Source organism: Myxine glutinosa, chromosome 12, assembly GCF_964187855.1.
Source record: "Myxine glutinosa chromosome 12, kmMyxGlut1.1, whole genome shotgun sequence".
NCBI classification, from domain to species: domain Eukaryota; kingdom Metazoa; phylum Chordata; class Myxini; order Myxiniformes; family Myxinidae; genus Myxine; species Myxine glutinosa.
In genome coordinates, this window is record NC_136272.1 from 27,972,151 (window position 1) to 28,116,329 (window position 144,179).

Genomic DNA, 144,179 nt, shown 5'->3' on the forward strand with positions numbered 1-144,179 from the left:
TTGGATAGCAGATAGGTCGGCAAGTCATGACTGCGCTTTCTGTTGAAAACTTGGCAAAGGAGCAATTTTTAATGTGCTGCCCCTTTTAAACGGTGCCATAGTTTTCATTTTTACTTGTATGTTGTTTTAAACTTGAGCAGGATCTTGCACTCAGTTGCCCCCTTGTGGCTGAGAAATGTTTTGTCGAGGGCCAGAGGCCTAATCAAATCAGGTGAAAATGTTAGTGAGCATTCAATATTTGGATCGTTCCATCTACACGATCAATCACCGATCCAGGTGCGTCACCGATCCAGAACCTCTTTTCATCTGCAAATGTACACACGGCATTAACAGACGACAAGCAGTGCGACATTTACTTCTGGTTCATCGTCGTGGTTTTGATCTGATTCTCAGAGCAGATGGATGGACACCTCACTCGGTGGAGGAGATATCCCTCAAGGCTGCCGTGTGGCATAGACAGGACAGCGCTGTGAGCAACTGTCCCGGGGGCGGACTGTCCCGGGGGCGACAAGTTGCTGCCTGTGTGCGCTTATTTACTCTCCCGGTTAGTCAACAGGAGACGCACAATGCGAGTGCTGTGCAGGTCTAGGCAACACCGGTCATTACCTATCAGGATTCATGAATGATACTCAAAAGAAAAACACCTCCTGTCGCCTTATCCCATGACTAAACTCCTGTTCCTTGATCGAGAGCAGTCGGCGAAATGCCTGCGAGCATCTTGCAATGGCAATCAATTTTTTTAAATCAAACTATATGATTATGAGCACATCAGAAAGAAAGTACAGATACATTCAAAGTACACCACCCCCATGCCAAATAAATAACATATCCTCCAGCGCGCAACATTGCCAGGGTGCCTTTGGTGCCCCGCAACACCACCGTGCAGCGCATAGAGACAGTATTGGGAGGGAGAGATGTACAATAATTGATTAATTGCGTAATTAAATAAATAAATAAATAATCGTAACAGAATTAATTTCTTAATAATTTGGAGAATAGCATACCTAGATCACCAGTGTTTCATCTGAAGCTATAACTTTTTGAGAATTAATTAAATAATTAATTAATCAAAAATTAAATAATGAATTGATTAATCAAAAATATCCTTCAAGGCCAAATCACTTGGTCAGTGTCGTGTCCGAATATCAGCTTCCTAGCTCAAAAGGTGCCCGAGATATTGGCCAGATGAGAAAGGAAATAAATAAGTGATTAATAAATCGACAATAATTAAGTAATTTATCAATTAACTGATTAATCAAAAAACAAAAGGTTTTTGCCAAAGCACGTGATCACTATTGTGCTGAAATTTCAGCTTCCTAGCTCAAAGGATGACTGAGATATCGCCCGGACAAACGAACAAGAAAGAAAGCAAGAAACCGGAGTGAAAACTGAGTACTCCCTTTCAGCACGCGTCATTGCTTGAGCCCCCTTCGGTGCCCGGCGATGACGTCATGCAGCGCCTGGAGATGGAATAGGAAAGGAGCGGTGTACAATAAAGTTGAACCAGGAGTTATAAACTTGGTATGTTATTACCCTGCGCTCGCGAAGCGAAAAGCAGGATTAGGCATTCGGTTGCGTCTGTACTTGCATGGAAAGAATTGAAACGTGGCTCTTTGTTAAGTACTCCCCATGGGGAATAATATTATGTTAATTATGATGAATCGGTACCTTAATTATGATGTCATAATTCTACAAGTACAACACTTGATCTGATCAGTATGAAAAAAAAATTCCTCTGCAACTGTTAGTCCAGTGGACACGAAATTTTCAGAATATGAGTGGCTCCTCCTGTAGAATTTTTTTAAATGATAATTATGACGTCATAGGTCACGTGGTACAGGCGCCATCTTGGAAAAATCGAAAAAAGTTGCACCCTTATATCCACTCCACTCCATGGAAAAAATGAAAACATGGCTCATTGTCAAGTACTCCCCTTGAGGAATAAGATTATGTTAATTATGATGTCATCGGTACCTTAATTATGATGTCGTAATTGCACAAGTACAACGCTTGATTCGATCAGTATGAATATTTTTTTCTCTGCAATTCTTGGTCCAATTGATAGGAAATTTTCAGAATATGAGCGCCTCCTCCTGTATAATATTTTAATGATAATTATTACGTCATAGGTCACGTGGTACAGGCGCCATCTTGGAAAAACTTTGCACCTCTATAGCTCCAAAACCGCTCCATGGAAAAAATAGAAACGTGGCTCATTGTAAAGAACTCCATATGGGGAATAGGTGTTGTTAACGATGACGTAATTGGTGCCATAATTATGACGTCATAATTCGACAGGGACAACGCTTAGTCTGATCAGTTTGAAATGTATTGAGTGTGACCTATGCAACAATTATATTCGAGAATATAAATTTATGATGTCATCGCTCACGTGGTGTGGCAGCCATATTGGATCAAATAAAAAAAAACAAAAGAAAAACAACAAGAGTTGGCTCATCCCAAGTTGACTGCGCAGGGTAAGTATTCTATGAATACCATCTATACACAAAGAATTAAGTTAAGCACCCCCCCCGTTTTTTTACAACCTCGCACATTACAAGTTTGTTGTCGTCAAAACAGTGTAATATACCCATGATATTGCTATATTTTCTGGAGAAGTGATATTATGGTCACATAAAAACATAACAATCATGCCGTTTTCAATATTTTATTCTGAATAATTTAAGGTGAAATTTTTTGGGAATTTTAGGCATATTTTCACCTCAATTTAAGTATGGAGCTATAGGTCCATCACGGACAGTGTGGATGACGTTTATGTTTTCTAACGTACAGTCATTGTTCTGAGAAGACCTCTAGCGATCTTTGCGTCAATAACGTGTGTAGGACCCACGTGATCGGATCACTGACTCAACCAATCACTTTTTTTCACTTTGATCACTCAATTTCATCAATGGATAATTGCTAATGTCATACCTATCATTATTTGATCTCACATACCTTAGAATATATGCCAATGTATACATATACACAAAGAATATATATTAGGGGGTGCTTACCTTAATTCGTTGTGTAGGGGTGCTTAACTTAATTCTTTGTGTATAGTTGTCATGACATTTCAGTATGATAAGTGCACTTTCGACAGCGACAACAATAAGATTTGCATCCTCTATGTTTGTAAAGAAATAAACCCTCAAGAGAGGACATACAGTATATTCACATCTTGCGCTAAGTGTACCAAAACCACCCTTTTACCACCACAAATCCTCACGTATTCTGGCCAATTTATCTGAGGTTCTTCTTTTGAAACGCATACTTACGGCTAATACAATTGTGCTTTGTCCTGTATGAAATGACCAAGGCCGACAATAAATGAAAGACAAAATAATGAGCAACAAATCGGACCTTAATGCCGAGGTGGAAAAAGTCAAACGGAGCCGCATTTGGGGCTGCAGAGGCACTCCCGTAGGAAGACTAGCATGTTCCTCTTGGCCAAGTTGAATGGCTACAGCATTTTTAGAAGAAAAAAAAAACTGCTAGCTTGGTGGGGCCCGTGGGTGTGCAGTTGGTTCCACTGAGCCTGTTTTGTTTGAGGTTATTTCTCTGTATACGGCAGCCAAGCGTGACCGATACTCCTCCATAGCCCAGAAACAGCGGCAGCGGAACAGCTGGCCTAGCAACTAGATACCGATCCCAGCGCTGGCTTAAGTCTCATTATGCTATCGATGCTGCTTTTCAATTGGCATGTGAAATAGCAATGATAGCATGATAGCATGAAACATGAAACATGAATGATAGCATGAAACATGAATGAATGAAACATGAATGATAGCATGAAGCATGAATGAATGAAACATGAATGAAAATATGAAATGAAACATGAAAAATGAACATGAAACATGAAAAATTAACATGAAACATGAAAAATTAACATGAAACATGAAAAATTAACATGAAACATGAAACATGAAAAATTAACATGAAACATGAAAACATGTTTCATGAAAAACATGTTTCATGAAACATTTCATGAAATTTCATGAAAACATGTTTATGAAACATGTTCATGAAACATGAAAAATGAAAACATGAATGAATGAATAAAACATGAAACATGAATGACAGCATGAAAATAGCAAGGTGAAAACACAAAACGGCAAATCGACTTGCCTCAACATCCTAATAAGCAGGTTCTTCAACTTCAAATGATGAATACATTTGTCTGACATAATATTAGCTACCTATCCCTCAAAGAAGAAATATTCCGTAGCCATATTTTTATCAAATAGACTCCTTTCGCTCTCACTGGTGGACCACCAGGGACCATCGGTCAATCCAGCTTGAGTCGCATCATTGCGCTCGCACAGCTGTTGGCTTAACGGTTAAGGTGCTTGGCTTAACATATTAGGGTCTTGAGTTGGAGCCCCTGGCGTGCCATTGAAATAACACCAGGTGTGTTGACTCAGCCTGCCATCCTTCCGAGGTCGGCAAAACGAGTACCGGCTTACTGGTAACAGGGGTACTGCATCAGCGGCACAACTGATTTGGAGAACGGCCTTAGACAATCCACGTACTTTTTTATTTTAAAAGCCAAGAAATAGATAAAGAATCTCCCTAAAAAGGTTCCTTGGAGCACCTAAATCGAGGTATCTCTGTTTCGTATCTTCACACATCTCGTGGGTACCTTATAGGTTTGTATCGTGGTAGATTTGTTTGAGGATTTGTGTTGTATTAAACATTTGAAGTGTCCATAGGAAATCCTACTGACTTCCTGATAAAACAATTATCTGCAGAATGCAAGCTGGAGATCTTGTGCAATTTTCATCTCGTGTAATTTGACCAGACATGGTCCAAAATGTTTGCTCAACAATGTCACAAACTTTTTTTTTCGATTCCTAGAATTTGGGGTATTCTTCCAAAATGCTGAAAGTGAAACTGATATGGAAACTGACCCAATTTTTTGCTCATATTTTTTGCTCAATTTTTTGCCCAGCTCATATTTTTGAAATCGAAGATATAGAAAAAGATAGAGGAAAAAATTTGGCCCACAGCATAGCTTAAAGGTGTGTGCATTTGCCCAGGTTCCGAACTCGACCCAGCTATAAATTACCATCCTGGTGTTTTGCAGGTAGATCAGTAAGGCATCGATGTGTGTGTGCCTCGGACGGACGTTAAGCCGGCGGATGATCCCACGGTGTCTTTCGCGAAGAGTCAGCGAGTTATCGCCGGCACACTAAACAAATTACAAATTCCTGATACGGTCAAATGGCCAGCCGGTTCCAGAAAGGCTTGGGTCAGAACCGGACCTCCAAGCCGTCCCCCCAATAAGGCGGGAACCATTGGGGTTAAATAGCACGAAGTCAGATGCAAAAAGAACATTCAAAACGATTTAAAATGAAGGATGAAATGTGCACAGATGACACCGACAGATTTTCGTCTCTACCACTTTTTATATTCCTCTGTATGCAGCCTGTGGCTGCTGGTTGCATCATCGCTGGAAGCACGACTGTGCTCCGTTTCCAATAAGCCGGTACTCATTTTGCCTACCTCGGAAGGTTGACAGGCCGAGTCAACCCACCTGGTGATATTTTAACGGCACGACAGGGGCTCAAACTCAAGACCCCTAAGATCTTAACCAACCACCCTGACTGTTAAACCAACACCAGGCTTACCATCACCGATATAAGTGATCACATTCCTTCCCTACCCTTTGGAAAAACCAAATGCGTTGGTTGTGGTGAGTGGGAATTTGTGAGAAAAATTAGGTGGTAGTGAGTAAGGTATTTCACCATCGTCAAGTGAGTCGCACAATCAACCAGAGGCAATTTTCAATTTGAACAAACATTCGTTTTTAAGATGTTGAAGTTAGTAGTTGTAGACGTATCTTTTATAAACAAACTGCAACATCGACATGATTGTAATGACTGAATGTTGTGAAATGTTACGACGAACAATGTTGTGGAGACGTAGTTTTAATCCAAGATGCCGACACCAATACAAACCTTGACACAATCATCTAATGTTATTACAAGGCCTTCAGAAAGTATTCACACCCCTTGACTTTTTCACATTTTGTTGTGTTACGGCCTAAATTTAAAATGGATTAAATTGAGATTTATTGTCACTGATCTACACATATTACCCCATAATGTCAATTTATTTATTTCTTTATTTATTTTTTGAATTTCTTTTACAAATTCATTAAAAATGAAAAGCTACAATGTCTTGAGTCAATAAGTATTCAACCCCTTTGCTATGACACTCCAAATTGAGCTTCGATGCATCCAATTTCCTATGATCATCCTTGAGATGTCTCGACATCTTGAATGGAGTCCACCTATAGCCAATTAAATTGATTGGACATTATTTAGAAAGAAATAGACCTTTCTATTATAAGGTTCCACAGTTGACAGTGCATGTTAGAGCAGAAACTTTACAATGAAGTTCAATGGACTGTCCATAGAACTCCGAACTAGAATTTTGAGGAGGTATAGATCTGGCGAAGGGTATAATACAATTTCTTGTGTTGAAAGTTCCCAAGAGCACAGTGAGCTCCATCATTAGGAAATGGAAAGAATATGGAACTATCCAGACTCTTTTAGAGCTGGTCGTCCAACCAAACTCAGCAACCAGGCAAGAAGAACCTTGGTCAGTGAGGTGACCAATAACCCAATGACCACTGTGACAGAACTACAGAGTTCCTTGGCTGAGATGGGGGAACCTGCCAGAAGGACAACAGCCTCTGCAGTACCTCACAAAGCCAGGCTTTATCGGAGAGCGGCCAGACGGAAGTTACTCCTGAGAAAAAGGCACATGATAGCACACCTGGAGTTTGTGAAAAGGCCCATGAAAGACACTGAGAGCATGAGGCAAAAGATTCTGTGATCTGATGAAACAAAAATTGAACTCTTTGGCCAGAATGCAAAGCGCTTCATCTGGCAGAAACTGAGCACAGCTCATAACCCTTCTAACACCATCCCTCTGATGAAGCATGGTGGTGGCAGCATCATGCTATGGGGATGCTTTTCAGAAGCAGGCACTGGGAGACATAAGGATAGAGGGAACAATGAATGGAGCCAATATAGGTAAATATTTGAGGAGAAGCTGCTTCAGAGTACAAAAAACCCTAGACTGTGGTGAAGATTTACCTTCCAACAAGACGATGACCTCAAGCACACAGCCAAAGCAACACTGGGATGGCTTCAGAGCAAGAACGTGAAAGTCCTTGAGTGGCCCGGCCAAAGCCCGGACTTGAATCCCATTGAGAATCCGTGGAAAGACTTGAAGATTGCTGATCACTGACGCTCCCCATCCAACTAGACAAATCTTGAACAAATCTGCAGGGAAGAATGGGAGGAACTCCCCAAACCCAGATGTGCAAAGTTGATCCAGGCACACACAAGAAGACTCGAAGCTGTAATTGCTGCCAAAGGCGTTTCTATGAAGGATTGACTCGGGGGGTTGAATGCCGATGTAAATTAGATATTTCTGTATTTTATTCTTAATTATTTAGCATAAATGACTAAAACAAAATTTCACTTTGACATTATGGGGTATTATGTGTTTATCAGTAACAAAAAATATTAATTAAATCCATTTTAAATTCAGGCTGTAACAAAATGTGAAAAAATTCAAGTGGTGTGAATACTTTCTTTCTGAAGGTGAAATGACATGCTGTGTTTTCTCTGCCACAAGTGAATGAATGATCGTTTTAAGGCCATTTTTCCCTGACAGAGCAGGGGTTAGCCTTGCGGGCCCCATGACAATCATGGTTCCCTGTTTGAGGACAAGTAGCATTATGAAAGACATTTCTCAACAAATATGTATGTACCTTACATAAAACCTCGAGTCAAAAGTAACATTGGTCCGTTCGACAGTTGCAGGCTCCAAACGGGGTGTCTGTGTGTGTGCAGAAGTAACAAGATAAGGGCGATGGTTCATGTACTCATGCGCACGGTGAGCTGCGCCCTTACTTGGCAAATCATTTGATCAAAGACACCAAGATTCTTCAGCAAGTATTTATCAAAAGCATCCTGCCAGTCTTCTCTTGAGTAGTGACGGCTCTGTTTCTGCTGCGTTGTCTATTGAATCGGTGCATTGCCTTCCTGATGATGACAGCTTCAAAGTCGGGCACAGATCCCTTCGGTAATAGTTTTCTCTTCTCGTAATCAACTCAAATTTCAAAGAATGTCTTTGGTTAGGGATTTTTTTTTATTGAAACGGTTCAAGGCAAAACACTGAACATGGAATACCCTTTGTGAAGGCCTTCGAGTTTGTTGCATGAAAAGTGCTGTATCAATTACTTAGTAAATATATACTTTTTTCCCCTTTTTTTTGTATACAAGATCGAGGTTCGTGTAAGAGCTAACATTAATAACAAAACAAACAAACGGACATATAAGACGAAATAAAGGGAGCGGGAGACAAGATGGGGAGAGAGGGGGAAGCACACAAGTACAACATTTGAGAGTAGGGACATCGGGAGATCTGTGGGAGGGAGAGGGCTTGGGGGGGAGGAGGCATGGGAAGGGGAAGGGGATGGGAGAGGTAAAATACACATGGACACACATAGGACTTCCAGGAAAGAAGTCGGTATTTCAAAAAAGTGGATCTGGGGTGAATTAACAGGGGGAGAAAAGATCAAGGTTTTGGATGGGGGAAGATAAGAGATGGTGGTGAACACCTGTTTTAAAGACCTGGAGGGAGGAGTGGGATTGAAGAGAGTGAGGGAGTTTGTTCCAGAGGTGGGAGAAAAGAGGAATGAAGGAGTGAAGGTGAGCAGAGAGTCTTGATTTTGGCAATTTCATCAGAAGAGGGTTGCTGGCAGATCTTGTGTGACCTGTAGGAATATTTGGGGGACAGAGCACAGACAGGGCTGGGGGAGCTAGGCCGGAGAGGAGTCGGTAGAAGACAGAAAGACCACCAACCTGCCTGCGGTGAGTGAGTGAAAGGCCCTAAGAGTTAGAGTTTGAGCCCTAAGAGTTTGACTGTTTCTTCCTCTCTACCGAGTGCCGTTCTAGCTCAAAATGTTATGGAAGAGTTATGACTAAATTTGGTGGATGAGTTGGTTAGGTGACAAGAACAAGCCCATTCGATTTTGGTTCAGGTCGGGATCGTGATCCGGCCTATCAGTGGGATACAAAATGTGAACTGTTCAACCTGGTGGAGGTATGCTCTCTACTGAGTACCATTCTAGTTATATTGGTTTCTACAACTCCAGACAACACACATCGTTTCCCCGAGCAAGTGTTGAGGCAAGCAGATTCTTTCACTCACGTCATCAAGTGTTACTGTCCATGCGCGAGGGGAGTGGCTCAAAAAAAGGAAATCTCAACAATATCTCAAAAATATCTCAACAATGGAGGTTTTCATGTTTTTTCATAGATTTTATCTTTTCTTTTTACATGTTACAAAAAATATCTTTTCATGTTACATCGAATCCTTTCATGTTTGCTTTGATGCATGGACAATTGTAATAACTAGAAACGGTACCCTCCCTCCGGGTGGGGCTCCAATTGGGAGGCCCAAATGAAAAGGCAAAATATCAGAAATTGAAGGCTTTTTTTTACTTTGAACGATTCATATGAACATCCGTTGAATCATATCACACACAAATCATCAAAATCTAAACAGTATTTGTAGAATTTCAATAAAAGCCACATCACTGTTCATATCGGTAAATATTATTCCATTATGTTTGGAAAAATTGGAAAAAAAACTGGAAAAACAATATGGCCTATTTTACTCCAGGGAGTCTCAGGATTACCCACCCAAAATATCGTTCCGATCGGTTCAGTCGTTTTTGCGGTACCTGGGAACAGATGGACAGACAGACATTTGGTGAATTATAGTAAGATAATTGCCCCCATACTGACGTCATGAGCACGTTATATTACTGGAGGAAGACTATACAGTACTATATTTACTTGTTTATGCTTCAGTTTATTGTACAAATGCAACTTAACAATGAAAACATGCATACAGCAATATTGTATGGTTTCAGAAAAAAAGTTCCATTGAATTATATTTATTTCCAGATACACTCGTGTAACAAGCTTCTTACTTTAACACGATGGGAAACTTGAACCATAACCGTTTTCTTCCTCAATTATACAACCTTAGCACTGTACATTAACTTGGACAAGGCCAAAAAAGAAAAAAATCCCACCCACAAAAAAACAAACATTTACTTTTCTGAAAACACATTTTCATACTGTGCACCTGAACGTAATTTGTTCATACCAATTATGTGTGAGCTGCACCGCGAAGCTGTGCCAATCACATGGCACGGCATTGGAAACTTTGACAAAATAAACCGGCGTTACTTCCCGCACTCCTGTAATCCAAAACAGGACGCATGAAGTTCATCGGCAGCGGAGATGTGCTATTGCCAGGAAGTTTCACAGGGAAATTCATCAAACAGCGGGCTACAAGCCATGCTTTAACACATGCACGTGGGCCATGCATGGGGAGAGCACCTACTGAAAATGGGAGGTAATATGTGTATGTATATATATATATATATATATATATTGCTCTGTTTGCCAGCATTAGTTGGTGGACGTTAAATATCTCATGGTGTCCTTCGTGGAGAGTAGGAGAGCTATTGCCAGCACTGTGGCCTAATTACAAATTCCTGCCCTGACTACTGTTGGGAAGGCAATGGCAAACCACCCAGTACAACCCTTGGTAAGAAATTGGTTTGATAGCACTGACGTTCCGTAAGAGTATGGTACATCAGAATACACAGACGTATACACACACACAGAGAGGCTTCTGTGGTTTGGAATAGTTGCACACGTACCCACATCCATGTGTGCAAAGGAAGTGTGGACTTTGAATGTTGTCTCTATTCCACCACAAAGTATCATCCGTGCAACTTCTATTTATCCGGTGTTTGGTGAGGTGCGTGCACACCGGAAATTGGAAAGCAACATAGGTTGGCACCATTGTCAATGGGAGAGGAACTTGTGGGTATATGACAACTTTGAACAATGACCTGTCTTATGTAGTCGGTATGGCAGACTTGTCCGATCTCCTGTGACACCGATGCTTCACTTCCGACGCTGGCACCGGCCCAGGGAAAAGTTAACTCGAGAAACCAATGCTTCAGAGAGGCGAGGACGTATACAGTGTTAGTTTTACAAAATCCAACTGATATCCAACGTGCGTGGAAAATTTTGTTTGAACCGAGGGCAGTGAATCACAAACAAGTAGTGTGCGAGGCAGTGACCCATTGCTTACTGTGTATAAAGAGAAATTATCCGAAAGTGCACTATTTGGAATGCGAATGTAAACAGCGCCTTCGCTTCTCCACCCGATCCTCCTACCCCTCCTCCAAAGCGGGTGAAAGTTTCTCGGAAGTTCTTGAGAAGTCACTCAATTCCTTGGCCCACAAACACCTGGCGTGTCTAAGGGATCAGGAAGGTAATGGAATGTGTTCTTTAGTTGAAGCATAGGAAAACTGCCCTGTCCAAACATACTCCTATGTAGTCATACAGAGATGGGGAAGATGAGGAGGTGGATCCCTATGGAAAGGCTCATTGTAGTCATTTTGTTTTCCTTTTGGTTTCCTTCTGTGCCGCAGGTGATGGAAATGATCTGGCTTTCTGCTCGATGAGAGATTTAAGATGCAGTTCTATGTACTCAGTGCTTTAGCCACCCATGCTTTACCTTATGTCCATTCTTTCCTCCTGCTTTTGGACATCACAATCACTTTAATTTGGTTACTTCCACCCATATTTCTATGAGCCAATGCTCAACTTTCTACGCCGTATTTATCAAAGTGTCTAAGTACCACTGCCAGTTCCAGATGTACCTGCCCGGCTGCCACTGTGTGCAGCCGATAGCGATTAGTGCCTCCATACACCAGATCGGCGCTCTTCAGTTGCGGCCCACCACCCACAAAGCCATGTGCCAACCGCTCCTGCCAGTTGCCCGTCGGACGCCAGGTGACACATGTCAGGCGATGGCAGCCTGGAGTGCTCGGGACATGGCAGAAGCCGTAGCCGAAGAGGTCACTGCGCCCAAAGTTGTCCAGATGCCACACTTGGAGGTGCAGCTTCGGCCAACCTACCAACAACGTAGCATGCAACATGTGACAAGGTACAACGGTAACCTTACATCACACACATTATAAAACCATGATATACTCACAGTCAACAGACACCTCTCTCTCTCTCTCTACCTTCATCTTCTCTACACAATCATCCACAGGATGTCTACCAACATTGAAGTATCAAACACAAATAAGGACTCGCTAACTGGTCCTGCAACATCACTGAATAATTGGAAACCAATGGTAGGTCCATCTGTCTGGCTTCAATACTATTGGAAGTAGATCTGACTACAAAACTGCCATTCTGGTGAGGTGCCACAAACATAGAATGCATCATAATGCAATGTCCTCAGAAGTAGACATTTCGCTGTCTTACTGGAACTCACAGAACATCTTTCACAAGCAAAGACTCTTTGTTTCTTGGTGGTCAATTAATCGTTCACTCCATAACAATGAGGAAAACACGAAGTGTAAGTTGAGTTCAAATAAAGTAAACAAACCTGATGGATAAGCCAATATCCTTTGAGGTCGGGGGGTGGGGGGAGCTAATTTAAAGTTCCTTTCCAAGGACAGCTCACTGTTGGTCAGATGAATATTGTTACGTTTGTAGGGGGTAGGCAATACCTTACTCAAGGTAGAAATGCATTGGTAGTGTGCTCCGACTGTCGTGAAGAAGAAGAAACCTCGATGTATCACAAGTAAGAAATTAGTGCAGACCGTATGTCGGGTAAACTTGTATCTTCACCCTCATGAAAGGAGTGGGGTTTATTAATCAGCGAGGGATTATGGGTAAATTAATCCCCTGTATGTAATTGCCTCTGTAATCTTTTCCTGTATTCCTTATGACATCGCACTACACACCATAGCCAAGCCAAGCAATCGACACCAAAATTAATGACACTAATTAAAAACCAACCAGGCATCGAACACTATCGCTAGTGCTGCAGCCGCTACATCACCACCTCAATCAGTCTGGGCTGTGGAGCCACACCCTGAAGAGCAGTGATTGGTCCGGAATTTGATTGGCCCAAGAACTGGTAAGAAGGAACTCGCTGATAGGAGTGGACATGGTGATGTCGTGAGATGGCGTCAGAGCCTTGGCAATAAAGGAACGCTGTGCCGACATTTTCTTCTTCTCTTTCTGGATCCAATAGCGAACGGTCGCTTATTGCTCTTGCGCAAGGAAGATTCATCACGAACAGTCATGTCCAGACATTTTGTCTCTTTCATCTTATTTCGCTCTCCTCATGGCTTTCTCTCTTGTGTTGCGGTGCTCCGGAGGAGGGACATTCTTAAACAACGGGGAGATATACGGTGTGCTCTTGATCGAGGGACATTGATTGGGAGCAGCCATGACTTTGTATCTCTCGGTTGCTGGATCTGGTGGTGAACGATCGTGTTCTGTCATCTTCATCGTGATCGTGAGGAGGAGGAACTGCGGTTTCCTGAGCAGAGACGAGTGGACGGGCGTGGCCTGTTCGCTTCGCACACAAAGCCAGGAGTGAGCGGAGCGCGCGGCGAGGCCTAGTTCACGCCCACGGAGTGCAGCCTGCGGTTTTCGCGTGCAAGAACGTAGAGGCCTCAGACGATATTTGACGATTCATGACGAGGTTCAAGAGCTGCTCAGAGCTAAGTGCCACACAAACACGTATTTATTTTCAGTTTTATTTCCCTTTGTCTGTATTCGGGTCTGTATGGGCGCGCTCCAATTAGGAATATAGTTTTATCGTGCATTATTTTGTGACCGGCATTTTCTTTAATAAATCCGGTATTTTTGTACATTTTCATTCCGTGTCGGTTTGAGTTGATTTATTGCAGGGTCGAGGACATCGGGTGGACTCGTGAAGGTAAGCGCTTACGGCTTCTCCCCCACTTGCTCCCCGCGCGTATAACGATGGTCTGCCATTGAATTGAACGCCTCAGAGTTAAAGCTCGTTTGGTCATCTGTGTCACCCTGCGGTGTTCACCAGAAGGCAGGCACGCGACAATATCCAACAAGATTCCAAAGCAAGATGAGGCAGTTCAGAGGTAAATACGCATCCTGATAAATGTTTTCCCACCGTTCCTAAATAAATGGATACAGTGAATGAAATATATATATATTTTTTCCGTATGTATAAGACAGATGTTTTGCTGCGACAAGTTGGTGAGTGGCCATGACACTTTTTTGAATGTTGGTGTTCAAAGGTGAGATTGATGCACACAACCTCTCAGCTGCTCTTTGGCTGCTTATCCTCAGATTGATGCACACAACCTCTCAATACACAAGCAGTTTCGATCGAGTGACTCGAACAAGCTGAAGAGGCATGAAAATTACCCAATTTTTTATTATTAAAAACGTACCTTAAAACAAAACAATTTTTGCTTTACATTAATTTGCTTTTTTTTCGATCGATCAGTCTGACCATAACGTTTGCGACTAAACAGCCTTCTCTCAATGCTGAAGTTGCTGCCACCTTTGTGCGACCAGATGAGGGCGCCATTGTTTAGGCCCAAAGTGAGCTGCAGTTCAACCTTCACAAGAACCAAAAGCTGTACAGCCTGAACTCTCAAGAAATCATTTGTCCATATCCCGACTTCCTCAACAAAGCCAGTTTTACACATTCCTAGTCCACAATAAGTTTTCGTCAAGGCACATGATCAGTCGGTTTTGGTGCTGCAAAATTAGTGTGCCGGCGTTAAACCACACGTTCTCTGTTTGGAATCTTTCCTCCGGATTGGCCGATGGAGGGTCAGGCTCATTTGAAGTTGACCATGTGTTGTGCTCCAGTCGCTTCATATGACGAGGTTCTAAGATGCACGGCCGACCATTCAATGCCATATCATAGGAAAGCAAGTACATTGTGGTGTAGACGTTGTTCATACCTTGGTGTGAATATTCTTATTTATGATCAGAATCTTGTAGTTTGTAAAATATTTTGACGAGATAGCAAGTGCTTTCTTAACATCTTCCGAGAAATCAGGAGAGCAAGTGAACTTCCACAAATAAGGAGATCCCATTGTGCTTTCAAACTCGGGCCATGGTCAGAGTCGCCATCCTGACTGAGAGGCTCGAAGAAGATTCATTGCCTTTCAAAAAAAAGAAGAAGAAGAAAACTCCGAAATAAAGTGCTACTACATAGGATGACACCTGACACACACATTGAAGCCATTGAATGCAGGAGGGAGGCTGCAGTGAGAGCGAGGCTCGATGAAGTGGAACTATTTGAGAAGCCTTGTCAAAATTTTGTACAAACGCACCGGTAGTGTTGTTAACCATTAACAATGTCACACCAATAAGAGATTTTATGGCAAGCGAAGAGGGCTTTTTGATGAAACAAAATGTGAGAAAATGCCTCGAGATCACCAGTCATAAACCACACCTCACACCCTTCCGTGCAACTAAATAATTTAACGGTCGATTAGGAGTCGTAAAAGGCAAGTTTTAGTGGCACACGGGGCGCATGAAATGGCCCGTTAGGGTAAAGAGCCAGAGTTCCATAACCGGCCATGTGGGTCGCTGGCGTGTCTAACCTTGGAGGCCTTTGGTGGCGTAGTGGACATCGATAGGGTGACACAGGTAGGCAACATCACCGGTATGAGGATTATCGACCTGCGTCTGGCCCTCGTGAAGACCTTCAATCAGTTTCCATGCTCTACCTGCTCACCCGACAGGGTAAAACACAGAATGAACTGCATTGCTAGGTAACATAACAGAAAACTTTTACCTTGTACCAATAATTGTGTATTTATGGTCCTGTGTTTATTACAGATGCAAGGAAGAGGAGGATGGGGAGCTCAATGAACGAAACTAAAAATTAGAAGAGGAAGAGGAGAGGAGATCCTAAGAATGAGAAATGAGCATAGGTGGATGTGAGAGGGAAGAGAAGGGAAATAAGTTTGGCAAAAGAGAGGTATAAGGGGGTAGATGTGTAAGGGGAATTTATGCATCATCTAGAGGAGAAAGTGAAGCTGAAGGGAGGGTCAATAATTTCTCTCATTTACGTATGTGAAAGGTACAAGGAACCTTTACAGAATAATTAATAATCTGAATATTAAAGGGACAAAACGGAGATGGGCACAATGGACATTACAATCCAGCAGTGATCGTCATGGTAATCAATTAGTCACGCCTTTCTGATCTAAAAGCTTTTGATCTCCTTTCATTTCTTCTATTTGGTTGTTCTCTGGCCACCCAGGCAGGGCAGACAATAGTGGTACTTCTGAAGGTATACTGCCTTGCACTATTAGTATAGCAGGCCCCTCCATTGCTAATCTGTCTTCTGTTTTAAGCAGCCATCTTTCTTTAAGACTAGTCTCCCATATCTCCTGCCCCTGATATTAACTCAGCGTGGGAATTCTTCCACAGAATCCTGCTCTCTCTCTCTCTCTCATGCACATATTCATCCCATCTCGTCTTCAGTTATCCTACCCTTCTTTCAGCCCAAGATGCACTGAATCCCGTGGTGAGGTAGTTGCTTTGAAACAACTTGTCTTCTCTTCCTCAATGCCAGACATGAGATCAGGACATTCTCTTCTTCTTTTTTCATATGCAGCACAAAGCTACAGGTAGCATCATTGGCAGAAGGTGTGGTTGTTGTCGCTAATGCAGGGCCCCTACTACCAGTAGCTAATGTAGGTACACTGGGACTCATTTCGCAGACCTTGGCAGGATGACAGGCTGAGTCAACCCCACCTGGTGTTAATTCAACAGCAGATCGGGAATCAATCTCAGGACCCGGGATCCCATGCCAGACACCCAGACCGTTAATCCAACACCAGGCTTAGGACATTCTCTCTGGACGTACGTTGAGCTTTCGATACAGTCTGGCATCCTGCCTTGTTCTCCAAAATCTCTGCCTATGGTATTCAAGGCCAACTCCACTCTTAGGTTACTGACTTGCGCTACTCTCGTAGCCAATGCGTGGGTCTAAAATCTAAACGGAAACCTTTCATCTCTCCCTGTCAAGACTGGAGTGTCTCAGAACAGTGTTCTGGGCCCAGACCTATTCTTAATCTTCATTAATGATCCCTCAGACTCTCTGAAAAATCCTCTATCGCTTTGTTGATGACTCCACCCTCTCTCATCACATCCCTCATCCTTCAGATAGGCAGGCAGCAGTCTTGTCCTTCTCTTTAGACCTTGATAGAATCACAAACTGGTCATACACTTGGAATAGGTCTTTCAATCCTGACAAATCTCACTCTCACTCTTTCTCTCCAAAAAGACCATCTGGCAAACACTCCCATCTACTTTCTTAACAATCCTCTTGAAGAAGTACAGTCACTCAAGATTTTGGGTCTCAGTATCAGCCATGACCTTTCTTGCGCGAACCACATTTCTAAGTTGGCCTACAAATTCAGTTGCCGACTGGGTATCCTCCGTTGTGCAAAGTCCTTCCTTGGAACACCTGAACTCTTATCCACCGACAAGGCCTTCATCTGCAGCTTGAAGTACTGCTCTCCTCTCTGGGCTGGTGCTCCTGCCTCACACCTCATTCAGTTTGACGCTGTGGAAACCAATGAGTAATGATCATTGGAATCTCCTGCGATGAAGCTAAGTCTATGGGCCTATCACTTTGCCATTGCAGACGGGTTGTGGTATCTCCTGTCTTCTATGGCCTCCTTTTGGTCTTGCACACTGTCCGGGTTTGTTGCATCCGATTTCCATTAGCTTTGTTTGGATCGAGTGTTATTCATGATTAGGGACCCCAACATCAAATCGTATGTCGAATAACAGTAAGATTTAATCAAGCCTGTCAGAATGCACGGTTCGTCAGAACGCGCGGTAATCAAGCATTGCGATACATTATGTAATCAAGCACGTTATGTAATCAAGCGTTAGATTTCACAAATTACGAAAAAAAATAGCATTACGTAATTAATGAATGGCAACCATACAGAGTTTAAGCAATCCATGACCGTGTGACCAATACGCTCGAACTGATATAACCGTGGGGAGGGTAACATGGATAAGAGGTGTTGAGTTAATCTTTTTTAATAGAACATTAAATGTGTGTTTCCCAATCGCGCTGTTCATATTTTAAGAGTGCTTTAAATGCGCGTTTCTCAATCGGCCCGTTTACTGGATTTTGCGCAGGTTGTGACCACAGCACGCGCGGTCAGTTTTACGGCGTACTCAATAAGACAATGCCGTCTAGAACACCATTTGTCTGTCTGTATGTCCCCACACAACTTAAACGTACACCAATTAGAGCTTAGGTTCTGGTCACATGACAGGGGACGCGTTTAGTAACCATTACAGTTGCATATTTTACTAAAAGGAAATCTAATAACCTTCTGCGGAACGCTTTGGGGTCCCAGCGGGTGGCGTAAGGTAGGCAGGAGGTTTCAGCAATTCCTCAATAAAAATATGATTTTGAAATGCGATCGACATGGACCTTGCTCCCGAATCCAGAAGTGAACAGATGATGACGGGTTCGCTAGCTTGATATCTCAATACAATCGTAATTTAAAATTATATTTTGATATATTGATACCATGGTATCAATTTCTGATTGGAATGATGAATGATGCTGTTTGGAATGAAAATATAGAGAACGTGCTGTCAATGCCTAACGTTGGAGTGAAGGTGGCACTGGAATGTGGAATTTATTGCTTCATCTTTTGCCATTCGTCATTTTTTTACCCAAGTCATTCACGAATCGGCTGTCCATGCCTGAAGTAAAAAAAATTAATACTTGCATTATTTGCTAACTGGTAACCTCACCCAGGTCATACTATCCTCTTCAACTACAGTGTCAAACAAGCCCGGCTACGCCACTGTTAGACTATCGGTCATGTTGCTTTTGTTTTTTGTTAAGCCAACAGACCATTCTGCAATGATGTTCAAATCATGTTAAAACAATGATGAAGGTTAATGCTCCAAATAGGCCTTTGCACGCAGTATTGTGTCCCACACCCATAACTCATTAATATCTCTTCATAACCAAGGCCTCTCCTGCTCTGGAACTTTGATGATCACTTTGTGTTGCCTTTTTCACTTCCAACTCCAAAGTTTACAATAGAAGATAACAGCTATGCTGAAAAATAAGTTTACACTTCTTCCTCACCCCAAGCCTCATCAGCATGAAGAGCTCCTATGTATTAGGATGGACACTCCTTTTTTCCTCTTCTGTTCATTTCTTTTTTTTCTTTTTTTTCCTCCACCCTCTCTTTCAATCTCCTTTAGACATCCCCAAGAGGGTGAGAAAGCTTCAGAAACGACAAACCAATTTTTTTCCTTGCTGCAGGCGCCCCGCAAAGCAGGGCAAATCGTGGCGCTGTGGCACTGATCGGCTCTAAGACAACTCTCCTAAAAAGCATTTTCGGAGTCTGCCTTGAGGCACAAGACAGAGCGAGCCATCGGTTGCTGGCCACTGGCATGGGCGTTCAACTCATTTCAGCCAACTCCAAGGGCATGTAGGAATGCGGCTTGCAATGGTGTCAGGTTCCATTACCTCTCAGAGCTAACACCTGGTACAAGAGAGACCCCCGTAGCAAGGAAGATGCAACCTGGAGCCCATTCAGCCTTCCTTGTTCTGTTTTTATCTCTGCTTTTAAGTGCTCATCAAAAGATGTGCCTCAGCTGTAAGGATTTGTATGTTTGAGTATATCTTGATAATGGCACACTCACTGTCTGACCAGGTTTTCACAACAATGAACACTTTGTTTCAAACAATAGTCCATTTAAATCAGAGTTGTATTTTGATTGCCAAGGACAGATTTGTTGAACAGTCCAATCAGCTAAGGGCCAATTTCTGATCCACAAACTTCCCATCAATTCTGGAAACTTTGCCCGACTTGCTCTAAGAAGTATTAGGTTCTGGAGAATGTCTGCACAAACGGTGACATTAACGTTGATTTCACGCTCAATGTAGCATCGCCCAGAAAAAACACCATCATCATATCAGTACCATCTCAGAATGCAATGTCAAAGTCTTATGAGACTTGATGCATCCATTGCTGGCATTACATCACTCATTGTGACACAACGAACATTCCGAGGACGTCACTGTTGGGTGATGAAAACATTTTGTACATATAAGTATATGGCTGACAGGATGGCCTAGGACACTCGCCTTTAAGCTGTCTAGCCTGGGTTCGAATCCCGACCGAGCTATAAACTGACAGTTCGGTGTTTCACAGACAGGGTGATTTATCAATGTGTGATGATGGATGTTAAACTGGGAATGCCATCTGCCAGCATGGGTTGGTGGACGTTAAAGATCCCACGATGTCCTTCGAAAAGAGTAGGCGAGTATTGCCGGCACCATGGCCAAATTTCTTCCCTAACGAGGTGAATGTCAGGCCTGGCCAGGTGGGTTCGTCAAAAACTTGGGCCAGGATTGCGCCGGCCAACCCCTCAAGGTGGGATAAGAAGTGGCTGTTGAAGAGAAACATATATTCATATGTACTAGCAACGGTACCTGCCCTACGGGCGGGGCTTCAATTGGGAGGCCCAAATGAAAAGGCAAGATATCGGAAATTGAAGGCTTTTTATTTTATTTTAAACGATTCATATAAACATCCATTGAATCATATCACATGCAAATCATCAAAATCTAAACAGTACATGGCACCCATTTTGAAAAAATATTGAATTAAAAGGGCCTCATCCTCCTTTTTTTTATCCGGACGATCAACTATTGTTTTTTTATTTGGCCCTAAGTATGTAAAGAGCGGCTCAGTTTTAATACCGTAAAATGCTTCGCGGATTTTCATGGCGGTCAATGACGTCAAATTACTTTCGTGCGCGTTAAAAACATTCCTCTTCAGATAAACTGTATTTCGTTTTTTTTCGTGGACTTGCATTCTAAACTTGCATTCAGTTGTATTCTGCCATGAATGACGACAATGACAACAGAACCATTGAGATGCGGAAGAGCGCGTGACAAATCTGCAAAACGGAAGCGGCCGCTACACGTCTTTCTCAGTCGCACGTTTATGTGTGAAGAGTGTGCGCCGAATCTGTAACATGGAAGCGGCCGCTACACCTGTTTCTCAGTCGCTTTGCACATGCTGCCATGTTTCTTCGGAGCCGCACGTTTATACAGGAAGAGTTTGTCAGGAGTCGATCTACTCTCTCCTGGTACGTATAATTTCAACAAAAGCCACATCACTGTTCATATCGGTAAATATTATTCCATCGTGTTTGGAAAAACTGGAAAATTGGAAAACTTGGTAAATTGGAAAAACAATATAGCCTATTTTACTCCCAGGGGTCCCAGGAATACCCACCCAAAATATCGTTGCGATCGGTTGAGCCGGTTTTGCGGTACCTGGGAACAGACAGATGGACGGACATTTGGTGAATTATAGTAAGATGTACTGTGTATATACAGTGCATTCAGAAAGTATTCAGACCCCTTCACTATTTTCACATTTTGTTATGTTGCAGCCTTATGGGAGCGAGACATGGGTAATGAACGTAGAGCAGCAACGAAGGCTGGAAAGGGTGGAAATGCGAATGGTTCGATGGATGTGCGGAGTATCGTTGAGAGAGAGGAAGACAAATGATGAATTGCGAAAGATGATGGGAATATTGCCTGTGATTGAGGCTGTGAAGAGGAACAGGTTGAGATGGTTTGGTCATGTGTTGAGGAAGGATGAAAGTGACTGGTTGAGAAGAGTGATGGAAATTAATGTAGAAGGAAGTAGAGGACGGGGAAGACCGAGAAAAACTTGGCTAAAGATGGTGGAAGAAGAAATGCGGGCAAGGGGGTTAACAAGGAGAGATGCAGAAAATAGGGCAAAATGGAGAATATTGTCATGGGGACCGCAAGGCTAACCCCCGCTCTAGCAGGGAAAATGGCCTTAAAATGCATGTTGGTGTTGTTGTGTTATGTTGCAGCCTTATGCTGAAATCGTTTAAATTCATTTTTCCCCTCATCAATCTACACTCAATACCCCATAATGATAAAGAGAAAACAGGAATTTAGAAAGTTTTGCAAATTTATTAAAAAGAAAAAACTGAAATATCACATTGACATAAGTATTCATACCCTTTGCTATGACACTTGAAATTTAGCTCAGGTGCCTCCCATTTTTCTTGATCATCTTTGAGATGTTTCTACACCTTGATTGGAGTCCACCTGTGGTAAATTCAATTGATTGGACATGATTTGCAAAGGCACACACCTGTCTATATAAGGTCTCACAGCTGACAATGCATATCAGAGCAAAAACCAAGCCATGAGGTCAAAGGAATTGGCTGTGGAGCTCAGAGACAGGATTGTGTCGAGGCACAGATCTGGGGAAGCCTACAAAAAATCTCTGCTGCATTGAAGGTTCCCAAGAGCACAGTGGCCTCCATAATTTTTAAATGGAAGAAGTTTGGAACAACTAGGACTCTTCCTGGAGCTGGCCACCCGGCCAAACTGAGCAATCGGGGGAGAAGGGCCTTGGTAAGAGAGGTGACCAAGAATCCGATGGTCACTCTGGCTGAGCGCCAGAGATCCTGAGTGGAGATGGGAGAAACCTCCAGAAGGACAACCATCACTGCAACACTCCACCGATCTGGGCTTTATGGCAGAGTGACACATTTTACATTACTCAGAATTTCCACGGGTCCTTGCCATTATCCTATCAAAGGACATTCCTAGCAAACTCCCGAAATATTCCACACTTGATTGGGAATGAACTCCCTTAAAACAGTCCAGTGTAAAACACACACACACACACACACACACACACACACACCAAATTCCCCAAATGATCATGCTGGTTGAGAAAGCAATGGATATATGGAATACCACATTAATACTGCAGCACTTGGAACGAAAAAAAAAAGAAATGCCACGAGTGAAGATACGACGCGGGACGGGAACTTCCAGGGTGACAGCGTTTTCTCCCCTTCTGTTTTACGTGGCACTGGACCCACTGAGTAACCTCATTAATGAGCAAGAACACAGATACACCCGAACAACCAATAAAATAACGTCCAAAGAAACAAGAAAGGTGACACATCTCCTGTACATGGATTATTTAAAACTCTTCACACGAAATTGGCAGAACAACTGAAATTAGTGAAACGGTACTCCGACGGCATCCAAATATGATTTGGCCCAGATAAGTGTGCCAAGTGCACATTCGTACAAGGCACACCAACAAAAATGGACAACATAAAAATCAACCGAGATACAATGCAGGAACAACAACAATACACAACGAAGCATCTTACAAAAATACCGTGGAGGAGAAGAGGGCCACTAAATATGTCACAAACAAATACACAACACACACCAACAACATTTTAAGCATTTTAAGGCCATTTTCCCTGCTAGAGCAGGGGTTAGCCTACATCGAATTTGTCACAAACAAATACGCAAAACAATTACCAAACAATACCTACATAGAATGATCCTGAAAACATACCTCACTTTGAGAAACAAAATCAAAGTCATAAACCAACTTGCATACCAGTGTTCCAATACAGCTGTGGAATAATAAACTGGCCACAATTGTGTATCAACAAGTTAGATATCAAAACAAGGAAACTCCTCACTATCCACAAAATGTTCCACAAAAATCAGTCCATCCCGAGAATGTACCTGCCGAGACGAAAAGGAGGAGGTAGCGGCCTGATGGATCTCACCCAAGTGCACAGAGCGATCACTGTAAGATTAGCAGCGTACGTAAAATGCTCAACAGACTACCGAATACAATTTGTATGCATACACGAAGGTAACAAACTCAACAGGGTATTCCTAAACCACCTAGCAAAAAACATACAAAACATGTGAGAATAGAAGATGTCATGCACCAACCCAAAACAAAATCAAATACAGCCTTGACAATTGCAAAAAAGACAAAATAAAAATGTAAGATGAAATATCAACAGATATACACTGACAACTGGTACAAAGACACAAGAGCAGGAAGGTATAAAAAGAGTTGGACAGATTGGGAATAGACAAAGAAGGATCACTGGAAAGGCTAAGGAGAGGTCGAGTCAACTGGGATGGAGAACGAATCGTAATAAGACCAAGGACAGAACACAAATGACGATAAAAAGATGACAGGACTGAGCCAATCGGACAGGTGTAGGTTTTGCAACATAAAAAGAAAAACAGGAAGCACAAGCCAACTCCTATTGGGATATAAAAACACTCATGTCAGAACAGTTGTACAGCCAAAGGCACAACAAGGTATGTAGAGTAATCCACTGTCACGTCAGCAGGAATTTCAATATCTGAAGAGCGCCAAAATCGTACCAGTGATTATTGGAGCAATGGGAATGATGAAGAACCTTACAGAGATATTAAAAACCATCGCTGTGAATATTAATACAAACCAACTGCAGCTGGAAGCTGTCCAGGTCTTGGTGACGATCCTGAAAATAGCCGTCGGGACAAAACTTTGAGAAGAAGAAAACTTCATCTCTTGGTCCATGAATCGTGACCTCCCCCCCCCCCCCATCCCTCCCCCCAACCCCTTACCGAAATGAAGGTGGATACTTCGAGACCCGGAAGGACTTTGTTCCACCTTCCAAAACCCACATACGGAGATAACGACGAACGACACACACGCACACACACACACACACACACACACACACACACACACACACACACACACACACACACACACACACACACACACACATCTCGTTTAACCACCCCTCCTTCCACAAGCAATTCTCAAGGTATGCCCTGCACTTACCAGCATGTATCCCCCACTTGCAAAAAAGGCTGTGCTTGGGAAAGCCGCTGGCACTGACAAGCTGCCCGATGATGTGCAATTCCGCCATCCCAGAGCGCCTTCTGAAAACACATTTTTCATTTCTCACACTCATTCATTTCTCACACTAGGCATTTGTCTATGCTTACTAATTCACTCAACGAGTCAGACATTAATCTACAGCAACTGCGGTGAAATGGATGATCGTTCCCTTGCAAATCCAACATCAATATACCTCCATACATCTCAATAAATTAGAGCTTACTTACCCTAATGGTCTTGATACCATATTTAAAGCATTATTTACCTTTTCACAACAGCACTATTGGACCAATTCATGGGGACACCTTTGTGTCATAAATTCCCCAGACTGATGTAGTTTTCCTTGACCAGTGGGGTCGTTGCAGGACAAAGCAGACCAGGGATGTATCCACACAAGACAGCAGCTATGATCCAGGGCGAGGCTAGGGTGACATCACCCAATGAGGTCCTTTCATCGCCTAGGAATTAGTCGGGATATGTTATGCCTGCATGTAAGGAATACGTGCTCCGTGATGCGTCGCACAATGTGCACAGCGGCAGAAGGGTGTATATTTGATGTCGTCGGATTTACCTTCAAACATGTTACAGGTAGGTCGTCCTGCTGTCATGTCCAATTATCGAGGTCGTATGTTAGAGTGAAGATTAATTGCCAGAAAACAAATGCGCTCTGGATTCCACCAGATGCAGCATGGCTGCCGGACCAGACGTAACACTTCAACTATGTCGATAATTACAATTAAAATACAAATAATAGGCATTGTTAATATTAAAGTTATCCATGTTAAAGTGTAAACGTGACAATAAAACAAAACTTGTGCTTTGGCTTCACGAACCTGTTAGAAAGGAATCCACGGCGGCCGAGTTGACGAAACACGTGACACGACAAGGGAAGCGCCGCGTCGCTAGGCAACAGCAAGGCTTCTGCCCATTGGTCGGCGTTTAGTAATGGGCCAATAAGAACGCGCGTGTTCGGGGTACGTCATCCTCTTCCTCATAGTCGCCTCACTATATTCTGAATTGTCTTCATCATTGTATCGGTTTGCATATGTTAGTCCAAGTCAGGTCGTGCTGGTTTGATTAATTATGCATGCGGCACTTTTCACCCCGAGCAGGACAGAATACTTCAGTGATCGTTTCGTGTTCGAGTCACTTTGGGGTGGAGGTTGTTATCTGTTATCGAGAGAGTTATACTGAGTTATAGTTATTAGTATCCCTAACTTAAGGTTCATCTGTGAAAAAATTTAAAAGAAGCTAATTTCAACTGATTTGGGTAGGTATGGGTATGGACAACTACCAAAAAAAAGTAAGGAGGGATAGGGGTTGGGGAAACCTTTTTATTAGAGGTCAAAGGTCATTGACCTCTGCCTAAATCATATAAAATTGTATTTCAGCAACAAAATATGGTATATAGATGATCTTGGTGTCAAAATGCACAGGATTACGAAAGAAGATGACATAGAATAATGACTGACCCATGGAACCAATTACTGACCTCCGAAAATGAGGTCAAAGGTAAAAAATAGACGTCTTATCACCAAAATATCATATCAAATATCATATTGGTAACAGTAACAGAATTATACCAAGATACAAACTAAATATGAAATGGATTCTTCACCACCAAAATACGAGGTTAATGGTCAAAATAAGCAGGGGGGGGGGGGGGGGGGTAAAGTTAATTAGTGTCAAATAGTTTGTGTATGTAAAGTATATGTGAATTTATAATCAACAATTTGCAGAATACTACTCACAACTTAGAACTTACAGTATCTATCGGCAACAACAAATTAATAATACTCAGTCTGTTTCCTCTTCATCGCCACCAATTTCTTCTTCTGCATCTATGCTATCTGTTCCATTGTCGCAATGCCCACAGCACACTCCACATGCAGATACACACGACATGCGAGCTTTCATGCAGCTGCATCTCATTGTTTGACATTGCCTCTCCCCTTCCTTGCAGTTGCAACAAATTACTTTCAGAAGGTTGTCTGGCGCGATACCAACAGATAGCATTTTTGGTCTGAGTTTTCTGCTGGAATCTAACTCCCATCCTCTTCCTTTGGGATCAAGAATAGAGGTGTCAAGATGCTTCCATACCACAACTTGAAGATGGACACGAAGGGAATGTTGAGCTGTTGCATCTTCCGTTGGTGGTAGGCGGTCAGGATCGATTTTGCCCTTGGCTGCTTGCTTCTTGAACTTCATGTAGCGAGACTTTTCTAGGGGAGTATCCCCACAGCCATATGTGATCTGCATGGCTTTTAATCCAGCTGTTCGAATTATGGAGTCGGTTGAAGTGGGACTTGTGAATGCAGTAATGACACTGGCAGGAAATCTGCATTTGTAGAGAGCACATTTGGTATGTCCATGAATGCATGAAACAGTGTCGTTTCCAGACCAGCCATACTTGAAGAGGAACTCTTCTTTGTCTCCGATGTGTATGCTAGAGATGTCGTAAAGACCACCGAAATCTGCTTGTAAATAGAAATTAGTACAGTGGATAGGCCTATGATAGCAGAGCAATATCAAAATATCAGTGTCCTGGGCGACAACAACAACTGGGGATTTAACACTTGCGACCAAGTCCATTGCAGACCTAACAATCAGCGTGTCACCATCATCTTTTGCTTGGCGTACAGTGATATTGTGGCTTGCCATCTCTGCAGATATCATCATGATTAAGGCTCCTTTGTTCTTCTCATTTGCCAGGAAAACCTCCCTGTCACATGATATAGTCAATTCCGGTGTGACCCTCATGTCCGGAGAAACCTTCTTCCCAGCCATCCGCCGCATATGTTCATGGTCTTTCGTTGATGATTCCTCCCCGTAGCCATCAAACACTACAGTAGCATCCTTGAATTTGTTGTCAACATATCTGACATATGTATCAACTATAGTCTTGATGGTTGCACCGCTGGACCACTTTACCTGATGAAGTAGCCACCCTCCATCAACAACATGCATCTTGCTGTTTATGTCCACGTCAAGTATTGTAGCTGTTTCCTTGAGCATCTTGCCAAATTCATGCTTTTTGGGTTTTCTCATCATGCGATCCATTGTGAAGAGAGATGTTGGGACCGGGGTCAGCTCAAATTTGAACATGTGTTCGATCCCTTCATCTCTCTCTGCCATGAAAATCGGTCTATTGAAAAGAAGGGTCTTTTCGATGTAGATCCTCTTGTCGCCTACCTTTACTTTCTTCTGAAGTTCAGCCAGATTTTTGCATTTCTTTGCTGTCTTCATGCTCTTAACCGGTGACGCATTATCAAGATCCTTTTGCATTTCATGGCCTATCCTCACTGCATCATCACAGTTGACAATTGACTTGTCGGTAGTTATTACTCCAAATGGAGGCCAGCACGACACTGGTAACCTGTCCTGGTAACGAAGTAATGGTGTTGGGGTCTTTTACCTGAAATGAAAAATGAAATATTATTTTACATAGCTAAGATGATAAGTAAATGTTCCACAAATAGTAACTGAAATGTGGAATGATTTCTGTGCTACTATCAGTAAATGAAACAGATCTATACTAACCTCTATGAAGGGGTTATGAGTTGAAAACCATGCAGAAATCAACTTGACGTGCTGGCTGTCTTTCTCTAGACGCTTTGCCCCAAGGTCTGTGTGGGTCCTCTTACTCCGCTTTCCACCAATCATTTCTTCCATCAGGTCCCCCATAAGCTTGAGATGTGAAAACGTACCAGCCCATACTTTCACAGAGCTCTCGTTGCGCATTCTTCCTCTTGTTAAGCCTCCATTTGACTTGGCTTTCCGCATGAGTGTCTCTTCGATTGTCTGGTCAGAAAATTGTCCAGAAAATTGCTCATCGCTGTAGCGTGTTGTGTGATTCCCCTCCATGAAAGCTTCATACACCTTTTGTCATCATTTACTGCTTGAGACACCTTTTGTCGCTTTGGTCTTGGCGCATGCTCTTGCTCCTCAACATCTGGCTCCTTTTGCATGAAAAGGGTTCGGCATCTACGATGGACTGTCATAGGAGTGTTGCTACTCCATTTTTGTTCCAATCGCTCCAATAATGAAGAGTTGTTGATAAGTCTACACTGCTCTATTAGATTCTCATATCCCTTTCTGTACAACCTCTGTAGCTTTCCTGCTTCTGAAAAGTCCTCACTACATATTTCACATACATCCATCCTGGTAATTTTGTTATTTTACAGTATTGTTCCAAAGGCCTCAGGGAACTTTTGGGACATCTCACTGCACTGGGGTAGTCAAGGTACATGTAGGCTAGCTAGGTTTTCTCAGTAATCACTCCTGAAACAAAGACAAAACAAAGACTTCATTCATGCAATATATAGTGTTTTAGTCTAGGGTCAATGACATTTGATCCCAAGAAAGGTAATTTCCCCCTCCCCCTCTGCTCTTGGAATAAATAATAACCCCCATATCCACCACGTAAGTTGAAATTAACCTCTTCGGTTTTTTTTTTTGCTCCTTTTTATATAATATGGTAATTTTCCTGTTATAAATATGACATTTTAGTGATAAAACAGCTTTTTTGACCTTTGACCTCATTTTCAGAGGTCAGGATTTGGTCCCAAGGGTCAATAATTATCTTATGTCATCTTCTTTCGTAATCCTGTGCATTTTGACACCAAGATCATCTATATACCATATTTTGTTGCTGAAATACAATTTTATATGATTTAGGCAGAGGTCAATGACCTTTGACCTCTAATAAAAAGGTTTCCCCAACCCCTATCCCTCCTTACTTTTTTTTGGAAGTTGTCCATACCCATACCCACCAAAATCAGTTGAAACTAGCTTCTTTTAAATTTTTTCACAGATTGGCTAATATATGGCTAATTTAGGGTTACTATATAGGAGATGAGCTTGAGCAGTGGGTGGAGAGGGAGGTGTGGGGGGGGGGGGGGGAAGATTAATACAAATTAGGAGAGGAGTGGGGGGGGGGAGATTATTACAAATTAGGAGAGGAGTGGGGGGGGGGAGATTATTACAAATTAGGAGAGGAGTGGGGGGGGGGGGAGAGAGCACCAAACAACAGGGTTGAGTAACAAAATGGAGAGAGACTTGGACTAATAAGAAATGTGCGGAGGAATATGAGCGATATGAGCGCTAGGAGAGGACACACCGGGTGGACAAGGTGGATGCAGAAGCAAACTTAGGAAGGAAAGACTGGAATTTTGTAAGGAAGTGGGGTTGGGGTGCAGGGGTTTAACGGGGGTAGAAAATATAGTGGTTTTGGATAGGGGTGGTGCAGGGGGTGATCTGAGATAGTGGGGAATGGCTGTCTTAAAGACCTGTAGAGGAGGAATGAATGAGTGGTGGTGAACAGCTGTCTTGAAGACCTGCAGAGGAGGAATGAATGAGTGGTGGTGAACAGCTGTCTTGAAGACCTGCAGAGGAGGAATGAATGAGTGGTGGTGAACAGCTGTCTTGAAGACTTGTAGAGGAGGAACGAATGAGTGGTGGTGAACAGCTGTCTTGAAGACTTGTAGAGGAGGAACGGATGAGTGGTGGTGAACAGCTGTCTTGAAGACCTGCAGAGGAGGAATGAATGAGTGGTGGTGAACAGCTGGCTTGAAGACCTGCAGAGGAGGAATGAATGAGTGGTGGTGAACAGCTGTCTTGAAGACTTGTAGAGGAGGAACGAATGAGTGGTGGTGAACAGCTGTCTTGAAGACCTGTAGAGGAGGAACGAATGAGTGGTGGTGAACAGCTGTCTTAAAGACCTGTAGAGGAGGAATGAATGAATGAGTGGTGGTGAACAGCTGTCTTGAAGACCTGCAGAGGAGGAATGAATGAGTGGTGGTGAACAGCTGTCTTGAAGACCCTGAGGGGATGAACGAATGAGTGGTGGTGAACAGCTGTCTTGAAGACCCTGAGGGAAGGAACGAATGAGTTGTGGTGAACAGCTGTCTTGAAGACTTGTAGAGGAGGAACGAATGAGTGGTGGTGAACAGCTGTCTTAAAGACCTGTAGAGGAGGAACGAGTGAGTGGTGGTGAACAGCTGTCTTAAAGACCTGTAGAGGAGGAACGAGTGAGTGGTGGTGAACAGCTGTCTTAAAGACCTGTAGAGGAGGAACGAATGAGTGGTGGTGAACAGCTGTCTTAAAGACCTGTAGAGGAGGAACGAATGAGTGGTGGTGAACAGCTGTCTTAAAGACCTGTAGAGGAGGAACGAATGAGTGGTGGTGAACAGCTGTCTTAAAGACCTGTAGAGGAGGAACGAATGAGTGGTGGTGAACAGCTGTCTTAAAGACCTGTAGAGGAGGAACGAATGAGTGGTGGTGAACAGCTGTCTTAAAGACCTGTAGAGGAGGAACGAATGAGTGGTGGTGAACAGCTGTCTTAAAGACCTGTAGAGGAGGAACGAATGAGTGGTGGTGAACAGCTGTCTTGAAGACCTGCAGAGGAGGAACGAATAAGTGGTGGTGAACAGCTGTCTTAAAGACCTGTAGAGGAGGAACGAATGAGTGGTGGTGAACAGCTGTCTTGAAGACCTGTAGAGGAGGAACGAATAAGTGGTGGTGAACAGCTGTCTTAAAGACCTGTAGAGGAGGAACGAATGAGTGGTGGTGAACAGCTGTCTTGAAGACCTGCAGTGGAGGAACGAATAAGTGGTGGTGAACAGCTGTCTTAAAGACCTGTAGAGGAGGAACGAATGAGTGGTGGTGAACAGCTGTCTTGAAGACCTGTAGAGGAGGAACGAATGAGTGGTGGTGAACAGCTGTCTTAAAGACCTGTAGAGGAGGAACGAATGAGTGGTGGTGAACAGCTGTCTTGAAGACCCTGAGGGGAGGAACGAATGAGTGGTGGTGAACAGCTGTCTTGAAGACCCTGAGGGGAGGAACGAATGAGTGGTGGTGAACAGCTGTCTTGAAGACCCTGAGGGGAGGAACGAATGAGTGGTGGTGAACAGCTGTCTTGAAGACTTGTAGAGGAGGAACGAATGAGTGGTGGTGAACAGCTGTGTTGAAGACCCTGAGGGGAGGAACGAATGAGTGGCGGTGAACAGCTGTCTTGAAGACCCTGAGGGGAGGAACGAATGAGTGGTGGTGAACAGCTGTGTTGAAGACCCTGAGGGGAGGAACGAATGAGTGGTGGTAAACAGCTGTCTTGAAGACCCTGAGGGGAGGAACGAATGAGTGGTGGTGAACAGCTGTCTTGAAGACCCTGAGGGGAGGAACGAATGAGTCGTGGTGAACAGTGATTCTGGATTTTGGAAGTTTCACCAGAAAATCAAATTACTTTTGCAGATTAACAACTCCTTACACTGGACACACATGATGTCATCGATGAATCTGTTGTTAACACAGTCTGATCCCTTTCAGTGAGCAACATTCATACTGCAGGCTTCATGTGAATGGATGGGGGTTTGGGTGTGATGGGTTCAAATTCTGCTATTCTGAGGATGTAATATGTGAATGGTTTGAAAAGTGGTAAACTCTGATGGATTAAATATTTTACCCTGGAAAATTGCTTCGCATTTGATACCATGTACAGTATTGTTCAACTGTAGGTCTTCAGGGATATTGGGAAAACTTGCCTGAATTCTCTTGTTGCTCCGGTGATCGCAATATTTCCCCATATACGACAGAATGTCTCATGTCTGTGAACATACCGGAATCTACCAGTGTATTGGTTTGCTTAGGATCTTAGGGAGGCATTCCTGAAAAGTCTTTCTGTCCCATGTTGTTGATCAGTTAGACCTCGTCCTTTTCTGAATAGCGGTGCGCTTTCTGCCCGGGCTTCCTGTATCGACAAGGTCTGCACGCCTCGAGTAACTATTGATCACAGCTGAGAGTTTATCCAACATCTGTACCTGTGATTCGTAGACTCAGCTCAAGTGTACGCCGTAGGATCGGGAGGGATGCAGAAGATGGTAGAGTTCATCCTAAGCTCTCTCATTTGCTCTGTACTCTTTATGATGAACATAGCTGAGTGTGAGCAAAAAGCCTCCTCAATATGGAGGCCGAGTTACAGCAAGGTGGTGTGCCGTCTTCTCTGTTCTTGTCATCGTTTGACGAGTTTAGAAATCAACTCAGGGTTACTTATTTGATATGGAGCTGGTTGATGTCTTTGTCGCTCACTTGTCCTTTCTAGACAGCCTTGTTACCCCACTCGCGTGAAGCAAAAAGTTTTGCAGTACTTGGACATGCTAGATAAGGTGGTGTATAAGACTACTTCAATTGTGCTAAAGTTCCATAACTTTTTTTAGCGATCTCTAAAATCATTATTTTATTTAAATTGAGGTTTATACTTGAACACTGCACGGGGTAACGTGTTCTATGAACGCTCTCCCGAGTTGTAGCATTCAGTTTGGCTGATGTTTTTGACAGAACTGTCACAGTTGGTTGCGGCTGGAATGTACCTGTCGGTATACACAAGACCAAAATGTCACCTTGTTTTGTGATGTCAATAACATCATGCAGTCGTTCTCCTGGATTTGCTTCTGTGTACAGTAAAGTTCATTCTTCTCGGATCACCCCCAACATATTTTTGGGACTACCGCAGGTGCAACGTGTCCCAAACCATAACACTTTCTATATTTATGTATGGAACAGAAATTTGGTTCGTTTCAGACAATTTATGAAGTAAAGATGTTGAATGATCTTCCAGATGGTCTTTATATTGCAGCTTATGTGTAACACTCATGGGTTGGATTTGTAACAGTGGCCTGCTTGAGAGGTCAAGGGTTCATTGTTAAGTTGAACTATTGGTTCACGAGTTATCAAGTGACCACTATATTCGTCATGTGTGTGTGTCTGTCTGTCTGTCTGTCTGCAGCATAACTACCGGATGATATTGTTGTGGTTTTTAGAACCCTCCACTTGGTAAATTTTTGTAAATGTTCCCTTATAAATAATCCCCTGTAAATACTCCCATTTTTGGTGTAAAGGTCAAAGGTCGCACCATAGTTAGGCCACGAGCAACACGTAGCGAACCATAGGCTTCTTCTTTAGTTATTTCATTAATATGTGTTTCAGGTAAGGATCTGTTTCCAATAGTTGAATCTGCGTTGTATTAATCAAATAACCTAGCCCCCTTCACAAATTCCCATTCCATTCATATTGCGGCGTAAACTGCCCTCCACAACATATTTCGTTACTCTGCCAGCCGCAGCAAGACGCCATTACACACGCGGTCAGAGTGGGAGAAGAAGGGAGGAGTGGCCAGGAACATAGGCGTGGCCCCATCAACGCATCACGAGGGGAGGTACATGAACCCTCGCGGCCAATCCGGGCCGAGGCATGTTCACCGGTAGGCGGAGCGAAGCGGACGCGGCTTGATACGCGAGGCTTGTGATAAAAGCGCGAGCGCGAAGCCCTTTCACGGAGATGCGGGGGAGATGATCAGATCGAGAGAGGGGAGAAGATCGGCAGATGATCGGCAAACTTGAGAGAACAGCGCAGAGCCGGTGAATATAAGAACATTGCGCGGAGGATCGTTTGGGACGATCGTTTTCGATACGAACTGCCGTTGGTTTTGAGAGCGTTCAGCACGCTATACGTACGCGCATTCCAACCCCTCGCATATTTAAGGTCCGGTCGCGCGCCAACGATACGCGAAGCTGCCTGCCCTTCTTCGCCTGCGGACCCGGAGCCTGGACCATCCCATCGCCTGGAACCATCTGCCTGGACCTTCCTCCCCTACCAACTACCATTCCGTGTGAGTCTGTTTGTCCTGGGGTCGTGATAAGTTAAGACTGTTTAGATAAGCTTACCCTATGTCCTTTTATTTCCCTATTCTTTTGTATATTCTTATTGCCTTTCATTTCCTCTTTTAGATAGTTAATAAATCATATTTGTTCTTCCTTCACCCTTCTTATTCTTTGGTTTCCTCTCGTCCGATCGTCTTTGTCTTTTCCCCATTGAGTACCTGTGGCACGATTTGGCCAACCGCTTTTAATCGGGTTTAGTCCCTTTGTTAACGGCTCGGATCGTGGATTGCTACACCGCTCGGCAATTACCATCACATCCGCGGTTCGAGCAGGGACTCATACCTGCTTTGCGGAGAGATTGGTGAAGGTATTTGGGAAATCTTTGACCAATCACCCTGGCCAATCTCATCCCGCAAAGGAGCGGGATAGTTCCAGGACTGGAGACGGCCAGCTTAACAAGACAAGGGGATTTTTTTTCCTTGTATACAGAGTCGAGGCTCGTGAAAGAGCTAACATTTATCAAACAAACAAATCAAACAAACAAGAAAACAAAGTATATAAAAAGGGGAGCGGTCGACAAGATGGGGAGAGAAGGGGAGGAAGCACACAAACACAACATTTGAGAGCAGGGACATCGGGAGATGTGTGGGAGGGAGAGGGCCTGGGGGGGGGGGGCAGGATAGGTAATCTACCGGATTAACCCCCCTTTGCTAACGAGAGTGCCGTGCTCTGAGATCCACAACAATTGGTGTCAGGAGTGGGATCTGGAACCTGGGACTAAATTATTTAGACCAAATTTTGGACACCAATTGTGCTATTGGCCACAACAATTGGTGTCGGGGAGTGGGATTGGACCCGAACCAAATTTTTAAACCATCTGAAAAATTTGGTCGAAATTACGAGTGGCCGAAATTTATTGTTTAACAACCAAATTTATATCGTGCCATGGATGATAAAGGCGGTCGGATGCCGGTGGGGGAGATAGAGGAAGAGGATAATGAAGGTGCGGTAGAGGGGGTTGCAGGCGCACAAGATGGCGGCGCCTCGCACGTGGTCGCGGCAGCACAAGATGGCGGCACCTCGCACATGACTGCGGCAGCCGAGCCCGAGATGCCAGAGTACATGCGAGTCTTTATGATTCAAATGATGGCAAAGTTGGACACCCAAAGCGATAAGTCCACTCGGGAAATGAAAGAAGGGTTAGGTAATTTGGAAAGCCGAATGGGTGATCAATTGGGAAGCCAAATTGGGGGATTGAGAGACGGGTTGAGTAATTTGGAAGATAGAATGGGGGAGCGATTAGAAAGCCAAATTGGGGGGCTAGAAGGCAAATTAGGGGGCGAATTGGAGGACGTGAATGGCCACGCCAAAGCAATTAATGAGGGGTTGGCGAGGGACAAAGCCACGTATGAGGCAAAAGAATTGGAAAGGGAGGTTGGAAGGTTGGAGGTTGGAGGTTGGAATTGGAAAGGAAACCGCAGGTCGGGCGGGAAAAGCGCATTTGTACACGACGGGGTAGCGCGACTCGAGGAGCGCGGGAGAAGCGAGTTGGAACAAGGCACAGGTAACTGAACGGGTATAGAGATCGCGACCCGGGGTATGGGGAAGCCGGCGACCGCCGAGGTAGCAGAGAAAATTTTAATAGAGCCAGCGGTCGTCGAGGGAAAATACATTGAAATTAAAGAAGAAGAAATTAGAATCGAATCAACCGAACAAATAGTAGTGAAAATTGGAATTGAAGAGACGCCGGACTTAGAAGAGCACTCGCGGGGAGAAATGGAAAATGCACAAAGTCTGGATTCGCATCGTGATGCTGTGCTTATTAACCAGATGAAAGGTTTGCATGTGGTGGAGGAACGAAGAAGAGGAAGCGCCGAGGTGAGTCGGGCTGTATATTGTGCGGGGAGGGTTTGCAGGAAAGAGGTTGCCGCGAAAAGAATTTTCGCGCGCTTGGGATCGAGACGGCACCCGGGCGCTCGTAAAAGGTCCGTGGTGCGCTGTGTGAATGGCAATGGCGCGCATGTGAGGAAAAGGTGTGTGAAGGTGAACGGCACGCGTGTGCAAATGGTGCCAGAGCGCGAGAGTGTTACCAAGTGCGAGGGAGAGTGCACGACAGAGTATGGGCGTGATACCGAGTGCGAGAGTGAATGCACATCGGAGTGTGGAAGTGGAACGACGAGTGATACAGAGAGTGAGATGGATGAGGAGCGGGTGCGAGGATGCACACTTGGAATGGTTGAGCGTGTGCGGGGAGGCACACCAGAGTTGGTTACGGGTACGTAACGGGGGAGAGTGCACGCGAGAAGTGTGCGAACGACGAGTGTGTGAGGAGCTGTGCGGTGGTCAAATGTCTAACGAAGTCTGTGAGCGAAATGAGTGTGCCTGGGTGGTGTGCACAGAGAGAAAGTGCGGTGACGAAATGTGCGGAGTATATGGAGACACCTGGATGTGTGAATAAGGAACGGAACGCGTGGTGTGAGCATGCAAGTGAAGCATCGCCGTTGACCGGGGCAGCGGTTAGGCCGACGTATAGCCGTCTTTGTCTTTTCCCCATTGAGTACCTGTGGCACGATTTGGCCAACCGCTTTTAATCGGGTTTAGTCCCTTTGTTAACGGCTCGGATCGTGGATTGCTACACCGCTCGGCAATTACCATCACATCCGCGGTTCGAACAGGGACTCATCTCCCTGTTTTGCAGAGAGATTGGTGAAGGTATTTGGGAAATCTTTGACCAATCACCCTGGCCAATCTCATCCCGCAAAGGAGCGGGATAGTTCCAGGACCGGAGACGGCCAGCTTAACAAGACAAGGGGATTAACCCCCCCCCCCCTTGCTAACGGGAGTGCCGTGCTCTGAGATCCGCAACAATATCATCCGATCTTGATGAAACTTGGGTGGGAGGTTGATATCATGATCTAGTTGTGTCCTGCCTAGAGTGGGCGTATTGCGCCCATTGTGGGCGGAGCCACGCCCGAAAAAGATGTCTTTTTAGGGGGTAATCGAGTTCAAGCTACATCTTCTCCGAGGGAGTTGGTGGAATCTGACAGGGGTTTCGATATTTGGTTAGGCCAATGTCATGTGTCTAGCCCCATGGAGCTCGATTTCTTTTCTTTTTTTCTTCTTTTCTTTATTTTTATTTTTATTTATTTTTTTTCATTTCATTTTTCACCGAATTTTCGGTATTGTGTAGCTAACTAACGTCATAACTGATTATACATTATTTTCTATCTCATTTCAAGGTCAGTAACCTTCGTTTGGACATTTCCAGGCCTGGCCTGTCCGGGCCTGTTTCGGTTATAGTCCATCCTTTGTCATTGAATACCGCTCGCTCGTGAACCATCGTCGTCTCCTGACTTGTTCATTATTATTATTTCTTATTTTGGAGCCTCCAGGCCCGGGGACTGAATAGCCCTCATCGAGGCCAGGCCTTAAATAAAAGAGAAGAAAAATGTATGATGTTTGTTTGCGAGAAAGAGAGATTGAAGCTAGCCCGGTAGCTGTAGTTCGAGTGAGACAGAAAGTAAGACCAGCAATCCTGACATGGAGAGTGTAAGATGGTTTTGGGTACCACTTTAACGCTCCTAAGTCAGGACGGTAGTACTGGCCTGGGCGGTTGCTGTCGACAACCTACCACCTAAAAAATGGCTTATGGCCTTGACCCATCACGAGGTGTCTACCAAAAGTCCACACTTTCAAGAGGTTTGACAATAATAAAGTGAGGGGCAAACCCTTGCAAGAAACTTCTTCATAGCTTTTTGCTCAATTAAATTGTTAAAGTAATGATTTTCAACCCAATTCTACATAAACATATTGGGAAATTGAACAACATAAGTACTTCAGGTGTTGCGATTTCACAAGATTGTAATCTCACAGCTTGAAAAGATGATGCTGTGATCAAAAGGTTGTCCGAATATACTTGTGTACATGGTCCCTTGGAGCGTGTGATTCGTACGTTTTGTATTCACCCTCTTAGGATGTGGGGGTGACCAGATCTTCCAGGCAAAGCTTCTGTGCAAACATTTGAGTGTAAGACATATGACATGTGAGCTAGATTGTCCCATGACCTTTCGACTAGACGAGGGTAATTTGGAGAAGCAGCCAAGCTGTCCTAAGACTGATGGACTGTGGCTGTAACCGTACAAGGACCTTAGGTAGATGTCCACTTGGAAAATGAAAATATTTGGATTGATTGAAGGCAGCAGATAATATTTATTCAGACTATAATATTATGCCTTTATTATTATTATTATTAATATATATATATATATTTTTGTATACAAGATCGGGGCTCGTGTAAGTACTAATATTAATGCCAAAAAAAACAAAAAAAACAAAAACGGACACATAAGAGGAAATAAAGGGAGCGGGAGGCAAGATAAGGAGAGAAGGGGAAGCACACAAGTACAATATTTGAGAGCAGGGACATCGGGAGATCTGTGGGAGGGAAAGGGCTTGGGGGAAGGAGGCGTGGGAAGGGGGTGGGGGTGGGAGAGGTAAAAAAAAAAAACCCCAAAAAAACACATGGACACTGCTAGGACTTCCAGGAAAGAAGTCGGTATTTCAGAAAAGTGGATCTGGGGTGAATTAACGGGGGTAGAAAAGATAAAGGTTTTGGATGGGGGAAGATAAGATGGTGGTGAACAGCTGTTTTAAAGACCTGGAGGGATGAGTGGGATTTAAGAGAGTGAGGGAGTTTGTTCCAGAGGCGGGAGAAAAGAGGAATGAAGGAGTGAAGGTGAGCAGAGAGTCTTGATTTTGGCAGTTTCACCAGTAGAGGGTTGCAGGCAGATCTTGTGCGACCTGTACGAGTAATTGGGGGACAGAGCACAGACAGGGCTGGGGGGTCTAGGCCAGAGAGGAGTCTGTGGAGGACAGAAAGACCACCAACCTGCCTGCGGTGAGTGAGTGAAAGGCCCTCATAATCGACTTCATCGCGGGAGATTACCCCCCCAAAAAAGAATCTGTAACTTCAAAAATAATAATTAATTAAGTCATTAATTAAGTAATTAAATAACTAATCTTTAATCAATTAATGAATATATCAAAAATACCCTTTACAGCCAAATTACTTGGTCATTGTCATGTCCAAATATCAACTTTCTAGCTCAAAAGGTGCCTGAGATATTGCCCAGATGAGAAAGAAAATAAATAAATGATTAATAATGAAAATAAATAAATAATAATCATAGAAAAAATAAATAATCAATCAATTGGCTAATAGAACACATAAACCACCACCATTTCATCTGAATCTAAAAACAAAACAACATTTTAGTCATTAATCGAATAATTAAATAATTATTAATTAAAAATTTGTTTATATTCATCGACATAAATGTATACCATGAGCAACTCAATATCTGTGTTTTTAATGAGAAAATCAGTGTCTGTTATCTAATTTTAAAACGGATATTGTGATTATGTACTACATATGTTATATAATACTATGTATGCATTTTATAGATCGATCAAAGCTCAGCGAACCAAGTTTGCTGTTTTCTCAACATTTTTACTCCGCTTAAGAACACATCTTGGAGTTCAGATGCTTCTTGTCTCTGGAATTTGTTGATGAAAGAAGCATCGACACCCAGAAAGTGCCATCGGAACACAGGACGTACCATCGGATCCGAGAAAGTAACATCGGAACCAGCAAAGTACCATCGGTACCCAGAAATAACCATTGGGATCGAGAAAGAGCCATCAAAACCCAGAAAGTGCCATCGGAACCAGGAAAGTGCCATCATAACCCAGAAGGTGCCATCGGTATCCAGAAATAGCCATTGGAACCCAGATGGTACCATCGGAACCAGGAAGTGCGATCAGAACCCAGAAGGTGCCACTGGAACCAGGAAAGTGCAATCTAAACCCAGAAAGAGCCATCTAAACCCAGAAAGCGCCATCGGAACCAGGAAAGTGCCATCATAACCCAGAAGGTGCCATCCGTACCCAGAAATAGCCATTGGAACCCAGATGGTGCCATTGGAATCAGGAAGTGCAATCAGAACCCAGAAGGTGCCACCGGAACCAGGAAAATACCATCGGTACCCAGAAATAACCAGTGGGTCCGAGAACGTACGATCCAAACCCAGAAAGAGCCATCTGAATACAGAAGGAGCCATCCAAACCCAGAAAGTGCCATATGAATCCAGAAAGAGCCATCCAAACCCAGAGAGTGCCATTGGAACCAGGAAAGTACCATCATAATCCAGAAGGTGCCATTGGTACCCAGAAATAACCATTGGGACCGAGAAAGTACCATCCAAACCCAGAAAGAGCCATCTGAATCCAGAAAGAGCCATTCAAACCCAGAAGGTGCCACCGGAACCAGGAAAGTACCATCGGTACCCATAAATAACCATTGGAACCGAGAAAGTGCCATCCAAACCAGAAAGAGCCATCTGAATCCAGAAAGAGCCATCCAATCCCAGAAAGTGCCATATGAATCCAGAAAGAGCCATCCAAACCCAGAAAGTGCCATCGGAACCAGGAAAGTGCCATCAAACCCAGAAAGTGCCATCGGAACCAGGAAAATGCCATCGGAACCAGGAAAGTGCCATCAAAACCAGAAGCTGCCATCGGAACATCTGAACCCAGAAAATGCCATTGCCATCAGAACCCGGAAAGTGCCATCGGAACCCGGAAAGTGCCATCAAACCCAGAAAGTGCCATCGGAACCAGGAAAATGCCATCGGAACCAGGAAAGTGCCATCAAAACCAGGAGGTGCCATCGGAACTTAAAGGGCCATCTGAACCCAGAAAATGCCATTGCCATCAGAACCCGGGAAGTGCCATCGGAACCAGGAAGGTGACATCAGAACCCAGAAAGTGCCATTGGTACCCAGAAATAGCCAATGTAAGCCAGATGGTGCCATCGGAACTGAGAAAATGCAATCGGAACTAGGAAGGTGCCATCGGAACCAGGAATGTGCCAACGGAACCCAGAAAGTGCCAACGGTACCCAGAAATAGCCATTGAAACTCAGATGGTGCCATCGGAACAGAGAAAATTCCATCGGAACTAGGAAGGTGCCATCAGAACCCAGAAAGTGCCATTGCTACCCAGAAATAGCCATTGAAACCCAGATGGTGCCATCGGAACAGAGAAAATGCCATCGGAACTGGGAAGGTGCCATCAGAACCCAGAAAGTGCCATCAGTACCCGGAAATAGCCATTGGAACAGAGAAAATGCCATTTGAACTAGGAAGGTGCCATCGGAACTAGGAAGGTGCCAATGTAACCCAGAAAGTGCCAACGGAACCCAGAATGTGCCAACGGAACCCAGAAAGTGCCAACGGAACCCAGAAAGTGCCAACAGAACCCAGAAAGTGCCAACGGAACCCAGAAAGTGCCAACGGAACCCAGAAAGTGCAAACGGAACCCAGAAAGTGCCAACGGAACCCAGAAAGTGCCAACTGAACCCAGAAAGTGCCAACGGAACCCAGAAAGTGCCAACGGAACCGAGAAAGTGCCAACGGAACCCAGAAAGTGCCAACGGAACCCAGGAAGAGCCATCAGTACCCAGGAAGAGCCATCAGTACCCAGGAAGAGCCATCAGTACCCAGGAGGAGCCATGGGAACCCAGAAAGAGCCTCCAAGAAGTAGAAAGTTGGAGTCCTGTTCTTCACCTGCTCAAATCAATTGACAATATGCAGCCTTTGACCTTTGACAATTGGCTCAAATCAATTGACAATATGCAGCCTTTGACCTTTGACAATTGGCTCAAATCAATTGACAATCAATATAAAACGCCATTGTCCAGACGATACTCTTTCAATTTTGATGCAATAATTCGATGCCTTTTGTTGACTTTCTTGTCATCGATATCATCGTACTTACCTCGAAAGCATTTGTCACCTGATGAGATACCCCCTTAAATTTTCTCGTATATATTATATTACACGCATGGCACCGGTAACGGCACGGGTAGTTAGTGCACACAGTGAACCGACCTGTGAGCCCTTGGCACAACTTGTTCTTTATTGGCATTCAACGCGACACAAAGCAAATTCTTGCTCATAATGTTCTGTTGAATTAGGAAGTGATAAAGATTTCATTCCTCTTTAATATGTGACCTGCGACCCAGCCTCCTGGGCATTCGTCCCATATTGTGACGACGGCTGTTGGCGGCTCGGTCTGAGGGCACACGGTGCACTTTAAGTACCAGCTGGCTGACTTTCAATTTGCGCGCCTGGCGTATTTTCACTGCTGTGCCGAGGAATGAGAGAGACGTTAAGAATCACCCCTAAAGTGTGAGAAAACACTGACTCCGCACGAACCGCACCACGCACGACTGCTCTTTATTGCCCATTGATTTACACACGCGTCGCACTGATTGCGCTGTTGCTGGTCACTACCCTTTTCATATATGCCATCTTGACCCAAACGAAGCGGTCTGCTGTCAGCGTGTGAGCCCCCGCTTGGGTCACCTTGCTGGAGAAAGGAGAGAGAAAAAAAGCGGTACTGGAGAAAGGACAATGGGTTTCGAACCTTCAACATTTCAGGGCGTGGCTCCTGTTGGTACCTTTCCAATTACATGCTAACAGGTGTGTGTGTGTGTGTGTGTGTGTGTGTGTGTGTGTGTGTGTGTGTGTGTGTGTGTGTGTGTGTGTGTGTGTGTGTGTGTGTGTGTGTTCGTGTCCAGCTGATGATCCATGCAGTCGGCAAAACCAGTCAATTGCTTTTAGGTTTAGGTTCTTACTTTAGGTTAGGGAAGTATGTTTTGAGGTTTACAATTTAAATAAAGTTGAATAAAGGATGTTATAATAATAATAATAATAATGCATTTATTTTATATAGCGCTTTTCAGGAAGCCCAAAGACGCTTTGACAGAGTGCAAAACATAATGCATAGCAAAACATAAAAACAATTGCAAAAAAAGAAGAATCAATAGGGAAATATTCAAAGCACAAAGGAGGGAGAAGGAGAGGAGATAGTCAGGGGTTAGATGCTGTGGGTTAAATGTTGAATGTAGTGTTGAACAGGTGTGTCTTGAGTGATGTTTTGAATGTGGTGAGTGAGGAGGAGTCTCTGATGGTGTGAGGTAGCGAGTTCCAGAGGGTGGGAGCAGCGATGGAGAAGGCCCTGTCCCCCCAGGATCTAAATTTGGTCCGGATGGGGGGGGGGTCAGGAGGTTGGTACCAGCAGAGCGGAGGTTGCGGGTGGGAGTGTGTCTGGAGAGGAGGTCAGCCAGGTAGGATGGGGCCAGCTGGTAGGCCAGATGGTAGGATGGTTATGAAATGAACATAATTTCCAGCAATCCGTATTAATTCATTTTATATTTTAAGAATAGCCGATACTGTACAATTCATAAAAAGTGTGTGTGTGTGTGTGTGTGTGTGTGTGTGTGTGTGTGTGTGTGTGTGTGTGTGTGTGTGTGTGTGTGTGTGTGTGTGTGTGTGTGTGTGTGTGTGTGTGTCCGTGTCCAGCTGATGATCCATGCAGTCGGGAAACCAGTCAATTGCTTTTAGGTTTAGGTTCTTACTTTAGGTTAGGGAAGTATGTTTTGAGGTTTACAATTTAAATAAAGTTGAATAAAGGATGTTGTGAAATGAACATAATTTCCAGCAATCCGTATTAATTCATTTTATATTTTAGGAATAGCCGATACTGTACAATTCATAAAAAGTGTGTGTGTGTGTGTGTGTGTGTGTCTGTGTGTGTGTGTGTGTGTGTGTGTGTGTGTGTGTGTGTGTGTGTGTGTGTGTGTGTGTGTGTGTGTGTGTGTGTGTGTGTGTGTGCTTGATATCCATTCCCCACCCCAACTCAATCATATATATATATATGGTTCTGGGCTCGGTACATAATTATATTATTCCCATGGTTGAAGGTTCCTCCTGCTCAATTACCCCTTATAATCTGATCCAAATTGAATTGATATCTTGCGCACTGCTAGCAGGGGGGACCCACACCTACCTTCAGCACAGATTTTAAGCCGACTATCCGTCAACTCTCTGCCTATGGCATCGATGGCCAGCTCCACACATGGCGTACTGACTTCCTCGATTCTCGAAGCCAACGTGTGCCTCGAAACAGAATCCTTTCATCTCCTCTCCCTGTCAAGGCTGGAGTGCCACGAGGCAATGTCCTGAGCCCAATCATATTCCTAATATTCATCAACGATCTCTCTGCCCCTCTGGAAAATCCCCTTTATCTATTTGCTGATGACTCCACCCTCTGCCGTGACATCCCTCATCATTCAGATAGGCAGGCAGCAGCCTCTTCCCTCTCTTCAGACCTTGGTCGAATCACAAGCTGGGCAAACACTTGGAATATGTCTTTCATTCCTGACAAGTCTCACACTCTCACTATCTTCCTCTTAAAGTACCGTATGGCAAGCCATTCCATATACTTCCTTAACAATCTTGAAGAATTTCAGTCACTCAAACTTTACGGTCCCACTATCAGCCATTATCTCACTTGGGCAAACCACATTTCAAAGTTGGTCTGCAAAGCCATTCACTGACCTGGAATCCTCCGTCGTACAAAGTCCATGCTTAGCACACCTGAACTCCTTTCCACCTACAAGGCCTTCAACCGCAGAGTTTATAAACAAGTTGTTATAAACAAGTTGTCATCTAGATCGTTAGCCTGGTGTGGGCTTAGCGGTTTGGGTGCAGGCTTGGGATCCTAGGATCCTGAGTTCGAATCCCGGTCGATCGTTGAATTAACGGCAGGGAGGTTGACTCTGCCTGTCATCCTTCCGAGGTCGGAAAATTGAGTACCAGCTTGCTGGGATGAATGTGCTGGTGTGTTCACCGGTTTAGAATAGGTACACCGTATCCCTTAAGAGGCGATTAAAGGGTTGGCGTCTTGAAAGGCATCCGGCCATAAAAACATTGCCTCACAAAGGGAAACATGATGATTGTCATGGGGCCCGCAAGCCGCCCGACCCCTGCTCTAGCAGGGATAAATGGCCTTAAACAAGGGAATTCATCTAGATTGTTGCAGCGGTGCTTTCTGCATGCATATCATATCTGGAAATGCCATTTCAAAGTAAGGAACATAAGTGTTTATGCACATGGAAACACGCACGACACTCATCCCAGATGATGAAACTCCCTCGGGGTCTCCTTATCCAGCCTTTCTGCTACCTTGTGGTTGGTACGTTTGTGGATTCGGACGTTCAACAGTTGAGGACCTCCCCCACCCCAAGTAGTGGGATGTCCATGCCCCATAAGCCTGGTCTCCAGCGATGTGCTGCAGATATCAGACAGAAATGCCTTCAAGTCCATGCTGTCCACCAAAAGTGGACACCAACGCCTACCTGGTCCACCGAAGCGTCTATGTCAAAAAGCCATCGCCAGAAAAGTCCGTTTGCTGCTTCAGCAACGCGTGTCGCCGAGCCGGAATGAAATATGGATGCATTCGCCTGCGATTCCAATTGTAGCATATTTCCCATGCATTTTTTAACCGTGCGTTCTTTGCTGCTGAATCTTTCAGAAGAGCTTCATTTTACTTTTACGGGCTTCAATTGAAACTAATGGCCTTTGAGCAGCGCCAAGTGACCACGTCACGCGAACGCGCCGGGCTAAAGCGACCGTCAAATCGGTAGCCTGCAGCCGGGTGTGAAAGAAACTCCTCTTATAAAGTTTGCCATTGTCGGTTTATACTTTTTATTTACAAACTTGATCCAGGTCACTGAAGCTCGTGAGCTCAGTTTCAAACCTATTTCCTGGTGGGATCTGAGCCTGCTCCCTGCGTGATGCTCTTTTGTTAGGGTTAGAGTTAAGGTCTGAGTTGTTAGCGTTGGGGTTAGGGTTAGGGTCTGAGTTGTTAGCGTTGGGGTTAGGGTTAGGGTCTGAGTTGTTAGGGTTCGGGTTAGGATTAGATGTTAGGGTCACTGAAGCTCATGAGCTCACTTTCAAATCTCTCCTGGCGGGATCTGAGTCTGTTCCCTGCGTGATGATCTTTGGTTAGGGTTAGGGTTAAGGTCTGAGTTGTTAGCGTTGGGGTTAGGGTTAGGGTCTGAGTTGTTAGGGTTCGGGTTAGGATTAGATGTTAGGGTCACTGAAGCTCGTGAGCTCACTTTCAAATCTCTCCTGGCGGGTTCTGAGCCTGCTCCCTGCGTGATGCTCTTTTGTTAGGGTTAGGGTTAGGGTCTGAGTTGTTAGCGTTAGGGTTAGGGTCTGAGTTGTTAGGGTTAGGGTTAGGGTTAGATGTTAGGGTCACTGAAGCTCATGAGCTCACTTTCAAATCTCTCCTGGCGGGATCTGAGCCTGCTCCCTGCGTGATGCTCTTTTGTTAGGGTTAGGGTTAGGGTCTGAGTTGTTAGCGTTAGGGTTAGGGTCTGAGTTGTTAGGGTTAGGGTTAGGGTTAGATGTTAGGGTCACTGAAGCTCGTGAGCTCACTTTCAAATCTCTCCTGGCGGGATCTGAGCCTGCTCCCTGCGTGATGCTCTTTTGTTAGGGTGAGGGTTAGGGTCTGAGTTGTTAGCGTTAGGGTTAGGGTCTGAGTTGTTAGGGTTAGGGTTAGGGTTAGGGTTAGATGTTAGGGTCACTGAAGCTCATGAGCTCACTTTCAAATCTCTTTCCTGGCGGGATCTGAGCCCATTCCCTGCGTGATGCTCTTTTGTGGAAAGAAGCCCAAATGCTTCCCTAAATTCCGCTGGCGCCATGGGCCCTGACAAATGTACAAATGCTTTCAGGGCCGGCCGCGAGCGCACTGGCTCTTTCAAGGCTTCAGGGAGAGATGTGGAAATTCACCATCTCCGGTCACAAATAATATTGTTCTCCGGGCAGTGGGCGAATCCTCGGCGTAAGCACGCTTGGCGTTTCGGGAAGGTCCTCGGGTGGAAGTGAAATGGATTTCCGTGGAATTTACATCACTTTACGCTGTGTGGCCCGTGCGCTGCTTCACTCCGCTCGTGCACAAAGTCGGAAACGATGAGGTAGCTTTCCAAGAATGGAAAACCCAATACCCGCCGACCATTGAAACGATTAAATAAATGGTGTTTCAGGAAGCGTCGTCTCATATGCCGATGTGGGAATTAAAGCCGAGTGTTGTCCTGGAACATGTAGTGCGCTGTATACTTATTGGCTCATCGCCCCCATTGGAATCCTCACGAGACGATGATCATCCTTGGTCTGTGAGCAGAGGGCTCAAGGTCGCTTTCAGACCGGAAAGAGTCCTAATTAAGGCAAAGCGACCAATCCCACGCTCGACCTATTGTGGGAACCTCAAAATTTGTTTGTTGTTAACTTTTTGTTACCCAACTGAGTCGGTAATGTTTTCAGTAAAGATCTCTCAATGCATCGTATTGACTGAAGATGATACACAGACATGATCACGGAGAAAACGATTGTTGGTGGTATATTTTCGATATTGTGATGGTGTGGGGTTGGAGAGCTGGTATATTTTGTATACATAGACCTTTTGGTATTCAAACAGGTGTACAAATTAACCTTCAAGCTTGTGCAGCGGTTTAAACAAAAGTTTTTATTTATTTGTATTGATCTTAGGCTCAAATGGAACTTCAAATACATAAATCACATGGGAGTAAGACATTAGCGGCCATCGTTGTACTTTAAATGTGAATTACAAGGATGGCACAGCAGCAGAGACAAATAGATACAATATATCCAGGGATTTGAATCTAGGTTCTGAGCAATCACGAACCAATGATAAATAGGACAACCCAATGTATGTGTATATTTTGAGTCCTTCTGAAATGGACAGTCATCAGAAGATTGCATGCATTTTGTACAGTTTATTTACAATACTACGAGGGTTTAAAAGAAACCAGGTAGCTTCCTCAGTACAAAAATTGACATTTACTTGAGAATAAACTCACAGAGACGATTTTAAGTACAGGTCGCCGATTTTGATTTGTACATGCGCAAACCGGCCCCCAGAACCAGATCACTACCATTCTACACGGACCCATCCAGCACTCCATGCGTATGTAACACTGTAAATAGATGGATGCTTGCTCATAAGTCTCAACTGCACTAAATCTACAGACAAAAGGTGTTCCATTCTCATCAGTGCAGTCACCTGGGATTTCTTCCTCATTCTTGCATATTTCAAAATGACCTCTGCATTGCATCATCATTCTGAAACAGTGATGTCCTATTCGATGCCCTGAACAACTGGTTGGAGAAATGATGTTACACGTTCTCTCCAGAATATTGTTGGTTATTATTATATGTAGTGTTGTTCTTTTGGATCAAATTTTTTGTGTATTTTGCATCATTGGCAAGAGATCTAGAAAGTCCCCCTCCCACTCACCTTTCCTGGCCTATCTGGTAAAATCTGGCCATTTCTCCTTTTTATTTTTACAGTAACTTTTTTTTCCTTTTTTTATGCCTCCAAACCCCCTACGGTGGCCGGAGACATTATGTTTTCAGGTTGTACGTCCATCCATCCGGGATAAACCTCGTTTTTCTCAGCAACCACGTGTCCGATTGAGACGAAACTTTGAGGGTACATAAATGTTTTAATCAAATGCCTTATCGTAAAAATCTGAAGTTGCATTCTCATGATCAATAACTTATTTTTATTGAAATTTTTAATTTATGTGACATCATAGGTCACGTGGTTTGACAACCATATTGGATTGAACGTAAAACCTTTAAAAAACATCTCCTCCCAAACCACCTAAGCGATCGACTCAAAAATTTACGTGTTTCATCGACTATGCTTGGCGATTAAAAGTTGATCACAAAAACGGCATCAGTCACATGTTGTGGCAGCCCAATTGGATTGAAGGAAAATATTAAATAATTATTCTCAGAAACAACTTACTCTATTGATGCGAAGCTTTAAAATGCCATTTAAAACTATTGCTGCATATACAGTCACGTGAAAAAATAAGTACACCCCATGTAAAGTTTTGACTTTTTCAACATATTTCAACATACAGCTATTTGATCTTCATTTTAACAATATTGACAGATAAAGGTGATATAATATAACAAATATCATGAAACATTTACATTTTGTAGTCCATTGTATAATTTAAATGAACATAAATGCAAATTTCGCATGTGGAAAAAGTAAGTACACCCCCACATTTATCACTACTTCAAATACCTAAAATTAGAATCAGGTGCACCAGCTCAGGTGCAAATGATTAGAATATCGTCTTGGAGGAACCTGTCTTATTTAAACCTCAGACATTTAGTTTGGTTTGCTCTTTGTTGTTGAAGTGTGCGGTGTCACCATGCCTAGATCAAAATAGCTCTCTGAGGCCCACAGAAAGAAGGTTATAGATGCCTACGAGTCTGGGAAGGGATTTAAAAAGATCTCCAAACAATTTGAAATCAATCATTCGACTGTCCGGAAGATCATCTACAAGTGGAGAAGATTCCAAACAACTGCCAAGTTGTCAGGCCAGGCCGCCCCAGCAATTTCAGCCTGAGAGCAGACCGCAAGATGCTGAAAGAAGTCTCGAAGAACCCCAGAATGTCATCACGGGACCGACAGGTAGCTCTTGCCACTGTTGATGTCAAAGTGCACGAGTCTACCATTAGAAAGAGGCTGCACAAATTTGATCTACATGGGAGGTGTGCCAGGAGGAAACCTTTGCTGTCCAGAAAGAACATCAGGGCAAGACTAAAGTTTGCTAATGAACACCTGGGCAAAGACCAGCACTTCGGAAACAATGTGCTTTGGACAGATGAGTCAAAGGTAGAGCTATTTGGCTACAGTACCAGAAGACATGTTTGGCGAAAACCAAAGACAGCATTTGACCACAAGAACCTGATACCAACTGTAAAGCATGGTGGTGGAAATATTATGGTTTGGGGCAGCTTTGCTGCATCTGGGCCTGGGCAGCTCACCGTCATGGAATCCACTATGAATTCTTCATTGTACCAGAGGGTGCTTGAGGATAATGTGAGGCCATCTGTCGGAAAGTTGAAGCTCAACCGAAGGTGGACCTTGCAACATGACAATGACCCTAAACATACCAGTAAATCCACCAAGGAATGGCTTAAAAGAAAGAAATGGAGGGTTCTGGAATGGCCAAGTCAAAGCCCGGATCTAAATCCCATCGAGATGTTGTGGGAGGATTTGAAACGAGCTGTGATTGCAAGAAACCCCTCAAACATCGCACAGCTGAAAGAATTCTGCATGGAGGAGTGGGCAAAAATTTCTCCCAGTCGATGTCAGAGACTGGTAGACAGTTATAAGAAACGCCTACTTGAGGTTGTTTCTGCCAAAGGGGGCAATACCACCTCTTAGAGCCAAGGGTGTACTTACTTTTTCCACGTGCGAAATTTGCATTTATGTTTATTTAAATTATACAATGGAAGTCAAAACTTTACATGGGTTGTACTTACTTTTTCACGTGACTGTAGTTTGAAAATTATGACATCGTAGGTCACGTGGTATGGAAGCCATATTGGATAGAAAAACTAACCTTATCTGATCAGCACGAAACTTCACAAACGTGATCTCCTATCCATACATATGCAGAGTTTACATTTTTATGTCATGTCACGTGGTTTGGCAGCCATATCAGCTTGAAACCGACATTTTTAAAATCCCTTCTCCGAAACCGCTTCACCGATTGACATGAAACCTGTCATGTCTGGTAAAAATGTGATATTTGAAAGAAGTTGAAGGGATTTAAATCAAACTTGTTTATTTTTAGGACAGTGAATGTGGGCATCTACTTGTTGTCACGAACAGGCACTATGCGGAGGCATATTGGCGACACAGTTGCAGAGTTATAGTTTTTTTTACAATATTTTTACAGCTCGTAGTGGAGCTGCCTTACACTCATCACACACATATGGATGTACAGACGAATACACTACTGACTGAATGCACATGACTGTCAGACTGGACAAGCAGCCAATGACCTTGAGGGAAGTGACGTCACTACCTAAGGCACTCTCGGTGCCAGTGACGTCACCGCACACAGCGGGGCTTTTCCTCATGAGGAATTTACTCCTCCCTTCAGATACCAACCTAGGGGCAATTGTCCACGCTCTTCTCCTTTTAAGTAGTGAACCTCAAGCTGAACCGCAGACCTTCCAGACTCAGAGCATACGATCTAACCAATTCACACCACTGAGTCTGTTAGTCTGTTAGTCTCCTTCCCCTTTTGTGGAACTGTCTTCCTGAGATTGTTCAATCGCATTCTTCTCTTTCGTGCTTGAGGCAGATGGTGCACGAACATCCCCCCTTCTTCCCCACAATGTTTTCTATCCCCTTTAACCCCACCTAACCGTAACCCAGCTCTCTTATTTGCAGGTTCGTGTTTCCTCCTCTCCTCTCTTCCTTTCCTGTTCATTCGTCCCCTTGCTTATTTTAGCACAACTGTTTCCCGACTGCCAGTTCCGTGGCCATTTTACCCTGTTATCTAACTCTACCATGAACCTCGATCTTGCATATACAAAGTAAAATGCCTGTTCCATATCCACACCCAACTTTCTGGCCCACTGTATGCAGGTAGAACTATATGGTAATTGTGCAACTAAACCACAAGCAGAGAATATGGCTACGCAAGGGTAGCAGCACACAAAGGCCTACTCTTCAAAACATTCTCTGGGGTCTTTAATGCCTCACAACCTAAATGCAAATAACTCCGAGGGCCTTTCACTCACTCACCGCAGGCAGGTTGGTGGTCTTTCTGTCTTCTACCGACTCCTCTCCGGCCTTGCTCCCCCAGCTCTCTCTGTGCTCTGCCCCCCTAATATTCCTTCAGGTCGCACAAGATCTGCCTGCAAACCTCTTATGGTTAAACTGCCAAAATCTAGGCTCTCTGCTCACCTTCACTCTTTCATTCCTCTTTTCTCCCGCCTCTGGAACAAACTCCCCCACTCCCTTCAATCCCACTCCTCCCTCCAGGTGTTTAAAACAGCTGTTCACCACCATCTCTTATCTTCCCCCATCGAAAACCTTGATCTTTTCTACCCCCGCTAATTCACCCCAGATCCACTTTTTTTGAAATTCCAACTTCTTTCCTTGAAGTCCTTGCAGTGGTCATATGTTTTATACCTCTCCCACCTCCCCTCAAGCCCTCCCCCTCCTACATTTCTCCTGATGTCCCTGCTTTCAAATGTTGTGTTTGTGTCCTTCCCCCTCTCTCCCCATCTTGTCTACAGCTCCCCTTATTTTTGTGTTTTATGTGTCGGTTCGACTTTTTGTGTGATTAATGTTAGTTCTTTCACGAGCCTCGATCTTGTATACAAAATAAATAAATAAATAAATAGGACAGCTGGCTTTTCATCCCTATCCGAAGGACGACGTGCTCCTGGATGCTGGCAGTGGGGTTTTAAGTAACGTCTGACCCTGACATGTCTGCAGCAGTCTGTGTCTATATCTTTCCCCATTACTTAACCTTTTATTTCCCTGAAGATTGAGGAAATATGGACTCTCCTTCATTGCATGTGTTTGTCTCACTCCTTCCCCTTTTACGAGCTGGGTAGTTAGCTCGCTCTGTGATGTAACATGTCCATGTTGGGCTAAATGACATTTTCTTGAGTTGGACTTTCCTTTCCCCTTTTACTCAACCGGAGAGGTTTGGTTCAGCGATTCCCAGGTGGTGCACCGAATCCGAGCCTTCGTGTTACAATCGCTATTATCCATCACACAAGGCACTGCAGGAACGTACACAATCCATTTGGTTCTGTTCGTTTCAGCTTTAATATAATTTCACAGTCACATCCCTTGCTCATTTATTTAATGTGTTATATGACATATGCTCTTGGCATTAATTATATCCATGTCAATGCCCTTTGTATATTTGGTTATTGCACATTAATTTTGTTTACTTGCTTGTACCATTACTTTGCAGGTTTTATTTGAGGGATGGAGGTTGGTGGAGGTGGAGCGGAGGCAGGAGGCCGCAGTAGTACAAGGGAAATGTCATGACGCATGTTCCAGAAGGACTGCACACCACCCGCTCTCAGAAGTATCAAGGTCAGAGTGTGAAGTATATAAATGAGGATTCCCACCTGATACCAGCTTCCACCCACCACAATTCTGCAATATCCGTTCCTTTTTTTCATGGAGTTTTCTGCCTTGGGGGAGAACAATTGGGAGAAAACTGCCACTCTCAGGTCGCTCACACTGCGGTGCGAGTGTTTGGCATGGCCCCAAGGCTAGCCCTGCGTCTCAAGGATTGTCAAAACTGCTAATTAGGTGTGTGGGTTGTGGTCCATGGACTAAAAAAAAACAAGAAAATAAAGCACGTGTTGAGGTCAAGATGAAGGGAAAATGGGGAGGGTAAAGCTTGGCCGAAAGGCAGGACCAACTAAAACAGGCAAATAAAGTGTGCCTGAGGAACAGGACAGACTAAAACAGGGAACTGGAGCGCACCGACGGGACAACATGGACTAAACAGGGAAATTAATCACGTGTTTAGGGCAAGATAATGGAAAAATGGTAAGGTAAAGCTTGGACGAAGGACAGGACTAACTAAACTCAGGGAACTGGAGCGCACCGACGGGACAACATGGACTAAACAGGGAAATCAAGCATGCCTGTAGGGCAGGATGAACTAAAAACAGGGAAATCAAACATGCCTGTAGGGCAGGATGGATTGAAAACAGGGAAATCAAGCATGCCTGTAGGGCAGGATGGACTAAAAACAGGGAAATCAAGCATGCCTGTAGGGCAGGATGAACTAAAAACAGGGAAATCAAGCATGCCTGTAGGGCAGGATGGACTAAAAACAGGGATATCAAGCATGCCTGTAGGGCAGGATGGACTAAAAACAGGGAAATCAAGCATGCCTGTAGGGCAGGATGAACTAAAAACAGGGAAATCAAGCATGCCTGTAGGGCAGGATGGACTAAAAACAGGGATATCAAGCATGCCTGTAGGGCAGGATGAACTAAAAACAGGGAAATCAAACATGCCTGTAGGGCAGGATGGATTGAAAACAGGGATATCAAGCATGCCTGTAGGGCAGGATGGACTAAAAACAGGGAAATCAAGCATGCCTGTAGGGCAGGATGGACTAAAAACAGGGATATCAAGCATGCCTGTAGGGCAGGATGGACTAAAAACAGGGAAATTAAGCATGCCTGTAGGGCAGGATGGACTAAAAACAGGGATATCAAGCATGCCTGTAGGGCAGGATGAACTAAAAACAGGGAAATCAAACATGCCTGTAGGGCAGGATGGATTGAAAACAGGGATATCAAGCATGCCTGTAGGGCAGGATGGACTAAAAACAGGGATATCAAGCATGCCTGTAGGGCAGGATGGACTAAAAACAGGGATATCAAGCATGCCTGTAGGGCAGGATGGACTAAAAACAGGGATATCAAGCATGCCTGTAGGGCAGGATGGATTAAAAACAGGGAAATCAAGCATGCCTGTAGGGCAGGATGGACTAAAAACAGGGATATCAAGCATGCCTGTAGGGCAGGATGGACTAAAAACAGGGAAATCAAGCATGCCTGTAGGGCAGGATGGACTAAAAACAGGGAAATCAAGCATGCCTGTAGGGCAGGATGGACTAAAAACAGGGAAATCAAGCATGCCTGTAGGGCAGGATGGACTAAAAACAGGGAAATCAAGCATGCCTGTAGGGCAGGATGGACTAAAAACAGGGAAATCAAGCATGCCTGTAGGGCAGGATGGACAAAAAACAGGGAAATCAAGCATGCCTGTAGGGCAGGATGGACTAAAAACAGGGATATCAAGCATGCCTGTAGGGCAGGATGGACTAAAAACAGGGAAATTAAGCATGCCTGTAGGGCAGGATGGACTAAAAACAGGGATACAAGCATGCCTGTAGGGCAGGATGAACTAAAAACCGGGAAATCAAACATGCCTGTAGGACAGGATGTATTGAAAACAGGGATATCAAGCATGCCTGTAGGGCAGGATGAACTAAAAACAGGGATATCAAGCATGCCTGTAGGGCAGGATGGACTAAAAACAGGGATATCAAGCATGCCTGTAGGGCAGGATGGACTAAAAACAGGGATATCAAGCATGCCTGTAGGGCAGGATGAACTAAAAACAGGGAAATCAAGCATGCCTGTAGGGCAGGATGGACTAAAAACAGGGATATCAAGCATGCCTGTAGGGCAGGATGGACTAAAAACAGGGAAATCAAGCATGCCTGTAGGGCAGGATGGACTAAAAACAGGGAAATCAAGCATGCCTGTAGGGCAGGATGGACTAAAAACAGGGAAATCAAGCATGCCTGTAGGGCAGGATGGACTAAAAACAGGGAAATCAAGCATGCCTGTAGGGCAGGATGGACTAAAAACAGGGAAATCAAGCATGCCTGTAGGGCAGGATGGATTAAAAACAGGGAAATCAAGCATGCCTGTAGGGCAGGATGGATTAAAAACAGGGAAATCAAGCATGCCTGTAGGGCAGGATGAACTAAAAACAGGGAAATCAAGCATGCCTGTAGGGCAGGATGGACTAAAAACAGGGATATCAAGCATGCCTGTAGGGCAGGATGGACTAAAAACAGGGAAATCAAGCATGCCTGTAGGGCAGGATGGACTAAAAACAGGGAAATTAAGCATGCCTGTAGGGCAGGATGGACTAAAAACAGGGAAATTAAGCATGCCTGTAGGGCAGGATGGACTAAAAACAGGGAAATCAAGCATGCCTGTAGGGCAGGATGGACTAAAAACAGGGATATCAAGCATGCCTGTAGGGCAGGATGGACTAAAAACAGGGAAATCAAGCATGCCTCTAGGGCAGGATGGACTAAAAACAGGGAAATCAAGCATGCCTGTAGGGCAGAATGCACTAAAAACAGGGAAATCAAGCATGCCTGTAGGGCAGGATTGACTAAAAACAGGGAAATAAAGCATGCCTGTAGGGCAGTATTGACTAAAAACAGGGAAATTCTGTACACCGACCTTGAGGCTCGGTTTGCAAGCCAGCGTCTACAATAAGAGACATATTTACTCTTATTTTGGGTATTCGGAGTCCTCAGGGTCTTTTGCGTCCTCGGGGTCTTTTGGGTCTTTTGGATGCGTGGGTTCTTTTGTGTCCTCTGGGTCATTTGGGTCTTTTGGATGCGCAGGGTCTTTTGTGTCCTCAGGATGTTTTGGGTTATTGGGGTCTTTTGTGTCTTTTGTGTCTTTTGGGTCTTCTGGTTCATTGGGTCTTTTGGGTCATTTGAGTCTTTTGGGTCTTTTGGATCTTTGGGGTCCACAGGTATTTTAGGTCCTCTGGGTCTTTGGGGTATTTAAGGGTATTTGGGGTATTTTGGGTTTTAGGGGTAATTTGAGTCTTTGAGGTCCACTGGGTCATCAGGGTCTTTAAGGGTCTACTGGGTCTTTTCAGTCTTTTGGATTGTTTGGGTCTTTGGGGTCTTTTGTGTCTTCTGGGTCTTTTTGATCCTTTAAATCACTGGGGTATTTTGGGTCTTCATGATAAATTTGAGGTCTGGTGTATTTTAGGTTTTTGGGGTATTTTGGGTCTTTGGGGTTTTTTCGGTCTTCTGGGTCTTTTTGATATTTTAGAGCTTTGGTTTTTTTTGCGTCTTTGGGGTCTTTAAGGGTCTTTGGGGAATTTTGGGTCTTTAGGGTCTTTTGGGTTTTTGTGGCTTTTGGGTATTTAAGGGTCTTGGGGTCTTTTGGGTCATTTTGGTCTTTGGGGTATTTGGGGTTTTGAGGGCCTTTTGTGTCTTTTGGGTCATTGGTATCTTTTGGGTCAGCATGATCGGTTGGGTCTTTTGGATGCTCAGTGTCTTTTGGGTCTTCTGAATCCTTTGGGTCTTCTTGGTCCTTGTGGCCTTTTGGGTTTTCAGGGTATTTGTGTATTTTGTGTCATCACGATTTTTTGGGTCTTCAGGGTATTTTGGGTGTTTGGGATTCTTGGGGTCTTTTGCGTCTTCTGTGTCCTTGGGGTCTTCTGTGCCCTCAGAGCCTTTTCGGTGTTTTAACTGGTGGACAAACAGTCGTGTTCAAAGATTGTCCATTAAAACCCCACTCAAATCCCCCCGAAAGCGCTACTCAAAGCCTTTAAAACCTTCCCTTATGAACCCCTATGAAGGGGGACAGACATCAACAAATACACAAACACACATTATGTTTTATATGGTAGATTTCATATATATTGTGACGTTCCTTGCGATTAAAATCTTTCCAAGGAATGGATAGCAAAACAAGCTGTTACTCCAAAGCGTTCAGTTCCAAATGGCAGAGAATACGCGTGAGGAAGCAAAAATTTACGGATAAAATAACAATTAACAAAAATTAACGTATATACCATACAATCCTACCTGGTCTATACCATAGAGGAAAGCAGTCCTCAAACCTGTGAGAAAATAACTGAAACGAAAACGGATTTTAAATGTCCAAAAATAACAGGTTTATTTAAATAAATGCCGGTACAAAGAAAATGCGTTATAAACTAAATTCCTAAACGGGACGTCCCCATAAACAGACTTGAAAACAGACGAAAGGGAAGGATAATGATGTAAAAATAAAAGGTGTAATTTTTTGGCACTCAGCTCAACTCGATTGGTGCGTCCCGCCAGTAACACCCAAAGACCGTCCGAGGCCTTGGGGTCGTTGCACGTGAAACGTGCTCGTTGGCGCGAAGCAGGCCTCACTGGGCGTCTCCCTCACCCCTGGCCTCATCATGCTGCAGCAGCAAGCTGCGCTCGTCCACCCATCGTTCCTTCCTGGAAAACTGCAGCTCTCCGTCCGTGGCTCTTCCACCTCTTTACGACCACCAGCAAAGTCTCAGAACGCGGGCATGCTTGATGAAGCCTCCTCGTGCAGAGAGCAAGCACAACCGTCCACTTTGACATCCAGAACGAGAAGGGGCGATGACCGCCGCTCCAACTATTTTACACGCCGCTCTCTGACGTCATCGGTCATGCTTCACCAATGAGCGAGTTGCTCCCTACCAATCCTTCCCGTCAATCAAAACCTTGACCACTCATGGCTCCTCGGGGCGTGGCCTCGGCCTGCCCGACCTATGCGTGCCATCCAAATTGCGGTTGTCAGCGGCAGCGCTCAATGTCCTGGCTCCGGTAGGCTTTTAAATTAGTGCCATTAAATGTGCGATTCTAGCTAGTGTCCAATGCGGTGCCATAAGGGACATAAGGAATTAATTAACATAATCCCTGAGTGAAATAACATGCCCCGCCCCCCCCCCTCCCCCGTGATGGGGACGAATATACAAACTTAATCCGAACACACGGTCCAAACAAGTACTTATTACATTAATGTTTCTACACGACATTCGGAGCACCTACCTATACAAATCTACCTGGACTAAAGAAATCACTGCCTACCCCCTACAAATGTAACGATATATATTGTTGCGGATTCGGGGGTCGGCTCTCCCCTTATCAAGGGGGGGGGGTTAATCCCCTTGTCTTTTAAGCTGGCCGTCCCCCAATCCTGGAAGCTATGACGTCACTTCCGGTCGGTGGTAAGTAGGGTTGTAAGCCCAATTAGTCTTATTACCAAAGTACTATCACCGGCCGTAAAGCGAGGAGATAACTCCCACCTGAGCCGCAGCGTTAATGGATATGCCGAGCGAAGCGAGCCGCGACTCGGGCCGTTAACAAATACTACACCCGATTATAGCGGTTCCTATCATGCCACAGGTACTCAATTAGGAAAAGACTAAAGCGATCGGATGGAGAAGAAACCAGATTGTAGGAAGAATAAATAAGGGTTTATTACAAATGTACAAGAGAAGAGGAAACGAAAGGAATATACAAGAAGAAGAAGAGCAAAAGGACACAGGGCAATCTTACCTAAACTGTCTTACTTACAACCCCGGACAAACAGACACACTTACATGGGATGGTAGCTGGTAGGGGAGGAAGGTCCAGGCAGATGGGTCCAGGCAGGTAGGCTCCGTCCAGGCTCCGGGTCCGCGGGCGAAGAACGGCAGGCAGCTTCGCGTGTCGTTGGCGTGTGACCGGACCTTACATATGTGAGGGGCTGGAATGCTGCGTACGTATAGCGTGCCAAATGCTCTCTCTCTCCTGATCACTCAATGTCCATATCAAATGGAGCGCTCCCGGATCAGTCCATTAACAATGGCTCGTGGCGCAGTCCTCTCAATAACGTTACAATCAGACGTCTCTGTGCCGTTCTGTTAATCACGACGGTCCCCTGCGCAGTCTGTGATATTCGAGCTCTCCCCGCGCAGTCCGTGATATTCGAGCTCTCCCCGCGCAGTCCGTGATAATCGAGCTCTCCCCGCGCAGTCCGTGATATTCGAGCTCTCCCCGCACAGTCTGTGATAGGGCTTGGCGCGTGCGCTTGTATAGTGCGCTTATAGATCAATCCGCACCACGCCCGCCAGTGAGCTCACCTCAGCCCTGGTTGGTTAGTGAGGGCTCACCGGCTCCGCCCTTGACGGCTTGTTGACAGGGCCACACCTCGTTCTTTGCGCTCCGCCCCCTTCTCCAAGCTTGACCGCGTGCGTGTTGCTGCGGCTGGCAGAGGCGCGTAACACAATTTGGGAGAGAGAGAGGCTGGCAAAATGGACGGAATGGGGCCTATCTTATTTGATTAATGCAACGCAGATACAACTATTGGGAACACAGCCTTATCTGAAACACATATTAAAGAAATAACTGAAAGTCCTATGGTGTCCTACGTGTTGCTGTGGCCTAACTATGGGTGCGACCTTTGACCTTTTAAATGATGGAATATTTACAAGCGTTTACAAGTATTTACAAAGTGAGGGGTTCTCAAACCGCAATATATATATATCTATCTATCTATATCTATATATATATATATATATATATATATATATATATTGTTACGGACACGGTTTTTGGATGTTATTTTACCGAGCGGTGGTGTATTTAACCGCGTCCGAACAGTTACTCCCCGATTAGAACCCGATTCCACCCGAACGTTGACTAATCGCGCTACAGATATTCAATTGGGAAACCTCTAAAGCGACCGAAAGAGAAGAAGAGAGAAGAAAGACAGAGTTTGGAGGAAGAACAGATTTATTATACACACACAAGCAATATTTTAGAGCGACCAATATTATTTACAGCAATAGATGGAAAAGAGCAGTCACACAGTGCATTGTTAACTTATTCTATTTCATTTACTTAATCCCCAAGACAAACGAGTAGGACAGGACGTTCACACTCACACGGTGGATATTGCAGGCAGGTAATGGCTCGAGGTTGATTGCTTGGGAGGAAGGCAAGGTCGGAGGCAGCAGCTTTCAACCCCTCGCGGTTTTGGCGGGAAAACCTCCGTCGCGTATCCGCGGCCGTCACGCGCTGGCTCGGCACACCTGCTCCTCTTCCTGGGGTGGAGCCGTCTCCCTCCGTTCAGCGCGTCTCTCCAACGACAGGGGATATTGCAGGCAGGTAGGTAGGTAGGTAGGGCTTGCGGTGGATTGCGCTCCTCTTCCAGGTCATCCCCCAGCGTATCTCTCAAGGCCTCTCCGTCAAGCAGTTCCTTACATTCGCTTTTATCACCTCCGGCGGAATTAAGCCGCCGGCTCCGAGGGCACGCCTACCGGGTCACTCACCGCGGTGTTGATTGGCTGTTAGGGCCGGTTCACTCCTGCCCTCTTCTGACGAGGTGGAGACACGCCTTTCTTCTCCAACCTTACCTCGTGGCCAATGGTGGTTGAAGAGAAAAACCGACCAAAATGCGGAAGGCAAATGGAAGGGAGGTTTTTGGGGAAATTGGAAGGGCCTACGCTTATTTTGTTTGATACAATGCAAAGTCAATCTAGTGGAAAACACATACTTAGCCTACATGGAATAAGGAAATACACTATTTAAAAGATATATCGTGACCTGCGTGTATGTTCTATGAAATTAATTAGGAGGACGGCTGCGACCATTATTTACATTACCAGGATGTTACCATACCAAAACCATACTCTTCACATCCGTTACCCTTCCTCCAAAATTGTTACACTCCTCAAAACCCGTTACACTTCTCAAAACCCGTTACACTTCTCAAAATCGTTACACTGCACCCTCCTTTCTTCAGGCACGTCCTCGGGCCTACTAGACTTAACTGAGTGTGACATGTAGGTGTAATTCCCTCTACAATTAACCTGACCCTGAGTGTGACAATTTTAAAACACAAATAAGTATGTCCCCCTATTGCATTGCATCCTGTCTAACAGACTCAAGCCCACAGCTAACCGAATTACGGAATTATTCTGAAACTATACATTTACGGTGGGGAGCATTATTTACAATGACGTGATTTCTTATTTACAACGCAACCCAGGACCTGTGTGTTTTTTTCTTTTCTTTTTAGGGAACAAGAGAAAGAAATTCCTGTTGGGAGGGAGGAGACAGCACGCATTGCATCGATGCACCAGTACCAATACCACCAAAGCACCCAAAAGCACCAAACACCACAAAGCACCACAAAGCACCCAAAAGCACCATCCAGTGCGCAGTCACCATGGCTCATAATAAACACAACAAAACAACTGGTGGTGGTCTTCTCCTTGTCTGCTGGGCCGATGTTCTTCCTGACGTCTTCTGGCTTCATGCGGCCTATTTGGACATAATAAAAAGCACAACTTGTGTTCGTTTTTTATTATTATTTAGGGCCTCAGGGGCCAACTAAGGGTGGTCCACCTGTTTGGCATAGGTGCCACCTTACCGAGGTCCGCAAGCAAGATTCCCTGGCCACTATGGCCGGTCTCCAACAGAGGTGCTCTGCCCCAGAACCTGGGGTCCATCAAGTGGTACTTGGCCGCCGAACAGCGGTCCATAAAGTGGTACATCAACGCAATGCGTGCTGGTTCTGGGAATCTCGGGCGCACAATGGCCACCTCACGCACGCTCCCCTCGGCACCCAATGGCGCACAGGTCATGTGGGAGACAAAAGAAAGACAATTGAGCGAGGGGTAAGGTCACAAGGGTACACGTCAAACAAGGCAATGCAAGGTGAAATGCGTACGGAGGGCGAAATGAGAAAGCTCGTCCCTACCGTACGTCACCCCCCTGTCACCTACACTACCCTTGCTCTTACCCCATATTTACAAAATCTACCCATTTACAAATTCGTCACTACTGTCACGTCTTCCCCATATTTCCCCTATACCAAATTCGTCTCCACAATCCCTTTACTTCAAAATTTGCCATCACCAATTCATCATCAATCCTCATAAGGAGGGAGAGATGGAATTACGCACAATGTCACACCCACGTCATGATGCGTCTCACAATCCAAACATTTGCATCATAAAAAATAATCAAAACATGGCATGGTGTGGAGTACCTGTCACCTCAGGTGAGTGGATGCAGATGGTGCGAGGAGATCCTTCATCCTACCTATCCTCTAAATGACTTTAACACACTTTACACTACCCGGGGTCTTTCCCTGCCAATCCATTGGCCACCTTACACTACGGGTTCTAATAACCAATTCCCATTGGCCAAACTGTGGTGCTCCTCAATTTTGGGGTCTCACTCCCCCGATTCATCTCCCGGTGCTCTAGCACAATTTCTGGGCTGCGACGTGTACCTCTCCCAACAGGTCTACCCACCTGCACACCTCCACCACTGTAGTTGCCACCCGAGCTTACCTAGCTCCTCACCCCAACCTAACTAACTGGGGACAGCCCCTCTCCTGGCTCTGTCACCCCTTGGTGCCCTCTGGCACTGGGCTACCCGGGTCCGTCCTCCGGATCCTCGGGCCCCATCCACACAACTACTACCGGCTCCCAGAGCCCACCTGCGGCCTCACCTGGCCGACATCCTTACAGTGGTGGAGTGCCCAAACCAACTACACACACTAACAGGCTACACGCCCAGCCATTTCCACAACACCAACGCACCCATCCACATACCATTCTGTCACCCGCACCACAGATGCCAATATCCAACTACAATTTACCTATACCCTCTACCTAACACTTACACTACCCGCCCCGGGTATCCGTGATGGGGGTCCACTCTTCCCCCATTCACACCTTCGCACCATCCATTCCACTCCACAATTTTCACCATTCTCACTCCACGACCATCCATTCCAATACTCCAGATATTCCACACTACCATTTATTCCACACACCTGTCTTTCATTCACCTGTTGTTGCACACCTGTGCAATCATACCTGGTGCCACCTGCACCCTCCTTTCTTCCTGGACCATTTGGTCAACACAACACGCAATCACCACTACTCCCTCATACACTGCTCCACACACCTGTTCAGTTGCACACCTGTGCAATCACACCTGTTCCATTCTCACCCGTTCAATCCTCACACACACGGCATCATCTCAGCTAACTACTCCCCTCTGAAACTTGCGCTTCCCAGTCGTCCCTTTAAACTATTGCGCTCCCACGTCATTATCATCCATACTAATCTACCTGCGTCCCCACTACAGGTATCAGTCACTAACTAACCTTAACGTTACCTAATGTCATCTTCTAGATCCCTACACACAATATCCTAACCCACCCGGGCTAGTTTTCACTGCCATACACCCCATAATCTAGTGCTCCTTTGCCCCCATCTGTGAGGGATGGTGGATTTGCCATCCCACCACATCGGGGGTCTCTCACTACCAATTTCGCTCGTCCAAATCCAACAATTCAAAAATTTTCCATTTACTGCCAATTCTATTCACTTTTCTAAATTTCGTTTTAAATCACTATCACTATCACCATCACCCGTCTACTTATTACATCCTCTCGGTGCGCCAATTCACATCTACAGCCCGGCTTCGTACAGCCGAGCACTGAACGCGGATTCTTTTGTGCTGGCGGCTGGATGCGTCCCGCATTCGGGGCCGGGGCGGGGGCTTACCCGGGCCGAGATCCCACGCATCACCTCGGCGTGGAGCCATCCAATGTCCCGATCTCGACCTGCCGGCACGTCTCAACAAAACGTGGTCGCCATAGCGACCCTTCCTATCCAGCCGCCCGCTCCGCCTAGTGGAGCCCGGCCGCGGCCGTTCAAAGCGAGGCCCAGCGTGGATCGCGCACGGCGGTTCTTTCGAAACCGCCGTGGTTCGGATCCCCGCTGGTTCTCGCGGCACGCGAAGCCCGGCACGCACCGAGGGCCCGAGTCGGCTATAAGTCGTTCTAACCTTTAACCCAGTTATCGTCGACGCTTCACCTGGATTCCTACAAGCATACGCTACCCCTTTCTTGCTCATACATGCAGCTGTTCCCATTCTCCTCGTACCTTTCCTGACACACCTCGGTACACCCATTCCACTCACAGCCTTGGTCACACACCTGACCACCGAACACTTTGGCACACATTCGTTGCTCGCACACCTCACCAATACACCGCTTCGCGCCCCCTCCTCGGTCACCTCCTCTGTGACAATCACAGGTGTGCCCTCATTCGCACACCCAACCACGTGCCTCACCACCAACTCCAGCGTGCATTCCCACTCACGCTCTACCATTCCAGGTGTGCATCCTTCCATCCCAGGTGTACATCCTCGCTCACCTGTCACAACCAACTCACTCTCCTTGTCACTCTCAATACTCTCACCTCCATTCTTGACAGCGCACTCACCCTTACTTTCGACGGCACACTCTTTCCTCATGCACCCGTCCGTTACACACCTTTCTCGCGCACACCCTCCCGTTACATCCTCTGTAACACTCACCACAGGCGTACACTTCCTCGTTACATCCTCTGTAACACTCACCACAGGTGTACACTCTTTCGTTACTTCCTCCGTAACACTCACCACACCGCGCTTCCATGTACCCCCTCGCACACGCGCTCCGACCGGCTCACTCCTGACGGCACACTCACTCCTCGGCGTGCACTTTTTCCTCACACACCCCATGGTCGGACATTCTCGCACACCTCTTTTTTCGCACACCTGACCTGTCACACACTTCACCAACGGCCTTTCACGAACACCCGGATCCAAACCAATCCCCAAGCCGACTGAATCTCCCCTCACATCATGTACATTGCCACTCACCTCCGTACCTCGTCGCACCTCCTCCGCCACCTGCAAACTTTTTATTTGGTTAGTGAGCACCGCATCATGATTTGAACACAGACCTTGTACATATTCCATGACTTCCTCCTTTATCTCCCTCTTAGCTTCCCTCCGTCTCTTCTTAATTTCACTCACCCCTTCTTCCACCTCCTCTAATTTTTCCTTTACCTCTTTCAGCTCCCGGTGCGCCCCCTCGATTTCTTCCTCCATTGCTACTTTAACCGTTTCTATGTGCGTCCTTACCTCCCGGTCCTTCGTCTCCATTACTTCTGTCACCTCTTCCAACCTCTTCGTCAATCCCTCATGTACCATTTGACATTCCTTTTGTGTCGCTATTAATTCATTTTTAATGTCCTTTTGTGTTGCTTTTAAACCCCCGATGATTGCAGTGTTCTTTTCCACTTGGTCCGCTAGTTCTTTTTGTCCCACCGTCAGCTGTTCTACTCCTTTCGTCAGATCTTCTATTCCCCCCTGTAACTTTACCGTATTATTTCTCACCTCTTTCTCGATACGCTTTTCGCCTCGCTTTACCTCCTCGCGTAGCCCCGAGACCTCCTCACTCATCCCTCTTCGTATTTCCTCCATCTGGTTCCCCATCTGTTCGATTTCCCGGGCGGATTGTTCCCCCATTTCCCGCAATTTGTCCTCCATCCTATTTTCTAACCCCATTAACCCATTTTTCACCCCCTCTAACTGATTCTCTTGAGCGGCCATTCTGTTTTCTACCCCCATTAACCCATTTTTCACCCCTTCTATCCCGTTGTCTAACCCCCCAAATTTAGCTTCTAGCCGTTCCCCCATTTCCCCCATTTTGCCCCCCATTGCCCCCATTTGGCCCTCTAATCGCTCACTATTAGCCCTCGCTTCGTCCCTCATTTTGTCCATAAGGGCCCCGATTTGTAGCAACAAAAGGTTTGAATCCACCAGGGGCGCTACCACGGTCGCGGGCGTGGCAAAATTTGGTGCCGCTACACCCACGTGCGCGAGGACGCCATTTTGCGCGTCTGACACCCCCTCAACCGCCTCCTCATTGCTCTCCTCCTCCCTTTCTTCCACATACATTTCCCCTGGTTCCTGGGTTACCCCTAACCCGTCTATCTCCCCCACCGACATCCGATCGCCTTGATTGTCCATGGCGCGATCTCAAAATTCGGGTTTTATAAAACAACACAATTTCGTCCGCTTTATAATTTTGAGCGCGTGCAGCGCGCTCCGGGTCGATCTCACTCCCCGACACCAATTGTTACTCTAATAGTACAATTGGTGTTCCAAAATTTGGGCCTAACAAATTTAGTCCCAGGTTCGAATCCAACTCCTCGACACCAATTGTTACGGACACGGTTTTTGGATGTTATTTTACCGAGCGGTGGTGTATTTAACCGCGTCCGAACAGTTACTCCCCGATTAGAACCCGATTCCACCCGAACGTTGACTAATCGCGCTACAGATATTCAATTGGGAAACCTCTAAAGCGACCGAAAGAGAAGAAGAGAGAAGAAAGACAGAGTTTGGAGGAAGAACAGATTTATTATACACACACAAGCAATATTTTAGAGCGACCAATATTATTTACAGCAATAGATGGAAAAGAGCAGTCACACAGTGCATTGTTAACTTATTCTATTTCATTTACTTAATCCCCAAGACAAACGAGTAGGACAGGACGTTCACACTCACACGGTGGATATTGCAGGCAGGTAATGGCTCGAGGTTGATTGCTTGGGAGGAAGGCAAGGTCGGAGGCAGCAGCTTTCAACCCCTCGCGGTTTTGGCGGGAAAACCTCCGTCGCGTATCCGCGGCCGTCACGCGCTGGCTCGGCACACCTGCTCCTCTTCCTGGGGTGGAGCCGTCTCCCTCCGTTCAGCGCGTCTCTCCAACGACAGGGGATATTGCAGGCAGGTAGGTAGGTAGGTAGGTAGGTAGGGCTTGCGGTGGATTGCGCTCCTCTTCCAGGTCATCCCCCAGCGTATCTCTCAAGGCCTCTCCGTCAAGCAGTTCCTTACATTCGCTTTTATCACCTCCGGCGGAATTAAGCCGCCGGCTCCGAGGGCACGCCTACCGGGTCACTCACCGCGGTGTTGATTGGCTGTTAGGGCCGGTTCACTCCTGCCCTCTTCTGACGAGGTGGAGACACGCCTTTCTTCTCCAACCTTACCTCGTGGCCAATGGTGGTTGAAGAGAAAAACCGACCAAAATGCGGAAGGCAAATGGAAGGGAGGTTTTTGGGGAAATTGGAAGGGCCTACGCTTATTTTGTTTGATACAATGCAAAGTCAATCTAGTGGAAAACACATACTTAGCCTACATGGAATAAGGAAATACACTATTTAAAAGATATATCGTGACCTGCGTGTATGTTCTATGAAATTAATTAGGAGGACGGCTGCGACCATTATTTACATTACCAGGATGTTACCATACCAAAACCATACTCTTCACATCCGTTACCCTTCCTCCAAAATTGTTACACTCCTCAAAACCCGTTACACTTCTCAAAACCCGTTACACTTCTCAAAATCGTTACAATATATATATATATATATATATATATATATATATATATATATATATATATATATATATATATATATATATATATATACTTATATATATATATATATATATATATATATACTTATATATATATATATATATATATATATATATAGTCGCGTTCCCGGGGTGAACACCCCTGGGGACGGATTGCCGAACAGCTTAAACTCCAAGGCGTTCAATCCAATGGCAGTGTGAATACGCGCGGGGGTTGAGGGCAGCGAAGCTCTTACCTGTACGGATCCCATCGGACGTCTTCGGCCATGGTAATCAATTCAAACCGACACGGAATTACAATGCAAAAATACCGGCTTTATTGAAAAAATTGCCGGTAACAAAATAATGCACGGGAAACTAACATTCCTAATCGAGGGACCCTCCACACGGACTCATATACAACACAAGGGGAAAAATAAATGGAAAATAAATATGTGTGTGTGTACTTAGCTCTGGTCCCCTTGATCGTCCCGGATCATCACAGGCCCCCGTGTCCCTGCGCGGGAAAGCACACTGGTTGGCGCGAAGTTCATGCTTGGGAAGAGGCCTTGGCATGCAGTTCGCTTCTCCAGCCACTGAACGCGAAGTGAGCAGGCCGCGCCCGTCCTCATCGTCTGCTCCACACAGCACCGCAGTCTCTCAGCGCAACCAATCACCAGACCAAGAAAAGGAAATGAAATGTGCGGCTGCACGACACCAATGTCCCGACGCAAGACAAGGAAAATGCCATTGTTCGCAATGAAATCCCGTAGCAGAGAGAGAGAGAGAGAGAGAGAGAGAGAGAGAGAGAGAGTATGACTGTGACTGTCCCCTTTCAATGTACCTGGTGCAAGAGGACAAAATGTCGGGACCCAAGTCTTTTGTACCCAGGGCTCTTACATCATCCGATGATGTCCGTGCATGCTCCAATCAGTGAGTCCCATCTCATCGCTCTATCGTACCGGACCAATCACTCCTCTTCAGGGCGTGGCCTCACGGACCTGCCTGCTTGATGTTGCGATGTGGCGGCTGGCAGCACCAGCAGTATTGTTCAATGTCCTGTTCTGGTTGTTGGTTCACGAGTTATCAAACAGAGTGACCACTATATTCGTCATGGGGGTGTGTCTGTCTGTGTGTCTGTGCATCTGTCTGTCTGTCTGTCTGCAGCATAACTACCCGATGATATTATCCGATCTTGATGAAACTTGGGTTTCATCATTCTTCTTGCCTTTCGTTTCATCAAGAAGCCTTTCATCAAGAAGCCATGCCTTCTTGCCTTTCATCAAGAAGAAGCATTCTTCTTGCCTTTCGTTTCCTCTTTTAGATAGTTAATAAATCATATTTGTTCTTCCTTCACCCTGCTTATTCTTTTGTTTCCTCTCGTCCGATCGTCTTTGTCTTTTCCCCATTGAGTACCTGTGGCACGATTTGGCCAACCGCTTTTAATCGGGTTTAGTCCCTTTGTTAACGGCTCGGATCGTGGATTGCTAAACCGCTCGGCAATTACCATCACATCCGCGGTTCGAACAGGGACTCATCTCCCTGTTTTGCAGAGAGATTGGTGAAGGTATTTGGGAAATCGTTGACCAATCACCCTGGCCAATCTCATCCCGCAAAGGAGCGGGATAGTTCCAGGACTGGAGACGGCCAGCTTAACAAGACAAGGGGATTAACCCCCCCCCCCCCCCTTGCTAACGGGAGTGCCGTGCTCTGAGATCCGCAACAATATCATCCGATCTTGATGAAACTTGGGTGGGAGGTTGATATCATGATCTAGTTGTGTCCTGCCTAGAGTGGGCGTATTGCGCCCATTGTGGGTGGAGCAACGCCCGAAAAAGATGTCTTTTTAGGGGGTAATCGAGTTCAAGCTACATATTCTCCGAGGGAGTTGGTGGAATCTGACAGGGGTTTCGGTATTTGGTTAGGCCAATGTCATGTGTCTAGCCCCGCGGAGCTCGATTTTTCATTTTCGCGTCAAGGTCACAAGGTCACGAAATTTAGAAAAGTCGATTTTTGATGGTTTTATTACATTGTTCGCTTCCTGATAGGGTGAAATGTCGTCCATGATCTTATATTATCACATACATCATGAAATACAAGTTTTCCAACAAATTTCAGAATCTTCGACCTTTGACCTTTGAAGGTCACAAAGGTCAAAGTTTCAAAGTTGTCGGAATCGAACCGAATTTCGGTATTGTGTAGCTAACTAACCTCATAACTGATTATACATTATTTTCTATCTCATTTCAAGGTCAGTAACCTTCCTTTTGACATTTCCGGGCCTGGCCTGTCCGGGCCTGTTGCGGTCATAGTCCGTTCTTTGTCATTGAATACCGCTCGCTCGTGAACCATCATCATCTCCTGACTTGTTTTATTTAATGTTATTGTGCACCGAATGCTTGCTGGTAGTGTGTGTAGTGTCATAAGGAACAAGAGGAAAAGATCACAGAGGCCATTTACATATATGGGATTTACCATTAATCCCTAACTAATTAACATAACCCCACCCCTCATCATGGGCACAATTATACACTTACACGACATTCGGTCGAACTGATTCCCTACTTATGGTACAAGGGGGTTCTTCTTCTTTATCACGACATTCAGAGCACACCATACTATACAATCCTACCTGGCCTACTATATTCCATTGCCTACCCCCCATAAACGTAACAATATCTATATCTGTATCTGTGCAGTGTCTGTCTTGCCACTGAACTACTCCCTCAAACTTTTATGAAATCGTACCAAACTTCTGGTATGCATCTACAGTATCTCTCCCGTGTGTATGTCCCAAGGGTATTGTTTTTGAAATTGTTAGAAAAAAAAAAATTCTTTTTTTTTTCAAGTTAAACCTTCAATTTCAATTGTTTATAAAATGTAATATCACGTATATTACAAATACATTTGTCCAAAATAATTGTTTGTATTATGATTTCTGTCATAATCTATACCCTTTCTGTCAAAGGTTTTGGAACGCGCTGTAGCCACTCAACTCAAACATCACCTCTCTGCCAATAACCTGTATGAAACATTCCAATCCGGATTCCGCTCCAACCACAGTACTGAAACTGCTCTCCTCAAAATCACCAACGACCTTCTCCTCTCCTCTGACGCTGGCAACCTCAACATTCTCATCCTCCTCGACCTCAGCGCCGCCTTTGACACCATCGATCACACCATCCTCCTCACCCGACTTGAAACCACCTTTAACATTACCGGCACTGCCCTCTCTTGGATTAAATCATACCTCTCTGACAGACGTCAGTTCATCTCCATCAATAACTGCAAATCCCCTACTGCTCCCCTCCCCCAAGGTGTCCCCCAAGGTTCAGTTCTTGGCCCCCTCCTCTTCATCCTTTACCTGTCCCCCCTCGGTCACTTAATCCGCCGTCATGGTCTCCAATTCCACTGCTTCGCCGATGACATCCAGCTTTTCATCTCCACCAAGTCCATCTCCACCGCCACCCACTCTATCCTGACAAACTGCATCACTGAAATAAAATCCTGGCTTCAAATCAACTTCCTCAAACTTAACTGTGATAAATCTGAAATAATCATCATTGGCCCAAAAACGCTCACCAAGTCCACCCATAACTTTGCCCTCAACATCGACGGTTTCCCAGTATCCACCTCCCCTCACATCCGGAATCTTGGCATCATCTTTGACCAAACCCTCTCCTTCGACAAATACACTAAACAGATCACAAAGACAGCCTTCTTTCACCTGAAAAACATCGCCCGTCTCCGTCCATCCCTCTCCTCCGTGGCTGCAGAAACCCTCATCCACGCCTTCATCACTTCCCGTCTGGACTACTGCAATAGCCTCCTTTATGGTTCACCCTCAACAATCACCAATAAACTCCAATACATTCAGAACTCCGCTGCCCGTCTACTCACCCATTCCCGGACCCGTGACCACATCACCCCCGTCCTTTACAAGCTTCACTGGCTCCCCATCTCCCAGAGAATCCAGTACAAAATCCTCCTCTTGACCTACAAAGCCCTCCATAACCTGGCCCCATCCTACCTGGCTGACCTCCTCTCCAGACACACTCCCACCCGCAACCTCCGCTCTGCTGGTACCAACCTCCTGACCCCCCCTCCCCCCATCCGGACCAAATTTAGATCCTGGGGAGACAGGGCCTTCTCCATCGCTGCTTCCACCCTCTGGAACTCGCTACCTCACACCATCAGAGACTCCTCCTCACTCACCACATTCAAAACATCACTCAAGACCCACCTGTTCAACACTGCATTCAACATTTAACCCACAGCATCTAACCCCTGACTATCTCCTCTCCTTCTCCCTCCTTTGTGCTTTGAATATTTCCCTATTGATTCTTCTTTTTTTGCAATTGTTTTTATGTTTTGCTATGCATTATGTTTTGCACTCTGTCAAAGCGTCTTTGGGCTTCCATAAAAGCGCTATATAAAATAAATGCATTATTATTATTATTATTATGATTGGTGTAAACCATGATAAAACAGCAACTCAGGTACAGTCATCGATCTATATATCTACATATCTGGGCAGTGTCTGTGTTGTCACTGATCTACTCCCTCAAACTTTTGTTTCCGTGGTTGTGAAGTGTTTTTAATAACGTGGCTGTGAGGTGTTTTGAATTACATGGTGCTGAGGTGTTTTGAATTACGTTGCGGTGAAGTGTTTTGAATTATGTGGCTGTGAGGTGTTTTCAATTATGTGGTGGTGAGGTGTTTTCAATTACGTGGAAGTGAGGTGTTTTCAGTTACGTGGAGGTGAGGTTTTTCAATTACGTGGTGGTGAGGTGTTTTGAATTATGTGGCTGTGAGGTATTTTAAATTACATGGTGGTGAGGTATTTTGAATTATGTGGTGGTAAAGTGTTTGTAATTGCATGGTGGTGAGGTGTTTTGAGTTACGTGGTGGTGAGGTGTTTTTCATTAAATGGTGGTGAGGTGTTTTTCATTACATGGCGGTGAGGTGTTTTGAATTTCGTGGTGATGCTGTGTTTTGAATTTTGTGGTGGTGAGGTATTTTGAATTATGTGGTGGTAAGGTGTTTGTAATTACGTGGTGGTGAGGTGTTTTGAGTTACGTGGTGGTGAGGTGTTTTCAATTACATGGTGGTGAGGTGTTTTTAATTTCGTGGTGGTGAGGTGTTTTGAATTAGATGGTGGTGAGGTGTTTAAATTATGTGGTGGTGAGGTGTTTGAATTACCTGGTGGTGAGGTGTTTTGAATTACATGGTGGTGAGGTGTTTTGAATTATGTGGTGGTGAGGTGTTTTTAATTTCATGGTGGTGAGGTGTTTTTAATTTCGTGGTGGTGAGGTGTTTATAATCACGTGGTGGTGAGGTGTTTTGAATTACATGGTGGTGAGGTGTTTTGAATTTTGTGGAAGTGAGGTGTTTTCAAAAATCCCTGGTGGTGAGGTGTTTTTCATGACGTGGTGGTGAGGTGTTTTGAATTTCATGATGGTGAGGTGTTTTTAATTACGTGGTGGTGAGGTGTTTTTAATTACGTGGTGGTGAGGTGTTTTTTATTTTGTGGTGGTGGTGTTTTGAATTGCGTGGTTGTGAGATGTTTTGAATTTCGTGGTGGTGAGGTGTTTTTAATCATGTGGTGGTTAGGTGTTTTGAATTACATGGTGGTGAGGTGTTTTGAATTACGTGGTGGTGAGGTGTTTTGAATTACATGGTGGTGAGGTGTTTTGAATTACATGGTGGTGAGGTGTTTTGAATTACATGGTGGTGAGGTGTTTTGAATTACATGGTGGTGAGGTGTTTTGAATTACATGGTGGTGAGGTGTTTTGAATTACATGGTGGTGACGTGTTTTTAACTACGTGGTGGTGAGGTGTTTTGAATTACGTTTTGGTGAGGTGTTTTGAATTACATGGTGGTGAGGTGTTTTGAATAACATGGTGATGAGGTGTTTTGAATTACGTGGTGGTGAGGTGTTTTGAATTACATGGTGGTGAGGTGTTTTGAATTACATGGTGGTGAGGTGTTTTGAATTACATGGTGGTGAGGTGTTTTTAACTATGTGGTGGTGAGGTGTTTTGAATTACGTTTTGGTGAGGTGTTTTTAATTACATGGTGGTGAAGTGTTTTTAATTACGTGGTGGTGAGGTGTTTTTAATTACTTGGTGGTGAGGTGTTTTTAATTATGTGGTGGTGAGGTGCAATGTCCCAAACATCCAGTCTGCAATTGCCCCTCCCGTATGTACAGTCATGTGAAAAAGTAAGTACACCCCATGTAAAGTTTTGACTTTTTCAACATATTTCAACATACAGCTATTTGATCTTCATTTCAACAATATTGATAGATAAAGGTGATATAACATAACAAATATCATGAAACATTCACATTTTGTAGTCCATTGTATAATTTAAATACACATAAATGCAAATTTCGCATGTGGAAAAAGTAAGTACACCCCTACATTTATCACTACTTCAAATACCTAAAAATAGAATCAGGTGCACCAGCTCAGGTGCAAATGATTAGAACATCGTTAGAGAGGATCTTGGAGGAACCAGTCTTATTTAAACCTCAGACATTTAGTTTGGCTTGCTCTTTATTGTTGAAGTGTGCGGCGTCACCATGCCTAGATCAAAAGAGCACTCTGAGGCCTTCAGAAAGAAGGTTATCGATGCCTATGATTCTGGGAAAGGATTTAAAAAGGTCTCCAAACAATTTGAAATCAATTATTCGACTGTCCGGGAGATCATCTACAAGTGGAGAAGATTCCAAACAACTGCCATCTTGTTCAGGCCAGGCCGCCCCAGCAAGTTTAGCCCGAGAGCAGACCGCAAGATGCTGAAAGAAGTCTCTAAGAACCCCAGAATGTCATCATGGGACCTACAGGTAGCTGTTGCCACTGTTGATGTCAAAGTGCACGAGTCTACCATTACAAAGAGGCTGCACAAATTTGATCTACATGGGAGGTGTGCCAGGAGGAAACCTTTGTTGTCCAGAAAGAACATCAGGGCAAGACTAAAGTTTGCCAATGAACACCGAGGCAAAGACCAGCACTTCTGGAACAATGTGCTCTGGACAGATGAGTCAAAGGTAGCGCTGTTTGGCCACAGTACCAGAAGACATGTTTGGCGAAAACCAAAGACAGCATTTGACCACAAGAACCTGATACCAACTGTAAAGCATGGTGGTGCATATTATGGTTTGGGGGCAGCTTTGCTGCATCAGGGCCTGGCCAGCTCACCATCATAGAATCCACTATGAATTCTTCATTGTACCAGAGGGTGCTTGAGGATAATGTGACGCAATCTGTCAGAAAGTTGAAGCTCAACCGAGGGTGGACCTTGCAACATGACGATGACCCTTAACATACCAGTAAATCCACCAAGGAATGGCTGAAAAGAAAGAAATGGAGGGTTCTGGAATGGCCAAGTCAAAGCCCGGATCTAAATCCCATCGAGATGTTGTGGGGGGATTTGAAACGAGCTGTGCATGCAAGAAACCCCTCAAACATCGCACAGCTGAAAGAATTCTGCATGGAGGAGTGGGCAAAAATTTCTCCCAGTCGATGTTATTGACTGGTAGACTGTTATAAGAAACGCCTACTTGAGGTTGTTTCTGCCAAAGGGGGCAATACCACCTATTCGAGCCAAGGGTGTACTTACTTTTTCCACATGCGAAATTTCCAATTATGTTTATTTAAATTATACATTGGACTACAAAATGTAAATATTTCATGATATTTGTTATGTTATATCACCTTTATCGATCAATATTGTTGAAATGAAGATCAAATAGCTGTATGTTGAAATATGTTGAAAAAGTTAAAACTTTACATGGGGTGTACTTACTTTTTCACGTGACTGTATGTGCTAAGGAGTTCTTTTTTTTAAATTGTTTTTTTTTCAACCAAAAATCTTCAACCTAAATTTCTTATAAAAATGTAATATCACAAACACTACAAATAAATTTGTGCAAAATAATTGTTCGTATTATGATTGGTGTAAACCATGACAACACAGCAACTCAGGTACCTTCATTATCCTCAGGTAAAACAAGCCCGTTCCTCTGTAACGACGAGAGGCAAGGCAAGCTATTATGTATATATATATATATATTGTAAATGAAATATCCAAAAGATCTTAGGGTCCAGCGTTCAAACCCCTGTTTTATGGGTATATAGCACCAGGTGGGTCGACTCAGCTTGTCATCCTTCTGAGGTTTGCAAAATTAGTACCAGGTGACTGGGAAGAATGGGCCATTGGAGTGTCCTGCGTTTGAGTGGCGACACATCCAAGATTGTGCCCTCTAGCCAATGAAAAACTGCTTCTGCAGCCCTGAGCGTCACAATGAATGAGGAGCTCTTCTTCTGTTTGTTGAAAAAATAAAAAGCTGCCGTTTCTATTTGGAATATTGGCAATACATAATTCCGAGAATATTTTGAACGCTCCCCATACACGTCGTGAATAAATTCTCTGTTGTGAGTGTAAACAAATGCTCAGGGAGAGAAGAATGGCGACATTAGAAAAACAAGAAAGAGCAATCAGAGATTGCAGACCCTCGCCAGGATGTGTTTTTAGTGGTTTTTAAGGCTTTTGTGTTAAAACAAATATGGCGGCCGAACCACGTGTCGATGGCATCATCATTATTATTTTTCTCCAATTTATCCCTCGATGACACTCAAGAAATTTCATCTTGATCGGATGAAGTTTTGTACTTGTCGAATTATGACGTCATAATGGAGGCACCTATGACATCATCATTAACATATTTTATTCCACATGGAGAGTTCTTTTCAATGAGCCATGTCTCAGTTTTTTACATGCAGCACTTTCAGAGATATAGAGGTGCAAAGTTTTTCGGTTTTTCCAAGATGGCGGCCAAACCACGTGACATATGACGTCATAAAAAATTCTCCACTAATTTATCCCTAGACGACACTCAAGAAATTTCATCTTGATCGGATGACGTTTTGTACACGTCGAATTATGACGTCATAATGGAATGATGACATCATCATTAACATATTTTATTCCCCATGGAGAGTTCTTTACAATGAGCCATGTCTCAATTTTTTCTATTCAGCGCTTTCGGAGATATAGAGGTGCAACGTTTTTTTGTTTTTAATTCATGTCATAATTATCATTACTAGGGCGTGCCCGTACGTGGGTGCAAAAAAACATGCGTGCAAACAACAACAACAAAAAAAAACTTTGAAACCACGTGGCAGTAACGACCACAGAACCCCCCCCCCCCCCCTCTATTTACATGAAATGGTTTGGTTCATTCGCAAAGCCAAAGCGAACGGCTTGCGAGTACGGTGACCATACCTTGGGAACCACTTGTCCGATTAATTTCAAACCTTGAAAAGGCACATCCTCGGGTCCCCAGCAATATACCTGGCAAGTTTCAAGTATATCGGACCCGTGGTTGTCGAGAAACAGCGGTCACAGACAAACACACACACATACACACAGAGATTACTGGAATTATAGATAGACTAGGGCATGCCCGTACTATATATAAGCTAGGACGTGCCCGTACGTGGGTGCCCGTTCCTTGCCAAAAAAAAAAAAAAAAAAAATTTGTGTAGGGGTGTGTGTGTGTAAACATCCTAGGGCGTGCCCGTACGTGGGTGCAAAAAAACATGCGTGCAAACAACAACAACAAAAAAAAACTTTGAAACCACGTGGCAGTAACGACCACAGAACCCCCCCCCCCCTCTATTTACATGAATGGTTTGGTCCATTCGCAACGACCACAGAACCCCCCCCCCCTCTATTTACATGAAATGGTTTGGTCCAAAGCGAACGGCTTGCGGTGTTTGGTAAAGAAATCGCCATAGCTCGGTAAGTACTTGTCCGATTAATATGAAACCTTGAAAAGGCACATCCTCGGGTCCCCAGCAATATACCTGGCAAGTTTCAAGTATATCGGACCCGTGGTTGTCGAGAAACAGCGGTCACAGACAAACATACTGTTACAGGCACGACTTTGATGTTAAGGTGGGCCGAGCGGAATGGCCGTCGTGTCCGCACAAATTACCCGATTGTACTCGAACGTCGACGAAGCCGCGCTACGCTGGCTCAATAGGAAAGAGAAGACACCCGGCTGGGTTATAATGACACAATACGACACCAGGGGTTCAGTTCTCAAGACCTCCGGAGGAGGTTATATTCGTGCGGAAGGTCAGATTACAGGGACGAGAGGTACATCATAGGAAGACAGGCACTTAGACACAACCTTATATTATTCCCGACAGACCACAGAGAAACAGGACAAAAACTGACTCACACGGGGATTGATGACAAGGAAAGCGGGTATTCGATGGCCAGCACAAGGTGCACCTTGTGCTCAGGGACAGGATGGCGCGGCCCAACAGATGCAGGAGGTCTCTCAGCGCTCGAGGTGGCGTCTTGTCGTCTCAAGCTGGGGGCGCATCTCACGTCACGTCCGGCAAGCGGCTGCGTATATCCGGCGGGGAGTGACACGCCCTCGGCTCGTTAGCTCCGCCTCGTGGAATCGGCACGTTGCTTCTCATTGGGTGCGTGCGGGGGGGGGGTTACTGGCTCCGCCCCTGACGAGGAGCTGACAGCCAGCCCCTTCGGGGTAACCCCGTGGAGCGCATGGTCTGGAGCTAATCGAGCCGGTGTGAGGACGCATCCTCCCCCGCTCCGCCGCCATCTCCTCTGTTGTTGTTGTAATTGTTGTTGTAGTTGTTGTTATTGTTGTTGTTTGGGGAAGAAGATGGGAGGAGGTATGGGAAAGGTCCTAAACTCACTACTGGTGCCATATAATCACATTCTGGTGCAACGAAGAGTCATAATTAATGGAAACGAGGCCTTAACTGACATAGATTAAGAATAACTAGGAAGATGTCCGAAAGTTGTCTACGTGTGGTGCGGTGGACCTGGGCACGACATTTAATGGGGGAATAAGGGGAAGGTCGGCTCTACTGATTGTTATTTACATGCAATGGGACTAGGGAATGGGGGACTGGGGAAAGTTGGGGAGTATTGGAGAAAATAGGGGAATATTTACAAGCGGATATGGAGGCCAAATTCCATATTCGCAACATTGCACCCTTCTCTACCCTCGGGGCGTCCCGACCCGATAAATTTTTACCTACTTTAGTGTGGCACGCAATGTAGTTCCCTCTACTATTAACTCTACCCTGAGTGCGACAGTTTTACAGATATTCACAAATGAGTAAATATGTCCCCCTGCGACGTTGCACCCTTCTCCTCACAGAAACACACCCACAGGATAACCGAATCCGGAAAGAATTCTCAAACTAAACATACAGCCGGTAGGGAGCATTATTTACAAGACTATGCTGCTATTTACACTACGATCCAGGACCTGTTTTTGGAGGAACACATGCAGATGTTATGCATAGAGAGAGCGCGCTTGCCAGCATCGATACACCAACCCACGAGTGCTCTGTGGCCGACGGCCTTTAATAACGTGCAGAGCACCCTTCCCGAGCATCAAAAGCACCACCCCACCACCAATCGGTGCAGTCACCATTGTTCATTGGAATAAAAATAAATGCGACAACCCCTAACCCTGCAGGTGTCTCTTGCTCTTCTTGTGGTGCACTTGGTGTCAACTAAAAGTGGTTCACCTGTATGGCATAGGTGCCACGTTGACCCATAGGTCCATCCCCGGGTGGTGCTTGGCCGCAAACGAACTGCGGTCCATTGCGGGTGGCCACAAACATTGCGGTCCATATGGTGTACCGATCCAGGCAGCGAACAGCGAAAGTGCAGGCCCACAACTGCGCAGCCAGCACCTCTCTCTCCTCTCTCTCTACCCCAAAGCCAGATCCTCGGAGGTGGGAGACAAAAGAAGAAACAAGTGAGTAAGGTGGTAAGGGCGCAAAAGTGCACGCAATATAAGGTAATGCACACTGGGGGCACATGGGAACCAGGTGAGACAGGTACGTTCCTATCGTACGCCCCCCCCCCCCCCCCCACCAGGTAACCTACATGGCCCCTCCCTTACCCCTTACTGTATCCACAAAACACAACACTACCCATAAACATCTACTTTACAAATCAACAAACATCCCTACTGTCTTCCCCGTTCCTCCCATAAACCAAATTCGTCTTCTCTCCCTCCTAACCAATCAAATTTGCCATTTTCAACTCTCATCAAAATTTGCCATCTCCAACTCAACATCATAATTTGCCATTACCAATTCATCATCAGTCCCTCCTAGGGAGGGAGAGATGGAATCACCCCAATGTCTCATCCACGTCGTGATGCGTCTCACAAATCCACACAGCGATTCATCTCCTGCAACAAAACAAAGAAAACACAGGTGTGGAGTCATCATCATCACCACAGGTAAGTGGCTGCGTATGGTGCGACAGGTTCATCAATCCTAACTATCTCCTAAATGACTTTAACAACTTTACACTACCCGGGGTCTCTCTCCGGCCAAACCATTGGCCCTCTTACACTATGGGTTCTAAAAACCAATTCCCATTGGCCAAACTGTGGTGCTCTTCAATTTGGGGTCTCACTCCCCCGATTCATCTCCCGGTGCCCTCGCACAATTTCTGGGCTGCGGCGTGTACCTCTCCCAGTGGGTCTACCCACCTGCACACCTCCACCACTGCAGTTGCCTCCGAGCTTACCTGCTCCTTGCCCTAACCTAACTACCTGGGGAAGGCCCTCTGGCACTCTCCCCACTCGGTGCCCTCTCTGGCACTGGGCTACCCGGGTCCATCCTCCGGATCCTCGGGCCCCATCCACAACTCTACCGGCTCCCAGAGCCCACCTGCGGCCTCACCTGGCCGACATCCTCACAGTGGTGGAGTGCCCAACCAACTACACACACTAACAGGCTACACGCCCAGCCATTTCCACAACACTAATGCACCCATTCACAACACCATTCTGCAACCGCACCACAAATGCCAATATCCAACCACAATTTACCTGCACCCTCTACCTAACACTTACACTACCCGCCCCGGGTACTCGTGAAAGGGGTCCACTCTTCCCCCATCCACACCTTCGCACCATGCACACCACTCCGTACCACTCACTCCAACTCTCTCCACACACCTGTACCTGCACACCTGTGCTCTCACACCTGGTGCCACCTGCACCCTTCTCTCCCCAAGCGCATTCGCGCTGATCCACACACTCACTACTCATACACTGCTCCACACACCTGTCCAATTGCACACCTGTGCAATCACACCTGTTCCATCCTCACACACACGGCATCATCTCAGCTAACTACTCCCTTCTGAAACTTGCGCTTCCCAGTCGTCCCTTTAAACTATTGCGCTCCCACGTCATTATCATCCACACTAATCTACCTGCGTCCCCACTACAGGTATCAGTCACTAACTAAACTTAACGTTACCTAATGTCAATCCTCGCTAGATCCCTACACACCATATCCTAACCCACCCGGGCTAGTTTTCACTGCCATACACCCCATAAACTATTGCTCCTTTGCCCCCCACATGGGAAGGATGGTGGATTTGCCATCCCACCACATCGGGGGTCTCTCACTACCAATTTTGCACATCAAATTTCAACAAATTAAAAATTTGCCAATCACTGCCCATCATCTGCCAATCACTACTGCCAATCCTTGGCCAATCATCAAATTTTGTTTTTCTCTAATTTTGGGTCCAAAACACTAACCTCATCACCCAGTCTACTCACTAATACCTCTCGGTGCGCCAATCCCTGTCCAAAGCCCGGCTTCGTAAAGCCAAGCAATGGATGCTGGTTGTTTTGTGCCAGCGGCTGGATACGTCCGGCACTCGGTGCAGGGACGGGGGCTTACCCGTGCCGAGATCCCACACACCACCTCGGCGTGGAGCCATCCAATGCCCCGATCTAGACCTGCCGGCACGTCTCACCAAAAAGTGGTCGCCATGACGACCCTTTCTATTGGGCTGCCAGCTCCGCCTAGTGGAGCCTGGACGCGGCCGTTCAAAGCGAGGCCCGGCACGCACCGAGGGCCTGCTTCGGCTATAAGTCGTTCTAAACTCTATCCCGTCTAACGTCGATGCTTCACCTGGACGCTTACACCCCGCAGCCCGTTCCTTGCTCACACATCCAGCCGTGCCCATGCTCCTCGTACCTTTCCTTACACACCCAGGTACACTCATTCCACTCACAGCCTTGGTCACACACCTGACCACCGAACACTTTGGCACACATTCGTTGCTCGCACACCTCACCAATACACCGCTTCGCGCCCCCTCCTCGGTCACCTCCTCTGTGACAATCACAGGTGTGCTCTCATTCGCACACCCAACCACGTGCCTCACCACCAACTCCAGCGTGCATTCCCACTCACGCTCTACCATTCCAGGTGTGCATCCTTCCATCCCAGGTGTACATCCTCGCTCACCTGTCACAACTAACTCACGCTCCATGTCACTCTCACTACTTTCACCTCCATTCCTGACAGCGCACTCACCCTTACTCTTGACAGCGCACTCTTTCCTCGTGCACCTGCCCGTCACACACCTTTCTCGCGCACACTCTCCCGTTACACCCTCTGTAACCCTCACCACAGGTGGACACTCTTCCTTACTTCTGACAGCGCACTCTTTCCTCATGCACCTGTCCGTCACACACCTTTCTCGCGCACACTCTCCCGTTACACCCTCTGTAACACTCACCACAGGTGGACACTCTTCCTTACTTCTGACAGCGCACTCTTTCCTCATGCACCTGTCCGTCACACACCTTTCTCGCGCACACTCTTGCGCACACTCTCCCGTCACACCCTCTGTAACACTCACCACCCCGCGCTTCCATGTGCTCCCTCGCACACACGCTACGACCGACTCACTCTCGCCAGCACCCTCACTCCTTGGCACGCACTTTTTCCTCACACACCCCAGAGTCGGACTTTCTCGCACACCTCCTCTTTCGCACACCAGACCTGTCGCACACTTCACCAACGGCCTCTCACGAACACCCGGGTCTATCTCGACCCCCAAGCTTATTAAATCCCCTGGCGCATCATACGCACGACCATATTGGTCACCACTTACACCGGGTCCTCTTCCTCTTCGCTTCTCCTCCATCACCTGCGAATCCCTCATCCGGTTAATGAGCACATCATCACGATCCGAACACAGACTTTGGACCAATTCTTTTACTTCCTCCTTTATCTCTTTCTTATCCTCTCTCCGTCGCTTCTTAATTTCGCTCACCCCTTCTTCCACTTCTTCTAATTTTTGCTTCATCTCCTTCATCTCTTCGTGCGCCCCTTTAAGTTCTTCCTCTAACTCCACTTTATTTTTTTCTATGTGCTCCCGCACCTCCCGCTCTTTAACCTCCATTACCTCTACCACCTTGTCCATTTTCCTCGTCAGGTCCTCATGTACCGTCTGGCACTCTTTTTTAATTACCCCTACGTCCTTTTTCATCTCCTTCTGTGTCGATTTTAAACCCTCTATTACCGCTGTGTTCTTCTTTACCTGGTCCCCCAACTCCTTTTGTCCCACTGTCAGTTGTTCTACTCCCAGCGTCAACTCCTCTATACCACCTTGCAATTTTACAGTCCCCTTTCTCACCTCTTTCTCCATGCGCTCCTTACAGTGCCTCACCTCCTCGCGCACTCCTCCGACCTCCTCACTCACTCCTCTTCTGATCTCCTCTCCCATCACTTGCATCTCCTGCCCAGATGCCACCCTCATCTGCTCCATTTCCTCCCTGTGAGCATCCAGTTTGGTTTCTACCCCCATTCTGACCCCCTCTATCTGCTGCTCCATTTGTTTAACTTCCCTTTCCGCTTGGTCCCTCATGTCCCTCAATTTGCCTTCCATACTGTTTTCTAACCCCTCTAACCCTTTTTGCATCCCTTCCATTTGATTCTCTTGAGCGGCCATTCTGTTTTCTACCCCCGTTAACCCATGTTTCACTCCCTCTATCTGATTCTCTTGAGCGGCCATTCTGTTTTCTACCCCCGTTAACCCATTCTTTACTTCTTTTATCCCGTTGTCTAACTCCTCAAAATTATTGTCTAACTTCCCAATTTTCTTGTCTAACTCCTCAAAATTATTGTCTAACTTCTCAATTTTCTTGTCTAACTCCTCAAAATTATTGTCTAACTTCTCACTGGTACCCCTCGCTTCGTCCCTCATTACCCCCATTTGGCCCTCCAATCGCTCACCCTGAGCATCCATCCGGTTCCCCAACCGCTCACCCAATCGCTCATTATTAGCCCTCGTTTCCTCCCTCATTTTCTCGCTATTCTGGGCCATAAGGGCCTTCATTTGTATGAAAAAAAGGCCCCAATCCATCGGGGGCGCTGCCACGGTCGCTGGCGCGGTGATCAGCGAGGCGCCATTTTGCGCGCCCGCTTCTTCGTGCGTGACGGCGCTATTTTGCGAACCTGCCGCCCTCACTGCTTCGCTCTCCTCCTGTCCCTCATTTTGGTCCTGGATCGACCCTACCTCACTCTCCCCTACCGGACCCCAGCCGTCTTGATCCGCCATAGCGCGACTTGCAAAATTCGAGTTTCGTAAAACAAACAAATTTCGGCCGCTCCAAATTTTGACCAAATTTTTTTTTTTCCTCTATTCGTTTTTTTTTTTTTTTCAAAATTTGGTCGGGCCTCGAATCTCACTCCCGACACCAATTGTTACAGGCACGACTTTGATGTTAAGGTGGGCCGAGCGGAATGGCCGTCGTGTCCGCACAAATTACCCGATTGTACTCGAACGTCGACGAAGCCGCGCTACGCTGGCTCAATAGGAAAGAGAAGACACCCGGCTGGGTTATAATGACACAATACGACACCAGGGGTTCAGTTCTCAAGACCTCCGGAGGAGGTTATATTCGTGCGGAAGGTCAGATTACAGGGACGAGAGGTACATCATAGGAAGACAGGCACTTAGACACAACCTTATATTATTCCCGACAGACCACAGAGAAACAGGACAAAAACTGACTCACACGGGGATTGATGACAAGGAAAGCGGGTATTCGATGGCCAGCACAAGGTGCACCTTGTGCTCAGGGACAGGATGGCGCGGCCCAACAGATGCAGGAGGTCTCTCAGCGCTCGAGGTGGCGTCTTGTCGTCTCAAGCTGGGGGCGCATCTCACGTCACGTCCGGCAAGCGGCTGCGTATATCCGGCGGGGAGTGACACGCCCTCGGCTCGTTAGCTCCGCCTCGTGGAATCGGCACGTTGCTTCTCATTGGGTGCGTGCGGGGGGGGGGTTACTGGCTCCGCCCCTGACGAGGAGCTGACAGCCAGCCCCTTCGGGGTAACCCCGTGGAGCGCATGGTCTGGAGCTAATCGAGCCGGTGTGAGGACGCATCCTCCCCCGCTCCGCCGCCATCTCCTCTGTTGTTGTTGTAATTGTTGTTGTAGTTGTTGTTATTGTTGTTGTTTGGGGAAGAAGATGGGAGGAGGTATGGGAAAGGTCCTAAACTCACTACTGGTGCCATATAATCACATTCTGGTGCAACGAAGAGTCATAATTAATGGAAACGAGGCCTTAACTGACATAGATTAAGAATAACTAGGAAGATGTCCGAAAGTTGTCTACGTGTGGTGCGGTGGACCTGGGCACGACATTTAATGGGGGAATAAGGGGAAGGTCGGCTCTACTGATTGTTATTTACATGCAATGGGACTAGGGAATGGGGGACTGGGGAAAGTTGGGGAGTATTGGAGAAAATAGGGGAATATTTACAAGCGGATATGGAGGCCAAATTCCATATTCGCAACAATACAAACACACATACACACATACACACATACACACAGAGATTAATGGAATTATAGATAGACTAGGGCATGCCCGTACTATATATAAGCTAGGACGTGCCCGTACGTGGGTGCCCGTTCCTTGCCAAAAAAAAAAAAAAAAAAACATTTGTGTAGGGGTGTGTGTGTGTAAACATCCTAGGGCGTGCCCGTACGTGGGTGCAAAAAAACATGCGTGCAAACAACAACAACAAAAAAAAACTTTGAAACCACGTGGCAGTAACGACCACAGAACCCCCCCCCCTCTATTTACATGAATGGTTTGGTCCATTCGCAACGACCACAGAACCCCCCCTCTATTTACATGCAATGGTTTGGTCCATTCGCAACGCCAAAGCGAACGGCGAACGGCTAAATCGCCATAGCTCGGTAAGTACTTGTCCGATTAATTTCAAACCTTGAAAAGGCACATCCTCGGGTCCCCAGCAATATACCTGGCAAGTTTAAAGTATATCGGACCCGTGGTTGTCGAGAAACAGCGGTCACAGACAAACATACAAACACACATACACACATACACACATACACACATACACACAGAGATTAATGGAATTATAGATAGATAACGTCATAATTATCATTTAAAATTTTTACAGGTGGAGTTGCACCTATGGTGGAAATTTCCTGTCAATCGGACCAACGGTTGCCGAGAAAATCACATTTATTCTGTGCGGACAAACAGACAAACAGACAAACAGACAGACAGGCAGACAGACAAACAATCAGACAAACAGACCCAAATGCAATACCCTCTCCTCCTGCGAGGGTAATAACAAAAAGGAATCGAGGGAAAATATATGATAGATTGCAAAAGCCTGAAGGGATGGGAGATTGAGAGGCGTGCTTTAATATGGAAAACGTGTTGAGGAAATGAATAGGCAATTTATATACCGATTCACAGGTGTATTTTGGCCTTGTTTCTTACCCCCATTCGCCTGCGGGCACGCATGACCCTCGTCGGGGGTCTCTCTGGTTTTTATTTATTTATTTTCCTTTTCTCGCCTTCTCAGGTATGGCTGCGCGCACGCTTAGCTCCACAAGGTGGTCACGCGTCAAACTTGCTTATTTATTTTTTCCATTTTTCGAATGAGGACTCGTGACAGGTATGTAATTCTGTGTCCTTAACCAATTTCAGCCTGCCCGCTCTCCGCTCGGGCCTTACCTCTAAATTTCATTTCATTATTTTATTATTGTGATGCAAATGCCACGTGTTTGCCATTGCTGCACACAGGGCAGGTAATGTGGACGGTTCAAAATAGTCTTGGAACAAGATACTCAACATTAGGCCAAGAAACACCAATGTTTTTATTTGCCAATAAATACATTGATGTATAATTACGAAGGAAAAATATTTCTTAGCTAATTATATATACATATGTATTGAACAAGACCAAAATTCGAACAGCGGACTAGCCGGGCTTGTTTTATACTCTCGTTTAAGAGGATAGTATGACCTAGATGGGGATACCTGTTATAGTGTAGCAGCATAGCAAACCTGTTGTGCATTTTGTGATACAAGCACCAAATTTGGCACAAATGTACATTAATATGTTGCGAACATTTTCAGATATTGGGCCACTTGAAATTCCGTAATTTTTTTTTTCAAATTTTTTCAAATTTCGTAATTTCAAATTTTTCGGGTGACACCGTCACAATTTCGGTCTTCGAGGCCGGCCGATATAGTGGGGCGGCTTAGCCCAAATATTCAAAAGAATTGTGCATTTTGTGATACAAGCACCAAATTTGGCACAAATGTACATTAATATGTTGCGAACATTGTGTGGTCAGCAATGAAGACGAGAGTCTGAATTACATGTATGCAAAAGACCTTGTGAACCAGTGAAGCAAATACACGGGTAAGCATGAATTAAATCTAGGGCATGATATAATTTCCATGATGTTTACCTCTACACTCAATGGTGGAAGGAGGTAATGTTTTGATCCCAGCTTGTCTGTATGTCTGTTTGTCTGTTAGTCCACAAAATTCCAGACAAAGCTTGTAGTAGTGGTAGTTGTAGTGGTAGTGGTGATAACAGAAATTGTTATATAGAACTGAACTTATATTATTATTATATGCAGAAAATAACTTCATTTCTATATGCCCTGCAGTGGACAGGTTAATTGGTTTATGCACTGAAGGGGTCACCCTGGTGTGCACTGCTGTGTTCTGCCTCACTGAGTTGTTCAGGTATGATGTACTCAGCACAAGCTTCCGGTCGGCCCGGAGGTGGGGGTGCGGGGCCTGTCACGGAACGTCAAAACAAACGGCCTGCCGGGGCCGCCCAAAAGTCGGGCGTGAGGGGCGCGTCCACTAATGGAACGCCTCTCGCTTCCCAGATCGAGGGCCACGTGGTCAGGAGAACCTCGTCCCTTCCGGTCACACTTTGCCTATCGGCCGGCCTCGAAGACCGAAATTGTGACGGTGTCACCCGAAAAATTTGAAATTACGAAATTTGAAAAAATTTGAAAAAAAAAATTACGGAATTTCAAGTGGCCCAATATCTGAAAATGTTCGCAACATATTAATGTACATTTGTGCCAAATTTGGTGCTTGTATCACAAAATGCACAATTCTTTTGAATATTTGGGCTAAGCCGCCCCACTATTAGCAAATAATGTAAGTATTAAATTATTTTGAAGTACTCTTAAGTCTCCAAGCTGTCCATTACCATGGAAATGAAGAGATTGCATTGAGACACTGGTTTATTCTATATGTTTCAAGTCAACAATGAATCAACCATACACCGCTTCAATCCAGTAACTTTGCAGTCACGACAAAGGGATTACAGTGTTACGATTATATTTACTATATTGTTATTAACGTTATTATTATTGTTATTATTATTATGAAAAACTATACTACTGTATTAAGAAACCTGGCTTAATTTGTCCGAAGCGGCCTGAAGGTGGGGCATTAAGGCATGAAGCCTAAGGCCTATATGTACTGTGTCGTTGGAAGATCCGTAACGTCTATGCTTTCGATATTTGATGGTCATTTTAACAATCGGTTTGTTTGTGTTTCACACTGAATGAAAAACGTAAAGGTAGAGCATGGCGATTGTGATATATGACAGGTTCGACGAAACGTTCGGCCTGAACTGCATATAGATCAAAATGGCGTTGTGTGGAGTACGCCATCATACGCCGTAATGACATCACAGACGTAATTACATCACATCACCTCTGTCATGTGACCAGATCCTCAGCTCTGATTGGTGTACTTTTGTGAGGAACCTACATACATACACGCATACACATACAGACAGACAAACACTGTTCTGGAGTCAAGACAGCTTTGCCCTACGGGCTACGCCACCATAGAAATAATCAACTCTGGATCTATTTCTCCGAGGCCATTTTCAACTCCACACTTATCGTCCTTGTAAATACTATTGCAAAAACGATTAGCATCAGTTTACAAAGTGTGTAAGCGTTAAAGTTTTTCCAATCTAAGTTTATCAGGTATACTTTAGTTGTTTGCTGGTTGCTTTTGAAAAGTGAAACTCGTACATCTGGGGTGGATTCTAAATACGTACAGAGGGATAGACAGACAGACCCATAACCAACCTGTGCAAATGTGAACCCAAAGTATTTATTCATATTTTAACTTTCACTTAAATTCCACACCTACGTCTCACCCCAGAAGGTGAACTCGACTACGCAGGGAGGCAAAGCAGAGGAGGCTGTCGTAGGGGGCGACCATCGTGCCAGACCCGCGGTGCGGTGGGAACGCTCGTTACGGCCCGGGCAATGGCGTCCTCATGTCTCCACGTCCTAATCCGTCTTCATTGGGCCCCGCGCACCGCTAATGCGCGCGTGATGAGGCAGAAAGCTGCGCAATGGACAGCTAGGTGATGAGAATGGCTCATTAGGGATATATTCGAACACCGCCTTGCCTTTCACATAACCTTTGTTTAATCAGTCGGCCGCGGGTTGCCATGACTTTGCGCCAAGGTATACACCGGGCAGTGTTCACTTTAATTCCTCCCTTTTACTGACTCTGTGCATGCCACCACGCATGGCTTGGTTCTTCCTCTTCATTGAACAAAACCAATTCTCCTTCCTTCTTCAACCGATATTCTTTTTTGCTTTGATGTGATGTGATCATCTTCGCTGGGGTTTTAGGGTCGCTCCATTCCCAATTGGGGTTCAAGGGTTGCATCTCGGCAGGGTTCCCGGGACAAAGGGAGAAAGAGAAAAAAAAAGGGGAAATAAAGTCTAGAAAAAAACGGAAAAAGGGGGGGGGGGGGAGGGAAAGAAAAGGGGAAAATAAGGGGAAAGAAAGAAAGCGAGAAGCCCCCACAAACTGGGGTTTTCGACTTTATACACCTTTTTTTTTTTTTTTTTTTTTATATACAAGATCGAGGCTCGTGAAAGAGCTAACATTAATCACACAAAAAGTCAAACCGACACACAAAACACAAAAAATAAAGGGAGCGGCAGACAAGATGGGGGGAGAGGGGGAAGGACACAAACACAACATTTGAGAGCAGGGACATCGGGAGGACTTGGGGGGGAGGTGGGAGAGGTATAAAACATATTAACACTGCAAGGACTCTGGGGTGAATTAGCGGGGGAAGAAAAGATCAAGGTTTTGGATGGGGGAAGATAAGAGATGGTGGTGAACAGCTGTTTTAAAGAAATGAAGGGAGGACTGGGATTGAAGGGAGTGGGGGAGTTTGTTCCAGAGGCGGGATAAAAGGGGAATGAAAGAGTGAAGGTGAGCAGAGAGCCTAGATTTTGGCAGTTTAACCATAAGAGGGTTGCAGGCAGATCTTGTGCGACCTGTAGGAATATTTGCGGGACAGAGCCCAGAGAGAGCTGGGGGGGTAAGGCCAGAGAGGAGTCGGTAGAAGACGGAAAGACCACCAACCTGCCTGCGGTGAGTGAGTGAGAGGCCCTTGGAGTTAGCTTCATCGCGGGACATTCCAATGATTCTGAATGCTTTGGTTTCAACAGCGTGAAGGCGAGCTAGGTGTGAGGCAGGAGCACCAGCCCAGAGGGGAGAGCAGTATTCCATTGAGCTGCGGATGAAAGCCTTGTATGTGGTGAGGAGCTCAGGTGTGCCAAGGAAGGAATTCGCACGACGGAGGATGCCCAGTCGGCGACTGGCTTTGGAGGCCAGATTTGAAATGTGGTTTTCCCAGGAAAGATCATGGCAGATAGTGAGACCCAAAAGCTTGAGTGACAGAACTTCTTGGGGAGGATTTTTCAGAAAGTGGATGGGAGGGTTGTCCAGTCGGTCTTTTCGGAGAGACATCGTAAGAGTGTGAGATTTGTCAGGATTGAAAGACATGTTCCACTTGTTTGCCCAGTCTGTGATTTTGTCAAGGTCTGCAGAGAGTGAGGAGGCTGCAGACTGCCGATCTGAGGGATGAAGAATGGAGCGACAGAGAGTAGAGTCGTCAGCAAAGAGATAGAGAGGATTTTCAAGAGAGTCAGAGAGATCATTGATGAAGACCAGAAAAAGCACAGGGCCCAGAACACTGCCTTGGGGAACTCCAGCCTGAACAGGAGGAGGAGATGAGAGAAACCCATTCAGGGCCACACGTTGACTATGACTAGAGAGGAAGTCCGCCAGCCATGCGTGGAGATTTCCATGGATACCGAAAGAGGAGAGTTTGGTGAGCAGAGCGGGGTGCCAGACCATATCGAAGGCATGTGGTATGTCAAGGGAGACTGCTCTAATTTCCTGTTTGGCATTGAGGACCTCCATCCATTGTTGAGAAAGCAGAAGCAACATGTCCAGAGTGGAGTGTCCAGGTCTGAAACCAAATTGATGATCAGAGATCAAGCCATTGGAGAAGAGGAAAGATTCCATATCTGAAGCAATGATGGATCCCATGACTTTGCTGATAATTGGGAGAAGGCTGATTGGTCTGTAGTTGCTGGGATCTGTTTTTGCACCTTTTTTGTGCAAAGCGGTGATGTTGGCAGATTTCCAAGCAGATGGAAGATGACCTTGAGCAAAAGAGAGGGTGAAGAGAACAGAGAGAGGGAGTGAAAGAGTGGAAGAACATGATTTTAGGACCCGTGGGCTGATGCCGTCAGGTCCAGTTGCAGAATCAGAGTCGAGGGTTGACACAAACTTTTCCACCTTGTCAGGAGGAAAGGACACAGAGTCCAGGAGCAGCTGGGTACGACTGGGTACGGTGGGTACAGAGAGGGATGGGTTTGGGACACAAGATTTAGAGGCAAACACAGAGTTGAGGCATTCAGCTTTTTCACGTGCGGAGTCAGCCATGTGGCCATTTGAGGTGAGGGAGGGGATGGAGGGGGAACAAACACCAGAAACAGATTTGACCAGACGCCACCAGGATTTGGAAGAGGGAGACAGATAAGAGAGTTCGGGCCTGAGAACGGAGAGATATTGTTTCCTGGCTCTCCTGAGGGTGGACACACACTTGTTTCGGGCTTTGTGAAAGGAAATGAGATTTCCTTTCGTTGGATTTGTTTTCCAGGAGCCGAAAGCAAGTTGTTTCTGGGCAATAGCCTCACCACAAGATTCTGTGTACCATGGACGGGAGGAAGGGTATGACAACTGAAGACGAGATGGGATAAATCTGTGCATGAGAGAGAGCAATTTGCTTTGGAAGAATTCCCAGGATGAGTTGATGTCAGAGGCAGTAGAGATGGGAGACCAGTCCAGATGATTGATGGCTGCTTGAAGACCGTGCCAGTTGGCCTGAGTGAAATGCCAGACTCGTCGACGCTGAGGAGGCTCTCTGAGAATGGTCAGAGAGATGTCCACTTTAACAAGCACATGATCAGAAGAGCCGATTGGAGCAGAAGAAGAGCAGCAGACATTTTCAGGGAAGTTAGTCATAACCAAGTCCAGAAGAGAAGATGCTCCGTTGACTGAGATCCGGGTTGGGAAATTGACAGATTGTGTCAGACCCAGTGAGTCACAGAAGTCCTTTGCTGAGGAGCCATGGCTGGTGAGAGAGGTACCCACCCCCAGCCAACTGGCATGGTGACAGTTGAAATCACCACATATGAGGAAGAGAGAGTTGGGATGGGTAGATAGAAGTTGGTCCATATTATCAGACAGCAAGATGTAGATGGAGTCATCACTGTTTGGTGGACGGTACAACACACATGTGAACAAAAGGTGGGAGCGAAGGGGAAGCCGTAGCCAAAGGTATTCCTGGGGGTGAGGTGGAGAGAGGGCAGTGCAGGGCGAGTGAGGAAGAGAGTTTTTTTTATAAAGATAGCAACCCCACCTCCAGGACGAGGCTCAGGTCTATCATACCGGAGGAGGGAGTAACCTGGGAAAGATACCAAGGAATCAGAGACATCATGAAGGAGGAAAGTTTCTGTTAAGCAGATCACGTCTGGTTTGTCAGAAGCAACCTGTATGGAGAGATCAGTTAAGTTTGAGCGAAGGCCCCGGATGTTTGAGGTCCACACTGTTAAGGAAGAGGAAGGGGGAGCATCGGATACAGAACAGGGGGGGGGGGGGGAGCGGTAGGGTAAGATGTGGAAGAGGAGGAAGAGGTAGGGAGAGCTGTTGAAGGTGTGTCAGAGATTACAGAATAGCTTGGAGAAAGGGAAGAATGGGGCGGACAAAAGGTTTGATGGTGATTGGGTGAGGCGCAGTGAGGTGTTATTTGAGGAGGGGGAAGAGTGAGGCAGAAGGTTGAGGGAGATGAAGGTGAAAGTTGGAAGGGGGAAGAAGCGGGGAGGACGCTTTGAGGAGGAGGGGTGAGAGGGGAGTCTAGGAGGGGAGGAGTGAGGGAGAGTCTCGGAGGGGAGGGGTGTGGGGGGAGTTTAGGAGGGAAGGGGCAGGGGGGGAGATTTGAAAGGGATGGGTGATGAGGAAGATTTGGGGGGGAGGGGCAAGGGGGAAGATTTGAAAGAGATGGGTGATGGGGAAGATTTGGAGGGAAGGGGTGATGGGGAAGATTTGGAGGGGAGGGGTGAGATTGGATTTTGAAGAGTGTACGATTAATGGGAAACGAACATTTATTGCAAAATGAGTTTCTTGAGACATTCGAGTCAAAAATAAATACATTTGAGGACGCTGAAGGATGGGTGGAGTGCTGGAGAGTTTAGGGAATGAATGAAAGATGCACTGTAAGAGATGGAATTTTTTTTTGGAATGAATAGATTTGGTGAGCAAGTCGAAAGCATTCTTTTAGAGAAGAAGAAGAAAAAGGTGTTATAGAATATGACAAAATAAAGTTCTTCAGGGGACAGATGAAACATTTTTTAACAACGTGATCACGTGATCACTAACAACGTGGTCGAAGAACGAACGAACAAATAAGAACGAATAAACGAATAAGAACAGAAGGAAATTTTTTTTTTTTGGTTTTTTTTGAGACTTTAAAACAAGGAAGTATGGGGTGAAAAGACCGTGAAAAACAGAGACCGAAAGTAATTGCAGCGCGATCGAAGAACCGCTGAGACAAAAACAAAAGCCTCAAGCCAAGGGCTGACACGGTAGCCTACTCGTACTACACTTGCGTAACCGGACAAAGAATGGGACTGGTCCACCACAATTGAGAAATAAGCCAAATAATAACACCTTGGGGAAACCTGGAAAAAAAAATCCAATTTTATTTTTGAAAAGTATTTTGCGGAAAACCTAAGTAGGGATCCCCTGAGTAGTAGGGAACTGCCCTGAATTTTGATATACATAATTTGCTGTCGATTTGCGGGCGCAAGGGTCTCGGAGTAGTTACTGGACAAACAATGGGACTGGTCTGCCACAATGGAGAAATAACCCAAATAATAACACCTTGGAGGAACCTGAAAAAAAAAAATATATATATTCCCAAATTTATTTTGGATAAATATTTTGCGGAAAACCTAAGTATGGATCCCCTGAGTATACCCTGAATTTTTATATAAATAATTTGCTGTCGATTGGTGCAAGGGTCTCGGAGTAGTTACCGGACAAAGAATGTGAGTGGTCCGCCACAATGGAGAAATAACCCAAATAATAACACCGATGAGAAATCTGAAAAAAAAAAAATCCCAAATTTGTTTGGATAAATATTTTGCGGAAAACATAATTATGGATCCCCTGAGTATACCCTGCATTTTTATAGAAATAATTTTCTGTTGATTGGCGCAAGGGTCTCTGTTTTATATATTTAGAAGTACCTTGTAAAATGAGCAAGGTTGTAAAAGTTTCACATTTGTCAGCAAAGCTGGAGACTTTTGACAGTTCAGAGCAGGACTTTGTCCTATTTTATCGTCTGATCATAAAACCACAACTTGAATCCTCTCCCAGCCTTCTCAAATGCAAAGCTTGAAATCGTTTGAAAATTAACATTTAGGCCTTTATCAATTTGATTCTTTATGCAGAGCAAAGCAAAGTTTGATAGACAAATTTGAGCCGTGGTAGAGCACAAGTTGTTTTTCCTTCTTAAAACACTGAAAGATTGCTCTGCACTCTCAATACCAATAAGCACGGTAAACTAAAGTCGTACTGCAATTTATAACTGCGGAAATGTGTCATTGAGTTATTTTCCCATCAAATACTGAAGATATCCAAGAACTTGTCGGCGATTTAGATTTTAACTTTCACTGAAATTGACTTTGTAGAGAGCCACAGTCGGAAGTAATTTTTGTTAAAGAGACTAGGTTGCGGTGGTTTGGAGATGTGATGAGGAAAACGGATGAAGAACCAATCAAGAAAGCATGGAATGAGCCAATTCGAGGGAGAATATCAAGAGGACGACAGAGATTAAGGTGGAGGGAGATTAAGGTGGAGGGAGGATAAAAGAGATTTGAAGAGTGCGGGATTGAGAGAGCAAGATGTGGAGGATATTAGAGGGAAATGGAGAAGGGAATCAGAGGAGCTGATCCCTAACTGTTGGGATTAAGGTGCAGAGAAGGAGAAGAACAATACTTGTATATCGAAAAATGAAATGTTGGCATCTTGAATTCTTGCATCTCATGAATTTTTTTTTTTTTTTTAATTTCTTGAATACCAATTAATTTTACTTATCTATTGTAAACTTGTTTTTCTTTTTACTGTCCCGTACAGATTGGCTTCACGTTTTGAAAATTAACATATTGGATGAGGGCATGCTTTGTTTAAAATAATTCTCCTCTGTTATTTAATTTTAATTTTGGTTCGAGCGATTTGGGTCACACTGGCTTTTGACAGAGCCCATCCCATATTAGAGAATCCCATCCCATCCCATCCATCATTATATAGAGCCCATCCCATTCCATCATTTTAGAGTCTCTCCCATCTCTTCTATATTCTTCATAACTCCAACATTTTAAGTCCAACTAAACAAATAAAACCTCAAATGGTGTATTTTGGTCTAATGTAGGACGAAGGACCTTCTCTCTTGTCAAGGTGTGTTTTGGCATACCTGCTTCGCCTGTCAATTGGGAGTTGGCAAGATCGTGAGCAGCCTTGGGGATCGAAGTCACACCAGTCGGTGGAGGAAATAAAGGTTTTTAACCATTCGGCCAAATAGCCTAATAAAGAGCAGGCTCAACTTATGTAGTTATGACATCTCTGTTGAGATCTTCAATGCTGTAAGGTAACTTTCGAGTGACATCACGATTCCACGTGCTCACAACAAGCACATTTCCCACTTAAGCAAAAGCTTCACTTTTGATTTGTACTGATTGCTTGGTGTTGAGTTTTGAGAGTGTTTCCCCTTGGGGTTTCAGAGTTGCCACGACCTTAGTCCTGCTTGGCTCTGACCATGCACTCACCGCTCACCCACCATGTGCCTCCCTAAGTGCTGCACCGTTTAGCTTGCTTGCCTTTTATTTTTCCTGAGCAGTTTCCATTAAGAACAAACCTCTGTCATTTTACAGCGCAATTTTCATTTTTCTACTCGAGCTACATTTCATCTTGTTCTCATTTCTGTCAATGAAGGACTTCATAAAATTTTACCAACCAAAACTTATGACAACCGCAGTGAGGTTGCTTTCACGTTATTTGATTGTGAGGCTGTCACAGTCATGAATTTCATGTTCTACATTCCCTTTCCGCTAACTTTAATGCAAAAAAACGTTGCACATTTCAAACTTAAGATGTTCACTCTTATGATGTTGCATAAAAATACAACAGGCTAAGGGTGATGAGGAAAACAAGGAAACAGTACAAGTACAATATGTATCATGTATATTGTGATTGTTAGCCCGGATAACTCCAGGTGGCCCGACGAGTCATTGAAAGCCGTGTTACCGTTACGAGTGAGTATGAACTGAACGGGTATCATGCCGCCAATCACGTGACAGATCTGAATTGATTGGACAAGCAGAACCAAGTCAAGTGTTGCAATCTTATCTAAATATATACAGCCCATTCTCTTGATCAATCGTTAAGTTGCCAAATTTCACCGTTGGGACAAATACGATGGGTCAAAACAGGCTGTGGTTCAAACACGTATTGAAGGTTGACACATATTTTCAAGAATCAGCATATATGTACAAATAAAGACATTCCCTTAATCCCCTACGTGTACATAACCGCCCTCGGATGCATAATCATTCACTTTATCACTTTACATATGGGCCCATCAATGAAGTGAGAGACATAGGTCAGAGACAAAGAGAGATGGAGTCTATATTGTGCCCCAGCACACATGGCGACAGTCGGCTGAGCTGCCACAAACCAATGAACCCTGGCATGTGGTGTTATGAGATGTTGTGCATCAGCCGCACGCACCTGGAAGCATAACAAGGGCAGCACGCAGACCGGGACTATTGCTCTGGGCCCCAAGCCCAGACTGCACAGATCGATGCCCGCTCCAAGACGAGACCAGCCCAGAAGACGATTCTCTCCCTCTCTCGAGGCTGAGCGAGGTGAATCGAATGGTATTCTCTAAGTGGAACCTCCACAACTCCCCAAAGTGGAACCTGGAAACTCTGTGTGTCATGACCCCATTTAACCAACAAGTCAAATCCACCTAATCTAAACCTGCATGTACAAGAAAAAAAAAACAGTCCATTTTCTTATGCTAAAGATGCATTGCATCTCTAAGGCTGCTCATTCTCTCACTATGCATATACACTATACAGTGCCAATAGAAAGTCTACACCCCCTTTCAACATTTTCACCTTTTGTTGTCTTATAGCTTGGAATTAAAATGCATTAAGTCAGACTTTTCCACCTTTATTTACACATCGTAACCCACAACTTCCAAGTGGAAAACAAATTCTACAAATATCAGAAAATTAATTTAAAAAACTAAATTAGAATATCTTGGTTGGATAAGTGTCCACCCCCCTTATAATAGCAATTGTAAATTAGCTCAGGTGTAACCAATCACCTTCAAAATCACACACCAAATTAATTGGCCTCTACCTGTGTTAAATTGCAGTGATTCTGATTATTTCAGAATAAAATCAGCTGTTCCTGTAGGTTTCCTGTGCTGCATAGTGCATTTCACAGCAAAGACTCAACATCATGTTATGGGGATGTTTCTCATCAGCAGGGACTGCCGCACTTGTCAGGATAGAACAGAAAATGGATGGACCAAATACAGAAAAATCCGAGAGGAAAACCTGCTGCCCTCTGCAAGAAAGCTGAAATTTGGACAGAAGTTCACCTTTAGCATGACACCGACCTGAAGCACACAGCCAAAGGTACACTGGAGTGGCTAAGGAACAAAAAGATCAATGTCCTTGAGTGGCCCAGTCAGAGCCCCGACATAAATCCAATCAAAAATATGTGACATGACTTGAAGATTGCTGTCCATCAACGCTCCCCACGCAACTTTGACTGAGCTTGAACAGTTTTGTACAGAAGATTGGGCAAATATTGCCCAATTAAGGTGTGCAAAGTTGGTGGAGATCTATCCCAACAGAATCACATCTGTAATTGCTGTCAAAGGTCCTTCCACCAAGTATTAATTCAGGGGGTGGACACTTATCCAACCAATATATTCTAGTTTTATTTTTGAAGTTATTTTTATGAAATTTGTAGAATTTGTTTTTCACTTGGAGGTTGTGGGTTACAATGTGCATATAAAGGTGGGAAAAGGCTGGGGTGCATGGTGGCAGCAGATCAGGCAACTGACTTCGGCCCTAACCTAACATATGTGCCCCACTAATCCTGGATCCCAACTCTAACTCCTGCTCTAAGCCCAGCTGAGCTAAACTGTCCCTCCCAGAGCCCACACATCCAATAAACAAAACTATCTCCCAGGAGGAACATCAAGGTACAAAACGTGGTAAAACGATGAGGTGGTGTGGCCTCACAAGACTTGCTGGAATAGTAGCCCGATGGAGGAAGAAGATGCTTATTCATCTCTTTACTAAAAAATTGGGACATAATGGGTCCACATAAAATCCAATTTCCCTACTCCATTATTCTAGGGGCGACAGAATTTTAAAAAATGGTACAAACGGGGAGTATCTCTACTCTATCCTTGTAACTTCAAAAGTAGGTTTTCTCATTTATCATTAACCCCCTTATACAGTGGTTATACGCAACCAATTTACCCGTCATCCTGTGTTCTGGTGCTCTAACAAGTTTGGGCCTGGCCGTCCAATTCTCCTTCTGTGTGTCCACACAATATCGTGGTTGGGCAGTGTGACTCTCTTTACAGATCCTCCCTACTTTTCTCAAAATGCGGCAACCCGCGATGCTGAGGTCATCCCCCCTCCCACTTCCATCCCCTAGCTACCCTCCTTACTTAGTGAGTGAGGGAAGGAGGGGGCTTCCTGGCATTCCCCATTAGTGTTCTCAACCCCCTTCCTCCCCTGGCACATGGCGCTCGAGTCCGTTTCTGGGTCTCCGGCCCACCCCGTTGCACTTCCCCTGCCTCTATTTGGGCTCTAATTCGCCACACACCTCATTCTCACCTCATCATGACACATTGACACAATCTCTTAATTCCTCCTTCCATCCCTCAATTGTCAGGACCGATGAGGAAAGAGAGGAAGGCTCTAATCTATAATCATCCAATAAAACAAAACAATTCATGCCCAATCGTTAATTTAATAATCTCTAATCCTATAATCGTCTCCCTTTAAACAGCCTGCATCAGTTTCTTTACCCTGATATGTGATCGTATCCCTTCAGTGGACCTCCCGTCGTGCTCACTTGGCCATGGTCACCACTCCTACTTCGGCCGTGCCTACGTTCGCCAGATGGCACGTCTTGCGCGCCACGTGTCACGCATGCCATGCTCTCCGCACAGCCCCCACATGTCATGCCATGCTCTCCACACAGCCCCCACGTGTCATGCCATGCTCTCCGCACAGCCCCCATGTGTCATGCCATGCTCTCCGCACAGCCCCCACGTGTCATGCCATGCTCTCAGCACAGCCCCCACGTGTCATGCCATGCTCTCCGCACAGCCCCGAGGTGTCATGCCATGCTTTCTGCACAGCCCCCACGTGTCATGCCATGCTCTCTGCACAGCCCCCACGTGTCATGCCATGCTCTCCATACAGCCCCCACGTGTCATGCCATGCTCTCCGCACAGCCCCCACGTGTCATGCCATGCTCTCCGCACAGCCCCCACGTGTCATGCTATGCTCTCCGCACAGCCCCCACGTGTCATGCCATGCTCTCCGCACAACACCCTCATGCACACTTGGTGGTCCAGCGTGCGCAAGCTCCCCTTATCTCCCACGTGACTCCTCCCTGCTCTGTATTCCTGCCAATCCACCAATTAGAGCGGGAAACACCGTGCACGTATACCTGAACTACCCGCTCCTTTCCTCCAAAGCTCATGCGGAATAGCTCTGTTTCCCCAATTTGCCTTACTCCCCTTTCCTTCTGAGTAAGGCTTAACAGGGTGATAAAAAATGCCCAACTAGAACGGCAATCGGTAGAGAACAAACCTCCGCCATGCAGGCTGAACAGTTTACGTTTTGTATCCCATTTATAGGCCGGATTTGGATAAACCTGAACCAGAATCGAATCAGCTTGTTCTTCTCTCCTGACCAACTCATCCACCTAGTTTTGCCATAATCTGTCCACAACTTTTAACTAGAACGCCACTCAGTAGAGCGCATACTCCCGCCGTGGGTCAAGTTGGAGCCCCATCTTCCAATGGTAAAAAATCCTTCAAAAAATTCCTGGATCCGGAATAATATCCTGAGCTTCACCAAAAACTAATCAATTCTTCCTTATCCCAAGTGCAATCATCCCACCAACTTTCATCCAAATCTGTTCAGAACTTTTCCAGATATCTTGTTCACAAACACATGAACACACGAACACACACACGGACGGACACGATCGAATGCATTACTCCCTGGCGGGAGTAAAAATATGCTATACATTGTTTTTGGTCGTATCACTCAATGGTGAAGAATCACTTAAAAAATCCTCTGATCCTAATCTTCACCAAAATCTATTCAATATGTCCGTGTCACATACCCAACCTCTCCAACAAATTTCTCTGAATCCGTCCACAACTTTTTGAGATATCCTGTTCATAGACAAACAGAGAGACAGGGGTGAAAACATAACCTCCGTCCACCATCGGTAACTAGAGAGATCATAGAACACCTTACCCCATTTAGTTTTGACAAAATAAGACATGGGTTGAGTCTGCAAGCAGCAAATGTGATTGGTCTATGTGATGTAAAATGCTATAATAATTTGTCAAAGTACTGCTAAGCGGAAGGGTTTTGAAAGTGCCAAAAAGGCCATTTGTATTCTATAGCGTTGAAGTCTATATTTCAATTGAAACAAGTAAACGAAAAAACATGTTTTAGGGCTACACACGTTCATGTTAAAAAATTATTATTTTTTAAAATTAAATTTTGATAGATGAAAATGTTCCAGAAAAGAGGACCGTGGGACAAATTTCAGCTCTCTGGGACATATGGAACTTAGAAAACGAACGGCCAAATATTTGAAACGGGACCAACAAACAAAGTTCAGATGAAGTTAAATAAAAGTGTGTAAAAAAGATTCGAAAAGGTACAAACAAACAAAGTTCAGATGAAGTTAAATAAAAGTGTGTAATAAAATAAATATTGTGACAGATGTGGAAAAACATTTTTTTCGTTAAGTTTACCGCTGTTGATGCCGTGTCTTTTACAGCACCTCATTTAACATGTTACATTCGTTATCCATGCTTGTTGTGTGTGTTCTTTATGACCTCGTTAAAAACAGTGCATTTCCTGTTTGGAATGATTTTAAATTTTGTGTGATTGCCAGACAGGCAGAGAGAGAGAGAGAGAGAGAGTAAAACATTATCTCATCTCTTTGTGCTTTTCCGATCGAACCAATTCAAATCCAAAGTACTGCTAGACTATAGGTTCCTTTTCTTCTTCATCTTCCGATTCGTTTTCAAAATATAACATTCAACTGAAATTAAGTAGTTCCTCGATTATAAACTGACGGTTGTGGGCAGACAGACACACAGACAGACTGACATAGGTGAACCAATTGCTTAACCTCGCTTTCTGCTTCGCATGTGCAGGTATTAATAATAATAATAATAATAATAATAATAATAATAATAATAAAACTGCAAGCAGTGATATTCCGGGGACCAAGACGCCCCACTTTGATTGGACAAGTGCATACCAAAGTCATTGACAACGTCAGCCCGGATCCGATTATTTAAGTTTTGAACTGAATCGATTGAAAAATGAAGGAGGAGATGCATTTTGAAGGTTTTCATGAAATTCAATATGGTCACCATGTCATGTGACCCATGATGTCATCCTTATCATACACATCAAGAAAATTGGGATACTATAAGTGGTCCAAGTTCCAACTCAATGGATCGAAAAATGAAATTGCAGATGCATTTTAAAGGTTTTCAAGAAATCCAAGATGGCCTCCAGGTCATGTAACATATGATGTCATATTTAGGCTATGCACCCAAACAAGTGACATACTATAATTGGTCAAAGTTTCAAGTTCATCTGACTAACGGTTTGGCCTGTAGGTCGATAATAATGTCATGAAATTGCAATATTAATTTTTTTAAATGCTGTCAGCACTTTTATAATTGGCCCGATGACCGCAATAGACTAATTAGCTTAAAAAAATAAAAAAAATTGGATAAAGGAGCATTCTTCGCCTTGAGGTGGACTATATGTATGCCACGTTTCAACTCAAAACATCTAAAAATGAAAGCACAGATGCATTTTAAAGATTATCAATAAACCCAATATGGCCTCAAGGTCACGTGACCTATGACCCAAAATAGCCCCCCCCCCTCCCCACCCAAAAAAGACCCAAAACACCATGAAGACCCAAAACACCCTGAAGACCCAAAACACCCTGAAGACCCAAAACACACTGAAGACCCAGAACACCCAAAAGACCCTGAAGACCCAAAACACCTTGAAGAACCAAAACATCCTGAAGACCCCAAAGACCCTTAAATATCCTGAATACACAAAAGACCCTTAAATCCTCTGAAAAACCAAAATACCCCAAAGACCCTAAAGACCCAGAGGAACCCAAATACCCTTAAGACCCAAAAGCCTTTGAAGACCTCAAAGACCCAAAATATCCAAAAGACCCCAAAGACCCCAAATATCCCCAAAACCCAAAACATTCCAAATATACAAAATACCCTTAAAGGCCCAGAGAATCCAAAGGACCCTGAAGACCCAAAACACCCTAACGACCCAAAAGACCCTTAAAGACACTGAAGACCCCAAAGACCCTTAAAGACCCAAAAGACCCCAAACGTCCATAATACTGAAAAGACCCTGTAGATGCTTAAAGACACCGAACCCCCAAAATACCATAAATACCCAAAATACCCTGAAGACCCAAAAGACCCAAAACACCCTGAACATCCTAAAGACCCTTAAATACCCCCAAATAACCAAAATACCCTTAAGACCCAAAAGCTCCTGAACACCCTGAAGACCCAAAAAACTCCGAAGACCCAAAACACCCCAAAGACCCAAAATACCCTTAAGACCCAAAAGCCCCTGAAGACCCTGAATACCCAAATGCCCCCAAAGACCCAAAAGATCCTGAATACCCAAAAGATCCCAAAGACCCAAAACACCCTGAAGACCCAAAACACCCTGAAGACAAAAAACACCCTGAAGACCCAAAACACCCTGAAGACCCAAAACACCCTGAAGACCCAAAACACCCTGAAGACCCAAAAGACCCTTAAATATACTGAAGACACTGAAGACCCTTAAACACCCAAAATACCCCAATGGCCCCAAATACCAAAAGACCCTGAAGACCCTTAAAGACCCGTAAACCCAAAATACCACAAATACCAAAAAGACCCTTAAAGACCCAAAATACCCTGAAGACCCAAAACACCTTGAAGATCCAAAAGACCCTTAAAGGCTCTGAATAACCAAAAGACCCTGAAGACCCAAAACACCAGGAAGACCCAAAACACCCCGATGACCCAAAACACCTCGAAGACCCAAAAAACACTGAAGACCCAAAAGACCCCAAAGACCCAAATGGCCTGAAAACTCAAAAGACGCTGAAGACCCTGAAGACCCAAATGTCCCTGAAGACTCAAAAGACCCTGAAGACCCAAAACACCATGAAGATCCAAAAGACTCCAAATACCCAAAACACACCGAAGATCCAAAACACTCTGAAGACCCAAAAGACCCTTAAAGACACTGAATACCCCAAAGACCTCAAATGCCCAAAATACTGAAAAGACCCTGAAGATCCTTAATAATAATAATAATAATACATTTATTTTATATAGCGCTTTTCAAGAAGCCCAAAGGCGCTTTGACAGAGTACAAAAAACAAGTGCAAAAAGACAAAAATCAATAGGTAAATAATCAAACCAAAAGGAAGGAGAAGGAGAGGAGATAGTCAGGGGTTAAATGCTGTGGGTTAAATGTTGAATGTAGTGTTGAACAGGTGGGTCTTGAGTGATGTTTTGAATGTGGTGAGTGAGGAGGAGTCTCTGATGGTGTGAGGTAGTGAGTTCCAGAGGGTGGGAGCAGCGATGGAGAAGGCCCTGTCCCCCCAGGATCTGAATTTGGTCCGCATGGGGAGGGGGGTCAAGAGGTTGGTACCAGCAGAGCGGAGGTTGCGGGTGGGAGTGTGTCTGGAGAGGAGGTCAGTCAGGTAGGATGGGGCCAGGTTATGGAGGGCTTTGTAGGTCAAGAGGAGGATTTTGTACTGGGTTCTCTGGGGGATGGGGAGCCAGTGAAGCTTGTAAAGGACGGGGGTGATGTGGTCATGGGTCCGGGAATGGGTGAGTAGACGGGCAGCGGAGTTCTGAATGTATTGGAGTTTATTGGTGATTATTGAGGGTGAACCAAAGAGGAGGCTGTTGCAGTAGTCCAGACGGGAGGTGATGAAGGCGTGGATGAGGGTTTCTGCAGCCGTGGAGGAGAGGGATGGACGGAGACGGGCGATGTTTTTCAGGTGAAAGAAGGCTGTCTTTGTGATCTGTTTAGTGTATTTGTCGAAGGAGAGGGTTTGGTCAAAGATGATGCCAAGTTTCCGGATGTGAGGGGAGGTGGATACTGGGAAAGTCTGAGTCTTAAAGACCCCAAACCCCAAAAATACCATAAATACCAAAAAGACCCAGAAGACACAAAAGACCAAGAAGGCCCTTAAATACAGTGAAGACCCCAAATACCCCCAAAGACCCTTAAAGACTCAAAATACCCTGAAGACCCAAAAAACACTGAAGACCCAAAATACCCCAAAGACCCAAAACACCCTGAAGACCCAAAAGACCCAAAACACCCTAAAGCAAACGTATATGATGATGTTTGTATGTTTATTTGTGACCAAAACGTCTTCTTCTTCATATAAAATTAACGCCCAAAACACAGGCCGTGAACTCTTAATTACGTACTGTTGGAATATACCTTTTGACTCTTTAGACTACTGAGACCCCCTTAGACCTTTGACAACCCTTTAAGTCCCCCAATACCCTCAAGACCACCAAGACCCCTGAAGACCCAAAATACCCTTAAAGACTGCAAACACCCAAAATACCACAAAGACCAAAAGACCCTTAAAGACCCTGAATACCAAAAATACCCTTAAAGATCCAAGGGATTAAAAAGACCCTGAAGACCCAAAATACCCTGAAGACTCAAAACACCCAAAACATACAAAATATCTGAAAGACCACAAAGATTAAAAATACCCCAAAGATCCTTAACGTCTCAGAGGAATCCAAAAGACCCTTAAGACCCAAAAGCCCCTGAAGCCCAGAAGACCCCAAAGACCCAGAAGACCCAAAACACAATAAAGACCCAAAATACCCTGAAAGCCCCAGGGGATCCGAAAGACCCTAAACACTCAAATGGCCCAAAGAACCTGAAGACCCAAAACACCCTGAAGACCCAAAAGACTCTGAATACCAAAAAGACCCCGAAGACCCAAAACACAATGAAGACCCAAAACACCATGAAGACTCAAAATACCCTGAAGACCCAAAATACTCCGAAGACCCAAAACTCACTGAAGACCAAAAAGACCCTTAAATACCCCGAAGAACCAAATTACCCCAAATACCCTTAAAGACCCAGAGGAACCAAAAGACCTTTAAGACCAAAAAGCTCCTGAAGACCACAAATACCCAAAAGACCCCGAATTCCCAAAACACCCAAAAAGATCCAAAAGGCTCAAAAGACCCAAAACACCCTTAAAGATACTGAAGACCCCAAAGACCCTTAAGGACCCAAAATACCTGAAAGGCCCCAATACCAAAAAGACCCTGAAGATCCTTAAGGACCCCTAAACCCAAAATACCACAAATACCAAAAGACCTAGAAAACCCAAAATATCCCAAATATCCTTAAATACCCTGAAGAGAAAAAAGACCCTTAAAAACCCAAAATACCCTGAAGACCCAGAAACACCCCGAAGATCCAAAAGACCCTGAAGATCCAAAACACACTGAAGACCCAAAATACCCTGAAGACCCAAAACACCCTGAACACCCCAAAGACCCCAAATATCCCAAAAACCCAAAACATTCCAAATACCCCAAATACCCTTAAAGGCCCAGATAATCCAAAAGACCCTGAAGACCCAAATGGCCCGAAGACTCAAAAGACGCTGAAGACCCTGAAGACCCAAATGGCCCCGAAGACTCAAAAGACCCTGAAGCCTCAAAACACCGTGAAGATCCAAAAGACCCCAAATACCCAAAACACACCGAAGATCCAAAACACTCTGAAGACCAAAAAGACCCTAAAATACCCAAAAGACCCCAAATGCCCAAAATACTGAAAAGACCCTGAAGATCCAGACCCAAAACCCCAAAATACCATAAATACCAAAAAGACCCAGAAGACACAAAAGACCAAGAAGGCCCTTAAAACACTGAAGACCCAAAATACCCCAAAGACCCTGAAAGACTCAAAATACCCTGAAGACCCAAAAGTCCCTTAAGACCCAATTTTGGTCGCTCTCCCCCACCATCGCCCCATCACCATCCAACCCATCCCCCCTCCACCATTCCCCCACTTTCCCCCACGATCCCCAATCTACCATCACCACCACTAACCCCCACCCACCATTCACACCATCCCTCACTCCCTGAGAAAGCAGACAAGGTCAAAGATGCCTACCCCTCTGAAACCACGTGTGGTGAGGCGCGCTGAGCCCGCCGAGTCACCCTAGTTGCCTCGTAATAATGATAATTAAAACTGCGAGCAGTGATTTTCCGGGGACCAAGATGCCCCACCCTGATTGGACAAGTGTGCGCCAGAGTCATTGGCAACGGCAGCCCGGATCCGATTGTTTAAAGTTTGAACTGAATCGATCGAAAAATGAAGGAGATGCGTTTTGAAGGTGTTCATGAAATCCAATATGGCCGCCATGTAACATGACCGATGACATCATATTTAGGATATGCATCTAATAAAAAGGTATACTATAATTGGTCAAGTTTCACCTCAATCAATCGAAAAATGAAGGTAGACATGTATTTTAAAGTTTTGAATTACATCCAATATAGCAGCCAGGTCACGTGACCTATGACGTCATACTTAGGATATGCATCAAGTGAAGTGGTATACCATACATAGTCAGGCTTCAAGTTCCTACGATGTACCGTTTGACCCGTAGGTCGCTAAAAATTTTCATGGAATGAGAATAATAATAATAATCTTAGTAATTTCAAAAGGGTACCTAATGATCTCTCATAATAATAGGCATCAATCAATCATCGTCATCATCTTAGTATCATGAGATAATGATACTCGGTGGAGACACCAACCAGACGAACTTGAAAGTTGCAGGTTCCAGTAAACAGTATCAGGACAATTTTTAGGGTTCATTTGCAGTATTGTGACATGATGTAAAATAACAGCAAAGATGCTCTTTTGCATTGTTGGCTCTGAGATATGCGGGAATGTTTTTGTATGAATGTAGCAGGTGACAAGGTCAGGCAGCAGCGGTAAAACACGAGTGACAGAACACGTGGTTGGAGTGACGTGATTGCGTCGCGCTCACAATATTGTGACATCAAAGTGAGCTGTATATATATATAAAACACGATACGATTACTGCAAATAACAATAAAAGAAGAAAACAGAAGTGGAACTAAAGTGTCAGGAATGTCTACAAAACACGTAAAGCGGAGCAGATTCGGCTGGGAAAGGGAGATGCGGTCACATCGAACGGTGCAAACCAATCGCGCTCTGTGACGTCACAAAGACTCATCCGCACGGGGCTTTGAGAGCGCGCGAGGCGCGGGACAGCGGAGCGCGCGCCCTGCGGGACGTCCCTTCATTAAGCACCGCATATGGCCGTGGCCCGTTGCCCCAATTCCCCTCCCTTTGCTTTCCTCCTTCCCGCCGGCTCCCCCTGATGCCCCCGTCGAGCCCTGACAAACGCTTAATTAAAACACGCGCGGAAAATGAAAGGCGAGCGATGGGGAAGCCCCCAAAGACCTCAGCAGATGATACATGTCACTTTGAAACTTCCTGTGCTCACCCCTGCCAAGTCAAACAGTCATGCATATGCATAATTAGATGTATGCAAACAGACATATTAGTTTAGAGACGCTACAATATCTATATATATATATATATATATATATATATATATATATAGACATAAGGCTGACAGAAGAACTTTAGTACATATATGATAGTACGTGTAGGAGAAAGACATTAGTAGTCGTCAATATCCTCGTAATTTCACAGCAATTACAGTTAGTATAGTCTATAGACATTGCACAAACACAAATTGTTTGTGGGATTTGCAAATGAATTGCATGCCTCATAAGCCAGCCAGGTGTTCAGATGGCAACACGAACAGGCCATATCAATTTCTGTCTATTTTCGTCCAGAACAAGTTTTGATATACAAGGTCGAGGCTTGTGAAGGAGCAGGAACATAGAACGGATCAATATGTAACAGAACAAAAGGAACAGTATAAAGAAAGGGGGGAAACACACCGACAGCAGGGTTGAGGGACAAAATAGAGGGACACTTGGAGAAATAAGAGATGTGGTGAAGAATGAGGACTGGTGGAGGATACACTGGAATATTGGAATGAGGAGGGCTTGAGGAGGGTTATTGGGGGTAGAAAATATCATGGTTTTGAATAAGGGATGATCTGTGATGGTGGTGAACAGCTGTCCAGAACACCTGGAGGGAAGATCGAGATTGAAGAGAATATGCAAGTTGATTTCACAGGTGGGGAAATAGAGGAACGAATTAGCAGAGGTGAGCAGTGACACCAGTCCCAGGGAGCTTCACCAGAAGGGGGTCGCTGGCAGGCCTTGCAGGGACAGGGAGGAGTCGTTATCATGGTGCGGAGATATGGAAAGGAGCTAAGAGAGGGGGAAAGGCAGTGGGGAAGCTTGGGCGAAGGAGAGCTGGGAGGGTATGGAGCGGGGCAATGGGAGGGAGCAGGACTTAGGTGAACTTTGAGAGTGGGGGATGAGGTAGGAAGGTGCAGAAAGAGAAGACATGAAGTCGAGGGATAATGAAGAGGGCGGCACAGAGAAGGGGTGGGTTTGGAATGACACGGGCATGCAGGAGATGTGGGGTAGGGTACTGACATGGAGGGTTTGACACCGTTAATGGACGTGAAACGGAATTGATTGTCATGTGCAGCCAACCTCTGAAAACTGGACTTCTCAAGATTTCCAATCTGGATATACGGAGACAGACATCATGGGAAGGGTGGAATGAATGGTTGTTGTAGGTGCGCTGTAGGTACAGGAGGAGGGTTGATGATCCAAGCCTTTTGGAGTGAGACAGTTTTGGGAAAATAGCCTTGCGCATTAAACGTAGAAGATGAAAGAGAGAGAGAGAGAGAGAGAGAGAGAGAGAGAGAGAGAGAGAGAGAGAGAGAGAGAGATAGATAGATAGATAGATAGATCGATCGATCGATCATGATAACGAAGAAGATGTTGCCGTTGCTCATCGCACTGATTTACCCTAACCCTACCCTTTACTCACCGCAGGCAGGTTAGTGGTCTTTCTGTCTTCTACCGACTCCTCTCCGGCCTTGCTCCCCCAGCTCTCTCTGTGCTCTGTCCCCCAAATATTCCTAGAGGTCGCACAAGATCTGCCTGCAACCCTTTTATGGTTAAAGAACCAAAATCAAGACTCTCTGCTCACCTTCACTCCTTCATTCCTCTTTTCTCCCGCCTCTGGAACAAACTCCCTCACTCTCTTCAATCCCACTCATCCCTCCAGGTCTTTAAAACAGCTGTTCACCACCATCTCTTATCTTCCCCCATCCAAAACCTTGATCTTTTCTACCCCTGCTAATTTCACCCCAGATTCACTTTTTTGAAATACCAACTTCCTTCCTGGAATTCCTTGCAGTGTCCTTGTGTTTTATACTTCTCCCACTCCTCCCCCCTTTCCCACGCCTCCTCCCCCCAAGCTCTCCCACAGATCTCCCGATGTCCCTGCTCTCAAATGTTGTGTTTGTGTGCTTCCCCTTCTCTCCCCAACTTGTCTACCGCTACCCTTATTATATGTTTTGTGTCTGTTTGATTTTTTTGTGTGATAAATGTTAGCTCTTTCACGAGCCTCGATCCTGTATACAGAAAAATAAAATAAAAAATAAATAAAAGAAAATGTACAGTGTTCCTGATGGAGAAATAAGGAAAGTGAAGTATTTCAAAATGTTATGAAAAGCTCGTAAAGGAAGGAGCGTTTCATTCAAGGAAGATTCAGTTTGGAGATTTTGAGAAAAGGAAGTGATAAGGAATGAAGCGAAGACAGTACGGAAGTACAGGTAGATTGAGCTTCTGATTTATTTTTGGAGTGGAATTTTTTTTTTGGAAAAATGATGGGTGTAGAATAAAGTTGAGGAAGCTGATTGGACAATACTTTGGAGTTTGGTATTGGCATCACTAGTCGTGCACTAAAGCAGAAACATTGTAGGTTTTAATTCACTCCCTCGGTGACCCCTTACACTAGAGAGGTTGTACAAAGTTGACTCCAAATGTTCTGGCAACTCTTCCCTCACATATATCAGCAAACAACGCTGCCGACTAGTTAGCCGAAGTGTGAAGGGGCTTGTGTTTCTGATCTGAGGCTCACGTCTTCATAATCGAAGAGCGGGAGGGCAAAAAGCGCACTGGGCTGCAGGTGCAGAGTCAAAACGCGCAGCAAAGGACACTCGCAGTTCGCCGTTGCTCATCGCACTGATTTACCGAGTCGCGGCGCATATTTCAAACAAATTTACACTCTGCAATGCGGGACCATTTTTTATTTCCCAGGTCACTCCGTCCTTCCTCTCCGGATGCGTCGTGATGTGCGGGAAATGCATTCGCGCCGCTTCGCCTGCTGAACGCGACGTATTACATGGTCGTGCGTCGCGCTTTCCATAATCTCCACGTCCTGATAACGCATGGATTAATAGATGCCTTTTGCTTTTGATCATCGCCGGCCCATTACTTTAGCCGCTGACACTTTTAAAATCGTCCCTTTTTGATATTTTTTTTATGGATGGTCGAGCCACACCCAGAATGTCCAACCAGTGTCTCGTGTGCGCCTTTTAATGAGTTTAGAGCAATGTGTAACATCTGTCGTATTGCTGTCTTTGTGGTCTGGGCTCCCATAGGGCCTCAGTGGACAAAAAACACTTTTTGCTTACAATATGGTATCCCTTATTTTCCATGGCTCAAATGATATGTACAACGTTCCTCCACAAGAATCAGGGGATGGACGGTGTATATGAGCCCATATCCCATGTTACCTTTGAAATGCCAGTTTGTGGCTACACCAAAATATCATGATAATGTACAAGTTCTATGTTTCAAAATTCAATAAGAGAAGCTGATATACAAATTATTATTCTACAGTGGATTATACTCTCATCCCACATCCAGATAAAAATGTAAAATCCATTCTATCTCATTTCCTAATATAATGAATATAGGATAAATGATATATATGTCATACCTGAAAAAGATATTTTTAAATATGTAAATGCACTTCAAAATACAGTGTCTTCAGAAGTATTCACACTCCTTGACATTTCCACATTTTTTGTATTGCAGTCTGAATTTAAAATGGATTAAATTGAGATTTTTAGGGAAGATCTTTAGGGAAGCCACTTCAATATTTGGCTGTGTCCATCCATCATAAATGACGAAGATCCTTTATAACCCACCGTGTTTAATTATACAGGATAATTCTAATAGGTTTCGTTTGTTTCTAGGCCTTGCCAATTTCATATTAAAAATGCCAAACTGAACCACTTTCTTCGGACACGGGTGCGATATTTTCTCACTGATCTACACATTACACCCCATAATGTCAAAGTGGATTTTTTTTTCTGAATTTTTTTACAAATTAATTTAAAATGAAAAGCTGAAATGTCTCGAGTTAATAAGTATTCCAATAAGTATTCAACCCCTTTGCTATGACATTCCAAATTAAGCTCATGTGCATCCAATTGCCTTTGATCATTGTTGAGGTGTTTCTACAACTTGATTGGAGTCCACCTCTGGCCAATTCAATTGGTTTGACATGATTTAGCAAGAAACACACATTTCTATATAAGGTCCACAGTTGCCAGTGCATGTCAGAGCAGAAACTCTACCACGAAATCCAAGGAACTGTCCGTAGAACTCCGAGATAGAATTGTGAGGAGCCATAGGTCTGGGGAAGGGTATAAAACAATGTCCAGAGTGTTGAAAGTTCCCAAGAACAGACTGAGCTCCATCATTAGGAAATGGAAATTATATTTAACTACCCAGACTCCTCCTAGAAATGGTCGTCCGACCAAACTGAGCAACTATACAAGAAGGACCTTGGTGACCAAGAACCCAAATAACACTCTGACAGAACTAGAGTTCCTTGGCTGAGATGGGGGAACCTGCCGGAAGGACAACAGTCTCTGCAGAACTTCACAAATCTTGGCTTTATGAGAGAGTGGCATCACGGAAGCCACTCCTGAGAAAAAGGTGCATGACAACACACCTGCTGTTTGCAAAAAGGCACGTGAAAGACTGAGAACATGAGGCAAAATATTATGAGGTCTGATGAGACGAAAACTGAACTATTTTGCCAGAGTGCAAAGCGCTATGTCTGGTGGGAACCGAGCACAGCTCATCACCCATCTAACACCATCCCTACCATGAAGCATAGTGGTGGCAGAATTATGCTATGGGGATGCTTTTCAGCAGCAGGGACTAGGAGAGTTGTAAGGATAGAGGCAACAATGAATGGATTCAAATAAATTCAAATCCTTGAGGAGAACCTGCTTCAGAATGCAAAGGACCTAAGACAGCGGTGAAGATTTACTTTCCAACAGGACAATGACCCCAAGCGTACAGCCAAAGCAATGCTGGAATAGCTTCAGAAGACGAACGTGAAAGTCCTTGAGTGGCCCAGCCAAAGCCCAGACTTGAATCCCATTGAGAATCTGTGGAAAGACTTCAAGATTGCTGTTCACCGACACTTCCCATCCAACTTGACAGAGCTTGAGCAAATCTGCAAGGAAGAATGGGAGAAACTTCCCAAATCCACATGTGCAAAGCTGATACAGACATGGCCAAGAAGGCTCGAAGCTATAATTGCTATCAACGGCGCTTCTACAAAGTATTGACTTAGGGGACTGAATACTTGTGGAAATTAGATATTTCTGTATTTCATTTTGAATAAATTTGTAAGAATTTATAATAAAACGTTTTCAGTTTTTCATTATGGGGTGTTATGTATTGATCAGTGACAAAAATAATTAAATACAATCCATTTTTAATTCAGGCTGTAACACAACAAAATGTGAAAGAAGTCACGGGGTGTGAATACTTTCTGACGGCACTGTAAATATATATATGTAAACATTTCCAACTCATTTTAAAGTATTCCTGTCTGATATAATTGTCAGAACCATGCTTATACTTGATAAGCATGCTACACCATCAGTCTTGCTGGAAAGCACCTGGCTCAACCAGCAGGCTTTCCTTACCTGCCGATGGGGGTCAATAACAAATTAGTCATAATTGACAAACGAAAAAAGATAGACATTCTGTAAAAACAAACGTCTTCTTCACACAAATCTATCAATAGTATTACCCTGAAGAGTTTTTAAAGAGCAATTATATATCCACAAAATGTTGTTTTATTTTTTTGGCAAATTTTCACAATTGAAATCTACAAAACATACACTTAGGTAGATATCACAATATAACTCAGCTGTCGCTTAATAGAGAAGACATCTTTCTAGTTATCCTGTATAAAAAAACAATCTACAGTGGAAATTTCAGGTTTCTATCACTTACCAATTTTAATTCATGATCGAATAAACATGTTCAAACATCTCCAACTTTTCAAGATATGGACATTACCAAAAATTGCACTCCAACATGTTACTTCTGCTTCAAAGCAGAAGAATAGGAGATTAGCAAGCAGATAGCGAAGGAGGTGTATAAGGGAGGCGTATAAGGGAGGCGTATAAGGCGTATAAGGGAGGCGTATAAGGGAGGCGTATAAGGCGTATAAGGGAGGCGTATAAGGCGTATAAGGGAGGCGTATAAGGCGTATAAGGGAGGCGTATAAGGCGTATAAGGGAGGCGTATAAGGCGTATAAGGGAGGCGTATAAGGCGTATAAGGGAGGCGTGTAAGCAATTTGTTAGTACGGGAGGAGAGGCTTCCTTTTTATTTTCTTTGTTATCTCCCACTTCCTCTATTATATGTTTTATGTGTCAATTTATGTTTTTCGTGTTTAATGTGTTCGCTCTTACACGAGCCTCGATTTATATATTTTATTTTAAAAATCGTCCTTGCGATATACATGCAGGTCCAAGCTCCTCATGAGCCTCAGTTCACTGTAGAGAAAGAGGGAGATGAAGGAATCATCGCACTCCACCACCAAATGATTCAGGTGTCTCTGACTGTGAGCAGGATAACTCAAAAAGTTATGGATGGATTCGGACGAAACTTGGTGCACAAGTTGTGTGTGTGACAAGGACGAATTTATTCGATTTTGGTGAAATTCCGGATCCGGATAACTGGAATCTTTTTTTAAGAGAGAGATGATGAGGAGGAGAGAGGTGGTTGGGGGATGGACACCTTGGTACTAACAACCTCATGGTAATATCTGTACCTGCCTGTCCCACTGCTCTCATCCCCACTCCTCCTCCCACCCTGTGAAATAAATCCATGGGAGCTGACACATTAAATCAAGGAGTTGTTGATGTAATGCAGCCTTGATGGACCAAATGGCCTCCTCCTTGTGCATAAGCGGCCGCAGGCGCCTCGAGCCGCGCATGCGCCCTGGCCCGTGCCTGCAATGGATGGCTGCGTTGGTAAAGCATTACAGTAAATCAATGCCGGGGATGTACAAACGCTCTGGCACGACTCCGTAACGACCAGACAACTGTCCCGCTCAATTAAAACACGATTTCCCCACGCGAAGAAGGCAATGGAAAAGCTGTAAGTACAAAATAACCACAATGTAAGTCTCACCGACTGCAGTTCAGTTGTGGTTGTTGAGAGTTTGTTACTTTTTGCCTTTGCCTTTTATCCTCTCCACTTGATATATATGTATGTATATATATATATATATATATATATACAGTATATATATATATATATATATATATAGATAGATATATATATATATTTATTTATTTATTTATATATATATATATATATATATATATATATATATATATATATATATATATATATATATATACATATATATATATATATATATATATATATATATATATATATATATATATATATATATATATATACAGACTTGGCATTTAATATGGAATATTTTTTTTGTGGGAGTGAACTTACTTTTCAAGATGTCTTAGAACCAAAAGTTCATTGGAATTATGTTGAAATTATTCTAGATTTTGATAATGTGACCTATAAAAGAAACAAAAACCACATTTGACATTTCGAAACAAATAAATTGATCCTTGAAAGTGATGTAAACTGATATCGAACTCAATTCATGGACAGTACTGTGTTAAACTTTTGTACGTTTTCCAGAAGTATCTCTTTATTTTGCACATTAGCCAAATTTTTTTTTAACAAAAACAAAAGTTAAATTACGACAGGGATTACGGACAGTAAAATTACAGTTCAGTTCTTCGTGTAACCCCCAAGAGCATTCAGGAGAGCACGTACACGTTGAGGCATGCTGTTCACGAGATTTGCCAAGGTTTGGACAGGAATCGCTTGCCATGCAGTGACAATAGCCTGCTGCAATTCACGCACAGAGGTCGGCTGCTGGTCCAAGTGGTCGATTTGACGCATTAATTCTGCCCACAAGTTCTCCATCGGATTCATATCCAGGGACATGGCAAGCCACTCCATATGCTCTACACCATGGCCAGCAAGAAAGTGTTGGATCATGCGAGCACGATGAGGCCGTGCATTGTCATCTTGGAAGACAAAGTTTCCTCGAAAGGCTGCACGAGCAAATGGAAGCAATGTTTCTTCCAGAATGGCCCTGTACTTGAACTGGTTCAGGTTTCCATTCAGAACAACCAGGTCAGTTTTGCCCCCTGCATGAAAAGCAGCCCAAACGGTCACCCCACCACCTCCAGCTTGGACTCTTGGCACTATACAATCTTTGTTGTAGGCTTCATGCACTTGTCTGCGCACTCGGACATGGCCATCTTGACGATAGACCAGAAATCTAGACTCGTCACTGAAGGTCACGTGATTCCAGTGTCCTGGCTGCCATTGACGGTGCTCTCTGGCCCACTGCAATCGGCGCTGGCGGTGTTGTCTGGTCAGGCGTGACTTTCTCAGGGGACGCCTGGCACGATAGCCTGCTTGAACCAGTCGTTGGTTGACTAGCCTTCTGGATACAGGCATATTTGTCAGTTGCTGCCACTCAGCCCTAAGCCGATTAGCTGACTTGGTACGGCCATTGCGGACTAACCGGTGCAGCTGGCGATCATCCCTCCTTGTGGTTCTGCGGGGACGTCCTGGCCTCGGTATTGGAGTAGGGACACCCCACTGAGCATTTCGTTTCAGGATTTTTGACACCTGACCTTGAGTGATGCCATACTGCCGAGCAATAGCACGCTGTTTCATGCCGTAATTTCGTAAAGCCACCACTCCATGACAAACAGCATTGTCGAGTTGACGGACCATCTCCAGAGGAAGTGGCAATAACTTTTGGAGACGTGCAGCAGTTGTTTTCCACTAATACAGAATGCAACAACCCTTGTATACCCGACTGTGAAGCCAATCATCAAATGCACCTGTCCGTACATTTTGCCACGCCACCTGTGATATAATCCTGTTGTTGACTTCTTGCTGCGACAGACAATCAGTGACATGGTTCTTTTAACAAATAAATCACCAAAGTGTAAAAGAAACTCACCAGATTGATATACTGAGTGAAGAAAGCAAACCCAAGTCAAGAAAAAAAAAAATATTCCATATTAAATGCCAAGTCTGTATATACACATACATGTGACTCTTCCTCCTCTGTGATGCTTGAAGGGGTTGGCCATGTTATGGAGACAGAATCTGATACTTTTTCCAGCCAGTCATACTCCTGTTGCATGTGTGTTCTGAGTGAGTCAGCATCTGGTAATGACAGATCTGGTGCCATGGGTGGATTCTGGTTCTTGTTTGCGAAGTGAGCTGCCTCGATATTTGCGAAGGATCCTGGCAGTTTGGGCACCTTCTTAGCTTTGCTATTTCCGAGTTGAAGAGGTGCTCGGATCTCACCATATCTCACGGCATGCGTGCTCTGGGTTACTACCGCCTCTCCTAGTTGAGCTTATACCATTTTCAAACAACATGGCTACTAGTTGCTTTTTCCTCGTCTTGGCAAAGACGGACAGACCCCTATACATAGGGAATGGAGTCTCTTGCTCTCTGGAATGTCGATGGGTTTTAGCTCCTTCATTGTACTTTGCGAATGAGTTGTATGGCAAGAGTTGCGTCATGCCTTGATCTGACTTAGATGCATCCTACCTGAGCTGTGACTTGATGTCCACACCATGCTCAATTACACACACCAACTGTAGCAGTGCTGGAGAGATGGTCTTTTTGATGCATTTCTCAAGGAATTGAGACTTGACATCAAGCATCTGCTTCCTTAAGATCTGTGCTGCTTTGGCTAGTGTAATAGCTTCACTGTACTCACAGGCTTGTGCCAGGTATGCACCTGTCGTATTTGAAGGCCACCAAAATGTCTCGTCCTTGGCTATGAGCCTCTAATTGCGGCATACGAGAGAGTAACTTTTCCTTCAGTCTTGTTGAATTCACATCTGGTGGTTCCACACCTAACTTCTCGAGGCGCTCCTTGTAGTTTGAATATGACTCGCTCTGTATATTCGTTATTATTTGTTTCAGTGATGTCGGTGACAAGTTCAGAGAAGGCAATTGGGTATGCTTCAATCACTTCCTGATGCTGGATCCTTTTTTCACGTGTTTTTGCTCTCTACTTGTTTTACAAAGCAGCCAAGCATTGGGCATGATACTTCGGCTCCAGGGCCATGATATCTCCACCACTAAGGAGCTCAAGAAGACTCTCACCATTTAGAATATTGGCACACTGGTTTAATCTTGAGGTTATTTTCGGAGTCATGGCGTGTCTGAAAGATGATTCTACCGCCTCTTTACTCTTACTATGTCTCTCCGAAAAGACCGACTGGAAAACCTTCCCATCCACTTTCTCAACAATCCTATCCAAGAAGTTCTGTCGCTCAAGCTTTTGGGTCTCACTCTCTGCCATGATCTTTCTTGGGAAAACCACATTTCCAAGCAGGCCTCCAAAGCCAGTTGCCGACTGGGCATCCTCCGTCGTGCGAAGTCCTTCCTTGGCACACCTGAGCTCCTCACCTCATACAAGGCTTTCATCTGCAGCTCAATGGAATACTGCTCTCCCCTCTGGGCTGGTGCTCCTGCCTCACACCTAGCTCGTCTTCACGCTGTTGAAACCAAAGCTTTCAGAATCATTGGAATCTCCTGCGATGAAGCTAACTCCGAGGGCCTTTCACTCACTCCCCCAGCTCTCTCTGTGCTCTGTCCCCCAAATATTGCTACAGGTCGCACAAGATCTGCCAGCAACCCTCTTAAGGTAAAACTGCCAAAATCTAGGCTCTCTGCTCACCTTCACTCTTTCATTCCCCTTTTCTCCCGCCTCTGGAACAAACTCCCCCACTCCCTTAAATCCCACTCCTCCCTCCAGGTCTTTGAAACAGCTGTTCAACACCATCTCTTATCTTCCCCCATCCAAAACCTTGATCTTTTCCACCCCTGCTAATTTTCACCCCAGATACACTTTTTTGAAATTCCAACTTCTTTCCTGGAAGTCCTTGCAGTGTCCATATGTTTTAGACCTCTCCCACCTCCCCCAAAGCCCTCTCCCTCCCACAGTTCTCTCGATGTCCTTGCTCCCAAATGTTGTGTTTGTGTCCTTCCCCCTCTCTCCCCATCTTGTCTGCCGCTCCCCTTATTTTGTGTTTTGTGTGTCGGTTTGACTTTTTGTGTAATTAATGTTAGCTCTTTCACGAGCCTCGATCTTGTATACAAAAAAAAAAGAAAAAAAGAAGAAGATGATTCTGAATCTTCTTTCTCATATAGAAAGCATCATAATGCTGTTTGTGGGTACGACTTTCGTCGAATCTTCCTGTTGACCTCAACATCCTCATTTTTTTTTGTATACAACATCGAGGCTCGTGAAAGAGCTAACATTAATCACAAAAAGACAAACTGACAAATAAAACATAAGATAAATGGGAGCGAGAGACAAGATGGGGAGAGAGAGGGAAGCACACAAGTACAACATTTGAGAGCAAGGACATCGGGAGATCTGTGGGAGGGAAAGGGCTTGGAGGGGGAGGCACGGGAAGGGGGAGGGGGTGGGAGAGGTAAAAACGCATGGACACTGCTAGGACTTCCAGGAAAGAAGTCAGAATTTCAAAAAAATGGGTCTGGGGTGAATTAATGGTGGTAGAAAAGCATTCAGAATTAAGATCAAGGTTTTGGATGGGGGAAGATATGAGATGGTGGTGAACAGCTGTTTTAAAGACCTGGAGGGATGAGTGGGATTGAAGAGAGTGAGGGAGTTTGTTCCAGAGGTGGGAGTAAAGAGGAATGAAGGAGTGAAGGTGAGCAGGGAGTCTTGATTTTGGCAATTTCACCAGAAGAGGGTTGCTGGCAGATCTTGTGCGACCTGTAGAAATATTTGGGGGACAGAGCACAGACAGAGCTGGGGGAGCAAGGCCGGAGAGGAGTCGGTAGAAGACAGAAAGACCACCAACCTGCCTGCGGTTACCTTGGTAGCTGCACCTTTTGTAGCTCTCTATAACTTGGTATTGCAACTTGCAGGTTTCACATCTTCCCCCATCACAACACCTTAAAGAGAAAATAACGACACCATTTGAGTCATTTTAATGTGAGAACACTTCATGATGTTGATAATAATGTCATTGATTGCTAATATCAAACACAGTTAACGACTCTATTGATTATATGTGTCGCACAATGATCCGTATGTGAGGAAATGGCGGCTATCTTGGAAAGTGGCGCCCATCTTGGATTTTCAATTGGCTAAAGGGAAATTATTTAAGAATTACCCATTATTATGGTATATGCAATGTTTTATTTTTGTATCACAATTTGATCGATTGTACCTGTTATCTGCCTAACTATATTAGGGCATATGACTTCATTCTCTAGCAGCTTTTCAGCATATCATTTTGTACACATATGATGGGAGTGCCAAATTTTTTCCCCATGTAAATCCCTCCATATGGAATACTGCCGTACTCCATGATATAGTCAGGTTCACTATGTTTTTTCGTTCAAAATTTTTGGAGATTAGCAAAACGATACATATTTGGAATATTCAGAGCATGAGGAACCCAAAAATTAATGTTGGCATTTGCGTAGACACCTGCATGGCCGCCATTTTGGATTTTCAAAATGGCTGCCATAAAATACATAATTTGCGCTATCTCGGCTTCTAGTCAACGTAGAATCTTATTTAAATATGCTAATCCTATGTTTTCTGGGTCAAGAAAACCATTTGGGGGGATCATTAGACTTCTAATCCTAACACTTGCTTCACTTTTAGGACTTTCCAGATGACACTCAGGACAGTGATGAGGATCTGAAAAAGCATATTCCTAAACGGTATAGACCTAGTAGATCCTTTTTTTGGCCTTATAGTTCAATCTGATACTAACAAGGCTGCTTTCTTGCTTTATAAACCCATACCTATAACTTCAAAGGACTTGCAATATCATGTATCATGTAATACAGTTATATCACAAATATAAAGACAATGATTTTCAATTACCTTTGTTTGTTGCTTTTCTATAATCCTGAGCACTATTTTGAGGCCTTTATTAGATTCCTTGACCCAGAAAACATAGGATTCGCATATTTAATTAAGTTTCTAGGTTGACTAGAAGTCGAGACAGCGCAAAATATGTATTTTATGGCGGCCATTTTGAAAATCCAAAATGGCGGCCATTCAGGTGTCTGTGCAAATGCCAACATTAATTTTCGGATCACAGAATCTTGTTTCTCACAGTCTGAGAGTCCTTCAGGTACTTTTTTGCAAACTTCAAGCGGGCTTTCACGTGTCTTTCACTGAGGAGAGGCTTCCGTCTGGCCACTCTGCCATAAAGCCCAGATCGGTGGAGTGTTGCAGTGATGGTTGTCCTGGAAGTTTCTCCCATCTCCACACAGGATATCTGGACCTCAGCCAGAGTGACCATCGGGTTCTTGGTCACCTCTAATACCAAGGCCCTTCTCCCCCGATTGCTCAGTTTGGCCGGGCGGCCAGCTCTAGGAAGAGTCCTGGTTGTTCCAAACTTCTTCCATTTAAGAATTATGGAGGCCACTGTGCTCTTGGGAACCTTCAATGCAGCAGAATTTTTTTTGTAGGCTTCCCCAGATCTGCGCCTCGACACAATCCTGTCTCTGAGCTCTGCAGGCATTTCCTTCGACCTCATGGCTTGGTTTTTGCTCTGATGTGCATTGTCAGCCGTGAGACCTTATATAGACAGGTGTGTGCCTTTCCAAATCATGTCCAATCAATTGAATTTACCACAGGTGGACTCCAATCAAGGTGTAGAAACATCTCAAAGATGATCAAGAGAAATGGGAGGCACCTGAGCTAAATTTCAAGTGTCATAGCAAAGGGTCTGAATACTTATGTCAATGTGATATTTCAGTTTTTTCTTTTTAATAAATTTGCAAATGTTTCTGAAATCCTGTTTTCTCTTTGTCATTATGGGGTATTGAGTGCAGATTGATGAGGGAAAAAATGAATTTAAACGATTTCAACATGAGGCTGTAACATAACAAAATGTGAAAAAAGTAAAGGGGTCTGAATACTTTCTGAATGCACTGTACATACACCATGTGAGGAAGAAAGCAACCCTCCATATTGCTTATTGCTACACATGAGACAAAACAATATAGACTTGACTTGACCAACCTATTTAGCCCACTGTGTGATTAAGGCCTCCTCAAACATGGTTCAGGCTGTTCTACTCAATGCAATTTGAGGCCATCATACCACAGTATGTTTTTCAATTTCATCTCTCAATCTGATATTTTGTCTATTTCGGCTTCTTCCAAGGCCTTCTCTAGGTTGCCAGTTTGTAATCATTGTTGTCCACAGGTTGTTTGTTGTTCTTGCTGTGTGTCCAGAATAAAAAAAGGAATTACAATCAGATCCAAAGCACACCAATCTATGTCTGTGATTTGTTCCGCTTACCTTCCCAGTTCCACTATTGTTAATTGGCATTCCACGAACTTCATTTCGCAATCAAAAATGACCACAGTTTACAACTGTCATCTTCGGAGTCTCGCAAGCGTGTTTCTTGGCAAAGTGAGAAATGACTACCCAACTAATGTCAGCCGGTTGTTGGCTTAACTGTTAAGGTGGTTGCCTGAGATCTTAGGGTCCTGAGTTTGAATCCCTGTCAAGCCGTTGAATGCCTGTCATTCTTCTGAGGTTGGCAAAATGAGTACCAGCTAACTGGTAATGGGGGGCATTGCATAAGACTATGCTGCCAAGCAGCCTCAGGCTTCCACACGAGCCACCACCCAAATAATTTTCCATTTCCAGGTGGTCCTGCGACCTTCTAAGTACACCAGAAGGTACAGGCCTCAGGATGGATCTCAGCATGTGACCAAGCCTTTGTAAGCAACGTTCCTGTGCAACTGCTCGCAAATGCCATCACAGTCCCTTGCACTGCAATTGTCACGTTTGAACACTCACCAAACAGAATCTGCGTCAGTCAAGGGCAAAAGAAAAGTTCCAAAATCAATGTTGGCGTTCCATCGATATGGTTCATAAAATCAGATTGTGTAAGTTGTACATACTGCTTGTATGGACCTAGGTCTTCATGGGGACCTCTAAATAATTTTAATGAACCGGCCAATATATAGTTAGTTGAAGATCAGACATTGGGGGTCGTGCTCTGATTACCTGTTCTGGATCACCTTTCCTGTTGGAGTTTCCACGTAAGTTTTGGGAAAGACCCTTTGCTTGGCCTTCTGAGGACGCAAAAGTTCAGGGTAGAGCATTCCCGGCTGGAGGGCAGTTCCAGCAAAAGACATTCTGGGTTATGATCCAATACACCATAAAGCATCATGAAAACACGGAATTTGATTCCTTTTCTGTATTTCAATGAGCCTCTGATGCACAAAGACATTTTATTTAAAGTGAAACTGAAAGCAGGGTTATATTTTTAAACCGTATAGAATAACCAAGATATTTATGGCATTGGTGCTCATGGGAAGAGGCTATTTTCAGGCCTCTTGGGCAATAATATGGGACATTCATTCTATAATAATTGCAGTAATCACTGATGTATAATTGTTTGATGACGTAATGACTATACATAGCAACTACGCTAAATTTCGCGAATTCATATCGAAATGCAATTGGCGTGTAGAAAGGAGCAGAGTAAACAGTGGAGCCACCTTTGAGGGTTTAGGTGTAGATCTTTCTTTATGAGGGAGTCTGGGTGGGGGGTTTCAATTCGGGGGGAGTGGGGGGTCTCAATGATGATCCTCATCCTTGTGGAAATGAAGGAAATGAAGATGCAGAAAGAATGCGGTTCGAAGAGAGTTATTTTTATTTGCAAATTGCCATTAAATTTTTTTTTGCGGATATCGAGGCGCATTGAAGAACTGGACGATGGCCGAGATGATGAGGGCAATAAACCACCACCAGGGAGGAGGGGAGCAACCAGACAAGAGATGTATATGAGGGACCTTCAAAAAGTTGGACGAGGACTGGCAGGATATCCTGGAGGCATGCTCACTGGCCTTTGAACTGTCTAGCCTTGGTGGGAATCTCAGCCCTGCTACGAATGGCCATCCTGGTGTTGCCCATCAATGTGTGTGCCACCTCTCAGATGGACGTTCAACTTGGCATCCCGTCCGCTAGCATAAGTTAAATATCCCGCGGTGTCCTTCACAAGACTATCCTGGTTATCACCGACACCCTGGCTAAATTCAAAATTCCTGTCTCCTTGAGTCGAACATCAGGCTTGGCCAGTCGGTTCTTGAAGGACTTGGACCAAAAACGTTCCCCGGTCGACAAAAGTAGAACACAATTCCTCACGACTGATCTAAATTGCACTGCAAGGGTCATTTACCCTCTTCTGGTGAAACTGCCAAAATCAAGACTCTCTGCTCACCTTCACTCCTTCATTCCTCTTTTCTCCCACCTCTGGAACAAACTCCCTCCATATTGAGGAACAAACTCTGCAATCCCGCTCATCCCTCCAGGTCTTTAAAACAGCTGTTCACCACCATCTCTTATCTTCCCCCATCCAAAACCTTGATCTTTTCTACCCCGGTTAATACACCCCAGATCCACTTTTCTGAAATACCGACTTCTTTCCTGGAAGTCCTAGGTGTGTCCATGTGTTTTTTTTCTCTCCCACCACCACCCCCGTTCCCACGCCTCCTCCCCCCAAGCCCTCTCCCTCCCACAGATCTTCCGATGTCCCTGCTCTCAAATGTTGTACTTGTGTGCTTCCCCCTCTCTCCCCATCTTGTCTCCCACTCCCTTTATTTTGCCTTATGTGTCCGTTTGTTTTTTTGTCAGTAATGTTAGGTCTTCCACGAGCCTCGATCTTGTATCTTCACCTTTATCTGCTTGCCTGTTTGTTTGTCTGTCTTTCTGTGAGCAGGATATCTCAAAAAGTTATGGACCGATTTGGACAAAATTTGGTGGACAGGTTGGTTGTATGAGAAGGTCGAATGAACTAGATATTGGTGAAGATCAGGATCCGGATACGATAATTTTTAAAGAATTTCTACACCATTGAGAGATCAGGCCAAAAACGATATATTGCACGATCTCTCAAAAGGTTATGGATGGATTCGGAAGAAACTAGGTGGATGAGTTGGGTAGGTGCCAAGAACAAGCCAATTCGATTTTTCTTCTTGGCGGAGGTATGCGCTCTTCAAGTGCAGTTCTAGTTTTTCCTTAAAAGTAAATCTTCACCATTGAAAGATGGGGCCAAAAATGATATATCTACACTATAATTTTCTCCTCCAATCTGTCTGTCCGTTGAGGGTGGGGCTTCCCCGTTCAGGGCGGGGCTTCTGCTGTTCAGGGCGGGGCTTCAAAATGAAATCGCCCACATTTTGTTGGCTTCATGTGGGTTCTCAGGCCTCACTGGCCTCTGGTGTACATGAACCATGGCAACTTGCCTGTGTCGGTGCTGTGTTTACGCGAGTGGGTGTACCTGTGGATATTTGGAGAGACGAGTGTTTCGTGATAAGAATAATATAATTGGCGTGTTTGTGGAGCCTCGGGTTTTGTTTTCATGAATGTTTTAAAATGTTGTATGGTTTTTGGCCTCAACGCTGCGTAGGTCATGACAGATTTTTTATTTATAAATAAATGAGTCTAAATTTTTTTTTTCAAAAATGCAAATGTAAATGATGCATTTCATTACATGCTTGACATAAGGAGCTCTTTGAGACTGCAAATCAAGTTACGGATCAAACTAATTATATTTTTCATGTTTCTGGGGTATACAACAGTATAAGGAGTTATTTAAGATGAGTTAACTCTTTTCCAACCACTGTATGTATTTATACAATACTTGGAAAAACTTTGTACGGAATAAATTGAATACATGGACAATGAAATACAATATTTGTCATTCCTCTTTTTGATTTATTAATTGATCATTGTTGTGTTCTTTAAAGTTCTATGAAATGTTTGTTACTGCAGAAATGGGAGTGAGGAAGAAGAAGAATGAGGGTATCGACTGGCGATTATGCTGTTGGTGGAAGTGGGTTGTATTTTATTTATTTACTTTTAGAGAAATTGTACTTTTTTTTAATTTAAAAAAAATGTACAAAAAAAAGTACAAAAAGTACAAAAAATAGAAGAATGAGGCTATCGACTGGCGATTATGCTGTTGGTGGAAATGGGTTGTATTTTATTTATTTACTTTTAGAGAAATTGTACTTTTTTAATTAAAAAAAAGTACAAAAAAGTACAAAAAGTACAAAAAAGAAGAAGAATGAGGGTATCGACTGGCGATTATGCTGTTGGTGGAAATGGGTTGTATTTTATTTATTTACTTTTAGAGAAATTGTACTTTTTTTAATTAAAAAAAAAATACAAAAAAGTACAAAAAGTACAAAAAAAAAAGAAGAATGAGGGTATCGACTGGCGATTATGCTGTTGGTGGAAATGGGTTGTATATTATTTATTTACTTTTTGAGAAATTGTACTTTTTTAATTAAAAAAAATGTACAAAAAAAGTACAAAAAGAAAAAGAAGAATGATGGTATCGACTGGCGATTATGCTGTTGGTGGAAATGGGTTGTATATTATTTATTTACTTTTAGAGAAATTGTACTTTTTTTTTATTTAAAAAAAATGTACAAAAAAAAGTACAAAAAGTACAAAAAATAGAAGAATGAGGCTATCGACTGGCGATTATGCTGTTGGTGGAAATGGGTTGTATTTTATTTATTTACTTTTAGAGAAATTGTACTTTTTTTTAATTTAAAAAAAATGTACAAAAAAAAGTACAAAAAGTACAAAAAATAGAAGAATGAGGCTATCGACTGGCGATTATGCTGTTGGTGGAAATGGGTTGTATTTTATTTATTTACTTTTAGAGAAATTGTACTTTTTTTTTATTTAAAAAAAATGTACAAAAAAAAAGTACAAAAAGTACAAAAAATAGAAGAATGAGGCTATCGACTGGCGATTATGCTGTTGGTGGAAATGGGTTGTATTTTATTTATTTACTTTTAGAGAAATTGTACTTTTTTTAATTTAAAAAAAATGTACAAAAAAGTACAAAAAATAGAAGAATGAAGCTGGTGATTATGCTGTTGGTGGAAATGGGTTGTATTTTATTTATTTACTTTTAGAGAAATTGTACTTTTTTATAATTAAAAAAATGTACAAAAAAGTACAAAAAGTACAAAAAAAAAGAGGAGAATGAGGATATTGTTACGTGGTCCCCTCGGTGAATACCTGGTCTCGGTGACCCCCGGACCGTGAGAGGAACTTCGCCAGAAAGTTGTATTATATATGCGCTCTCGCCACGCAATCCATATGAATTCCACCCAAGAGAAAACTGATGTTCAAGGATATATTTCAATGGTAATGACACCATACAATTTCAATGATACAACCACGGAGATTTTCCCCGAGCAATCAATAGCAAACAATCATCAACAATTCCCAATCCACAATCAATCCCCTATATGATTAAGATGGCCATCTTATATATGTGTGTTCACTTCGGTACTCACGACCCCCTTTTGGTCTCTGCTCCTCACAATGTCTCTGGGCCCCTCCTGACCAAGATACTGGTCGGCGTCGCCGCACTCGGGCGGTTGAACGAACCCCGGGTGGACGTTTTTCCACCGGGCAGGTATCGTACCAGGCACCGTGGCTGCAGCCCCTCGTGGCCACGCGAAGCGGGTACGGTAGAGCAAGCCAAAAGCCCCACGCCGCTTGCAAGGCGCGTTAGGCCCCAACGTGCGACCCGCGTCTGTTTAGACGGTGCCGCGAACGGTGCCAGACGCGGGGTCGATGCACGGCCCCACGTCAACTTGACGTCTCCACCGGGCAGGTACACGTCCCGGTAATTCCTCTCGCCGGACGGGCTTCGGAACGCCGCTTTTCCACGCAGCGCAAGGTCGATCCCACCTTTCGTCGGAGCGGGGCGAGGAAGAATACTACTCGTCGCTTTCTTCCTCGTATCTTTTTCTCTTCCGTTTCCGGTCACTTCCGTTTCCGGACACTTTTCAGAAGGGCTCCTGACCCTCCAACCACAACAACCCTTAATCTACTAAACATGGATAAGCAAAGACCTGAATGGTAATTCACATACATTCACATAAATATGTAACACTCCCCCCCTTCAAGAAAGAAAGTTTGAACCCAGCGAAAACTTTCTTTGCCGGCCAATTTGGAGAAACAAACCAGATAACTCAACCCCCCCACATTATCAGTTCCCCCCGGGCACAGTTATCACTTAAAAATAAAGCAACCAAAATTTCACCACAACCCCTCCAGATTACTCACTCTGGACTAAGCACCAGCAACGACATTGTCCCTGCCAAATCAAACTCCATCTCATGACCCTCTGACTTTGACCGTCAGTTTCTTGTGAATGAAGGTTAAGGGGTTGATCAAAGATCCAAAGTTAAGCCACTCGATAGCACTTTTTCCGGGAGGCCAAGCCGAGTATTCACTACATGGATGCCTTTAGGAACGTGGAGTTCACGGTTAGTCCGTGCAGGAAAGTTCTCTACATGGGCGCCTTGAGGAACGTGGAGTTCACGGTTAGTCCGTGCATGAAAGTACACTACATGGACGCCTTTAGGAACGGCGTTCACGGTTAATCCGTGTAGGAATCTTGGCTCGGCGGCTCCGCCGCATTCAGTGCTTCAACTTCTCAGAACTTCCCTAATACTTAGGGTGGGACCACTTGTCCCTGTAGTCCCATGAATAGCGGTCTCCTTCTCGGCCACTACTTTGCCAATCCTTCCTTCGGGAGCGGCCGTAACTCAGGGAGCCTCCATAATAATATTGATTGCGGCCACCACCAAAACTACCGCCCAGTTGTCCTCTCCTGTAGACCTCTCGACGTCTACGAAATGCCTTCCCTACTGTTATGGTCCGACCCTCCAAATCCTTGCCATTCCAATTCTTCTCTGCCTCTCTGGCGTCTTTTGTGCTGGCAAACGTGACAAAGCCGAACCCTCTTGACTGTTGCGTTTCCCAGTCTCTTACCAACCGCACTTCCACCAGCGGCCCATATCTGTTGAAGACAGAGGTCAGAACTTCTTCCTCTGTTTTGAAGTTCAGTCCCCCTACAAATAACTTGGCACTTTTGTCGCCATCCCGAGCTGGTGTGGCGTTATTTTCCCTGCTGGGCTCTTTACCAACCCTCAGGTTACCATAAACTTGACCCCCGGCCAAATCATTCCCGATAACCACAGATACACCCTCTACAGGAAGCGTGGCTTGTAAACCGACGGTGACCGGTCCTGACACCAAATCGGACTCCAAATGGATTTTTTTTTTTTTTTTGTATACAAGATCGAGGCTCGTGAAAGAGCGAAAGAGCGTGAAAGAGCGATGACATGAAGGGGAGCACTAACACCGCCCCCGATCCCCTGTAAACGAACACTATCCCCCGTTGCCGTCTCCTCGGACCATGGCAAAATGCCTTCAAGCATTAAAGATTGATGTGCCCCTGTGTCCCTCAATATCCTAACCGGTTTCCGGTTAGTCGAGGCTCCATCCCGTGACACAAACCCCTCTGAAATAAATGGTTGGTAACCCTTTTGATGGCGATTTCTCACAATGGCCATTGCGTTTGGAGTCGTAGTAGTCGGACTCCGCTCTGGGTCTTCGCTTTTCATGCGGTAACAACTGGACATCAAGTGTCCAGGTTTCTTGCAAAAAGCGCAAGTAGGCCCGGAGGAAAAACTCGTGGTCTGCCTCGGGCCCCCCGAACTATAAGTTTGTCTTGGGCCCGCATCCCTCTGATTTCGAACAGGTGGGGTATCATAGTTGTCCCCATAATCATCTCGAGGCCGCCGCCATGTATGGTCGTTCTCCGCACCTGCTGTTCCCCACCTCCCCTGCGGAGATCTAGGCGAGGAGTTAGGTTCGTGGACCCCTATTCGGTGGGTTAAGGCATAATCATCTGCCATGGTGGCTGCGTCCCACAACTTTGGTACTTTCTTTTCCTGCAGGTACACTTTGATGTCCTCGTGGACACACTGCTTGAATTCCTCCACCAGGATCAAGTCCCGCAATGTTTCGAAGTCTTTCCCGACTCCTTTTGACTCACACCACCGATCAAACATGTTTTCTTTCACTCTGGCAAACTCCACATGGGTCTCACTCTCCCTCTTCCTGGCATTCCTGAATTTTTGCCTGTAAGCTTCCGGAACCAACTCATAGGCCTTGAGGATGTGCTTCTTCAGTACCTCATAATCTGCACATTGGTCCATTGGTAGCGCCGAATAAATCTCTTGAGCTTTCCCCACCAGCACACTTTGCACTAGTATGGTCCAGGCCTCCTCCGGCCAGTTTAATTATCGAGCCACTTTCTCAAAGTGTGGAAAAAATTTCGCGACTTCCTTTTCACTGAACGGTGGAACCAGCCTCACATGTCTGCCCACATCCCAGGTTTTCTGGTTAGGTGTCGACCCCGTCAGCAAGGGTGGTGCCTCTCCCCGTTCTCTCATTAACTCCAGCTCCTTGAATTTAATTTCTTGCTGAAGCTCCATGTCACGTTCCTTTAATTCCCTTTCTGCTTTTCTCTCCTCTGCTTCGAGTTCCCTTGCAGCTCTCCTCTCCTCTGCTTGTTTCTCTTCTCTCCTCTCTTCTGCTTTCCTTTCTTCTTCTTTTAACCTTTCCTGGAGTTGTCGTTCCACTCTCCTTTCCTCTGCTTGTTTCTCTTCTCTCCTCTCTTCTGCTTTCCTTTCTTCTTCTGCTCTTTCCTTTTCTGCTTTCCTTTCCTCTTCTGCTCTTTCCTTTTCTGCTTTCCTTTCTTCTTCTTTGATCCGTTCCTGGCTCCGTAATTGCAACTCCAGTTTCCGGAGCTCAACGTCTTCTGGTTCTTCGGGTAGCCACTCCCAGGCTAACTCGTCCCATGTTCCTAATCCCACCATAGATTGTATCACCGTGGCCTGCAACTCTGCCTTCCTCAAATTAGTTCGGACCTCCAAGTTAAAATGTTTGGCCAATTTCAAGAGGTCCGACTTTAGTAACGCTCGGAACTGTGCCTCACTCGGTGTTACCGCAAAGTTCTGTGCCACAAACGCCATGGTGACTATCGTTAACACCTGTTAACCTTCACCCAAGACTTTACCCCAATTTCCCCAAAAAATTTCCAATTAATACTTAATTAATAAATTTTAATTAATAAAAATATTATTTTATTATTTTATACAAATACCCTTTTAGATCCCGGACGTAGACCCAATTGCGAATACGCAAATCGTAATTTGGACGAGCCCCCAATTCTGTTACGTGGTCCCCTCGGTGAATACCTGGTCTCGGTGACCCCCGGACCGTGAGAGGAACTTCGCCAGAAAGTTGTATTATATATGCGCTCTCGCCACGCAATCCATATGAATTCCACCCAAGAGAAAACTGATGTTCAAGGATATATTTCAATGGTAATGACACCATACAATTTCAATGATACAACCACGGAGATTTTCCCCGAGCAATCAATAGCAAACAACCATCAACAATTCCCAATCCACAATCAATCCCCTATATAATTAAGATGGCCATCTTATATATGTGTGTTCACTTCGGTACTCACGACCCCCTTTTGGTCTCTGCTCCTCACAATGTCTCTGGGCCCCTCCTGACCAAGATACTGGTCGGCGTCGCCGCACTCGGGCGGTTGAACGAACCCCGGGTGGACGTTTTTCCACCGGGCAGGTATCGTACCAGGCACCGTGGCTGCAGCCCCTCGTGGCCACGCGAAGCGGGTACGGTAGAGCAAGCCAAAAGCCCCACGCCGCTTGCAAGGCGCGTTAGGCCCCAACGTGCGACCCGCACGCGTCTGTTTAGACGGTGCCGCGAACGGTGCCAGACGCAGGGTCGATGCACGGCCCCACGTCAACTTGACGTCTCCACCGGGCAGGTACACGTCCCGGTAATTCCTCTCGCCGGACGGGCTTCGGAACGCCGCTTTTCCACGCAGCGCAAGGTCGATCCCACCTTTCGTCGGAGCGGGGCGAGGAAGAATACTACTCGTCGCTTTCTTCCTCGTATCTTTTTCTCTTCCGTTTCCGGTCACTTCCGTTTCCGGACACTTTTCAGAAGGGCTCCTGACCCTCCAACCACAACAACCCTTAATCTACTAAACATGGATAAGCAAAGACCTGAATGGTAATTCACATACATTCACATAAATATGTAACAATATCGACTGGCGATTATGCTGTTTAGTAAGGGCATTTTATGAGATATTTCACAAATCTGTTAACTAAATTGTTACCAAAAAATTTCTTCACCAATATGTTTGTAAAGGTGTGTAATAACATGTGTTAAAATGTTAAAGTTCAACTCCTGTGGGAAACCCAGAAAAAAAGCTGTTGAATTCGGGTACCGAAAAATTATTTTCGAGAATTTTTTTTTTTTAATCGGCCCTTAAGGAACTTATGAGGGGTCAAATAAGGGTTTTTCATGATTCTGAGTTGATTGTTAACATTTATATTTTCACTTTTACATTTACATACAAAGTAGCTTTTATTTCACATACATATATAATACTCAAGAGTTATTTCTCATTCACAATGTCAGAAGTTTCAACAGTCATTGTCTATGTCTTCTTCAGACTCAACAACATCATGACTGCAGTTTCTGCATGTAATGCCATTACAGACTCCACAGGCCGAGATGCACGTGACCCCATTCTTCTTGCAGCTGCATCGCCGGTTGCTGCAATCTCCATGACAATTACAGCTCGTGAACTGCAATAGCTCCTCAGGAGCCGTGGGGTCCAGTGTTGGAACTGGCTCATACCCATGCACACCTATTGTCCATCCATAGTCACTGGGGTTCAGAGACATGCTCTGTAGAAGGATCCAGTCCCGGGTCTGCAGGTAGGCACGGAGTGAATGTTGTGCAGCTGCACCCTCTGTTGGAGGTAGAGTCTCTGGTTTGATCACCCACCCCGCTGCCTGGAGTGTGTCACCTGGAGTGAGGAGTGGCTGATCATGAGCCAGGGAGGAGGAAAGCTCAGCGAGGGGGAGAAACATGATCGCGTTCGTTCCTATCTGTTTCCTGTTCGTAAATGGAATAATCTTTACTTCAGTTCCTCTCAGGATCTTAGCTTTGTCGAGTGCCTTCAACTTCACCTGGGGGAAAGCTGCTGTTGTCTGTGGATCTGGCAAAGGTGGTGCCGGAGAGGTGACTGCGATCCAACCCATTGAGTGAAAGGGAGTGTTTCCGTGAATAGAGACAATGTTTAAATCTATATTGTCTCCAACAAACTGAGTGACTGCATTGTTTGTTTCCCCAACCTCCATAAAGACCACCTGATCATTACTTGACAATTCACTTTCACTGGCTGGCACTTTGGCTGTCATCACTGATTGATCCTCAAGCGCAGCATCAACCGCAACCTCATCATTGATCTGTTCATCGGTTTCCTCCACAATGGTGTCAAGAGTGCCAGAAGTATCTGGAACATCATCTCCACTCCTACTATTAAGGAAGCAGTATTTGTAGTTTTGTGTCTCCATGTAAGACTCAGTGTATCCCAGCCGGTGGAACTTGTTGAGCATCCATTTTGACCCAAATCTATGATCAAGTTGTATGGCAAGCCCCATTTGGTGTGGCAATACTCCAGACCGAGGTCGACAGGCCTTAATAAAATTCTGCCCCCAAACGGCAACTCTTTCGTCTGTCTTGACAATCGGTCTCAAGAACATCTGAAGGCTTGCAGGAACAAGTGTCAGCTGACTATCGATGTCAGTCATACTGTGTGTGGTGGGGTATGACTTTGGACCTAAATCAATCAAGGCAATATCATTGGATATGAACTTGAGTGCCGTCTTTATGATCTGAGTCTTCTCATCTCCATGGTCAAGATTAGCATGATGCCCTCGCAGAATATTGTCGGTGCCATCTTTGAGACAGAGTACATCTGCCCTTCTTTCCTGTGTTGTGAAATACAAGGTGTCTTCGTATTTCTCTAGAAGTTTTATCTTTAGCCAATGCTTTGAATAAGAAAGGCTCTTCTCTGGTGACTGATCAAACTCCTGCAGCTTTTCATGGACTTGGTCCATGTTCATTACCCCATGCTCTAATTCTGAGTCTAACCATTCGCAGAATTCAATAAAAACTGCCTCTCGCTCCTCATCAATACTCCTCTGTCCTCTCTTCCTTTTTCCTTCCTCATCAGTCTTGGACAAACTGTCACCTCTCGCAAACATAAGTTTGCATCGCAAATGGTACAGTGTTTCTTCTGCTACCAAGTCGTTGATCCCTTCCAGGCGTCCAGTGACTTCAGTGCCCCAGTCATCCCCGCGACTCCGTGCTGTCTTCAGCAAGCTTGCCTTCAGTGTATCTGCAGTCAAATTATCTGGCACTCTGTATTTCTTTCTAGCTTGTGCTGGATTATTTTTGTAGAGCTGGGCTGGTTGGTTGCAAAGAATGCATACATCCTTATACAGGAGGTCAACTGACTGTGATCTTCTAGAACTGCAGCCAGTTGATGAACTGAACTCACAAGTAGTGCGTCTTCTCTTCAACTTTGATGACTCTTTCTCTGCCTTTGATGCTTGAGCTGACTTCTTGGTGGTTGCAACAAAGTTGTTGTACAGATCATTTTTACACTTCTGGTGGTACCTCAGTTTTCCTTCCTTTTGAGCCTCCTTCATACGTTCCACAACAGTAACATTTTCGACAGTTTCTGCTTGTTTCAATAAAGTTGAGTATCCCTTTGGAGTTGCCTGTATGAGCCTTACAGCTGGTGTATCCGAGCGTGCACAGATGAAGCAATTGAGCACAGGTGGAGTAACGTCTTCATCCATATTGCTAGACTCCATGTCCTGCAAAGTAGAAAATGAGATATATTTAGAAATTATTTTTCCACAAAGGAGTGTCTGTGGTGAAATATAAATGTTAACAATCAACTCAGAATCATGAAAAACCCTTATTTGACCCCTCATAAGTTACTTAAGGGCCGATTAAAAAAAATAAAAATTCTCGAAAATAATTTTTCGGTACCCGAATTCAACAGCTTTTTTTCTGGGTTTCCCACGGGAGTTGACCTTCAACATTTTAACACATGTTATTACACACATTTACAAACATATTGGTGAAGAAATTTTTTGGTAACAATTTAGTTAACAGATTTTCATATGTTTCCCTTACTAGTTGGTGGAAATGGGTTGTATTTCATTTATTTACTTTTCGAGAAATTGTACTTTTTTTAATTAAAAAAAAAGTACAAAAAAATGTACAAAAAAAAGAAGAAGAATGATGGTATCGACTGGCGATTATGCTGTTGGTGGAAGTGGGTTGTATTTTTTTTATTTACTTTTAGAGAGATTGTACGTGATACAAAATACACCAGAATACTGAGTTAGTTCTTTATTGATGAGGAATGATAAGGAGGTTCCAAGTAATGCAACGGTGATTGTGGTGACACGATATTGAATATGTAATGATCCATGTAAGAATTCCCTTTCACTTTTGTGACTGGGAGGAGGAGAGTGAAGAAAAGGGGGAGAGAGGGGGGGTGGGAGAGAGAGTTTAGGTCTTCAAGTCATATTACGTCAAATTGCAAACTGTTTCACATGTGAATGGACATGTATTTCACATATTATGTGAAGTAAATATATTGTGTACATTACATAATTTCGGGATCTGATGAAATGCCAGTACCCATTTTGTATCCTCCATGTGCAGCATCTAACTCAGGATGTCCAAATGTCATACATGTCTAGCTATGCCCGTGGGATTCCCACAGGTGCCCCACTTGTCTATATAATAAAGCATCTATATAATAAAGCAGTAATGTCTGTCTGTCCTTCCCCGAACTACTCCCTGTGTCTTTGGGCTAGCTAGCCCCACCAACCCTCTGTGGAACTTTTTGGGGACCCAGCGGGTGGCCTAAGGTGGGATGGAGGTGTCATAAATTTCTCAATACAATTATGATTTTGAGTTTCCACCTGTACGAAAGTGCTTTCTGTCTCTTCCTACGTACATAAACAAATTCATACATGTGGAAACATTCGCTGGTTCTGTAAACCATCGTCATTAAAGGTACAGTGATTTTACACAGTACTACTCCCACAGTTTTTGGGCCAGCCCGACCAAATTTTCTGTGCAGATTTTGGGGTCCCTGCACGTGTCCTAAAGTGGGTGGGAGTTTTCATAAATTTTGTAAAAACATTTTTTTTCTTTGAGACCCTGGCCTCCCAGTACAATATTTGTCATGATATTTAAATGATGCATGATATTTAAAAGAGTTGTAGATGGATTATGACAAAACTTTGTTGAATGGATTGGGTAGGTGACAAGAATGAGCCAATTAGATTTTGGTTCATGTCCGGATGTAGATTCGGCCTAGCAGTGATTACAAAACATAAACTATTTAGCTTGGCGAATTACTGTTATTATTTTGTAATAATATTAATATTATTATGCCATTATCACTACTATACCATTATCATCAGATGGAATTGATTAATTTTGGTTGTAATATATTTTACTTCCGATAGGTGTGCAGACCAGTGACTGTTTCTTATACACCGCTCATGTGTAAATATAAATGTATACGTACGTCTAATTTTCTCCAAATTCCCATCTAGCGAGTATTAAACAATGCTGGTTACCATTAGGAATGGGGTTATGCTTCGAATAAAGATCACAACTGGGCCTTAATGGTATCAGGGGCAATATCACACATCACACTTGAAGCCATGGCTGGGAGAAATCACATCCATAACAATCCATATACGCTACAGTCCACATTTAATCTGAAGGCGAGAAAATCTACATCATTCATGCATAAAGACTCATTTAAGCACCTTTATTAGCTAAAGATAATTGCGGCCTATATCGCAACCTACCTAGAGACCGAGCAAGCAAGATGGCTCAGGTGCATGTCTGTGGGTGACCATATAAGAATGCCTCAAGGGCATCGGGTTTCCTCTAAAAAAAATTTGGTTTAGTGTTAAACAACAGTAGTGACTGTTTTTTTGTTTTTTTTTGTATACAAGATCGAGGCTCGTGAAAGAGCTAAGAATTGGGTAGCAGAATTGACTGTTTAAAAAGTTTAAAAAGGTAATTTGAGATTGGAGTCCAGTAAGAGATTTGAGATTGGAGTCCAGTCCAGATTGGAGTCCAGTTAAAAAGTTTAAAAAGGTAAGTTAAAAAAGGTAAAAAGGTAACTTTAAAAAGTTAAAAGGTTTAAAAAGGTAACTGTTTAAAAAGGTAATCATACGATGTGCAGAATTGAATGAATTGTTTGTGGTTATAATCATTTGTATTTATGGTAGGTGTGTCCCACGAAGCGCCATGTATGCTAACCTCTTAGTTTATGTATGCTAAACCTCAACAAGGAATTTGTTCAAGGCAGAAAACCCCATTTGGGGAAGGGGGTAATGAAGTCGAGCTACAACCTCCATCGTGCGACCCTTAGTCCCTCTGACAAGTTTGGTTGAGATTGGATAAGTAATGACCAAATGTATCGGGGTCAGACCGACAAACAGACAGAACCCTAAACTGCGAATCTTAGTCTGATGAAACTTACAAAATCCAAGCTGAATGCATTCTTCAACTCTGTTTTTCCTCTTTTCGCCCCCGTTCCTGCCTTCAAGAAGTTTCAACCCCACATTTCCCTCTCTGACTTCAAGCAGGTTCAACCCCACATTTCCCTCTCTGACTTCAAGCAGGTTCAACCCCACATTTCCCTCTCTGATTTCAAGCAGGTTCAACCCAACATTTCCCTCTCTGAATTCAAGCAGGCGGCCCATCCTTACTGGACTCCAATCTCACTCCACCCTTACTGGCCCTCATTTACACCCCTATTAACCCTACCTCATTCATCCCTCTTATTTGCACGTTATTGCGTTTCCTTTCCATATCTCGCTCCTCTTTTCCTGTTTGTCCATTCCCTCTCTTACTATTGTCCAACTATTGCAACACAAACCCACTGTTAGTCCATGCACCTTTCTCATATTTGGGAGTTAAACCAAGGACCACAGCATCCCGAGCTGCACATTCAGATGGGAACACTAAACATGCCAGCCCAGCTTTAAGGTTTAAGCAAGCAAGCAATTCAATGTGAGGGTAATTTTTGGCCTCTGGCGGACTGACAGATGTTCAGTTCAATTTGAAATGCTTTTCGAACACGCACGGAGTTTGGGAAATAGAAAGCTTGCCGTTCACAGGAAACTCTCCAAATGCGCGCAGAGAGAGCGTAAAGCAATCAGCAGAGGTCAGACCCTACCCTGGGCTAAAAGTGCCGACCGAGGTAATGGCACAAACAGCAAACACAATGAAACACTGCAAAGAAACAACGACCAAATTGTATAAAATATAACATAACCACTATAAGGGAGTATATTATACAGCTCGCATGCTTTGTCAATGCGTATGAAAAAAATAATCGGAAAATTTCAAAATGAAGGCAAAAACACGGAGCGAAATCAATTAAGAGGAAACAGTACGGTTTGAAGTTGAGGGTACAGGTGTTCCAGATAGTTGGGAGGGGTGTGCGGTTACGCGTTTGCTGTTATTCAAAATGCAAGGTGTTCTACAACGCCATCAAAGTTGTGCAGTGTTAATTGATGCGCGCAGGGCAGGCAGGTGACCTCGTCTTTTTGCACAACGTTTTCGTTTGGCGCTCATGCGTATGATGTCATTATGTAATCACAGACGCAGTATATGGTGCATACGTAATCTGGGAGCAATCCCATACGAGTATACGTGTACGACTTCTACTTTGCGTGCAAAAAAGAGGGCACAGGACAAAAAAGAAGAAAAAAAAGAGGTTGTATTTGTATCAGCATCTACCAGCCAATGTTGCATTAATGCGTTATATTTACAGTATACTGTGTAATACATGTCATCTACATTGAGTATCTATCAATTCAATAAACAAGAACAAGTGTTGTGGCCTCAAAAATCAATATTATAATTATTCTAATTTCAATTTTACCTCTTTACATGTAGTAAAGTTACCCCTTTACATGTGTTACCTTTACAATGTGCCTTTGTGCCTTTATTAATGTTTACATTAAATTACATTATTAATACGTTATTAATTTATTAATAACATTTTAAAACATTTAAATTAAAATTTTAACATTTTAACATTTTAACATTAAACATTAAATTTAAACTTACTTTACTTAAAATTTAAACTTATCAACTTAAAATTGTTAACCTTATACAACTTAACAACAACTTAAATACAACTTAACAACTTAAATACAACTTTAAAATTTAAACTTAACAAAAAATTTTAATTAAAACTTAAACATTCAACATTTTAAACATTTTAAACATTGAAATAACATTTATTAATAACAATTTACATAATGTTTACATTATTAATGTTTACAATGTGCCTTCACAATGTGCCTTTACAACGTTAAGTAAGTTAATGTTACCCCTTTACTTCACATGTGCCTTTCCTTTCACCAGTCATTCAATTTTGCTGATGAAGTGATGATGATGTTGAGCTCTCTCCTTGAACTACTTTCGTGTGCTTGTCCGAGTCCACACGAGATTGTAAATCAATATCACATTCATTTGCCACAGAGACGTACGCAACATACCAGCTCTACATACCAAGCACTCGGCTTCCTCTTCTTCTTGACCACTTCGAAAACACAAGAATTTTGTCTTTAGTTCTGGAGCAAATTTACACTTTCGTTATGGTATTGTAAAGAAGAAAATCTAACAAATGTGTACGGTATGGACTCATAAAAGACATTGGCTGACCAATGAGCATACCAATGAACTGTTTCACTCCGAGGTTGGACAGCAAGTGGACGTGTGATGATCGAACACGTCCAATGCACCATGACGGAGTAGTACAGACTTGTATCAAGCTGTCCTTATCCAAAAATGACATAACAGCATTTTATCACCGTAAGAAAATGTACAAAAAGGGTTTAACTGTTTAAATACAGTAAACAAGTATCCTGAATCTTAAAATGTATCCCTTTGAAAATGCAAAATCAAAAAAACGGCAAAACCCCACTGGACGGATATTTAAAGACCGAAAAGGAGGACATGTCTGGGAAAAACCGGATGGATGGTAATGTAGCGGTTACTTTATTCGCATGTCACGGTTAACTTATTCGCATGTCGCGGTTAACTTATTCGCATGTGACGGTTACCTTATGTTTGGTCATAATCCACGTGCACGGGCCTGTGGGGCTTTTGGTTGTGTGGAAGTGACGCATGTGCGGTTGTGGAGCCATGCCCTCCGAAGAGGGTTTTGGCTTTATAAAAGCTGTACCACTTCCGTTCGCGTTGGAGAGTGCTGGAGATTTCTGTACGAATAAACGAGCTTAGAACCCTACGAAATGGCCTCGTCTTCTCGCCTTCCGCGACTCCTAAACTGGTGACCCCGGCTGCCCCCGAACGGATTCGGGGGCTGCAAACAAACACGGCAAGCGCGCCCTGGCCAGGGAAGCCACCTAAACTGGTGACCCCGGCTTCTCCCGAACGGATGCGGGCGCAGTTTCGAACGCAGTTTCGATCGAACTGCTGGAGTTTCGGAAACGACGAGCGGCCATGTGGTTCCACCACGCTCGGCTCCTCCTCCTCTACGACCAGAGGGGCGAGCCTGCGCCAGGACCCTCCAAAAGAACGCAGTTACGAGATGTGGGTGGCACTGCTGCTCATCTCTTGCGCGCACTGACGTTGGCGGCACGGCTGCTTCGTTACCTTCGCGCGCACTGCTGCTCACAACTCGCGAAAACTCTACAACTACAGCTACAGCTCGCGTGTCGAAAGCTGCAACTCGCGCAACTACTACTCCTACTCTGCATCCTCGGGAGGCCCGCGAGGAACCTCGGCAGCCTCCCCCGAGGCCTTGACCAGCCCCTCGGTTGGCTAAACCCCTTTTCGCACGCACCGAGGCCGAGCACTGCTCGAGCCTTCTCGGCACTGCCGAGCACGCCCGCGAACTGCAACCTCGGGAGGCCTGCGAGGAACCTCGGCAGCCTCCCCCGAGGCCTTGACCAGCCCCTCGGTCGGCTCAACCCCACGGCGGCGTTTTTTCACGCGTACCGAGGCTGAGCACTGCTCGAGCCTTCTCGGCACTGCCGAGCGCGCCTGCGAACTACATACATACCCGTGGGAGTGCATTCTGGGGGGGGGGGCGCATGTAGCGGTTACCTTATTCGCATGTCGTGGTTAACTTATTCGCATGTTGCGGTTAACATATTCGCATGTGACGGTTACCTTATGTTTGGTCATAATCCACGTGCACGGGCCTGTGGGGCTTTTGGTTGTGTGGAAGTGACGCACGCGCGGTTGTGGAGCCACGCCCTCCGAAGAGGGTTTTGGCTTTATAAAAGCTGTACCACTTCCGTTCGCGTTGGAGAGTGCTGGAGATTTCTGTACGAATAAACGAGCTTCGAACCCTACGAAATGGCCTCGTCTTCTCGCCTTCCGCGACTCCTAAAGTAACCTTAGATTAGACCTTTGAGCACAAGCCGACATCATTCACAGCGTGGGTCCTCAGTTACATTTCTGTTTATATCCATTTTGTTACTGTCACGTTACGGTGTTGCCAAGAGTTTGCCGATTTCTTTGACGTGTCCACCTGCGTTGACCAGCGTCACCTGCCGTGAAGAAGCGATTATGCAGCCTCGAAAGCCTCAGGATTCAGTGACGTACAATTTGAGCCTTGTTTAAGACTTATAAATATGTAGATTTCACGAAATCATTGCTCATGATTGTTGCCCAACTTTTGCGCACTACAACGCGTTTTCATATTCCATATGGGACTTTCAAAATGATGTATGAACGCAAATGACGCCTTTCGCGCATGCGGTGTGTGTGTGTGTGTGTGTGTGTGTGTGTGTGTGTGTGTGTGTGTGTGTGTGTGTGTGTGTGTGTGTGTGTGTGTGTGTGTGTGTGTGTGTGTGTTTTCAGTGACCCATTTCTACTCGTCCGGGCACTTTTATAACCTGCCGTTGCTAACGTGAAATCTGAGTGAAATATCCCATTTACATACTTTTCAGCATTTAAAAAGAAAAGTGGCAATTTCAAATGGCAAACCATAATTATTGTTCCTGGAAGCAAATCGGACTCACAGAAATATCGGAAATTCAAGAAATATCAGTGAATAAGAGGTGTTTGGTTCTTACCATTGCCTGCTAATAGAGTGGATATAACACACATATATATACACACACACACACACACACACACACACACACACACACACACACACACCCATAAAAAGTATCCCTAACTCACCTTGCAAAGAATTTCCAAAAACAGATGCGAATAGAAGATGCCACACGAAAATGAAACAGCAACACATACAGCCCCAAAAATTGCAAAAACGACAAAATAAATATCTAAAAAGAAATATCAATAAATATACACCAACAACTGGAAGAATGACAAAAGAGCAGGAAAAACAAAACAAAAAAGAATTGGACAGAGTGGGGATAGACAAAGAAGGCTCATTGGAATGGCTAAGAAGAGGTCAGCTCAACTGGGATAGAGAACGAATTCTAATAAATGCCCAAGATCAAGGACACTACACCAATGGATTTAAAAAGATAGCGGGACTGAGCCAGATGGACCAGTATAGATTCTGCAAGCCACAAACATAAAGTACTAGTCACCTACTCTCGGGATGCAAAAAACTATTATCAGAACAACTTTACACACAACGACACAACAAGGTATGCAAAGTGATTCATTGACATATCTGCAAAAAATTCAACATCCCAGTTCCAGAAACCTCATGGAAACACGAACCAATGACAAGACTGAAAATGAGGACGTCATGCCAATATACGACCTGATGATTCCATCGAGTGTGAACATAGAAAACCAAGCATTGCATCCAGACATTGTACTCAGAAACAAAAAGGAAAAGACAGCATTGATGATTGAGATATCAGTACCCATCGATTTTGGCCTAACCAATGCAGAAATCAAGAAAATGACCAAATAACAGGACTTCAAAAATGAGGTCGAGAGATCTTGGAAGCGGAAGAGCATCGAAATTGCACCAGTGATAAATGGAGCAACAAGAATGATGAAGAAGAACCTCACTGCGATTTAAAAAAACCATCCCAGGGAATATTACCACAAATGAACTACAACTGGAGGCAATCTGGGGTTCGGTGATGATCCTGAAAAGAGCCCTTGGAACAAAACTCTGAAAATGAACCGGGTCCATGAACCGTGATCCCTTACCGAAAGGAGGTGGATACTTTTGGGTCATGGGAGGACTCCGCTCCACCTCCTGAAACCCGCAAAAGGAGATAACGACACACAAAAAAACATCTCCTTTACACACAGTACACACAATAAGTCTTAGTAGACACACACTTGCACATGCACACCAAAGCTGACAATGAGGCGGATATGCAGAATCAAACAAAGTTGTGGCTTGACCCACTTGCTTCACCATAAGTCCCCCATCATGGCACGGCTTGTAGGTGGCAACGTTGCACGAGTACCTACTTCAACTATAAAATGTTCAATACCAAAAGAATCTGTAAATCGAAGTCTGCCCCATGAAAAATTTAAATCCTGGATGACGAATAATTCGTTAATCAAGCATTATCCATTTCTTTTCATTTTTTTGCCTCCCACCCTGCAGCAGCAAGACTTTCATTCAATCAGCCACACGTGGAGGATGAAAAGGAAGTGTCAGGTGAATTTGTGTCACTCGATATCGTATCATGTACTTTTGAATGTCGCAGACGGATGTCTTTTTCATCTTGATTGGAGCGCTGTGGGTGCAAAACATATCACGGAACGGAATGGAATTTAACGTTAAAGAAAGAAATCCTTGCATTGCAGATCCCTGCTCAGACTAACGATTATAAAGCGTTCTGTGAAGCCATGGAGGAGAACCATTGAGGGCGTCCTTGTAACGTCTGCTTGATTCGGGTAGGTGTCGAGGGCTTTGTAGATCAGGCAGCTAATTGTGTACGAGAAGTGACTGTTATAAAAACGGCACTTTCAGCTACATCAATTATTAACATTGAACAATAGTGTACTGAACACAGGGCTGCTGGTAATTGATCATTATATTCGTAACACCTTTTTATTTACAGTGTTGTACCATGTAATTGACATGAAAACGGTATTTGAGGGAGTGCAGGATAGCTCATTTGGTGATGTGCTCACATCAGAGTCTTGGATTCATTCCCCTGCGGAGTCCAATTGGACTGAAAT

At 44.6% G+C, this 144,179-nt stretch overlaps 1 protein-coding gene across 3 annotated transcripts; it reads right to left on the reverse strand.

The window, feature by feature from the left end:
- Positions 1-9,734: 9,734 nt before the first annotated feature.
- Positions 9,735-89,410, reverse strand: B9D2 (B9 domain containing 2). 3 transcript variants are annotated; one of them, XM_068132928.2, is made up of 4 exons: positions 89,106-89,410; positions 24,659-24,759; positions 15,530-15,655; positions 9,735-12,030 (listed from the first exon to the last, which is right to left on the reverse strand). In XM_068132928.2, the coding sequence occupies exons 1-4, from the start codon at positions 89,168-89,170 to the stop codon at positions 11,717-11,719; spliced, it is 606 nt and encodes a 201-aa protein (XP_067989029.1). In that variant the 5' UTR covers positions 89,171-89,410; the 3' UTR covers positions 9,735-11,716. The 3 variants fall into 3 exon arrangements, with proteins under 3 accessions (XP_067989029.1, XP_078622765.1, XP_078622764.1); XM_078766639.1 differs by lacking the exon at positions 89,106-89,410 and adding an exon at positions 25,552-25,728; XM_078766638.1 differs by lacking the exon at positions 89,106-89,410 and adding an exon at positions 24,984-25,539.
- Between the last annotated feature and the right edge of the window lie 54,769 nt (positions 89,411-144,179).

Bases quoted from the DNA above. Each gene is read 5' to 3' on its own strand.
- B9D2 (XM_068132928.2), bottom strand. From the start codon at position 89,170: ATGGTCGCCCCCTACGACAGCCTCCTCTGCTTTGCCTCCCTGCGTAGT. The intron at 15,656-24,658 runs GTAAGTGCAGGG...TCGGGTGAGCAG, and splicing joins CAAGTGGGGGATACATGCTG to GTAGAGCATGGAAACTGATT. The intron at 12,031-15,529 runs GTTAGACACGCC...CGTTGTTGGTAG, and splicing joins CGCCACCAAAGGCCTCCAAG to GTTGGCCGAAGCTGCACCTC.